The following is a 144,179-nucleotide window of genomic DNA, read 5'->3' as shown; positions in this document are numbered from 1 at the left end:
AAAAAGTTCCAGGACAGCAGAAATAATGTACAAGAAAATGGATTTTATTTATTAAAGGAAACCAGTTTACAATGTGAATCTCAAGTGAGAGCCATTTAAAAAAAAAGAGAGTACAGCTGATACCTACAGATATTGAAATGGAGAGCAGCAAATTCCACTAATTTAGAATCATAATTAAAATAATCCATGGAGTACTATGAATTATATGCATATTCTATGTTCCATGTTCTATCTCACACACACACACATCCCGCCCTCCCAACTTCCAAGTAGAAAAAGAAATCTTACAGAATTATTCAAAAAATAATTTTAAAGAGAAAACACGTCTTCACCTCATCCGGAGATTCCTTCTCCTCCCCCCCCCCCCGCTTCTCACCGCCTCGAGAAACAGAGCAAACATTCCAACCTCTCCCGAAGCAACAAGCGTGTTGGGCAGGAAGGGAAGGCTTCTGGCGGCGACCCCACTGCCATCCGATCGCAGCAATCGAAACTTGGCAATCGAAACCATGAGGTCTCCATTCAAAACACACACACACACACACCACACACACACACACACAGCCAGCTCCTTGTTAAAGGAAATTCTTTGCATTCTTTGAAAGTATTCAGATGCAGTCAAACTGGATCCAATTTAAAAGTAAGAAGAAACTTCCCACAGCGACAACGATTAACCAGAGCAACAGCTTTTCTCCGGAAGTTGTGAGTGCTCCGATACTGGAAGTTTTAAAGAATAAACTGAACAGCCATTGATCAAAAATGGTATAGCATTTCCTGCCTGAGCAGGGAGCAGAGGATTGGAGTAGAAGACTTCCAAGGACAAGACCCCTTCCAGCTCTGGTTATTCTATGTATGTTCCATGTTCTATTTCTCTCTCTCACACACACACACACATCCCGCCCTCCCAACTTCCAAGTAGAAAAAGAAATCTTACAGAATTATTCAAAAAATAATTTTAAAGAGAAAACACGTCTTCACCTCATCCGGAGATTCCTCCCCCCCCCCCCCCGCTTCTCACCGCCTCAAGAAAGAGAGCAAACCAAGCAGCCGGGAAATAGATCACTCAGCTGATTTGTCAGTCGCCCCACGCTCATCAAAACAATGGGCAGGAAGGGAAGGCTTCTGGCGGCTCCCGGGCGGCGACCCCACTGCCATCCGCTCGCGCCTCTTCTTTGGATGCCCAAAGCCTTCCAGCCCACTCAGGGCGAGTCAGCTGCGGTGCAGCCGGTGGTGGGCAGGAAGGTTTTCGGGCAGCTCCTGGGCGGCAGGTGTCTGGGTGAGAAGAGCCAGAGGGGGTGGCGGTGGCATTTTCGCTGCAGAGCAGAGGCGCACGATCACGAACGGACTCCGCGGCAGGAGGAGAGGGTGGGGGGCAGCGGCAGCCGCCCGCAGAGAACTTCCACGCGTTTCAGGGGCTTCTGCTGGGCGGCGGGAGCCCCTGAACCGCGTGGAAGTTCTCTGACTCTGCGGGCGGCTGCCCCCTCCTCCTCCCTCTCCTCCTGCCGCGGCGATCCCAATTCACTCAGCCGGGGCGGGCAATTTCTGCACGAATGGATTCCTCGCGGCCGCCGGCGATCCCAATTCACTCAGCGATCCCAATTCACTCAGCGATCCCAATTCACTCAGCGATCCCAATTCACTCAGCGATCCCAATTCACTCAGCGATCCCAATTCACTCAGCGATCCCAATTCATTCAGCGATCCCAATTCACTCAGCCGGGGCGGGCAATTTCTGCACGAACGGACTCCTCGCAGCCGCAGGAGGAGAGGGAGGAGGAGGGGGCAGCCGCCCGCAGAGAACTTCCATGCGTTTCAGGGGCTTCTGCCGGGCGGCGGGAGCCCCTGAACTGCGTGGAAGTTCTCTGACTCTGAGGGTGGCTGCCCCCTCCTCCTCCCTCTCCTCCTGCCGCGGCGATCCAAATTAATTCACTCTGATTAGATTAGATTACTCACCAGTGAGTAAACGCAGCTGCAACCCCAAAAGACGAAAGGAAATGGAGACTCGCGCAGGCGTGCTCAGCTAAGCGGAGTCCAGCCAATCAGTGAGCTGGTTGGGATGGAAAATTTTCAGCACGTGGCGTGCTGAAAATTTCCCATCCCAGCCAGCTCACTGATTGGCTGGAGTCCAGGCCAATCCAATCAGTGAGCGGCAGGCTGGGCTGGCTTAAATTTGTAGGTAGGTAGGATAGAGAACAGAACGATGAGCCAGCCCAGCAAGCTAGCAGCTGGTGGGCGGGAGCTGCGAGCGCCAAAAAAGCGTGCTTTTTAAAAAAGCGTGCGGGACGCGGGAAAATGCATTAAAAAGCGGGGGTGTCCCACCAAAAGCGGGACGTCTGGTCACATTAATGATGCGAGGAGTGATCATGTTTGTAATGCCTTAGCTTCCTTAGGGAAATATGTCTGTGTAGAACAGCAATATTGGTTGGCACTCTCAGCTGTATACTGCTGTGTAGAAAAATGCTTATAGGCTAGAAAGAGAAATAGTCATTTGTAGAATACAAGAACAAATTGGTTCTTCAGAAATTAATCTCATCAGATTCCATGGGAAGGACTCATTAATAAGTGACTTACATTTAAAGTTCTGAATATATTGCAAATGGCTGAATGAGCTACACAAAATACTAGCACTGTTTGTAGTTTCAAAAAAGAAATTTAAAAAAACCTGCAGTCAACTTCTTTGTGTGCTTCATTTGTATCTCATATTTTCACATTCTGTACAGGGCTCTTTCAGTATGTGAATATAATATTGCAAATGGCAATATTTGCAATATTGCACAATAGAAAAATAGATGTTCCCCACCTTCTTTTCCCAGCAAAACTAAGTGCCCATGGAAATAACTTTTGTATCCCAGCAACTAGCATCAAGAGGTACACTATTTTTGTTGCTGGTAATAATATATGGCTATTCCTATCAATCATGATTGAGACTTACATATGGGCCTGAAACTGCATTGGTCACCATGTAGGTTGGATGGCTTTGGCAAGACTGGGTTAGGGAAATTTTTACCCTGCTGAGTTTCTTGGCAGCTTTAACAACTCTGTGTACTCTGAGTAGCCTTCCTCATCTGTGTGCCGTCGAATAACTACAGTTCCCAGAATTCCGGTTCAGTATGCTCACCAGGAGGAATATAGTTCCAACATTTCTGAAAATATCACATTGAGGAAAGTTAATAACATTAAGGTTCTGCAGTCCCACCTCACCACCACTGAGTGGCATCCGATGCACATCAAGTGTGTTTCAAACTAAGATTATTGCAAGAAAAGACATTATATGTAATTCTTTTTTTTTCTAGGCACAAGCAACTAATGATTGGATTTATTCAACCATTTTTCTTACCTCAAGTTTATTTATATAATTCTATTATTACCCTAGCTATGTTATTATTCATCTTTTTAACTCCCCCTCCCTCAGTTATCAGTATTTGAATCCACATGAAGCAAATCAATCAATCAGAATAGAGCTGGAAGGGACATTGGAGGTCTTCTAGTCCAACCCTTTGTTCAAGCAGGAGACCTTATACAATTTCAGACAGGTGGCTGCCCAGTCTTTTCTTAAAAATCTCCAGTTATGAAGCACCAGCAGTGGATTGCACATTTCATACCACTGGCTTGCCATGTATGTGCGCACTCACTTCCTGTGCACATGCGTGTGAAGTGGGCATGTGCGCACCTTCCATGCATGGACCTGGCCTTTTGTGCATGTGCTTTGCTCATAAGACAGCATAGAGCTGGGGGGGGGGGCACCCACGATTTCTGCTACCAGTTCGGGCAAATTGGTCCAAACCTGCTGAATACTATCTCTGTGAAGCACCTATAACTTCTAAAGACAAGCTGTTCAACTGGTTAGTTATCCTCACTGTTAGGAAGTTTGTCCTTAATTTCTGGTTACTTCTCTCCTTTATTAGCAATAGCAATAGCAGTAGACTTATATACCGCTTCATAGGCCTTTCAGGCCTCTCTAAGCGGTTTACAGAGAGTCAGCATATTGCCCCCAACAATCTGGGTCCTCATTTTACCCACCTTGGAAGGATGGAAGGCTGAGTCAACCCTGAGCCGGTGAGATTTGAACCGCTGAACTGCTGATCTAGCAGTAGCCTGCAGTGCTGCATTTAACCACTGCGCCACCTTGGCTCTAGTTTCCATCCATTGTTTTTTGTCTTGCTTTCTGGTGCTTTGGAAAATAAGTTGATTCCTTCTTCTTTATGGAAGCCCTTCAAATACTGGAACACTGCTATTATGTCACCCCAATCCTTCTTTTCTCTAGATTAGCCATATCCAGTTCCTGCAACTGTTCTTCATATGTTTTTGTCTCCAGGCCTTTAATCGTCTTAGTTGCTCTTCTTTGCACTTTTTCCAAAATCTCAACATTTTTTGTTAATGAAGCCAAAACTGGTTGCAATATTTCAGGTGTGGTCTTACTAAGGATTTATAAAGCAGTATTAATATTTCACGTGATTTTGATTCTATGCCTCTGTTATACAACCAAAGATTGTATCTGGTTTTTTGACTGCTGCCACACGCTGCTGGCTCATGTTTAAGTGATCGTCCACTTAAGGTCCTTCTCAAGTTACTGTTTTTGAGCCAGTTTTCATCTAATCTGTACTTGTACCTTTGGTTATGGTTTCATGCCTATGTTAAAGCCTTGCTTTTCTCCACCTTAAAGTTCATGTTATTGAAATTCTGTTATTACATTCCAGAGCCCATTGTTCAAGTCTGACTTCATCTTTTAAGATCCTGATCTTGTCTTCGGGGATGTTGGTTATTCCTGCCAGCTTAGTGTCATCTGCAAATGTCATGAATTTCCCTTCTATTCCCTCATCCAAGTCATTTATGAAGATATTGAAGAGTACTGGGCTTAAGATGGAACCTTCTGGTATGCCACTACTTCCTTCCTTTCATGTAGATGTAATATTTTTAAGGACTACTCATTAAGTACAGTTTGTCAGCAGTTACAGATTCATCTGGTGATGATGCTGTCTATCCCACATTTTTCTTGTTTACCAAGGAGTAGATTGTGGTCTACTTTGTCGAATGCCTTGAATGTTGAAGTCTAGGTATTCTAAGTCCACAGCAATTTACCAGACTACTAATTAAGTCTCTCTGTCAAAGAATGAAATACAGTTGGTTTGGCATGATCTGTTTTTAACAAACAGATCATGCTGACTACTAGTTATAACTTTATTTGTTTCTAGAAATTCACAGATCTGTTTGGCATTATTTTTCTAGTATGTTCTCAGGTATTGAGGTTAAGTTGACTGGTCTGTAGTTTCCTGGGTCTGTGCCCCACCCCCACCCCACTTTTTGAAGATGGGAACCACAACAGCTTTTTTACAATCCTCTGGTAGTTCCCTGGTGAGCCAACAATGGTTCTGAGATAGTATCTGCCTTCAGAACTCTGGGTTGTAATCAGTGATTTATATTCATCAAGATCAGACAGTTGCTCTACCATTTCCTTCCTTATTTTAATTTTTATTTCTAGTCTGTCTTTTACAGTTATGTTTTGGTAGGTTGTGCTATAGTTTAATTTTGCATGAAGACTAATGCAAGGAATGTTTTAAGCAGCTCTGTTTTCTCTGCACTACCTGTTATTTCCTTGCCATCATCTCTCTTTAGTGGACTGACTGCTCCCTTGACCTTTTTCTTGTTATTTATGTGTTGAAAGAAACTTTTTTTTATTACTTTTGACCTTTTTTTGCAAGTCTTTGTTCATTCTGAGCCTTTGCTTTCCTGACTTTTTCTTTGAAGATTCGGATTATTTGCTGATATTCTGCCTTAGTTATATTTTCCATTTTTTGCATTTATCATTTTTGTTTTTCAGTTTATCAGTGAGACTTAGTGAATTGAATTGAATTCAATTGAATTGAATTGATTAGGTTTCTATGCTGCCCAATCCCGAAGGACTCCGGGTGGCTTACAGAATAAAAATAAATTAAAAGAACTTAAAACTATAGGACACACAAAGTTAAAAAAAGAACACAACAAACACCAATCAGAAGGCCTGCCGGAAAAGCCAGGTTTTAATGGCTTTGTGAAAGGCCATGAGAGTGGAGATGTCCCGGATCTCTGGGGGCAGCTCATTCCATAGGGGCGGAGCGGCAACAGAGAAGGCCCTACTTCTAGGCGCCGCCATCTGGCATTGTCCTGCTGAAGGCACCCGGAGAAGGCCCATCCTGTGTGATCTTATTGGTCTAAGGGAGGTATGTGGCAGGAGACGGTCTCGTAGGTACCCAGGTCCTAGGCCATGTAGGGCTTTAAAGGTAATAACCAGCACCTTGAATTGTGTTCGGAGACCAATGGGCAGCCAGTGCAGCTTGCGGAGATTAGGTGTGACATGGGTGTACCTTGGCACACCCAGTATCGCTCACGCGGCTGCATTCTGGACTAGTTGCAGTCTCCAAACACTTTTCAGGGGCAGCCCCAAGTAGAGCGCGTTACAGTAATCCAGTCTTGAGATGACAAGGGCATGAGTGGCTGTCTGAAGTGCCTCCCAGTCCAAATAGGGCTGCAACTGGTGCACCAGGCAAACCTGGGCAAAGGCCCCCCTGGTCACAGCCAACAGATGGTGTTCCAAGGTCAGCTGTGGGTCCAGGAGGACCCCCAAATTGTGAACCCTCTCTGAGGGGGGTAAGTTTTCTCCCCCCAGGATTAAGGATGGACTAGATGGACTGTCCTTAGGGGGCAACATCCACAGCCATTCGGTCTTGTCAGGATTGAGTGCGAGTTTGTTCACTCCCATCCAGACCCTAACAGCTTCCAGGCACTGGCACTTCACTTCCACCGCTTCACTGAGTTGGCATGGGGCAGACAGATACAGCTGAGTATCATCCGCATACTGGTGGTATTTAATCCCGTGCCGGCAGATGATCCCGCCCAGTGGCTTCATGTAGAAGTTAAATAGGAGGGGGGACAGGACCAACCCCTGCAGCACCCCATAATTGAGGGGCCTAGGAGTCGACCTCTGTCCTCCGATCAACACTGACTGTGACCTGTCGGAGAGGTAAGAGGAGAACCACCGCAAAATGGTGCCTCCCACTCCCACCTCTTCCAGCCGTCGCAGAAGAATACCATGGTCGATGGTATCGAAGGCCACTGAGAGGTCAAGGAGCACAAGGACAGAGGAATGCCCTCTGTCCCTGGCCCACCAGAGATCATTGGTCAGTGCGACCAAAGCGGTTTCGGTGGAGTAACCAGGCCTGAAACCAGACTGAAAAGGGTCTAGATAATCTGCTTCATCCAAGGTCCGTCGGAGTTGGAGGGCCACCACCTTCTCAACAACCTTCCCTAAAAAAGGGAGGTTGGAGACTGGACGATAGTTTTTAAAAATAGCTGGGTCCAGAGAAGGCTTCTTGAGGAGGGATCTCACCTCCGCCTCCTTAAGAGGACATGGAAAGGATCCCTCCATCAAGGAGGCGTTCGTAATTCTCTGGAGCCAGCCTCGTGTCACCTCTCTGCTCGACCCTGCAAGGCATCACCCGTTTCCCCCCCATTCAGGAGGGAATGGGTTATCCTAAACAGGGCTGTCGGGCGTGATTCTGCGGACGCAATAAGAGCAGAAAAATGCGCACATTTTGCCACCCGTATCGCCACGAGATAAGTCCTAATAAAGGCTCGTAGCAGTGTTTGGTTGGATTCAGAGTTACTAGCCCTCCAGCGTCGCTCTAGGCATCTCTTTTGGCACTTCATCTCCCAGAGATCCTCAGTAAACCAAGGAACCCTCCTGGATCCACTGCCGCGGAGAGGCTGCATAGGCGCAATCCGATCCAGGGCCCCAGTTGCCTCTGTGTTCCAGGCAGCGACCAGGGACTCTGCCGGATTGTGGGCAAGAGAGTCAGGTATCTCCCCAAGCTCCTTCTGAAATCCCAATGGGTCCATCAGGTGTCTGGGGTGGAACCACCTAATCGGTTCCACCTCCTTGGTTGGGGGAGTAGCTTCCAAAAATCAAGCCTCAACAGGTAGTGATCCGACCATGACAAGGGCGAGATGCCTATTGCCCTTAACTCGAGATCACATCTCCACTGCTCCGAGAGAAACACTAGGTCAAGCATGTGTCCCGCTCTATGAGTCAGACCCTGGATTACTTGGGTCAAGTCCCTGGCTGTCATGGAAGCCATGAATTCCTGGGCCCCATCAGAGCGTTCACCTAAGGATGGTAGATTAAAGTCCCCCAGTACTAACAGTCTGGGGAACTCAATCGCCAGCCCGGCTACTGACTCCAGGAGCGCAGACAGGGCTGTTGTGACGCAGCTAGGAGGTAGGTACGTCAACAACATTCCCACTTGAACCCCTAGGTCCAACTTCAAGAAAAGGGACTCACACCCAACAATCTCCGGAGCAGGGCTCCTGCGAGGTACTAAAGATTTCCGGATAATAATTGCCACTCCCCCACCCCTTTCTTGGTATTGTGGTTGATAGAGCACCTGAAACCCTTCTGGGCACATTTCAGAGAGGGGAACTCCTCCCTAATGGCCCAACCAGGTCTCAGTAATACATGCCAGGTCTGCCCCCTCGTCAAGTATTAAGTCCCGGATGAGGGGAGCTTTCTGGATCACAGACCTGGCATTTAGCAACAGCAACCTGAGACCAGGGCCCCTGCTTCTCCTGCCATCTGGCCCTAGAGTTGAGCTTACAGGGCCGGAATGAGGGATCGCTGTGACGTAGTGAGCCCTCCTTCCCCGGTAATGGCTAGCCCTGTAGCCCCCGTCGTACCTGCCCCTCCCTAACATGACTGGAATGCTCTGGCCCGCCCCCATCCCAGAGGGTCCCTCCCCCCTCCCACGGCCTACGCTCTAGCCGTCAGGTCACATCTATCACTCATTCTAGGATGAGGGGTAGGCCTGCCCCCCCCTACCACTTCTGCTTGAGCACTCAGTGGGGAAGGTACCAGGTCATGCCTTCAATCCTCTTAGATGCACTCTCAGTCACTCTCACATACATATCCCACAATCCATTTAAAACATATAAAAATACAATAGTATAGTAATAAAATAATTAAAATTAGGTGGGTTCATTCGTCCAATAATCACACCATACACTCCCCATACACAAAAATTGTGCAGATCTTGATAGAGGTAACACTCAAGTGGGATAGTGCAAAAAAACCGCGGTCGGAAAAACCAATGATAGTAGAAAGAAAAGGAAAAGGAGGGAGAGTTCCACAGCCCCTCTCCCTCTTGTAAGTCCGGAGATGGAGGGAAAGGGGGTAGGCAAAAGATCCAAAGGTCCAGAGTCCGAAAATGGCTGGAGTGGTTGTAGGGGGTGGTGGTGTACGCCTGTTGGAATCGATGGTAAGATCGCAGTTTCGTCCCCCCCCCACTTCACGATGATGGCCAACCTGGCCTGGGGTGCGGTTTTAAAAAGTCTTCTTGAGGAGCAGCAGATGGCGGATAATGAGTAGAAAGAGAGGGAGGAGGGGGGAGGCCCGGAGAGGCTGTTGCAACAGCACAGGCCAGCCGCCCAATCCTGGCAGAATGATTAACAGTTAATCCACTCACCGCTCCTCCTCGGGGCCCCAATACAGTTCAATAGGCTCAGATCAAAAGCTCACATCTTTCTAAACATGCCACTCATGCACTATCGCCTCGGCCGCATCCTTGCTGATTTCTTCTTGGATTTCTTGCTTTTCTTTTTCAGTGGTATTGTGTTGGGCTGGGCTTTTACATGTAAGGAAATATGTAGGGAAGAGCTGCTCAATTTTCTACTTGAAGGTTAATGCTAAATAAACGTAAAGAAGATGTAAGGCAGGGAGAAAGCATGAGATAAAAGATGAAATAGTATCTTACTGTTACTTTAGTGCTAGTCATGGGATAATAAGCTCCAGGGAAGATGCTGGGTTAACTCTTCAACACTTAGCCATTGGTGTTCTCCCCTGTACTTTCAGATTCTACAATCACTCCTTTTTTATGGTCAAACTGATCCTGGAAATAGAAGGAATAAAAAGAACTAAAGTTGCAATGTCAAAATAAGTTGTAATATGAATAGGTTATTCATGTATATCCCTGTGTCTATGAGTATGTTGTGTCTATGTAAGAAAGAAACTCTTCACCAAGGGGCCCATTTTTCAGCACCCTGACCCTGAATGATCATTGACATCCAAGCCAATGCGAGCAATGTAGCTATAGCAGCAGTACTCTTACAAAAGAATCCCAGGGTCAACTCCTCCCTGTGCTCAAAAAAACCTCACTGACACTGAAAGATGGTTGGCAATATGAGAGAGGGAAGCTTACGTAGTCCACTAGGCTCTCCTTTCCTGGAGACACTTCTTAGAGGGGAGTAAAGTACCTTTCAAAGTCTGGACAAATCATAAGAACCTCAAGGCCCTAAAGACCCCCCCCCTCAAAAAAAAGCTCTCCTCAAAACAAGTTTGCTGGCACAGTATTTTAAATGGTTCAACTTTGAGCTAAAATACATCTGAGGGGGGAAAGAACTTGCTAGCAGATACATTGTTAAGAAAGCCACAGTTCAATAGGCATAGGGAAGAAGTCATCCACGCAATCCCCCCTCCCAACAGGTGGCTCAAGTCACCACAAGGGGTCAAACCAGATGCCAGAACAACCCTAGGGTGGATCAAATGACAGCGGTACTAAAGGTTGCACTCCCAGCTGACCAGTGGTTTGAAAACAACCAGAACATCTTGATGCTAAGAGAACAGTTAGCTTGGAGAAGTCATATGTTCCTGCCAGACTGAGGCTCCAGGTCCTATAGTGCAGCCATGATTCTTGATTGGCTAGCCATTTTGGATTTCTAAAAACCCTCCACAGCCAGGAGGCAATTCTGGTGGCCCAAGATGAAAGCCGACATGGAAGATTATGTAAAAAGTTGTACTACATATGCAACTATGAAAATAAGGCCAGGAAAAACTCATTGACTTCTCCAGCAAGGGGCCAATCCCTGCCGACTCTGGGAGGAAATTGCTATGGACTTTATAGTTGAACTCCCAGAGAGCTGAGGGAATACTGTCATTTGGACTGTGATTGACTTATTCTGAAGCCCATTTCACTACCTGCTCAGGATTGCCCTTGGCCAGGAAGCTAGCTAAAATGTTTATTAAACAAATCTACCTGGCTATACAGAGTGCCCCGCAGGATTACAATTCACTGCTAAATTCTGAAGGGAGTTCCTGAAGTCCATTGGATTGACCCAGGGACTTAGTTTGGCTTTTCATCTGAGTACGAACAGAGCCATGAAACGTACAAACGCCATGGTAGAGTAATACCTGAGATGCTATGTGGACTATCAACAGGAAAATTGGGCAGACTTTCTACCTTTTGTGGAAATGGCTTACAACAGCATAGCACCACCGGGCTGACCCCCTTTCAAATCACTAATGGCATGGAATTCATCTCTATGCCCGAGTTGCCATGGAAGCCACCATCATTCATGACTTTAGTTGAATGGATGGAGTCACTGAAGCTTGGTTGGGAGAAAACCAAGAAAACACTAGCGGAAGCAGTGGAAGCTGTGGAAGCTTACAAGAAACAAGCATATAAACCCCGATCTCTTCAACCCGCCTTTCGGATGGGAGATTGTGTCTGCCTGTCCTGAAGTTGCCTAACAGTTAAGACCTAGGTTTTTAAGGCCATTTCCCATAGTGAAAATAATTAACCCAGTAACAGTACAACTTAACTTTCTACGCCTATTATGGAAAGTGCATCCAGTTTTCCATAGTAGTTTACTGAAACCTGCTATTAGTTCACAACTGAGACTGCAGAGCTGGCCAGCGCCTAAACCAATGGTAGTGCAAGGCCAAACCCATTATGATGTTAACAAAATTTTGGAAAAATTCTAATTTGCATAGGAGTGGCTGGCAATATATAGTTCATTGGAAGGGGTACCCTTTGTCTGAAGCTATCTGGATTAAAAGCTGGGATGTGAGAACAGATAAGTTAGTGAAACAATTCCATGACAAATTCCCTAATAAGCCAAAGGGGCCTCCTGGAAGTGGGGGAGAAAGAGGTGGTTAGGAACAACTGGACTAACCTCTATTGCTTATCTTGTTTCACGAACTAATCATGAACTGAGGGGTTAGCCTGTCAGCCCTGGAGGCCCTCTTTAACTTTGGATCTTCAGGGCTGCCACACTTGGTGGATGGGTAAGCTGTGAGAAATGGGAGGGGTGGATGGAGACAGTGTGGGGTGTATACCAAAACAACATTTTTCCCTGGGAGTCAAGGACGTTCAGTCTGCACCTGGAAAGGCATGACTGAGAATCAACTACAGTTGGGACAGTCACTTGATTGGACCATGTGATACCCATGTGGATGCAGGGGAAGGGACTTTGACTTTGACTGGGGAAAACCCGGGAGCTTTCAGATTCGGTTTTTCCCAGATGTGCCAATATGACATCTCTAATAAAATTAAGCTTCAAGGAACATGCCTGCCTCAGAGTTTTACTTCTGTTGGGGGTGTTACTTGGAACCATGACACCTATAATGTAATCATAAGTATTAGGTCAAGAAAGCCAAAAATATTATTTTCAATTTGCAAGGACAATAGCACATAGGAAAAAGTATTAGGAAAGGGTACAATTCTAAATGTATTTCTAAGGAATTTTCCATTCACGGAAAGAACCAGGGTTGCATAATAGTTAGAATTCAGCATTGCTGGCAAACTGCCCATAGCAAGGAGTTCAATTCTGACTGAATCCAGGCTGTATCAGCCTTCCATTCTTCCAAGTTTAATAAAATGAGGACCCAGATTGTTGGGAGCAATATGCTGACATGGTAAACTGCTTAGAGAAGATTGTAAAGCACTATGGAGAAATATATAAGTCTAAGTGCTATTGCTATTCAGTACCATTTGAATCAGCATGCAGGATATGGTGTACCAAAAACAGAATACAAGAGTAAGAATTTTTGCAGAAGTGGGTGGATTCTATAGGGACTGCCACACACAGTAGCACATGCCTCTTTGTTCCCTCTCTAGCATTGCCCTTGAGCAGTTAAATCAGTAGTCCTTCTATTTATTTTATTTTATTTTATTTATTGTCAAGTATGTATAAGAAAACAAGTATGACTATGAATATAACATATAAATATATAAGTATGAGCAGGTATAAGTATATACATAGAAATGAGTACAAATAAATGGGAACTGTAGGAAAGGGATGGTACTCACGCTGATGAGTTTATGCATGCCCCCTTACAGCCCTGGGGTGAGATCCACGGTAGACAGTTTAAGGTTAAAGTTTTGGGGGTTACTCCTTCTGCTTGCACAAATAGAGTTTCATGTGCTTGCTCATCTTTCCTGTGGCTTGGTTTCAAACATGCCTCAGCCCGGTAGTTGACCACAGCCCAGGAGTTGGGGACTTTTGAGTTAAATCATTTTTCTTTTAGCCCATTTGTCCCAAACCTCAAATCACAAAACTTTCATATTGAAATTCAGCATTGTTTGCTGGTGAGCTTTCTCCATCTTAGAAATGTATTTCTTCTAAATGGAAATGGAAATGACTAGTTTTGGGAGGAGACTACTTCATCATGCCATCCATGAAAATACCTTATCCTCAGATTCGTACTGAAAATAACTAGAAATAAACTTCATATTTATACAATGTTGATTTATATTACTTCTTTTTTCCTTTAAAAGAAGGAAGGCCGCTATAATAATAAACATAGTATTCACAAAATCTATACTTATTTTCCATAATAAGCTAGCAGGATAATTCCATATTGTTTCAAAATGGTATCAATTTATTGTTTTCTCACTTCATTTCTTTCAACTCGTGAATTTAATATTGACAATTCTTCATATGCCTTTGCTTTTTTTTATTGCTCTCCAGCTCAGGTACCACATTAATTTTTCTTGTACTGCCCATAAATGAAAGAAGGGCCGAGAGAGAGAATTCATACACAATTATGCTTCAGTATCCTTTGTTCTTATCCACAGTATATTTAAGGAAGTGTATCCAGAGAGCTCTTTCTTTGGGAACATCTGGGACTGCCTTCACATTTTCTACTATTTTTTTCTGAATCTTGTTCATCAACCAGAAAGAAACAAATGCACTTTTCCACAAAAATATTTAAGTGTATGTTGATTTTCATGTTGGAACTAGAGTACATTGTTTGCAAGTATCTAATACATTTATTTTAAATACATAAAAGACCACATTTGTCTCATGGATAGAGGTCTTAGTCTAGAATACCAAAAAGAGCTTATTTCAAAAGGATTAAGAGGAAGGATAAATTTAGGTTTCCATCTCCCCATCCCCCCACCCCATGCATGATTTCAATTCTTATCATCCCAACTGCAGGAAAAAACATATTTGAAAGGTGCCAGGTTAGAGGGATCCTGCTTCCTCCTTTCCCAAACAAATGTGTGCACATTGTATCCCTCCAGCATTATCAGAGATAATCTGAACAGGAAGCAAACAGACTTCAGCTATGTAACTTCAAGCATCTGAGTTTCAGAAACTGACGGAACTGGTCTCTGGCCTATATCCGCCTTCAACAAGGAGGGTGGAGGCTTCCTTAAGCAGATGGCAAATGTACAAATGTGTAGAGTTGAATATTTCCCACTGAACAAATATTTGTTTTGTGAGCTGTAACTAAAAGGGAAAAAAAGATTTACCACAAAGACAAAGAATTAGGAACACCTCAGCAGTTAAGCCACAGAAAGAACATGAAATTGGATAAATGTGTTCTTGATTTATGTTTCATTGTTCTAAGGGTTATAACTCTACGTAAGCCTATAAAAGGGCTGTGAAAGGAAAATTCCAATGCTGATGTGTCCTAACTAAGGGATCAGGTTAATGGGTTATATTGCCTTCTTAAAATGGGCATACCATTTTGTAGATAATTTTCAAAGAAAAACCCTGAAAGCTGGCCCCAATTTAAATCTGTTTTACTTAATTCCAACTATTTAGTTAATTTGTATTGAAATAATATTGGGATATTTCTAAATCTTGTGGATATTACTCTGACTAACATACAATTTTACTGGGAATAATAGTCAGAGAGGCCCACACATATTGATAGCTGAGGTACTGGACATTTTCAAAGATAGTCCAGTAGATTTTGTGAATTATTCTTGAATGTGAGGCAAATCTGGCAGTGCAGATAGGAGCAATGATGGTTAGGGAGAGGAAAATGACCATGTTATCAAACAAATCTAGACTTCTTTCAGATACCATAATATGGGCATCATTATTCTGGGGCCATTATGGTTTGCTGCAGAAATACTAGGCCTATCCACTCTCCAACAGTACATCACAATGAACAGTCCTCAATTTTAAAAACTAGACTGGATAATTAATTGTCAAGAAACACCAAGTTTCCCCAAGACAAGTAATATAATCTTCTGGATGATTGCCATAATGTTGTAACAGCATTTACTAAAGTGACTGTTTCCATTCATCACTATAGTGACATGGTTCACATGTCACGATTACCCATTTAGCTGAGTTATGAAAACCACCAAATCAAAATATCTATAATCAACAGATACATTGAATATATTGTGATTTAGTATGATATATGAATCCATTATTTATATTTATTGAAACTAGCTTGCCTGAATGTATTAGGACTGTTCCTCATATGGCAACTCCTATAGTACTTTTTTAAAAGTTGAAATGCAATAGCTAATCTCCATATTATTTCAAAATGGTATGCATTTTAGAGGAATATTATTCTTAATTGCATATCCCTTTCTAGCAAACGTTTATGTGCTGCATAGGGTGCTAACTAAAAAAATGTCTGTATTTTACTGCTGTTCTTTATTATCCTGTTAAGCAATATTTGTCTTTTTGTTTTGTAGTACAAAGAAAAGATACACACATGTAGTAAAGCCAATTTAAAAGTAGGAACTCTCCAAGCTGCTAGTTCTACTAGGGAGAGAAATAGCTCACTGAGGAAATAATATGTACGGTATATATATGTAATCTCATAGTGTGCTCTACCGAAGCATAAAAATATAAAGGCATTAACAAGGTTCTTAAGAAATAAGGAATTATATGTAATAAACTGAGGATAATTCAGGGTTCGCAACTTGGGAGTCCTCCTGGACCCACAGCTGACCTTTGAACACCATTTGTCAGCTGTGACCAGGGGGGCATTTGTCCAGGTTCGCCTGGTGCACCAGTTGCGTCCCTACCTGAACCAGGAGGCCCTCACAACAGTCACTCGTGCCCTTGTGACCTCTAGGCTGGAATACTGCAATGTGCTCTACATGGGGCTGCCCTTGAAGAGCATTCGGCGACTTCAGCTAGTCCAGAATGCGGCCGCGCGAGCGATCGTGGGTGCACCTCGCTTCACCCACGTAACACCTATCCTCCGCGAGCTGCACTGGCTGCCTGTTGATCTCCGGGTGCGCTTCAAGGTGCTACTTATCACCTATAAAGCCCTTCATGGTAGTGGACCTGGGTACTTGAGAGACCGCCTACTGCCAATTACCTCCACTAGACCGATACGATCGCATCGATTAGGCCTCCTCCGAATACCATCTTCCAGCCAGTGCAGACTGGCAACTACCCGGAGGAGAGCCTTCTCGGTGGCTGCTCCGACCCTCTGGAACGAACTCCCCGTGGAGATTCGGACCCTCACCACCCTCCAGTCCTTCCGCACTGCTTTAAAGATCTGGCTATCCCGGCTGGCCTGGGGTTAAGATTCTAACCCCACCCGAATTGTGTGACTGTTGTGTTTTCTTTTAATATGTTGTACTGTCTTCATGTCGGAAAATTGTTTGTCCTCCCCCCCCCTTTTTGAACTGTGAGCCGCCCTGAGTCCCCCCAGGGAAAAGGGCCGCATACAAATAAAGGGAAATGAAAATGAAATGAAATAATTGCATCTTGCAAATACCCTTGGAATTGAGCTAAAAGATAGACTAACCAAACTTTGAATTAAAGCTGATAGTTTCAGGGTGAGGTGACAGGCAAGAAGAATATATCTAAACTGCAAACATTTCACTCTATGATAGGAATGGAAAACTTTAATTCTTCAGGTGTTTGGCTGTATTTGGCTATCTGGTAGCTGTGAAGAAAGAGAAAAATGGATGTTCTTTGTTTTATTTGTATCTCATCTTTTCTGCAAGGAGTTTTCGGCAGCATCCCCTACTTCATTTTATCTTCACACATGTTGGAACCATAGCTACAGGTTTAATGTTAATTTACTGACCACTAGGAGCATTAGGAGTAGTAGATAGAGCATTGTCTCGATCCACCTGCCTCTTTTTGCCTTTGTCAGATATCTAAGAACATTTGCCTAAGCCTTTCTCCAACTATAAAGATTGAAAATGCAAGGTGCAAGCTTTCCATTGACATGCATTAAAAATTTAATACAGATAACATCTGGGACTAGCAATTGTTAAGCAAAGCAATTGCTAAATGACACTCATGTGACTGTGACTACTTATGATTTTATTTCAGCTTTCCTTTATTGTATAGTGTTACAAGGATACAACCCCAAGGGTGTCATAGAGACCCCAGTGACAGAACTGGAGAATCCCCCTCAATTTTACCTAAAATATGCCTACAACAGCAATGTTGAGATAAATTATTTTTAAAAATAATGATTCAATCATTATTCAATCCCAATACTCACTCAGTGAGTATTGTGGGTAAGCTTAAATCTGACCATAATGTAACATTCTGAAATCAATTCAGTAGATTCTCTGCTTAGCAAAGAAAATAACCTGTGATCGTGGTAAACTTTTCTGAACTTGCAGAAACCTTTTTTTAATTTTTAAATTTAAGACACAAATTGGTATTTGGAAGGAATGTGCAAAGCCCTACCCTCTGATCAATCTCATGTGTAAAACCAGTTCTGCAAGACAGGTAACCTATACTTTCAGACCATTCATCCAGAATTTTTTTTGAAAGTCTTTTCCTCCTTATATACACATAAGGAAGAAGCAGGCAAAAAAAATCTATGCAAAAAACTCAGATCATATTCAGTGACAAGCTAATGGTAAGAAAGAAAAGGAAGATTCTGAGGAGGAAGGAGGATTCATTTATATGAAGCTTCCATCTTTTTGAACTGTGCCATCGCCCTACAATTACAGAACATCATCCTAATGTAAAAAGCTGCTGTCATTTTCATTTTTGCCCTGCTGAGGCATTTCATATAAGTTTTTTCTCATTACTTCTTTCAACTAGTTTATGAAAGAAGGGTTCTTGATACAAGTTTAAGGGAAAATAGCTAACAATACAAGTAATCTCAACTTATGACAAGTCACTTACTGACTATTCGCTTTATAATTTAATAATGTAATGTGATTGCATTTGGGGCACTTGTTAACTGGCTAACATTTATAGCCATTTTGCAATATCCTGCAGTCACATTACTGCATTTTTCAACATTTTTGCCTGTTTCTGATGTTTATTTCTGGCAAAAAAAATAACACCATTCATTAGGTAAAATGGATTCACTTAACAACTACTATGTTTGTTTAATGACCACCAGAAGATAATAAAGATAATAAAGTCAGATCTAGTTATATGATGACCGATTTAATAACCATAAGAATTTATGACTTTAATTCTAGGCTCAATTTTACAGTTGCAATTTGAGGACTACCTATATGGCAGCTTCTTCATTCATTTTTCCATTCCATTCCTACATCCTGCAGGTATGGGGAAATCCTCTGGCTAGTATCCTGGAAAATCATAGTCAATGATAACAGTCCTATGATAGAAATAACAGTGTTCTAATTCAGAATACAACTTCTTGTTTTTCTTTGAATTTGAATACACCTTTATTATATTTGAAGTTTTTATATTTTGTAGTAAATTCTACTCTCTGAAAATGTACAGCAAAATAAAAGTACTGTAAATAAATACATTTGGTTAGTTATAGCAAAGTGAGCTTTTGGTTATGTTCATATTTAAAATGCTAGTTACAAACCTAGTAGCCACATTTATATAACATCATAAATTTGGTAAGTTTTGATTAAATATGTACAGAATTTACCATTCCAGGAAGTAAAAATTCCAGAAACCTCTATAATGTTCTGTTTCTTATCTGGACCACATTAATCCTAATATTTCAGGTGAATTGTTTGTTCTTTGTCCAAGTTTGAAGTGAACATTAATACCTAATAAGCTGCAAAACCAGCCAGCATAGCTGGATCAACATGATCCTGAAAAGAAATACTGTAGAGTATTCATTTTGCACGTACCTGGTTTTGATCTTGCTTTTTATTCCTTTCAAGGTTATCAGACATTTGTTTAATTGTGGTTCATCTTATTTCATGATCTCAGAAAATGAAACACACTTTTTAAAAAGTGGTTTTCTTTAATGGTTTCTTGCTGTTGTTTTTAAACTCTTCCTCTCCCCTAACATACTTCCCTGTAAAGTAGTTTGGACTTGAGAATGACTGGCTCAAAGTCATTTCATTCAACTTCCATGGCTGAAGATTTGAACTTGGATCTCTTTAAGTCCAGTACAATACTGTTACTCTTGGTGCTGTTGGTAATTTCAGTTATAATGTACAAAATGTGAAAGCAGCAGCAATGCATGTAACTTTTGAGATTGTAACAAGGGAACAGCCTTTTCTTTTAAACAGGTTAGCTCCCTTGCTAACTTCATATTAGAGAATCAAGTTCCTATTATATATAGCAGCAATATGTTGATATTGAAGGCCATATTCACAATGCAGTCACTTCTTTGCAGCTGTTTTGTGGAAGATTATGAAATGGCAAATTGAATTTGCCATTTCATAATGGCAATTATGCCATTATAATTATGAATTGGCTTATCTCTTAATGTAATATATTCACACTGAACTGATAGAGTAAGCAGTTAACTTCGACTTCTAATACTGTACAGAGATTACAATGATACATAAGTAATTTCAGCACAGTTGAAATACCAAAGAAATAGGTTTTTTTCAGTTTTGTAAGTAACCAATGAGCAGGAACTGAATACAATTTTGATCCTGGAAATTTGTGCCAACTTCTTGTTTCTATGCACACTTCGTTGCCTAAGACACTTTCAGAAGGTGAGATATTTTAAGTTAATAATTTATTTTGTCCTAAGGGAAAAGACAAATAGGAAGCTCAAGTTAATTTCAAAAACTGGAATGCATTAACAAGTATTTCCCACTGCTCCATCCCATATTTTTGACTCAGTTTGTTCTAACAAGTCTCCTTTGCCAATAGGACTGTTATCCACAGGGTGATCCTGTGAACTATTTTGTTGCATGTTGCATGTGAAATTAACAAATTGAACAATAGATTGTACTGTCTGCAAAGTGTCCTTTCTTTGCTATTGATACATAGGCAGATCTTTCTTCTAGTCCAGTGGTAATCAACCTGGTCCCTATCGCCCACTAGTGGGCATTCCAGCTTTCATGGTGGGCAGTAGGGGTTTTCTCCGATAGAAGCATTTTCCTTTTTTTAATTTAATTGATTTTTTTAAAAAAATTCAGAGCATTATTTAAAAACATTTTCATTAGGTTTTCATAAAATTCCCTGTGACAATTTAAATTTCTGAAAACATACTATTTGTATCGCCCGTGCATAAGTTTAGTTCACATTACATAAGTGAAACTAAATGGCGCTATAGTGCGACCGCAAACAAAAGAGCCTTGTCCCAGAATAGCTAGTGCATCTCCCCCACTACCACCCAGCTGTAACAGACAAGCAGAGCTGGTAGCCGGAGGCCCCCCCACCCCAAAGTTACTTCCCTACTTTATAAATCACTATTACTGTGGAACCTGTGAGCGGTTAGAAAATTTTACTAATAACAGAGATACAAAAGTGGGCGGTAGGTATAAAAAGGTTGACTACTCCTGTTCTAGTCTGTTGGCCAATATATTGTTCTTCAGATTTGTTGACATAATTAGATTAGAACCTTAACTGACTCTTCTGTTTATTGTTATATTTCAATTAGTGTTCCATCAGTTCCATAGTCTCACATTTTGATTGGAATGCTCATATAGCTTCATATTCTAGTATTAAAGATTCTTTAAGTAAGGAATATCTTTTAGGGCAGGGGTATCAAACTCGTGGTGTCATATCATCACATGACATATCGTGACTTTCCCTCCTTTCGCTAAAATGGGGGTGGGGTGGCCATCACATGACACATTCAGCCTGTGGGCTGCAAGTTTGACACCCCTGCCCTAGGGTATCTTTTAAAATCTTTTCCATTTTTGAAATAATAAATGTTGTTATAATATTGTTTCTTCTTTCATTTAATATTCTATGAAATTCTTTGTTGAGATTTTATCTGAGAGATATTTGTTCTCATTGGATTTGTTTTCTCTTCCCTTCTTAGAAATTTCAATTATTTGCTAATATTCTGTCTCCCTCTTATAGCCAATTGAGGAAAACAGCAACCAATCACATTTTACAGTATGATTTAAAGAAACAAATATAGCATTTTTACATGGTTTATATATTGCCAACCCAACCGTTAGATAATATTCCTATCAGTTCTCTTGGCAAAATATGAGAGGGGTTTACCATTGTCTTCTCCCGTGTGGACGCCATCAAATTCCATTAAAATAATTAGAGGTTACATTTATTATAAACAAGATAATGCCCTCTTTATTTCAACAGGTTTATTCAAAGTATATTGAAGTCTGGATTCAAATCAGTGTGTACATATTCTAGCTAGGCCCTAGATAAGAAGAGGAAAATATTCCAAACTAAAATATAAAGATGAAAAAAGCAAGAAAGAATAGCAGAATGACTGAGTTGGAAGGAACCCTTCCAAGTCCAGCCCTGTAATCAAGCAATAAATCATATCCCATTTCAGACAAATAGTTCTCCAATCTCTTATTAAAAATCTCCGGTGTTGGAGCACCCAGAACCTCTGGAGGAAGTCATCCATTTTAGGATTAACTCTTCTTTAATTCAAAAGTTAGGTTCCTTCTTAACTGTAGTTAACCGAAGAGATTTGTTCTATGGTGTGCTTTCTTCCATTTATTAATTTCTGTCCCATGTAGATACAGGCCTATCTGACTGACTTCCTCTCCCTTTGGAAACCTGATGAGATGTTCAGATCTATAGGAGAGACCCTTTTGAAGATGTCCCACCTGGCAGAACCTTTTTTTTCTGACACACAAGAAAGGGTTTTCTCCTGTATCACATCTAGTATGCAATGCACTGTTTCTGGAATTGTATTTAGTCCTATTTTCACAGTTTTTAGATAAGCAGATGATCTTATGTTATTGAAATAATGTTTGCACCATTTTACCTTACATTTGTAATTATTATAGTTATTGCTATCTGTCTTGAGAAATTACTTGAATAGGACTCCGTAGAGTATGTTTAGTAGGATATGAGCAGAAAATCAGGGTATGAATCAAATCAATCAAAAACACATAACACATAACAAAAACACATAAACAAATAACTATTTTCCATTTTTGATAGATACTAATATAGCTGGTGACAAAACTGTAACTTTGGGGGGATGTAATCTCTTATTCCTTTTTCTGTAGGGAAATGTTATCAAATTATATTTATTTTTAGGATGTATAATTTACACATAGCTCTGCCACTTGAAACTTCATTGTCTATATAAATATGGTATGGGACAAAGGCAGATAATTTCAACAATTAAAATAAGGAGAACATCAAAACTTGCTGCCCATAACAGAATTCACGATATGGAAACTTTGAAGAATAATCAAATTGTGCTGATAACTGAAGAAAAACAGAAAATGTTGTAATTGTAGGGAATATATTAAAATTCTGCAATCCACATTTTCAGAAAAAAAAGGCAAACTCACAACTAGGTCCAAATCTTGAGAAAGTTTAAATTCCCACCTTACAAAAATCATTTATCTTGAAAGAAAATGCATGCCTATATTAAAATACAATATAGGACTATCTTAGATATCACAGGAGATGAGAGCTATCTAGCAAAACTCAGAAAGATGACTAGGCTTAATAAATAATGTATGTGTCATTATTTATTTTTAGGGCTAGGTCATACAGTGATAGTACAGCAAAACTAATGCATCGTCAGAGCTAAACACAACAGGATTTACTATTGAAATTACGTACACATCATCAAGTGAAATTTCTAGAGTGGATAAAATAAATATGACAAATGTTTAATTGTTTGGGAATATTGATCAAATTAACCTTATCCTTTAACTAGAATTATTAAAGTTATATTAAATAGAAGGAATATATGAGCTGTGCCCTTAGATGACCTCAATTCTGAATTTCAAGACTAAAACAGGTTGCTACATGGAATTCATGAACATCTACATTCATTGACTAAAGAAGAAAAGTTTGGATCAGAACCATTGTCCTAGTTCCAGACACCTTGATTCCAGTAGAGAGTAGTTTCATCTTAATAGATCCTATGTGCAAATCTTCTGTGATCATAAACATACCCTATGCAACAAGGAGCTGAAAAACCTTGGCTCTCCAAACTTCTAATTTGGTTTTCTCTTTATGTATGCATGTATCTATATATGTGTGTGTGTGTATGTATGTATGTATATATGTATGTATGTATGTATGTATGTATGTATGTATGTATGTATGTATGTATTATTCTTCAGCATGATTGGACAAAGACTGTCTCACAACTATCCAATGTAATTTCCAACTCCATCTTTCATCACATTCATAGTATATGGCTATGTCAGCAGTGCAGAATATAGTGCCATTAGCATACTGCTAATACCACACTGTGAGGAAAAGAAGATGAAACTGTCAACTAAAATGAAGTATATTGATGTCAAACGTATTTCTAATACAAATTATTTGACTTTGTGTTTTTATCTTTTTGAAATTAATATGCACATAAATAAATAATCTTGATTTTATTAATATTTAACCATCATTCATTCATTATGAATATCTATTACATTGTTTTCCTGCTAATTCCAAACAATTGGCATTCAGAGCAGCATGAGCATCTACAAAAACTATTTATTCTTCCAGAATAAAATGTATTACATGGACTGGTTTCTGTTGAAAAAGGAACAACTAAATATAATCATACCATATGAATTAATGCTGCATTTTGAATACCACATATCTTATAACTCAGTGTTTTTTCCTGAAAAGAAGCATAGCTATCCAATAAACAGGAACTTATTTTAACAGTTTAAAATCTATGTTTATATAGGTCTATAAAGTTATACATAGTTTAAAATCTATATAAATATGCAAAATAAATTCCAAAATGGTCTAGTGATGTACATATATAGAACACTTTACTTATTCTATTCCACTCTATACATTTGAATATGAGAGTCAATGATCTGGTAATTAAGGCACCAGGCTATAAAGCAAGATACCATACTGTAAAATCCTGTCACAGACAGCTGGACGACTTTGGATCAGTCATTTTCTCACATCCCATCCCAGCCCACAGTATTGTTGTTGTGGAGAAAATAAAAAAAGGAAAATTTGTTGGATATGTTTGTTGCCTTGAGTTATTTATAAAAATAATAAAGGTGATATACAAATAAATAAAATCACAAACTTGGTTGGTTGGTTGGTTGGTTAGCTAGCTGATTGGTTGTGCTGTGACATTTCAGAATATTGTGTTCAGTACCCCATGTTTAAGTTCAGCACAATTTAGCATGTTGTATAACAATTTAACACAGTTTAGCTGAGAGGCTGCTTTTTATATCAAACTGGGTGACAATTTACCTTTGGTTTAGTTTTTTTATATTTTATCAACTAGCTCCATTCATAAAACCACCTTATAGTGAGAGATCAAGTTATGGTATTGCCTCTTGTCTCCAGGAAATGTAGGGAGGGGGGAAACTTAATGGTATAATTTGATCATCTCAGGACAAAGATACAGGAGTGGGGGATTTTTTAGCTGATATTGACAGATGATAGCAGCTTCATCATATACAACAGGAGTAAGTAAAGAGTAAAGTAGCACCCCACAAAGCCTTAGGCTTGATTTCTATTAAGAACATCTGGAACTGGACAGGAAAAAGGGAAAGAATCACAAAAGTCTCCCATTTCCAAATCCCTGAGCCAGCTCAGGAGGTCATGAAGGTATTGCTAAAAAATTAAGGAGCGTATGAATGGATGTACTACAGTCATACAGAGCCTAGCGAATGTCAAATGAGATCAATATTGTCTCAGGGCTATGACATGGCCTAGTCCAAATTGAAAAGGGCTGAAATAATCAATTTCTTTTGGAGCTATAAGGTGATCGTTTTCTCAACAAACCTCCCAGCAGTAGTGGAACAAAGCTGGCTGGAGAATTGTGGGAATTGAAGTTCATACATTTTCAAGTTCACCACTGTATGTATCCAACCATATGCTCCCTCACTGGAGGCCTTTGTACAACTAGGAGGGACATGGATCTAAAACACACAATGGCAAATGTACAACTAAAGGGAAAACTGATTAAGCACTAATCAAATTAGTTGCAATGAAAAGTAAATAGACTGGCAAAAGAATAGTGGTGATCCTAACATGATCAAAAAAGCTTGCTAGGAAAAAAGGTTTACCATAATGAAATACCAATGTTTTGTTGTGGTATTGTACAAAAGGAACAAAGGAACAAAGACATATGGAGCAAACCGTATATCAGAGCGAATATGCAACTTTTCCATAGATAGTTTGTATGCTTGTAATAGCGAAAATGCAATGATTCTTCACAATTTTTTCTTAATCTAGAACATTTAGTTTGGTATATGTTAGTTATAATTATTATTAATTTTTTATCTTACTTTTTAAAGTGAACATACTTAATACTCTGGCCTACTCTTTTCCCAGAAGCAATAACCCTGTGAAATGAGGCTGAGAAAGAATAATTTTTAAATGTGCTGGCTCAAGGTCACTCACCAGCTTTCATTCCTAAGGCAGGCTTTTCTTCACAGTTTCCTAGTTACTAGGCCAGCACTTAATCACTACACTAAACTGGCTTTCTAGTTATGGAACAGCCTTATTCCAGGCAATAACATACAGATATTAAGGTCCATTCTGGTTTGTACCTGAAAGGTAATCAAATAATCAGCTTCATATTTTCAAAAAATATATAGGCCTTTGTCTTGGCAAAAAGGCTGCTCCAATCAGATATGGACAAATCAGCCTTTGGTCAAATTGGAAGTCTCCATTTACACTTATTGTACTAGATTTGGCCTGGTGCCAAGTATGTTTGTTGAACAACTCACATAAACTCAACATTCTAGTTTTCTATAATAATTGTTTAATAAACCGAAGGACAAAATGACACAACATTGTTTGAAAAATTCCTTGCTAATACTTTTCTACTTTTTAATTTTTTCTTATAAAAGCAGGATTCAAATACCAGCCTTGTGGGTGGGATCAGGTGCACCCAGGTACATAAATAGGCATTCCACACCTTTTTTGTTCACATTGAAATTGAAAGCTCTTCAGCTGTTGCTCTAAGAAGCAAGAGAGCAGGAAAGGTAAGGTTATTGCTGCTTGCGTAGCAAAGGGCCTATTAAAATTCTTTTATTCTTGTGAATCAAGTTACTTATTAATCAGCATGGTAACAAGTACTGCAGAGATGATGATATTTAGATAATCCTGATATTCATTTTGACAGGGGGGGAAATCCATTTTAAACAACTTTGCAAGTACACAACATATTTCTACAGCCAAGATACATTATTTTCTGTTATTTGCTTTCTCCTTGTAATATGCCAAAGTCCTTCCTTTACTGTGTTTTGATTTCCTGTTGGCAAAGACAAATCCATTTACTTTCTTTTAAGGCTCGACTTGTTTTTGAAAGGGAATGACTTCTGTGTTGCACAAAATTGAAGTTTTATATCTTTTTATCTTTCTTAGAAAGCTTGGAGAAAAAGAGGATTTTTCTCTATACAATTTCCCCCCATTTTCTTTCTATTTGTGCTTTTCTCACTATTACCATCAATCATTCACTCTCCAAACTCCCACTATCCATTCAGCCTAACCATAGACCATGCTGGCTATTCATGATGGGACTGCCTTATAAAAATGTCATGGTAGCATACCCTAAAAACACTCAGGTAGACATAGATAGATAGACACGTGTGCACACACACTCACATACACTGTCTATTTTTAATTCTCCCATAGGTTCAAAAATTAGATACAAGAGCTTGGCATCCTACATTTACCTTATTCCTCCTTCCAACCATCCCCATTTTGATTTTTCTGATATATGCGCTATTATACTATAGTTATGTCATTAAGAGTTTAGTCCAAGACTTGCTTATTCAAAGTTAAAAACGACTATTTGTAGCAATGTTGTCTCCTAAAAAAATAACAACGATCCTAACATATCTGGAGTCAGTTCTGTATTGTAATTAAATCTACTTACAAGTTACTGAATTGGACCTAGATGTGATCGTGGCTAGATCTAAGGCAATATTTCAGATACCTAGATTTCAAAAGGATTTTCATTCACTGTACATGACTTGTTCCTGTAAAGCTTGTAATGAATATTATTGTGGATTCTACACTAGAAATACATTGAATTTAAAAAAATCCTGACTTTTACATTCTTGTTTTAAGTGTATATAAGCTTTACTACAGAGATTTCAAGTGGTAATGTCAAAATACAATTCTCTAGACTGCAAATATCTAGTTTTTTCTGTACTTTGTGGCTACTATCCAATGATTATTCGGATTTTTGCAACTCTTAGTATATATCATACAAAGCCACAATGCATTTTGCTGTTAGCTTAGTATAACTAGTGAACTCAACATTTAATAAATGGTTAAGAAAACTTAATCTTAGAGTGAATCTCAGTTTAGGGTGATGCATGAATCAAATCTGTAGTTAAAGTGTACAACTCACTAGTTGTGAGTATTCTTTTGAAGCTTTCAAACTCTATTCCCCAATAGGTACAAGGAAGGAAGGAAGCTCATTTAAGTTCAGCAGTGTTCAGCTCCAGGGAAATACACATAGACTTCTGTTGTAAATTTGCCTGGGTAATCAGTTCCTCTCTAAATAGAGAAATTATATAGCAGTGCATGAGATTTAAATCTTTTCTTTCTTATGTTTTGTTACTATTGTTGTTTTCTTTCTTATGTTTTATTACTATTGTTCTTTTCTTGTAGTATTTTGTCCCATTGCTTTTCAAGTATACCCAGACTAGTATTTTTGCTTTGTTTTGCTCCTTAGCTTTAACAATGCAAAAAAACATAGTCAACATCCTGATTTTGGTTCTTGCTGTCTTGAATACCCTGGCTAAAGAAACTACTACTAAAGATGGAAGAAAAGACCCAAAAGAACCCAAAGAGACCCATCCTAAACTTCCACAGACTCTTTCAAGAGGTAAAGCTGTATATTTTATACCAATCATCTCAGTTGTTAATCATGCCTGCTTATTTTTAGGAAGTGATTTCTAAAATTATTTATCACAATTATTTTACTTCAAATAATTTTCAACAGACAGAATATTATGTAATTTAAAATCATTTTTAAAAAATCCAACATGCCTAACAAATGTTAGACCAGGGGATAGGCAGTTTACAACATTGTTTTTCAACCTTGGCAACTTTAAAATATGTAGACTTCAGTTCCCAGAATTGCCTAGTCTACATATCTTAAAGTTGCTGAAGTTGAGAAACACTGATCTACAACATGGAAAGAATCATATGTCTCAGTGTGGACAATGTAAAATAGAAATAAAGCAATTCCAAGGATCTAATGACTAATGGAATATGATCTGAGGAGTATATAGCTATTTATACATATCTACTTGAAAGTAAGTTCCATTAAGTTTAATAATTAATTGAATTAATTGAATAATTTGCTATTGGCTAGAACTGGTAGGAACTGGAGCATGTGATCCAAGGGTAGTGTTTGCCAATCTTGACAACTTTAAGATGTGTCAATTCCCAGAATGCCAAAGAAAAGTAGATACTGCACAAACAGTATCCTTTAAAAATGAATTCAAGTATTAATCATATGATCTGTATGAAGAGGGGGATTAACAGCCTTTACAGATAATAATTATTAGAAGCTAATAATTCACTCCATGCTTATGAGCTTTTGAATTCACATTAAGAACTGAATTCAAATAAATGCTTGCTATTAATCCATATCATAAAATATAGTTCCCTAAAACATGGGGAAATGCTTGGATTAAGAAGTGTATTGTGCAATAGATCTACTACAATGTTTGTTCTGATTTGAATGAAGTTATATATTTATGACTTCTTCAACAATGACATACTTAAACTAAATTTCATTTGTCATTTATCTTCAGGCTGGGGTGATCAATTAATCTGGACTCAGACTTATGAAGAAGCTCTTTTTAAATCCAGAACAAGGTAAATTAATCTCTTCTGCAAGTCTTACTCGTTGATTTATGAAAAATAATTTGACTTCTGAGACATTGATAAAATATTTCAATTTATTTTAGCATATTTCAACAAATGATACTGCACATTTCCATTATATCACTGTCTCTTTCCTTGTTTACTCTTTTTCAATCTTATGGAAAAGAATTTAATTTCATTTTATTCCACCTGGAAAGATAAGAACAATTTAGGGAAATTCTTATGGGTAGGTTGCCATATGATCTTGCCCTAACCTTTCTTTCTTTCTTCCTTTATTTTACAATATAATCACCATTACAGCAGTTTTCAGCTTTCCTGGATTTCTATATTTCAGTTAAATCCAAGAAAATTACATCATGAGGAAATTCCTCTTGTAGAGCTTCTATGGATCACAAAGCAACAGGAAATAGACTTCACAGTAAGAGACAAAAGTGATTAAACAGCACTATAGAACTTACCGCTTTTCATTTAAACAGTAAAGTCATCTCACAAAACCACAAAAGAAATGCTAAAGAAGTCCTAAAGCACTATAGGAATGAGATAGAAATGCAGAAATATCTTTTGCAGGAGAATAAATTTAGGAAAAAAAAATATTTCAGCACTATGATAAAAAGTAAGCACAGATCCCTTCAAAGACACATTCTAATTCTCATTTCCACCATCAACATAATTCATTGGCTATGCCAACTACACTGATGGAAATTGTAGGCCAATACAATGGGACATGCTTAATTTAGAGAATTTAGCTAACTGAAGTTGTATCATGGACCACTTTTTCTTTTACAGCAACAAGCCAATAATGATCATCCACCACTTAGAAGAGTGCCCTCATAGTCAAGGTACTGTTGTTTCTAACAAATGAAAAGTGCATCCAATCTAGCAAAATTAATTACTTCCTTGCATCAGAAGGTTTTTTGTAAATCACCTGAAAAACCAAACTGTTTTAACTTAGTAATTAAAAGATGAAAAACATAACTAATTTGAATAAAAGGTTTTGTAGCAGCCATGGTAATTAGAAATGAAGTGTTATGATTTATAAAGAACAATGTTAATCCTATTCATATGTATATATAAAAGAAAAGAAATTCAAATTTTAAAATCCAAACACAATTATTGTGATATAGAAAAGTATTTTTCTTTAAATCATTTTTATGCTTCATTTTTATAGTATCATAAGTGTGTGATTTTGAGTCAGTTTTTGACTGAATTTGTCCCTGCAGTTTTCTTTGTAATATTTCAGAAGTGGTTTGCCATTGCCTTCTTCCTAGGGCTGAGAATGAGTGACTGGCCCAGGGCGATCCAGCTAGAGGCTGTGCCTAATGCAAATCTAGAACTCATAGTCTTCCAATTTATAACCTGATGTCTAAACCACTACAAAATTGGTTCTCCTCTGTAGTATATTTTTTCATTTTATATTGAGATACACCAGACGTTAATACAGTTTACAAGTTTGGCCTGATTTGTACTATCAATTGATATAACATTTTTCTATATATATATTTAAAAATAGCGTTTATAATTCTTGCTCTGTTTTAGCACTGAAGAAGGTATTTGCTGAACACAAAGAAATACAGAAATTAGCATCAAGCTTTGTTCTTCTTAATATTATTGTAAGTTTTCAGGTGATGTTTGAATTATATCTGGATATAATTTTGCACAAGGCATTTTACCAAAATGAAAATGAGCTGCAAATAATTTGAGAAAATGGAAGCTATTATTTTATTAAAATTTGCAAGCACATAATTTACCTTGATTTTCTGAGTTAAGAATTCAGTTCAAAAATTATATTAATAAATGACAGTCTTACAGTAATTCACAATATGCATTTTTAGTAATATTGTTGCTTACATGAATACTTATAGGAAAATATGATCAACACATGAGGTGACAGTCTCAACTTTCTTCAATTGCTATTGTTGGTTATATTGGCTGGAGGATTATGGTAGCTGCGTGGCACGACAAAACCGCGCTCCACTAAAGCGCGCCCGATTGAACCGCGTCGCTGACGTCATCAGCAGGGCGACAACAGCGACCGCGGAGAAAAAAGGGAGCTTTAAATAGCGCTTTGAAAGCAAGCCGATTCACGTTAAGGTAAGGGTTAGGTTTAGGGTTAAGGTTAGGGTTAGGTTAAGGGTTAGGGTTAGGTTTAGGGTTAGGTTAAGCGTTAGGGTTATGTTTAGGGTTAGGTTAAGGGTTAGCGTTAGGTTTAGCGTTAGGTTAAGGGTTAGGTTTAGGGTTAGGTTTAGGATTAGGTTTAGGGGGGTTAGGTTTAGGGGTTAATTTTAGCTTTAGCGTTCGCAGCGTGCTTTTTTCGTCGCGCTGTGATGACGTCAGCTACGCGGTTTCGTCAAGCGCGCTTTAGTCGAACGCGGTTTTGTGGTGGAACCTGGTAGCTGAAGTTGGTTGAAGAATATGGAGATTTATCCACAGCATCAAGTTGATCTAAACTGTTCTATCTTGAATATCCTGAAATTATAATTCTGTGAATTTTGTGCAACATTGCAAAAGTTGTACCTTGTCCTTCTCTACCAAATCTTTAACTATATTGAAGAGAGGTATTTTTTGTTGGAATGAGAAACAGACACAGGGATTTCAGCTTAAATGAGAGGAATATCAACATCTTTTTTCCCCCTAATTCTAGTATGAAACTTCAGATAAACATCTTGCACCAGATGGTCAATATGTGCCCAGAATTGTGTTTGTAGGTGAGTCTTTAGAAGTTGAAAATATTTACTTGAAAAACTGGTATCTAGCTAATAAAAATAGTCTTAACAAATATTTATTATGCAAACAAAATTTGTTCACTATTTAGTATGAATGTAGAAAAACTAGAAAGAAGAATCAGAGACAGGGATTATCATTTGCAAAGTATTTCTCCAACCTGATATCATCTGAATGTTTTGACACCATATTCTTCAGCATACACAAGTTCATAATATAGCTCTAATTATGAATTTGTACTTCAGATGTTGATAGGAAAAATATGAACGGCTAGTTTATAGACTGTTTCCATCTTTCCTTGTCTCTAGATCCTTCGCTGACTATTAGAGCAGATATTACTGGAAGATATTCCAACCGTCTATATGCTTATGAGCCTCAAGATGCTCCACTGTGTGAGTAATCTGTCTTTCATTTCACAGCTTTCAGCAGATTTAACAAACGAAAATCCAGTAACTTAAGATATGAGCAAATATTTGAATACACCACTATAATTTATCATCAAAAAACATCCATTTATTTGATATCATTTCCTTTCATGTGTTATAAGTGAAAGCCAGCTGAAATATTTTGTCCTGAGAGTTTAGCCATGTTTCATATTTTTTATGACTCTATGTTATACATTGGCCGGCACTGGTGATTGACTGGCACTGGTGATAGACAACATCTGTGCATCATGGTCCATATTAGACCCTGTGTGGATCTTGAGTGTTACACTGACCATTGTGGAATTGTAGCCATTTCCCATTTTGGGAGTTGGATAAAGTTTCTGAACTGCCATCATATCATATCAGAAACAAGTGACAGTTTGGTTTAGTGGTTAAAGAACTGGATTAGAAAAAGAGACATTCTGTTCTTCCATTAATCACAGAAGGTGGTTGGGTAACTTTGGGCCAGTTCACTCTTTCAGCCCAATCTAATGTATTGTGGACAATATAGGAAGAGGAGTGTATACTCTCTTGAATTATACAAAATAAAAGAGGGATATAAATCTGAAGAATAAATAAAGATGCCCAATTGCCCATGAAGTGTGCTGGACTTTAGGGAATCTCTGAACTACCTTTTTTTTTAATCTTACCAACACAGTGCACAAATTACTAAAAAAGTCACAAATCATTCCTAGATAAAGCATTTGTATTTGAGAAAAACTAAGAGTAGCTCATCAGAATTAATACAATCCAATTTAAGCAAGTTATGAATCTGATTTTGTACCATAAACATGCTGTGAATGGTCATGTGTGGTTTTTATTTTTGCAGCTTGTTTAATTCAAACAATTCAAACTGGTATATATAAAATTGTTTAACAGCACATGATGTATTGTTTTCTTAAAAAAATAATGACTCCAAGTTATTTATTCCTAGTGTATTCAAATATGCAGAAAGCTCTGAATCTGCTAAAGACAGAATTGTGAAGAAAGAAAAATGACCTAATCTCAGATCTTCTGCACCCGACAGTCCAAATATGCTTAGTTTTCTCCCCCAAATGAAAGCAGCCTGGACTTTGGATTTGCATAGGGTATAGTTTTCTAACATGCTACTTTTTAATATCAAAACTATGCTATAAATATTCATTTGTAATGTTATGACATTGTATTGATTGCTTTTATAAAATAATACTAATGTATGCTAAATCATGATTTAAAAATAAATCGACATTACATCTTTACCAAAAAAGAGTCTTCCTGTCATTTTTTAAACATCCATCTGTCAGTTTCTTAGACAAAAGCAATGCACAGGTAAAATATCTGAAAGACATGAGTATGAAAATCAGAAAATGTATAAAATTATAAATGCCAAAGTGTACTTGAATCATTGTAGGTGTCCTCAGTCTGGGTGAGAAAGGTTTTTATCTGAAAATATGAAATTCAATACCTATCAATGCAATGTACCAAAAATTGTGCTTTGACTGGCTTTTGCAAACCATTTCTATTATGAGGAATAGACACATGAATTTAAATAACTAAGTGAAGTGAAACAGGTATTTTCCATCCATCTGTGAAGCCATTGCCTGAATGCTTCAGTCTCAATTTACCTAAAATCTTTTGAATAGTTAATGGTTGACTTGCTATTTATATTACACATTGAAATGTATAAGCAAAAAACCCTGTAACTGAAGCATGGTCATCTATTAAATATTAGCCTAATGTGTTTAAGTATTAATGCTGTTAATTCCCTTTCCACAATCATTGGATCCAGGCAGAATAGCAATCTTCCAATTAATGCACAAATGAAATTGGTCAGTCTACTGGCAAAGTCAGTTTGCCAGAAATACAGAAAAAAAACTATTTTTATGTACATAAAAAGTTCATATATATTTTAGCACAGCATGCTGAATAACACATAAATATCACATAAAACATACTAGTTTATTTAACAATCTAAACTATAACATATTGTGAAATACAATATATAACAGTAGCTCACAGTTGTGTGGCACATTATGCTAAACGGAAGAACACTTTAGGCTCCCAGGCCTCTTTCTAGGACACCCAATTATAACTATTCATCATGATTAGTAAATATTGGCTCTGGAATATTGAAAATGAATAAAAAACATTAGTTCTCTAGAAAAATAATACAAAATGGAACCTCTCCTGCAGTTCCATTTCTATTACTCCTTTGTTGTTTCATTCCCTGAAAGAAAATTGGGAACACAAATAGGTGAGAAGGAAACTCACACTTTGACAGCTTTCATGTCACTTCTGAATCAAAATCAGGGTTTTATGCTTCCAAACAAATGGAAAATGCTAGTAGGCCAATTGTTACTAAGGCTTCTGCCATTCCAAAGAAGATAACCAACCCATGAATATTTGTGGTTTATTATTTACCCTGCCTCACATGGCAATAAAACACAATTGCTTCACAAGCTACATTGACTCCAAATAGATGTCTGGGTGTGATTCAAATAGTGGTTATCATTTTCAAGTCCTAAATGACATAGGTCCAGGTATTTTGTGCGATTAGCTTTTCCTAGCTATTCTGTTTGTCTCACCAGGACAGGACGGGACAGGACAGAACAGAACAACAGAGTTGGCAGGAATCTTGGAGATCTTCTAATCCAACACCCTCTCAACATGAAAACCTATACCATTTCAAATTGTTGTCCAATCTCTTTTAAATTTCCAGTGATGGAACACCCACAACCTTTGAAGGCAATATTTCATCAGGTCCAACAATATAGGAATAGAAATAGTACTGATACTTTTGAATCTTGGTATTGCAGAAGATTTTAAAGTAGCATGATAGCTAAATAAGCAAATTGATCACTGAAGAAATAAATCCAGAATTTTCACTTGAGACAGCTTCTAATTGTCCTACTTTAGACATATGATAAGGTCTAGCTTTCTGGAGAAATCTATTACGCTGTGGAAAGTGATAGGAAACAGCAACAAGGTAGATGGTCAATTATATGGCAATGGTGTACCAGTGAAAGCCCTGAAAAAGCAGCCATCTAGCGGGATCCAGGTCACCTATCTTTTCTTGCATGTTAGTATCTCTGAAACAACATCGCTCGCTGCTCCCTGATTCAGATAGCCCACCTGTTTAGTTTTCTGTAGGATCTTTGAAATGTTTCTTTCCTCAAGCATTTGTTAGTTGAGCCTGTTGTGTTTAATTAGTATGGGTTTTTTTGTTTTTTTCTTTCTTTTTCTTTCCCTTGTCTCTATACTAATGACTGCATTTCTAGGAATGCATCTGTTAAAGTACTGAAGTTTACAGATACAACAGCCATTGGTCTCATTTGAGATAGTGATGCATCTGCATATAATGTTGCAACCAGAACAATCTGGAGCTCAACATGTTTAGAGATGGGAATGGATTTTAGGAGGAGCCTTTCTATCCTACCACCTCTTATTCAACTACAATTACAACTAGTCTGCTTTCCATAGACAATCTGTATATTGCAAGGATCAGGAAGATTGAGAAAATCTCTTCAGAGGCTGTAGTGGTATTATTATTATCCCTATTATCTTATTTAACACTCCTTTATTAGGGTGATATGATGATGATTCTGTTATTTGCATGTACACTGAGAGTTTCTCATCAGAGACAGATTCTTTGTGTGTCTAATCACTCTTGGCCAAATAAAGTATTTTATTCTATTTTTCCAGATGGTCTTTTAGAAGCCTCAGTTGGATTGTACCGTTTATGTACATTTAATTATTATATTTAAATGTATTTGTTTTTTTCTTATCTACAGATATTTAAATTACAAGTTTTGCTTTTTTGTTACATTCTTGGCACATTTTATATACTGCCAGCTGCCCACACTCACTATGTTGAAAAGGGTATCCATATAAATCGTATCAATGTAGTGAATAATCACAAACATCCTTACTCATAGTCCTCTTTGATAGAGAACTGCAATCAAGAAGAATGTGAATGTCATCACTTGTAAAGAGAAAAGGCAAGGAACATGAAGAATAAAAGAGCAACTTGTATCAAAATCAGGACCACAGGAGATATGTTTTAAATATAACTAATTTTTGTGTGATTCCTTATTCAAGGGCAAACCGTATTTAGGACTTCAGGAAATTCCAGAAGAACAACAACATGAAACATAACAAAGTCTTCTTACTGAATTTTAAAGTATATGTAGATAGTAGTTAAATTGTGGATTGATATTCTTAGGCTCCTCAACTATCAGCTCCACGGGAATAAAGCTTACTCCCAGCTCATGAATGGGTATTGAACTGTAGCTTAAGATCTGCATCCATAGAGCTGAGTTCCAATGATTTGTCCATACTACTTCATGGAAAGTTTAATCTTTCAATGAAGTCTTGTGATACTCTATTCCAATATGTAGGTTTTCAGATATTTTCAATTCATTTCATTCATTTCCAACTCCCCAGAGATAATAAAAACTTCATATTATGGCTACAAGAATCAGATAATTCCAAGATTGTTCTAAAGGGACAAGACGAAACTTAATACTTGACTGCTCTCTAATGGCCATCTGGATTTCTGAAATTCAAGTCTAATAGTCCTCTTGAAGAGCAGTAACTGTTTTCCAACAGTATCCTCAATTTCCAGAACTGCATCTTCTTGGCAATCTGTTTTCCCATCATCATGTCATTCATGTCATTACTGCTTACATTTCTTTTAAGCTTTCTGCTCTCTATAGGCTTTCTCCAATTATCCTTTTAAAATTAATATATTTAATATGCTTGAACAATTTGCATCTATATAATGTTAATTTAAAAAACTACAAATGCTTTGGCAGTTCAACAAGGGCTAAGTTATATGATAAAAACTAAATTTTAAATGTAATTATTTAAAAGTTTTATTTAAAAAAAGAGAAGAACTACAAAGATATCATTTATAATAATCTAGTACACATTTATGGTCAGACATTTTAGATATCAATGAACAAACAGTTAAATGTAAGACCCATATCAGTACCACACTTAATGTATTACACTGGTAAGAAGGAATTGCCCCTTCCCAAAAACCTCCTGGCATCAAATGTCTTACCATGACAAGCCAACTACACACTATGCTTCCCCATTTATCATTTTAAGTTACACAACTTGCATAATTTTAGTATACTGTGAAAATTTATCTTTCTTTCTTACTATGATCATATACTGGGCACAAAAAAACCCTGATATTTAACCTTCTGAAAATCATAATGTTGGACAATATCCAACCATGCCTGTCAAATGATTTTATGTCTTTTAGAGCTGAGGTAAATCAAGACATTTAGACATAATCTGTTCTTGGGATGAAACCAGAATCACTATTTATATAGCCAATACTGAATTAATTTGCATGTATATCTTAAAACAAATCCAAAAATGGAGAGGAGTTGATAAGGTGTAACCCCAATCATTAAAAAATTATGAGTTTTCAATTGTCCAGTGATTATTTGAGGGGATTTCTTCTGAACTAATACAGTATCAGAAACAAAAGGACAATTTCTTTAACATATTTCAAATGAAATGCACTGAAGCCAATAAATTAGTTTTTCAAAAAAGAGGAAAAAATAGATCAATGAAAAAAAATTCTGACAAATGGAATACATTATAAGACCAAATAAATCCTTCTTTAAATTAAAAGTAACACCAACCCATTGAGAGAAGAATAACATGAATAATTCTACTGGGTCACTACATTCCTACAGAATTCATATTCTATTTAGTTATACAATTGACAGCAAGCACTTCAGACTAGTTCCTTCAAAGAACACTAGAAAACAGGATGAAAAGCAGTTCTAGATCTGTATTCTTATCTCAAAAGCAGATGTCCCCAATTAACATGGAGAGTAGACAGATCAGTGGAGAATTCAGCTTTTTAAAACCACAGTCGAAAAAATGTTTAGCCCCAGAAAACATTTCCAGGTCAAAGAAATGCACTAGGATTTGCACGTGGATCTTTCTGATTCCGGTATCTGTAAGTGAGCCACACTCCTAAGATCTGAAGGAAGAAAAGAAAGAAAGCATATGCTAAAATTTCATAATATATTGCAATATCTTTCAGCACTCCATCACTTTGTTTATAAATGTTCTCTATACCAAATGCTTCTGACTGATTATATATTCCTATACGAAGGAATGATATCTATGAATAAATAATATACCAATTTTTAACTTTAGAATAACCTATGAAATTGAACTTTTACTTTTCCTGATATTCCTGAACTTGGAATATCATTTTATACATAGAATAAAACTATATATTTATTATACTATATCTTTCTATGTGTACATATATCTATGTATTTTATTTCACCAATACATGGACTATTCATGTAATTACCCGGAATAAACTATAACTGACAATGCTACAATATATGTGACATGTATAAAAATAATAAACAGTTAATTCAAGATAGTCACTCCTTTAAGTAACTGCATAGGATTTTTACTTTACCTGAGCTAATTTGTATATTATCTTGCTAAGAAATAAAAATATTTTACTTTTATAGAAGAGAACAGTGCTTCTCCATATTAACTATAATACCTTTATAGAAAAAAATATTGGAAAGTTCTCTAAATTACATAAACATTCAAAAATGTTTAGGCTAATTTTGCACTTACCTCTGTGAACTAAAGAAGAGACCAATGCCTCCTACAAATCTTAAGACCATTTCAGAATATTCCTTAATTATAGGTGCACAGGGTTTACAGGTCTGTGTTTCAAAACATTCCTGCAAACAATTGTTATTTCAATCATTATTAGGATGTTATCTATAGCTACATACAGATATAGATATATTGTGAATTGTCCTAAAATGCGAGTTCCAGGTATAATTATAAAAGAAGCAGACATTATGATATCTGGAACTAGCTAATGAAAGCTCAGTGAGCAATATATTTTAAAAGTTCTGGCGATCATAATGTCGTATGTATGTATGTATGTATGTATGTATGTATGTATGTTTGTATGTTTGTACGTACGTACGTACGTATAGTATTTCAAATAAATGTAGCCCTCCCCCTACATAATATAACACTGGGCAATTAACAATAATGAAACCAACATATTACTAAAACTCCCCCCTACAAAATTAAAGACCATCACAACTTAACCAGGTGACATAAAAAAAACCTTGTACTAATAGTTTGGTATCATGTTACATCCTGGCTCATAGTCTAGAAGAAGAGTCAAGAGAAAAGGAGCCATCTAGATCAGTGGTCCCCAACCCCCGGTCCGCGGACCGGTGCCGGGCCGTGGAGTACCTGGCACCGGGCCGCGCAGCGGCCGGGGGCCATGATCGCTGCAGCGGCCGGGGGCCATATTTGCAACTTTGTAGTCCTCATGAACGCGCCCTTTCTCTGCCCCCCCGCCGCCCCAGATGTGCAGGGCTGGGGGGGCGAGGGGAGGCCCGATCTCCCCCCCCCGCCCTCTTGCTCTGCTCGCCCGTGAGGGAGGGGGCGGCGGCGGCGGCCTCGGCCCGAACTTGGGATGCTGCTGGCGGAGGCTGCCTGGGAGACGAAACTTTGTCCGCGGACTCACCCGGCCCGCCTGCCCCGTGGAATGACGAGGGGGGGGGCAGGAGGGGGCGGCGGCGCTGCATTTTCCTCCCAAGGAGAAACTAAGGTTGCGGGGGGGAGGGCGCAGCGCGGCCGTTTCGGGGGAACTTGGGGAGCTTCGCCGTTCCGAGAGGCGCTTCGCGCGCAGCCCCACCCAGGTGGGAGATGTTTTCCTCCGCCGAGGCGGGGAGGGGGGGCTTTACGTAAGACTCGCGGCGCAGCTCTGCCCCCCTCCTGGAGTGTCACCTGCCTCCCGCCCCTCCCCCCCGCCGCTCCGCCACAGCGCTTTTTGTGTCAGGCCGGCGGGGCTCTCGGGGGCCCTTCGGCCGCAGCCCGCCTTCTCCCCCTCTTCCCTTCATGGAGCGCGGCACGGAGGCCCACCCCCTCGGAAGCAGCCGGCCTCCGCCGCGCCAGCCGCCCGCCCGCCCGAAGTAGGAACAGGGCCATCTTTTTCCCCCGCGAACTGCAGCGAGGGAAAAAGGGCTGCCCCGAGCGAGCGGATCGCGGGGTCGGTTCTCCCTCCCTTCCCCCGAAGGCCAAGGAGGAGGAGGCGGGGCGGCCTCGTGGGCTGTCGGCCTTGGCGTGAAGGAAGCCCCCCCCCCGCCCTGCGGAACGCGCGCCAGGATGGCCGCCTTCCCACCCGCCGGTCCGGAAGGCCGAGGGAGGCTCGTCTGACTGGTCCGCGGCGATAAAAAGGTTGGGGACCACTGATCTAGATCACAAGGGAGAGCCTGTTCTGTAAAGCAGGTATCTCAACAGATAAAGAATTTCCCCAAGGTCATGCAAAAAGACATTGTTGATAGAGGGGTGGGGGGCTTCTGTTCATCCATCAGATTGGGTGGATTGGTAGTTACCCTTGTCAAAAGTCTTGAAAATAAGCTGACCTGTGCCATGAAATGCTTTAAGCCTTTGAATTACACCTGAGAGGGAACTGTCAGTGCAGCATCACAATGCCTATAACATAGGCAAATGTCAGAGCATTCAGAATTATGAACAGACTGCATTCTGAACCAGTTGAAATGTCTAAGTAGTCGTCAAGGGTAGGGCCATGTAGCAGTAGTTGAATTAGGGGTGTCTAAGACATGAATACGTTCAGCAGGGCCTCCCAGTTAAGAAACAGGTGCAAAATTCCAAATTGTATGCCAACATTGTCCAGGTACCTCACTTCAACATCTTATTGTAACAAATAAGTCTAATACATAATTTCATTTGTGATCTGTCAGATTTGCTTTTTGTTTTATTAACATTTTGTCTTAGCAACATTCTAGGTATCTCTTTATGTTGTTTCATCTTCCAGAGCTCATGTATGAACCAGGAGGCTCCACAAGATTCACAACCACAAAGTTCACATTGGTGGAATCCACTAAGATCTTAATTGAACTGGCCACAGAGATTTAAGAATAACTTCACTCCCTCTGAAAACCCATTGCTTTTATAAATTGCCTGAGATAAGCCAGATCCCTGCAAAGTTCAAAACTACAACTCCAGAACCATGGCAAGGAATGATTAACATTATCTAACCACATGTCACTGTACCAACATGAAAACATATCTAGGGATGTGACCTCTGCTGTACAAATGAGCGATACCAATAAGCTATATCAAGTCCAGGACTGCCACAGTGCTCATGAATTCTGTTTCTTGGACAGATCTTGAAATAAGAAGATTTGGATGCAACTTTTCAAATTAATGTTCTTTCTCCAAAACTTCTACCATAATGTATATAGTAATCAAATGCAAGAAATGGATTATGAATTTCAAAGATAAAACATTACATAGACAAGCAAAGTAAATATATGGTTTCAAAGGTTTTCTAAAATAGAACATAAGAAAGGTCAACTTACAGCAGAACAAGATGTATCATCACTGACATTATGGAAGCCACAACATTTTAGATTCCGCTGAATATCCTGCCTTGCATTGTTTGTGTTGTTCCACCCAACCTCTAGAAGTTTGCTCTATAACAGAAGGAAAATATGTAATAGTCAAAAACTGAACTTTGCTATAGTTTAATATAAACGTCTGCATAAAGACTCTGGTTTGCTAATTATATCTGAATCACCAATGCAAACAGAATTATTTCCCAGTATTTTAAATATTCATTTCATTTCCTTGTTTTGCCATAGTTTTACAGCTTTCACTGTCTTAGATTTGTTTGCCATTAGTGGATAGTATCAGTATTTTTTAATATAAAAATTCAGTTTTTGCTCATATTTTTTGTATCTTAAATGCATTCTACAATCTCTCTCTCTCCCATTTTTACTTGCTCAAAAAAAATAATAATGCTTACATTGCTGCTGCTTCATTTCTTTCCATATAAGGGGAAATGAGGGGAAATGTCTGTATTTTGGTTTCTGTTTTCTCATAGCCTTATTTTAAAACAGGGTTTTTAAAATTTGGCAACTTTAGGGGTAATAGGACCTCTTAATTCCTTAGCCAGCATGCTAGTTTACACCCAGCCATAAACTATGGATGTGAAGAGACTGGGATTACCTTAAATGTGTTAAAGATGATATTCAAAGTCTGTGTAACTTGCAGCTAAATTAAAGTTATTTGTAGTATCTATGTAACTGATATTTCTATCACATCAAGGAGAAAGACTTCAGGCAACAGATAATTGGGTTTCTCTATTTTGTTAATTTGTTCGTTTCCTTTTGTTTTATTTTTGGCTTACTGGAACAACCAAGGTTTCACAAAATGGATTAACAGTAGTAGTAGTTAATGTTATAGTATTTATAAAAGACGGGATCACTTCCAGAGCCAACCTTCTCATTTCTTCATTTTTTTTAATCAGGAAAAAAATTAAGAAGAAAAAAATGTGTTAACACCAACTTGATCAGCAGTACACTGCTAGATTCTAGATTCCAACCATGACTGTGGATAACCAGCTTCAATGGATCCAACCATAAAATGTATCATGAATTTTACAGCAGTATTGCTATAGATTTTTTTTCAGCCAGCCATTCTATTCTAGAATGTCTTGAGTTGTTACAAGTTCTGTCACGTATGTATGTATGTATGTATGTATGTATGTATGTATGTATGTATGTATGTGTACACACACACCACACACACACCACACACACACACAGAGAGAGAGTTTTTAAAGTCTTTGGCCTTTTTTTAGAGTAAATTCTTCCTACCCTTGTTTAATTTGAAATGCTTTGGGACCTGAGTATCTTGAACAAGGAACTGGAGTTAAGATTGCTGGATAAGTGTTCACGAACAATTATCTTAACCTAATGAAATATAGATCTATCCTCTACCTTCTCTTCAACTGAGGCTTAGCTGTTCTCTTTTCTCCATCTACTGGGAGAATACTACATTTTGTAATTGTTACCTTTTCTAATTACAAACAAATGCTCTTCAGTGGGCCCACCACAACTTTGACTACAAATATCTTCTTTATGATCCTTCTGATAAACCTAATGGCTGTTTGATAATAATAATAATGCTGCAACTCTTTGTCATTTTATACCCTAATTTTACAAATAAATAAATAAAATCCATTTTCGGATTGCTTGTATACATACTTTAATAATTTTAGGTCCTAGGTTATTAAATTTTCACCAATCTTTATTGTGGATCTAATTTGTAGGATTATCTGCATAATAATAATATATTTAAATAAGATATCATAAGAAATATCTTACCTGCTGTTCTTTATTCAATGTCAGACAAGCACATGAGACGGAAGAACTGTATAACAAACACTAGCAAGAGTATAATCATATACTGAAATAGTTTAGTTAAAGTCATCAAACCACATTTGCAGAAATGATACACATATATTTGTTTGTGTGTTTGTTTGTTCATTCATTTTTATTGTTTGTTTGACTTTGTATGCCCTCAACTCAACCAAGTGACTCTGGGTGGCATGACACAAATACACATGGATAAAATGTAGATACATATTTAAAAGACTAAGATATTTTGATCTGATTCAAAGGAAGCCCAGTTGAATGGAGAAATGACACAATGGAGCACATTTTGGATTATGATTATGCCAAAATTTCCACCTGTCCCATCAACCAATTTAGGAATATTGGTTGTCATGTCAGCTACATGCAGCCCTGCAGCATTCTATATGTGGCCTCCAAAATATTCCAGCTTTGTTGTAGTTGCCATTTTTCAACCTGACTCTGGGCCTCCTTCTTGAATCATCATTTCCTTCTTTGCCTTACACCTCCTCGAATAATCCTAATTAGATTATTTCCTAATGTAACAATTGAAATACTTGAATTTTGCATGTAAAATAAAGTGAGGCATGCTATACTCACACATAGTAAGAGGAGATGTTTCTAGAATGTGAAGCAATTTACCTTCCATGTACCTTTTGGTACCTTTTGTACAAGCTTTCCTCTGAACTTCTGGTAAAGGTTTCCCTGTCGTGTCCAACTCTAGGGCACGCTGCTCATCTCATTTCTTGCCTGAGGGAGCCAGCATTGTCCAAAGACAATTCCATGGTCATGTGACTAGCACAGCTATATGCAAAAGTCCATGATATGCTGTTAACTTCCCACCTTCCCAATAAGTGGTAATTTAATTATTTGCATTTGCATGCTTTTGAACTGCTAGAGGGCAGGAACTGGGACAAGTAATAGAAGTTCACCCCATTGCACAAATCTTGGGTCTCATACCTGGCTGTCTGCTCTCCAACTGACAAGTACAGTGTCTTTAACCACTGAATCATTGCACCTCTTTCTGAATTTAATATGTAATTTAATTTTCATAAAATATTCTGCAGTCAAATAATAACATAAGCTATGTGAATATTTACACACTGAGCTATACTCCTTTTCCTTTCCTTTTCCCCACTATACAAGAATTTGTTAATGATGGTACCAATTTACAATAACCTTGAAAAAAGTCATTTACAACCAGCCCCTGTACTTATGGACTGTTGTACACAAACACACCTACAGTCTCATGGTTGCAATTTGGGAATTTGGCAGCTGGCTCACATTTATGACTGGCTGCTGCTTCTTGAGGTCACATGATTGCAATCTGCAACCTTTCCAATCAGTTTCCAACAATAAATGTCAATTGGAGAAAATCATGTTTATACCCCAACTCACTATGGATTATTATGATTCCAATTGTGGTCAAATATTATCTGTTATTTAAGGAGTCATGGATAAGTTATTAAATTAAAAAGATCATAGTTTAGTTTAGTTTAGTTTAACTTTATTTGTATGCCACCCTTTTCCCTGGGGGACTCAGGGCGGCTCACAGTTCAAAAGGGGGGGGGGGGAAGGACAAACAATTTACAACATAAAGGCACTACATCATTTAAGAACTCAACAGTCATACAATTTGAGTAGGGGTTAGAGTCTTTAACCCCAGGCCAGCCGGGATAGCCAGATTTTAAGGGCGGCGCGGAAGGTCTGGAGTGTGGTGAGGGTCCGGATCTCCCCGGGGAGTTCGTTCCAGAGGGTCGGAGCAGTCACCGAGAAGGCTCTCCTCCGGGTAGTTGCCAGTCTACACTGGCTGGCTGATGGAATTTGGAGGAGGCCTAATCTATGCGATCTTATCGGTCTAGTGGAGGTAATTGGCAGTAGGCGGTCTCTCAAGTACCCAGATCCAATACCATGAAGGGCTTTGTAGGTGACAAGTAGCACCTTGAAGCGCATGGTCCACATGATCTTCTTACGCTGGAGTTTTATTTATTTTTATATATATTTATTTTTATTTACAAAATACAAAATGCACACACACAGAACTTAGATGTACACTACATTTACACAATGCAGTACAAACAGGAACTTCCTGTTCTTTCTAATAGCAATTTCAAATTGATACAATTCTCCTTATGTTATTTCCTCTTCTAATACAATTCATTTGTGTTTCACCATATTTAATCCTCTTATTTTACTCATCTATCTGCTAATTAGGTGATTATCTCTAATAAATGTAAACTCCTATATATATAATGTTAATTATCCTTAACTTCTATTTTTGGAGTTTATTGACTTCTTTCATTGATCCTTGTTTCTTTCCTCCATCCACCTATACTATTTTTCCCATATCTGATAATATTCTGTTTCTTCTTTTCCCTGGATTTCTTTTGTTAATTTGTCCAATTCGGCACAGTCCATAATTTCTTATTATTTCATCTTTGCTTGGTATCAATTTATTTTCCATTTCTGAGCGAAGACAATTCTCGCCGCCGTAATTATGTATAAATTAAATATGGATTTCTTTTTATATTTCGCTGTCATTATTCCTAGTCAAAAAACTTCTGGTTTCCAATCAATTTTGACTCCTATTATTGATTCTAGCCAATTTTTAATCCTTTTCCAATACTTTTTAGCCTCCTCACACGTCCACCATACATGATAATTTTTTGTGTGTTAATTCACATTTCCAACATTTTGGTGAATATTTACTGAGATTTTTGCTAACCTTGCTGGTGCTAGGTGTCATCTGTAAAACATTTTGTACTGGTTTTCCTTGTATGCAACCAATAGTGTCATTTTTAAATTTGTTCCCCCCCAAAATTTTTCCCATTTATCTAATTCAATATTGTAGCCAAAGTTCTGCGCCCATTTTACCATTTGTTCTTTCACAATTTCTTCTTCCATTTTATACTTCAGAAGAAATTTATATATTCTCCCTATCATCCTTCTTTCTGAACACTGGATTATTTTATCTAATTCGTGTGGTTCCATTTGGATGCCATATAGTTTAGTATCGTTATTGTGTTTAGTTTTGATTTGCAAGTAGGTTAGCCAGTCAATTTTCATGTTTTGTTCTGCCAATTCTCGATTGTTTTTAAATTTCCCTGTCCTTTAATTAAGTCTCTGTATCTTAATACTTTATTCATATCTGCAAAATTTGGGTGTGTCGTCCTTTCTGTCGGGGATAGCCAATTCGGGATTTTCACATAGTGGTTTTTTAAAATTTGAGCCAGTTTTGCAATAATGCATTTCAAATTAGATGTTTTTGAAAGCATTTGTGCATTTTATTTTTATCACCCCATAGGAATGTATGCCAACCTGCTTACAGATCATGGCCTTCTTAGTCAAGATTCTTTTATTCTTTAACTCTATCCAGTCCTTCACCATGTTATTTATTACTGCTAGTGCATAAACTCCAGTTTTTACACTTTTCCGACACCCAGATCCCCAAGTATTTCACTTTCTTAGTTATTTGTATTTTAGTCACTAATTCCAATTCCCCTTTATGCTTTTTGTCATATTCTTATCATTTTTGTTTTGTTTTTATTAATTTTTAACCCTGCCACTTCCCCATATTCTTCTAATTTCTGAATTAATTTCGGACTGGATTCTAGTGAATCTTATAAAACAATACAAAGTCATCAGCGTAGGCTTGAGTCTTATATTCTTCATTTTTAAGTCTTAAACCCTTTATTTCCTGGTCCTTCCTAATTTCATTTAACAATATTTCCAGAGTTAGTATAAACAGCAAAGGAGAGAGCGGGCATCCCTGTCTAACTCCCTTTTTTATTTGATCTTCTCTGTTAGTTCTCTGTTCATCAGAACTTTGTCTGGGTGTTATATAGTTTTTCTACCATTTTTGTAAATTTTTCTCCGAATTTCATCCTATCTATTTGTGTTGTTATAAATTTCCAAATTACGTTGTCAAATGCTTTTTATGCGTCAAGGAAAACAGGTACCAATTGCTTTTCTGGATGCGCCTCATAATATTCTATTATATTTAGGATGACTCTCGTATTATTTTAATGTGTTTGTGAGATAAAAATCTGTTTTGGTCTGGATGTAGAGCCAAGGTGGCGCAGTGGTTAAATGCAGCACTGCAGGCTACTGCTAGATCAGCAGTTCAGCGGTTCAAATCTCACCGGCTCAGGGTTGACTCAGCCTTCCATCCTTCCGAGGTGGGTAAAATGAGGACCCAGATTGTTGGGGGCAATATGCTGACTCTCTGTAAACCGCTTAGAGAGGGCTGAAAGCCCTATGAAGCGGTATATAAGTCTACTGCTATTGCTATGAAGTACTTCATTTAGTACTTGTTTAATTCTTCCTGCCATAATCACTGCCAATATTTTTATAATTGGAATTCAATAGTGAAATTGGTCTGTAGTTTTTAATTTCTTGTAAATTGGCTTCTTCTTTCAGGATTAGCGATATTATTGCTTCTGTCCATGATTCAGGCATCTTGGCTTTTCCTAAAACTTCATTAAGCATTTCCACTCCTAATTCTTCCAATATTATTTGATTATATTTGTATTATATTTGTATAATTTGTATATATTATATAGGTGCTAGTCGTCACTTATAAAGCCCTTCATGGTATTGGACCTGGGTACTTGAGAGACCGCCTGCTGCCAATTACCTCCAACAGACCTATTAGATCCCACAGACTAGGCCTCCTCCGAATTCCATCTACCAGCCAATGCGATTGGCTACCACCCGGAGGAGGGCCTTCTCTGTGGCTGCTCCGGCCTCTGGATTTGGACCCTCACCACCCTTCAGGCTTTCCGCAAAGCCCTTAAAACCTGGCTGTTCCGCCAGGCCTGGGGCTGACGAGTTCCCGTCCCTGCTCGAATTGTGTGGTTGTTGATTGTTTTTTAAATTGTTTGTAGTTGTTTGTCCGTTGTTTTCCTCCTGTTTGTATCCCCCCCCCCTTACTTTGGTTTGTGAGTCGCCCTGAGTCCCTCTGGGAATAGGGCGGCATAGAATGCAATAAATCAAATCAAATCAAATCAAGCTCCATGGGATTCTGTCTAGTCTGGGGTTTTATTATTTTTCTGATTTTCAGGACTAATTCTACTTCGGCTATCATTATTGGCCTGTTATCGCCTCCTTTGTTCTTTTGAGATTGGAATATTTTTTCTGGGTTTTACTATTGTTTTATCTTAGTTTCCTCCGTACTATCTTGCGCGTATAATTTGTGAAGTATTTTTGAATAATTTGCTTCTTTTCTTCTCCACTATGGATTACTATGGTTCCAATTATGGTTCAAATACTTCTGTTATTTAAGGAGTCATGGACAAGTTCGATATTAAATTAAAAAGATCTAAGATCCACATGATCTCTTCTTGTGCTGGAGTTTTAAAACATCCATATATGCTTTAAAAGCTAGTTTGACTCCACTAGATGTATTTAAAACAACTCACAATTGTGCGACCTAATAATACAATAATGTTACAGTAAGCAGTGAGCACTTTTTCCATTTTTATCTTTAAAAAAGATTCAAAAAAGTCAAAGCTTTTTTTCTCATTAAATTGACCAGTATCTTATTTAGTATGTATTAGCCATTCAATTCCAAAGAACTCTCATTATTTGGCTATGAAATTAGTTTTCTCTCAATAAACAAACTCAAGATTTAATCTGCAACCATTTGAAAGAATCCAGTATACCACTGGAGAAAGATGTTACTATCTAACCTTTAGGTCATAACAAGATAGAAGTGAGCTGTTTTTTTTAAAACGCTTATTTTCCTGCACGTTAGAGGATTTCAACAAAATACTGCCTTTCATAGGCGAATGTGTAAGATTACTTTCAAGTCAAAGGATACAAAGAAAAGCAGGACCGGTGGTGTTTGATGGCTCCAATCAGTCCCACCAGAGCAATCAGGAACAGAAAGCTTCCAACTGCCACTGCGACTCCAACAACCCTGAAACTGGAGATGAGGCCAAAGCCAATGCCCCAAGCTGCAATTCCAATCAGCAACAGGCTGACCAACTGTTAAGAAAGAGAAAAGTGAAGAAAGTTTTGCTCATGTGTTACAGCACTATAGTGTTCCTTCCCTAGCCAAGTGAAAGGTGAACATATCCAAATCAGTACAATAATCTTGGTCCAAACATTCCAGTGGTGAAATTCAATTTTTTTTACTACTGGTTCTGTGGGTGTGGCATAGGGGAGAGGGCATAGGAGGGAAAGGATGCAAATTCTCCGTTCCCACCCCACTCTGCGGCCAGCCAGAGGTGGTTTTGGCGGTTCCCCGAACTACTCAAAATCTCCACTACTGGTTCTCTAGAACTTGTCAGAACCCTGCTGAATTTCATCCCTGCCACAAATATTTCTCCTGGGTATAAATATATTCACAATAACTTAAAGAGTTAATCTAGCTTAATTTTTCATGATCTTAAAAATCTCCTGTTTGATGTGCTTATGGCAGTTTTAAATTATGCAAAGTTCCTTTTGGGAACCAAAGACAATCATAAAGGAAATCAGCAGCTACAGATAGGAAATTGTCATTCATTAATTTAAAATGCTACTTTTAATTGTACGTTATCCATTTAAAAAAACATTGCAATATACTGTAGTTCATGTTCACAAGTTTGATGAGTTTATAGCTTTTTAAAAAAATCAAAGGAAAAAATCTCTTAAGTTGTTTTCCACATTTTATGGATAACAGTATGGAGGTGATTTGTCATTATTTTCTTTTCTAAATATTTCCAGAATATTTGTAACGCCCTGTCTAGCTTAGAGTTTTTGCAGTTTTCTGGCAATCTCCCATGTGCTCATCTGGTTTGACCTGATTAGTTGCTTTTTTTTTTCTTAAGATCATCCAAGTCAGCTGAATTCTGCCATCTAGTTCATAATTTTGAATTAATCTTGTAACAGCAATTCATAATCAATCTTTGTAAATCATGCAAAATGTATCCTTAATAAAAGATATTCTGATATCTATGAACAACAGAAAGTTAATGCTTAATCCACAATGCTAAAGCTCCACTGGAAATTAAATGGCATTTGGCTTCACAAAGAACATCAGAAATCTCACACTCTTTTGGCGATGGCAGGCAATAAATGTCTGTATGTATGTATGTATGTATGTATGTATGTATGTATGTATCACCTGCAATAGAGATTGATCTGTGTCATTTGTATGATGTCACGTTAACATTTTTGAATGGAATACAGGTAATCCTGGTTTAGTGACTGCAATTACAACAATCACAACAAATAACTTAAATTTAACTTGAACATAAATCCTCACATTTATGACCTTCGCAAGTCATAATTCATAAGCAAAGGAGAATCAAAGTATGATCACAAGCACAGTTTGTGATTTCATTTAGTTTTGCTTAACACCAAAGTTGCTGGTCCAATTTTAGTCACTAAACCAGGACTACTTAAAAGGTTTTTACTTTTGCCAGCCTTTAATTAAAATTATGTTAAAGTCTGCATAGCACGCTTCTTCCCTAGCACCACATTTCAAACTTGAACAGCTTTGGCACAAAGAATATTTGACAAGCAATGTTTTAAATGGAGGAAATCATTTTTTAAATGCAGGAAGCCCCCACCTTTCCTGTTTCTGTAAAAAAGAAAAGTACTGAAAAATAGAGTTATTGTAATACAGAATAGCGCCTACAATCTAGTGCCATTCAGAAAATAGCAAAAATGAAAATTAACATAGTTGTTAGCCATACTTTCAGGGAATTCGGAAAGTTGCAATACTAATACATGTGGAGACTACCAGATTGGCCAATTTTTTGACCTCTAGGGCATCACATGACACAAAGGTTTCCAAAACAATGCTTCCATCCTATTTGGTATAAATGCTAAATGGATCGTCCACTTGTGTGCATAAATGGTTTAAACAATTATACAGATATCAACTACTGCATAAATAAGAAGCTGCCAAGTTTATGGAATTTCAGTAATGCTTCACTGACTGATCCGGAATAAAAGGGCACACTTTGTTGTAAATATCTGGCTTTTTGACTCTACACATTCAAAATTCCAGGATTATATGATGTTTACAAACAGCCAAATGGGATGTATTTGATATATCAACTGAACCACTATGTCTTTTCTAGCAGTCCCAGTTCCAAAATTGTTGCAATCTCCATGTTTAAATTTTTTCCAAATTACACCTTAATCCCTTAGTAGATTTATAGTGGTACGAGTATGGTATTATTTCCATTTTTTATTTTTCTATTGTAATTTTATTAGTCTAATTTAGGGTACCGTTCAACCTGTTGAATGTATTCAATGAATTCAAATCCAGACCATGGAAAAATCTTTGATAAGATGTAAAAGCCGGAAAGCAATTCAGTAACAGTTTTAACTTCATTTACAACAAGCTACATGCAGTAAAAACTCAAGCACAAGAGGTCAATAACAAATATTATTTTAAAGTGACTTGCTGGATCATTACAGAGAAATGCCGCTAATACTGCTGCACAATACTGCAATTATAATAAAGGTACGGTATACATTATGCAAATTAAACACTCATTCTCAAACTTTGGAATTTTATTCCAAGTAATGTTTAATTTCAACAGGATGCAGTAATTGTTTGTAAGCCCAGTAATTGTTAGTAAGCCCCAGTAACTTTCCATCACTGTAATTCCTTGTTGTTCTTGCCAGCTTCATTGTTTCCCAGGTTCTATGGTTTTTAAATGTAAGAATCTGAAGGCTATATTGAAACTACTCTGGAACACGGCTTTGAGTAATTAAACCCTCAACTAAACATACATTATCAGCATCCAGGATGCTTCACACATGATGTGGTAGGAAACATACTTCTCCATTACTTCCTTATCTGGGACCTGAATCATATGATTTAACTAGACGTGATGGTTTTTCATCTATGTGCTGGGTTTTGCAATGCTTTCCGATTTACTGCAGAAATGACTTGACTTAACTTTCTATTTTAAAAGCTTAATAATTAATACAAAGTTACATGACTTAACTTTCTATTTTTAAAAGCTTAATAATTTAATGCAAAGTAAAGTATAGTAACCACATTTCTAATGTTTTGAAAATGAGAAATCTAATTTTTTAAAGTTAATTTAAGACCAAAACAAAATAAACAAATAAGATTGCTATAGCTGTTTTTGTGAGATAGTCTGTAGTTCAAAAGTCATAAATGATATCATGTAGAGCATGATCCTGAAAAATCCTGTTCCATTTATACTCCCAATGTCAAACAACTTAACTGTAGCCTTACCAAAGGAGGTTGTCCATGGAAAGGGCTGAGGTTGGAAATGAATTTCCTGACATCAGAATTTACTGCTCTTAAAAAGTTTCACACACATCCAGAATAGATTCTGAATGTTGCTAGAACAAATCTATCTAGAAGTTTATTTTACAATCTGGGTTTTTGTGATAGTCATCCAGCTGCTTCCAAGAAAAACTACAGATATAACAAGATAAAGTAATAGTAATAGCCAAATAATCATATAATTAGTAGTAAGCAATGTTTAGATATGTATTAAATGGGTTCATTCAATGCACTAAGTCGAAATGTGGAGTGTAAATTCATCCATTTGCTTGTAAATCATGATTCAGACAACTAATTGTGATGGTGTGCATGCTAAGAGTAACATGTGGTCTGACCATAGTATACAGAAATTCTGCTTCCCGGTATAAATTTCCCCCCAGTAATATTAATTACAATTAACTATAGTTAATATGATTCCTTATGTATTTATAATTTGAAAACAACTTTTGAAGAAATTTGAAACATACCAAGGGTTTTTGAATGCAGTTGCTCAGGGACTTCAGTTTTGTACATTTGGCTTAACATGACGTGATTTATTTAGGGAAGTGCTTAAGCAAATCTTTGCTGAGCAGATTGTGTGAATATTCTAATAGCTTCCCATGTAAACTATAAAAAGTGGAGGAAGCAGTTCCTCCGCCCCTACTTAAAAATGTGTAAGACGTTTTTGAGCAGTTTAAATCCACAAAAACAAAGAATATTATCCTATAACATAACATAGTTAGAAACCCCAAATCCCTCTGAGTATTGTGGATTCCAGTCTCAGCCTGTAACCAGGAAAATAGGAATTGCAATCTCATATCACCAGATGCTTCATATAGTGAAGTGGATGGAGAATACATTTAATAATAAACAAGCAAACAAAGCAAATGATGTCCTCTCTAGTGGAAGAAGAGGAGTCAAAAAAGTCAAGATAGCTTAACTATGCAACTAGGCCATTTGGTAATTTGACCTGTTTCAGTCTGATGTAGGGCCTTGTGGCTGCCTAATCAACAATAAATTTATTTCCAAGTGCAAATGCACAAATGGAAGTCTGAGTTTTGTAGTTATAGAAGCTAAAATAAAAACAGGATAAAATTTTATGGATTATGCTCCACAATTTAAACAAGTATCAATTAGAGTTAGCATAGTTAGGCAGGGGCTTGGATATAAAATAAAACCCAAAAGGCTCAAACTTTTTTTAAAATGAAACTAATAATTATTTCAGTTAATTAGTCTATTAGCCAATTATCTAACTTTGCTTTTCTACAGGCAAATAATCAGCTTGAAGATTTCCCCACCGTTGGATTTTTCTGTCAGGAGAGGAAGAAAAGCTAAATGGCCTCCTGGGCAGTTGCTCGAGACGGACAATCCTGCTGGACGGAGTGATATGTCACCCCAAAGTACACACCGCTGGAACTCCCAGCGCGTAATCTGGGGTTTAACAGAGCAAGCCGGTTGCCTAGGCGCAGAAGACAGCCTGCAAGAAAGGGGCTTCTAGCAGATTCGAGTTCCCCGCAGTCCCTCACGGAGACTCTTTCTCACCGCGGCAGGTGCACCGCCTTTTCCAATGGGTTACAGCAGCGTGCGAGAAGCGTTTTTAACGAAGGCGACTGCTCCGGAATATCTGGTGGTCACTACTGCTTCTCACTCTCGGCGGACTATGGGGTTCCCCAGGCCTGCTGTGATGCTTTTTCGCTCGCAAGAAAAAACCAGTCACTTCGGGGCGGCGGCAAGATCTCCCACGCCCACCCACCCCCCAACCGCAGGAAGCTTCCATTCAATCGCCACCTGGTTCGAGAATGCGGGCGGCGGCTGGACTTACCGTGTAAAGCAGGTTGAGCGCACAGAGGCAATTTTTGGAACAAGAGAAGCCGCCGCAAACCATCGCGTCCCTGCGATTGTGATCGCTGCCGCAGGGTCCCCTGATCTGGACAATTCCCCTCTTCCTTCAAGGGAGGGAAAACAACCTTTGCCTCCTTTGCCAGAAGTGTAAAAGGACAGGTAGAACCAGAGCGGCCACGGCGGCACTGCAGGAACACCAGTCACAAACCTCGCTTTCCCAGTTAGCTGCCAGCGCAGCTCAGAACCTCCGGGGGGGGGGGGGAGGAGGACCGCAGGCAGCCAAGGCCCTCATTGGCTGGTCTTCGGAGACAAAGGTAAAATATGCAATACGCCCGGCCCGGCGACCTGGTTTTGAACGAAGTCGTGGAAGAGTGCGACGCGGTTAGCCCTTTCCCGTTGTCATTTACAGTATTGCTGCTTCCTGGGGAGACGTTGGTTACCTGAAAGCAAAAATTTCACTGAAGTAGTTCCATGCACACCTAAAATTTGGTTTGATTTGAGTTAAAGTAAATTTAGAACAGCTCTTTATCTTTGGCATGAGTTGAAAACTATTGTTCATTATTTCTTTCCTATGTCTGAGTCTAAGATTCATAGATATTGTATACCAATATGTCTTTGAAGTATTTGTCTGGAAAAGTCTGGCTTCTATGCATGCATATAGTTGGAGACTGTAATGAATTGCCTACAGATATGTTCCTATATTCGTAGATATATATATATATATATATATATATATATATATATATATATATGTAGAACAACATAAGTAATCAAAGAAAGCCATAAGATATAAACAAAAGCAAAAAAAAAAAAACCCTATAAAAGGGATCTTAAATAACAACCAAATACATTGTAAATTACTGAGAGACAATAAAATACATTATTACTGTGATATATATCAATATATCAATATATATAGCTGGCTCCTGATGGAGGGCAGCTCTGCTCTGCGGCAAAGGCAGCGAGGCCAGCCGCCTCCCATGCTGTGCTCAGCTGCCCGACTCGACCCCTCGCCCCTACACTGCCTGGCCGCTGGTGGGCTCCGCGTCGACGGGGCGGCTACTGGGAGCTGCCGCGCCTCTCGCCTGACCGCCGGTGCCAGGAACGTGGGCGGGCTCCCCAACTGCCGCGGCGCTGGAATGATCTTAACCAATACATTTTATGTTTGTTTATTAGTCATATGCGTAGAATTTCTCCTTATTTTCGGTTTCAGTGTTTTAGTGTTCACTGTTTTTAGAATAGTGTAATTTAATTTGCTAACAATGTAAATGTAGGCCCCTCTTGATCTTGAGGCCCTAGGCTGAAGGCCTAGTAGCCTATAGGAAATCCGGCCCTGGAGATTCCCATGATCATGTCAATAGAAAGTCTGCTCATACACTATAAGCATATCTTTCATCTAAGGTTTCAGGAGAAGTATACTAGCTGTTATCTACACATGATAAGTCCAATGTTTCCTCATGCTTTGATAGATTTCTAATTGGGGATATAATTTTATACTCACTTTCCCCAATATCCTATTTATAATCGTATGGATTAACAGTGTCATTGTGGGAAGAACAGACCAAAAGCATGTAGGTTAAAAGACTGTTCTAGTACATTGTACTTTTACTGGTTGGAAATCCAACCCTCACTAGATATCATCTATGGAGTCCATTAGACAGAAAATAATATTTTATTGAAAGTTTTGTGTAATATGAAAAGACAGAGACATTAGGATGAACAATAAGGCAACCCAGTAGGTATCTAATTTGTGTGGTGTCCCATGTAGTTACACCATAAAATGGCTGCCAAAGTATGATTCAATAAATCCAGTTCTTTTAAAATATCCATCTTTAGATTATGAATGGTGTACTTTGGAATAAGCAGAGACTTGCCAGGAATGGGTGAGAGGACTAAAATAGCAATTATCTAATTGCTCTTCATTCATTTTATTTAGATTTTGCCCTCCCTTCCCTGGATGGTTGGTCCAGATATCAAGATATTTATGCTGTGGGTCTGTGACTGAAAACAGTATCAATTCATACTATTGGCTGGAATCCATTTCACAAAAGGCTTCCCAGTTCTGCTTTACACGTGTACTTTCTGTCATCTTTCCCTTCACATGGATCAACAGTGATAAGGTCTGTACTTCACCTTGCAATATATATAATACTTGCTATTGTTTCCACACTGAGGTTCTTATTGATAGTGCTGGCATTGAACCTGACCAAAAAGGTCACATCTTCATCTATGAGGAGAATGAGAGGAAGAGGGTGCCATATAAACGTCTGCACTTTTTCCGAGTATAACATTTAACACTTTTTCATATTTAGTGCCTGACACTTTCTTTCTTGTGTAAGGCTAAATGTTGCAGTATTAAGAATTCAAAAATTAAAAAAAACTGAAACTGAAACCACGGAGGCTTCATTCTATTATCAGTATTGATCAGATCTCATAAGCAGAAAACAAATGCACAGCCATTTCATTCTTCAACACCATCTGATCTTTGAAACATAATGCTTTCTGTCATCCAAGAAACAATATAAAACCATTGTGACACAGTCATGGAATCCCTTCACGTCTGAATTTGAACTAAGTCACCAAGTTGATATTGATCATCCATTTTGAATCAGTGCATAAATTACTTCATTTGGGTGTGTGTGTGTGTGTGTTGTGTGTGTGTGTATCAATTGTTTTCATTCTTTCTATACAGATAGTCCTCAACTTACAAACATAAATGGGTTTCAAACCTCTATTATTAAGTGGTATGTTCATTAAGTGAGTTGCTTTTATTACCTGTTTGCTACAGTTGTTAAGCAAATCCCTCCCTCATTGGCGGTACTTTTCAGAATCCCCTGGGAAGATCATAAATGGTGATCATTTGACCCTGGGGTAGTAGAAGCCCATGGCTATTCCAGTTGTCAGGCACCCAAATTTTGAACACATAGATGCAGGGTCAGTTGTAACTGGAAGTTGTAACTGCAAGAACTGGTCCAAGTTGCTTTTTTTTGCCATTGTAACAGGTGTCGAACAAGTAGCACTAAAACGAGGACTACTTGAATAACCCAACACTTTAATGTACTTGTTTCATACAGAAAATATTCAGTCAGTAGTTGTCTGAATTAGCTCTTCCTCTAACTCTTTCTGAATATCTCATCATTCACATTAAATTGACAAAGCCTGATTCTAGGATGACAGAAAAAAATATAACCTTTCTTCCTATAAATGTCTGATTTTATATGCATGTCTTTTTCCCTTATCTACTTTCACATCACAGTCTTTTTGCTAAGAGACACAGATGTTGAGATATATTCTGTTATGTAATCCTTGATCACTCCAGATTTTTTTGATGCCCAGAATTTGTTGTTTAAACAGATAGATAGAATCACAGATGTTATTCCAATTGAAATCTTTATTATCTTTAAAAGAATTCCACTAACTTAGGAAATGTTATTTCTGAAAAAGCTCTCTATTTTTCTGTATACATTACCATGATGCTTTAAAAAAAATAAGCATGTGGCTTTTCAGTTCAAGGCAAATATACAATAATCCAATAAAATAAAATTCACTACATGGGTAAGGTGACCAGACATCCCGATTTTGGCGGGACAGTCACGATTTATAACAATTTGTCCCATGTTCCGGGGCGTTTTTAAAAAGTCCCGATTTTCTGGTTTCATGTTGAAAGCCCAGTGGATTTGCTTAAGAAATCCTAACTGGGGCAAGACAAAAGACACTCTGTCTAAACCCTCTCTCTGTCTCAGTACTTTCATTGAAGATAAAATGTTAAAGCAAGAAAACGGACCCCCCCGGCACCCCTTTTACCTCATTTTATAAGAAAGATGACCCAGTACCATAGAGCTCCAGGAAATACTTGGCTAGAGAAGTCACGAGTGTTCATTTCTGGATTTTCTGGAGGGGAGGGGCACGGAGGTTGCAGGTCGGCTCGTGTGGAAAAAATGGTAGCAAAATTTCTTTGAAAAATATTTCTCTGACTAATCTCACCATTTTAATTTGCTTAGTTCTTTGTATTAACATCTACATCATTCTGGATTGATTTGGAGTGCTCACTTGTGCCTGCTGGTAAGTGAGCTGGGTTTTTTTTTTTAATGTATTTTAAAATAATTTTATTTATTGTGCATAGGATTTTTTAAAATAGGTTTATTCTGTGTGGATTCTTTTTTCAAATTGTCTTAGACTATTTTAAAAAGATTCTATCCGAAATAAATTGAAGTGAAACCATTTTTAAAAATTCTATGCACAATACTTTGAAATATATTGTGCATAGAATTTTTAAAAATAGTTTTACTTCAATTTATTCTGTGTGGAATAGTTTGAAATGTTTTACTTCAATTTATTCTGTGTGGATTCTTTTTTAAAATTGTCTTAGACTATTTAAAAAAGATTCTATCCAAAATACAAAATACCAGCTGCAGTTATTCACTTAAGAACTGTGGCAAGAAAGGTGGTATAGTGACCAAAGTTACAATGGCATTGAAAAAAGTGAATGATGACCATTTTTACACTTAGCAACCATTTTCACACTTAGCGACCGTTGCAGCATCCTCATGATCACACCATCAAAATTTTGATGTTTGGCAACAGATTTGTATGTATGATAGTTTCAGTGTCCTGGGGTCATTTTAATTACCTTTTGGGACCTTTTGACAAAGTCAAATGGGGAAACCAGATTCATTATGTTACTAACTTATCAGCTTCAGTTATTCACTTAAGAACTGTGCAAGAAAGGTGGTATAGTGACCAAAGTTACAATGGCATTGAAAAAAGTGACTGATGACCATTTTCACACTTAGTGACCATTTTCACACTTAGCGACCATTGCAGCATCCTCATGGTCACATGATCAAAATTTTGATATTTGCCAACAGTTACAATTTATATTTTTAAATTGTAGTTATGTTGAAATAAAAAATATTACAATACTATTTTTGCGTTGTATGAAAATTTTGTTGCTCCGTATAAACTTTTTAATCAAGCCTCCCCACCATCCAGTCAAAGGTGGTCCCCTCTTTACCAATCTGAAAATCTGGTCACCTTACATACATATCTTGATATCTGGACCAACCATCCAGGGAAGGAGGGCAAATCTAAATAAATGAATGAAGAGCAAATTAGATAAATTGCTATTTTAGTCCTCTCCCCATTCCTGGCAAGTCTCTGCTTATTCCCAAGTACACCATTCATAATCTAAAGATGGATATTTTAAAAGAACTGGATTTATTGAATCATACTTTGGCAGCCTTTGTATGGTGTAACTACCTACTACCATATATTTCAAGATTCCAAATGTGCCCTCTGGGACTACATTGTTATCCATGGCTTTACCTAACACTGAATTAAAGTTTAGTTCACAAAAGTTTATTTGATGATACATTTGTTACTCCTGATTATCTTTAATTTGTTTTGTTTCTGCTCTGCAAGTGTTTAAGCTCCCCCCAGAAACTGGGAAATATGTAGATAAGGAGAGAGAGGTTTAGTAACCTGGCCTAAATTATTTAATGTGGATAAAGTCAAAGACAACATTAGCAGGCAGCATTACTAGATTTTTTGAGTATTAGCTGGTATAGAGTTGCAACTGACTACATTTAATAATCTTATGAACTCTGTACACCCTTCTATAAATGATTGTGATAAGATGGCCAATGTTCATTGTCTGCATACTCAAGGTGCTTTCTTGCACTAAAACGTCCAGTTTGCTAGATAAAGACAATATAATATTTGCTGCAGCAAGTTCACAGTTTAAAGAGCAAGCTGCTGCAAATGATATGTATGTCAGGCGCAAGTCTGTGTTATGTATAAATGTAGAAACAAAAATGCAGTAGGTATGAAAAATAGGTCGATCAAATGCAAAGGAAGGAATGCTTTTAAACTACCCTGAAATTTTTGCAGTGGTAATATAATGTGTGAATCCAGTGGGGGGTAGGGTGAGCATTCTCGTGTTCTACTATAGCATATCATGTAGGTGCAGTTTCTTATCCTTGCATTTTGAGATGCCCTGTGCATTTGAAGTCTGGAAAAACAGTTCAGAAAAAAGGTAACCTTAAACACAAATACACATGGCAGAGGTCCTTGTACAATTTGCAGATTTTTCCGATGCCACTGTTTTTAAAAGAAGTTTAAAATGTGGGTATACTTGAATGTTTCATCCACTTGGCTGCTGAAGGACTGGAGTTTTAATTCTGAAAATCTAAGCATTAAGAATATATAAGCATGAAAACCACAGCCTTATGGATATGTCTGACTTTGATGATGATTTCTGCTTAATGTGGAAATAAATGCCATTGGCAATTGCTCAGAGTTTGAATTTGGCATAGTTGGGACTGAACTGCAAGGAAAGAATATGTATTTGTATTGGAAATTTGATGCTATATCCCTATACTTCTTATAAATGTGTACAATTGATTTGGTTTGCTGGGAAAGCCATAGTGATTTTGTTTGACATATATAACCTTAAGAGATAAAACACTAACTCCAGTGGTTAAACTCCTAGATTGAATTACACCAAACAATGCCAATCAGATTATATTGTAATGAATGTCCATGAGCCTCCTATAAACTCGCCGAATTATTATTTTTTCTTGGTTAGAGCTCCAACGGGTTTTGTTCATTCTGGAGTTGGTGTCTGTTCATTGATATTTTACCAGCATTCTGTGCTCCTAATATTTGTGAGCTCAATTGTGATTGTAACTTGAGGGCTACCTTTATAGTTAGTTACAATTTCCAAATCTGTAATGCTCATTCATGTAAAAATAGTTTTCTTAATATTTACCATTAACATAGATATTTGACTTCTCATTTTTACTTTCCAGATGAGTTCAGTCTTCTTTACTTCAGTCAATGTAGTGTTGTGTACATATATCTAATTTTTTAATAGGTCTACTCCAGTTTGATTTCACTTGATTTTGATTAAACATTATTGCAATATATTTATTAGCTATATTAATTATAAGTGTAGGGAAAATGTACACTTATTGTGATCTATGGCTGTAATGGTGAACCTATGGCATGCACGCAGTCGTCACAGTCCAGTTCCAATAGCACTTCTCCACTGTGTTTCACTCTCAGCAGATAGATTCAAATATACTCTTGTCAGTATACAGTCCTTCTCACCTAAGTGAGGTCAGCTATTGATATAAAAACTCAAATAGAGATAATCTTTCTTATTTTATGAGGAAGGTAGTCTATCTGAAAAAATGGGGGCATGAATGTCAAAACTAACATATGGGGAGAATATGGGCAATAATGACTGAGCCAGGCAGTCTAGTTGAATTAGTGACTTCCCTCCTCATCTGATCAACAGAATTTCCAAAAGGCTAGTAGACCTGAAAAAATTTCCAGAGCCGTTCTTTTATTTTTTTTTAAAAACCAACGAGTTAGTAAAATATTTATTTAACAAATTTATGATAATCACCTTAATACAATTGTTACCATTCCTTCCCCAAAGCATATTTGATATCAGGTCCCCAAAGGTCTTTGAAAAAGCTTTGCCTTCAAAGTTTCCCAGAATAGATGCCTATTATTCTGACTAATGGACGGAATGACTCAGGAAGAGTTTATGCTTCTGGAAATATTACCTTGTGCAGCTTTCCTTTGCTATTTCCGCCACAGTTCTAACTAGGACTCAGTGATCACATTAAAAAAATTGAATATTTGCCCAGTCTTAGTTTAGAAAGATCATATTGGGTCCCTTTTTTATTTTTATTTCCTCTTGCTTGTCATCAAAGGAGTTACTTCAGGCATTCTAGTTTTCTACAGACTGGAGTCTTTTGCCAACTAAACATGCCTGTCAGATTCCTGGTATGTAAGGATTTTAGTTTTTGTATGACCCAAAAGCAGTTGCTTAATTTAGGTCTCTGATTGACATGAATTTTCCACTACATATAGATATGACATTTTGGATATTGTACAACATTGAGTATTGGATGAGTTCTTTGTTTAGAGCGAAGTATAATCTAATATAAGAGTCCACTGACAGAACATCTATTTTGTATGTGCAAAACACACTTTTGCATGCAATTTATCAAGTGGGACTACTCTTTGTCTGCAGTGTTGCCCAAATCTGACTGTAGGTTCTGTCTTGGTTTACCTTTTCCAATAAGAAACTGAGTTGGAAGACCATTTCAGAGTAATTTAGTAAAGTGCTCTGATAAAGTGGTGTCTTCCTATGAAAAGAGGAAACCATGAAAAATGAATTACATTTACTTTTATAGTTGTACAACGAAGAAATTCGAAGCAAAAGTTGATTGGTTTAGAAATACTCATCTGCTCACTTACATCACCAGAATTAAATTACATCACCAATTTCATGTGAGCATAGCCATAGGAAAAAAATATTGTATTTTATGTAAAAGTAAAAGAAACATTTGCAAAAGAAAACATAAAATAAGTATGGGTAAGCTACAATATGAGCCCTTCCCAAGGTTGAGCTTGACTATTTTCTTTGTTCTTAGAGGCTTGAGAAGAGCTAAAAAGGAAACTATTGTATACAATGTCTTGAACGTTCTCCTGCCAATCCTGGTTTTAGAAAGAGAAGCTTTTCTTTAAAGTTAAGGCTACAGGAAATTATTAACAATACAATTGAAAAAGCAAATTTAAAACACACAAAACCCCACGTTAGTTAGCCAATTCAACAGAAACTACAAAAACTAGGTTTCAAGTATTACAAATTCCATGCTCAGTGGCCCTCAGCAAGGCTGTTCAAATATGGAGAAACAGCTTCATCGCTTAATAGAAAGGATTTTGCCTAAACATAGTAGCACAATTTGTAATTCCTTTCTCAAACTTTATGTGTCGGTGGAGCCAACGCCAAAGCAAAGGTCAAATAACTGGGAGATGTTATCTTTGTCACTGCCCTGAATTTTTCAGCATTTGCGGTTAGTTGTCTGATCCTTTTTCATCATGCATTATTTGAGGACTTTTTTTTTCCACCAATGAATAGCAACATTTTTCTCTGTCCCCTATGGAGGACAAAACAACTAACACATATTTTTAAACACTGTAAATCCCATAAAGATCAAATGAAGGATAGAAGCTACTGAGAGAAAACAAATGCAAAAAATCCATTTATCCATTTATTAATTTAAATCCATTATTAACCTGGATATCTCTCCAGCTTTAATTGGAGATGTTATCCTTCCACTACATGCATTGTAGGAACAAGAATAGAGACAATTGCTAGCAAAAATGAAAATTTTTATCATAAAATGGGCAAGAGAAACAGGCTTGAGTAGTTTTGCCTGGGACACATTCCCTCCAAATTAATGATCTTCAGATTTGTATGCCCACAATTATGATTATGATAAAGTGTAAGTAACAAATGTTATAATAATTTTGATGGGCACTTCTAGAATTGTCAATTATTTATCTATCGGGAAAGTCTGAAGGGAAGGCTGTGAAAAATAGTATATTGGAAGAAAAGTAGCTTCAAAGTGTAGGAATTCTTTCTGATCCCCTTAAGACACTGAAACTACAATTCCTAGTCAGCATCACTACTGATAAGATGCTGAAAAACTCTAAAAAATTGTCACCCCCAACATTCAGTATCTGGTGGCAATCTGCTGGAGAAGGCCAAGTCAAACTTAGACTGTTAGAATTTTGCTTCTAATTACAATGACAGCAACTATACAAAATTCATTGTTTTTTTTTTTTTTTCATTAAGTTGCAGTTACAAAAAAATACAGAATGGCTCTGAAGTCTCTGGTCATTCCAAGTCATTTTGCAGTTATATACAGAATTTTAGAGATGCAGACTGCAATAGTTTCAACATTTTTTAGACAAAAGTGCTGTTTTCAATCAGAGGATGTTGTGCACCAGAGACGATCCATTGCTTACCATCTGTTATCTGAGTTTAACAGTGTTAAAACTGGCATACATCTATTATACCAGTGTAATATTGTTGTTACAACTAGGGCCTTGCAGCATCTGTGGTACTTCTGCTGCTTGTTTTGTTATAGGCTTCACTCCATCCTCTGTGTATCCATTGTTTCTTTCAGACTATTTTATTCTCTTTCAATAGCATTACTAGTAAGTGGCTAGTGTCTAAAGACCATGGATTGTTCTTCCTGGGAAAGGGCAGGAACTTTTCTTTTTCCACTCTGGGGTTTCTCTACATATCGTTGAATAAATTGCATAATAAATGAAATGGTGAAAAGGGATTTGTCCATTCTGTAACCATTCCAGGCATTGCTATTTCAGTAGGCATCATTTATGCACAGCATAGTCCCAATTAATTGGACAGCATCTTGAACTAGCGTATTTCAGATTTTTGATAATTTTGATTAGCAAAATACAAAATCAGTTGGGGGAACCTTGTAAGGGAGCCAAACACTCTTCAGCTGGTTTCTGCTATTGCTGGTGTCCTTAAGATATGTTTGATCTGCAGAATTTTCTTTGGTCATGCCCATCTGCAGGATACTTGGCTGGGAAATTTGTAGATAATAGCAGCCAGTACTTTTTCCTTTTCCCCCAGATTTAAACATTGAAGCTTTTTATTAGCTTTCCTGACCCACTTCTTATTACATTAAACTAAAATGGACTATAAAAGAGTTTGGAAAGACATAACATTAGAACATCAAATCAAATGGCAACATATTCTATAACTAAGTGACAAGAAATACAGCCACATATGTTAAATTAGAAGATGAAGGCTTTTATAGAATCAATACCTCCCCCCCTTATTTTTAACACAGAGTTTATTGTGGCAATGCTTCGAATATTGTTTTTCCTTTTCTTCATTATTTCACCATTGGCTCCACTGTTATTTTGGCAGTCATAAATGGCCCATTAAATTCATCATTACTACTTATTTTGTAGGTACCAATCTCACTATCATAGCCAATTGCACTGACTAATTGATTATGATAGCTGCAATCATAATTCACAAGTTGGGCCTCTTTGAGTGGTAACAGGCTGACATTATCTATAAATGTAGCAACAGATGAGAGAAAATGAAACACGCCCAGTGTTAAATGAAACATCACAAATTGAAAACAAAGGTCTGTTAAATAAACTGACAAGCTGCTTAACAGCCCAACCAGCCACCTGCTCTTCCATCATGTTTTACAAAAACTCAGTGTCTCTGCCAACTCAAGAAAAAATGCTATTACGTGTAAGTGCTAGGGGAGTGTAGAATTATTGTTGTATACAAAGATTTAGAATGTCTGGTCAAATTATTTTTTCCTGAATTTCTAATTAAGGTAATCCTTGTTTTTCCAACATAATTGGGCCTAGCAATGTGGCCATTAAATGAAGAGGTTGCTAAGGTGAAATCATGATTGTGCTTATTATTTTATTTCAGCTTTCCTTTGCATTGTAAATCTGTGAAAGTTAAAAACACAAGAAGTTACTTTTTCATTGCTGGCATAATTGTGAATGGTGACTAAAGAAGCTTGTTCATGTTTTGCAAGGAACTGTGCATATTTGTGATTGTGAGTAGTAGTGCTGGCAAGGCAGTATTTCAGGACATTCAGTAAGTCTCATTGCATAGTTAAAGAAAGTTTCCTTCAAATTAAGTTCAATTAATGCTGACTTTCTCGGAGATACCATTGTAATTTTCTAGTCAGCAATATAGAAATGGTTTGCCACCACTTCAGGATTTTGGATTGCCACCACTTCAGGATTTTGCGTACTTGAGAGACCGCCTTCTGCCAATTACCTCCCTGCGACCAATTAGATCTCATAGATTGGGCCTCCTCCGAATTCCATCGGCCAGCCAGTGCCGGCTGGCAACTACAAGGAGGAGGGCCTTTTCAGTGTAGCTCCGACCCTTTGGAACGAGCTCCCCGTGGAGATTCGTACCCTCACCACCGTCCAGGCCTTCCGCACAGCCCTTAAGAACTGGCTAGCCCGTCAGGCCTGGGGACAAAGATAGCCGCCCCTCCCGAATGATGAATGAATGTTGCTTATTATTTTTACTCATATGTGTCTACGTCATTGTTTGTATTTCCCTTCCTGATTTATGTGAGCCGCCCTGAGTCCCCTCAGGGAAAAGGGCGGCCTATAAATGTTAATAAACATTCAAACATTCAAACATTCAAACATTTTGTTTTTTTAGTTCTCACTGTGGTCTATAAACTTGTAATCCTTATAATCCCCTGGAGATCTGAGCACACCCTGGACCGGTGGTGGGTTCCTACCGGTTTCAAACCGGTTTGGCCAAACCGGTTGTGGTTTGGCAGCCTGGGTCGCTGGAATCGGCAGCGACCCAGGCCTGCCACGCCCCCGAATTGGTTCTCTGGGCGGCACCATAGGAACAATTTTTATTGCACTGGGCATGTGCACGCAGCACACATAAAGCATGTTCATGTGAAACGCCCATGAGAGAACCGGCAGTAGTGACCTACGGAACCCACCCCTACCCTGGATCTAATCCTGATTATCTTCAGAGGTCAGGCAAAAACAGTCAGATGATGCCTCCTGTCAGAAAAGGCTTCTTAATGTAGCCTAACTGCTTACAGGGTGAACTAAAAACCATGTCTGGTGATAGGAAAAAAGGTTGAGATGATCAAATGAACAAAAATTTTAAATGAGTACATATAGCACTGCCGAAAAGTATAGACAGCAAAATAGTCCTCACTTAATGTCCATTTGCTCAGCTTCCACTTGAAATTACAATGTTTGCTTACAAATGGTACTTACACAAAATTAGTCATTACAGCATCGCTGTGGTCACATGATCCAAATCTGAGAGCTCTGCAGCTTCTGTGGTAACTGTATCGTTACCAAGTGCATTTCAGGTCCCGTCCCCCCCCATTTCTGCCCAATCCTTGCTTTTTTGACTGCCATGCATTTTGGCTTGGCAGTCAAACTTCACAATCCCTGCCTAACAATCTGCTCTGAAATTATAATGACGGGTCTCTGCCAATTATGGTGAAGAAGTGGGATTACATAGAAAGAATTCCATCTATTCTAGACTACTAGAATGACGTCAAGTTTTGTAATGGTTTAGGATGCACTTCTTTGCCATACTAAAATCTAGGGAATTCCACGTGTGTGTGTGTGTGCGCGCGCACACACACACACATACACACTCATTTACTCACTCACACATAAATGTCTTATGTATTTTAGAAGAAACAAAAAGAACATTCTTAGATGGAAATAGGAAGGAAAAGGAAGGGGACATATTTCAGAGATAATGGAAATGGGCTAGTGAAGTGGGGGAAGATAAAATGAAAGAAGCTTTTTTCTGGGAGACAGTGGTATACATTTAGGTATTGCAAGGATAGTAAAGGATTTCATGTAAATGTGACAGCAAAATAAAACCTGCCTGATAATCATGATATGTTTTAAAGAGTCCGGGAACTGAAATAAATTAAAATAGAAACATACTAATTTCTATTAATCCACACTAGAGGGCACTAAACTCAAAATTTAGATTAAAGGCTTTCACAAGTTTATTTGTTGAAAACTTTGGCAAACTGGAGAGTTTCTTAACTACCATATTTTCTTCATATAAAACAGTTTTGCAGGTTTGTAAATGTTCAAGTGCATAATTGGAAATAGAAATTAATTCAACCTAATATAGAAGTGATCGCAAAACTGACATTGCTTCTTTTGTTGATTGGTACTAATTTGGAATCAGAGGTGACTGGATGCGATGGGCCCTGAAAGGTCTCATCTTGATGGAGATACTGAGGTAAGACTAAGAGTTTCAGGAAATGAAGGCCCTAAAAGATCTCATCTTGATGGAAATACTGGGGTAAGATTAAGGGTTTCAAGAAATGAAGAGGCAAAAGGGACACTAATGTGATAGCAAGAGACATAAGGCAAGAGCATATTAGACATAGTACAAACCAACATTAAGGCCTACCAGGAAATATGGCAAAGCATTCAAATTTATCCAGTACAGTTTAAGGCAAAACACAACCTGCTTGGAATGTGATGAGCAAGATGAATTTCCTGAATTTCGCGCAGTTTTGTCGGCGCGGTTTTGTCGGGCGTGCATTTGACGGGTCACAGAATTTCCTATAGATTGCTGCTACTTCTTTGCTAGGCATTTTACAAATTAACTCACTTATTCTCTCAGCATTAGCACTATGTTGGTAGTCGATTCAGATCATTAGTGGACCAAGGAACTCAAGACAAAATCATACAAACCAATCCTTTGATCTGATTTATATCTATGCATCTCAATATATTAAATCTAGAAACTGCATTCGTTTCCCATCTTATTTGAACCTGTTTATCTGGGTTAGTTCTCGATATTCCTAAATGCCTATTCTTCATCTTAGCTACAGAAGCCTGCAATCTCTATTTAATATAAATATGAAGGACTAGATCTCCATTTACCTCACACCAATTTGTTATTGATACATATTTGTTGTGTCCAGAATAGATTTTTTCATCAGTAAGGCTTTCAAGTAATTTTATAAATATCCTTGAGGATATATATATATATATATATATATATAGATATATATATATATATATATATATATATAATATATATATATATATCTATATATATATAAATATATATAAAAAGGGGATACTTTTTTAAAATCATTTATCATACATATTTGCAATTACCTTGTTAATTTAGACTTCATAGTTCAGGAGTAAATATAAAACTGATCTCTATCCTCCTTACTTTGAGGTATAAAATTTAGTTCGCTATCTAGTTACACAAATCTGCTTTTATATGGGTAAGTAACAGCATAATGCTAAAATGGGTAGGATAACAAACGTGTGTCCTCCATCTTTGTTCAATTTATGTCAAACTAGGTAGCATGATTAACAAACAGGGATGATAGGATTAGAATCCAACAATATCTGGAGAATCAACTTTTTGCATTTCTATTTAGAAAGAAATAATTCTTCCTACAAAAAAGAAAAAAGGAACTTTTTTTTAAAAAAACAGCATTCTAATACAGATAATTTCCTCTGCTTGAGTGCAAAATGTCCATTGCTAGCCAAGACAGTTAAATTTTCTTGCCACAGATATTAAACCAATCACTGCAGTTGTCAAACTGTTAATATGGTTGCTAAGTGAATCTGGCTTCCCCATTGACTTTGCTTGCAGAAGCTCACAAAAGATGGTCACATAATCCAGGAGCACTGCAATTGTCATAAATACATGCCAGTTGCCCAGTGTCCGAATTTTGATCACGTGACCATGGAGCTTATATGAAAATTGGTCATAAGTAACTTTTTTCACTGCTACTGTAATTTCGAACAGTCACTAAACAAATGATTGTAAGTCGATAATTTGCATTCAAGATATTTTTAAAATCTACCCGGTTATTAAACACAGGACCTCTTCAATTGATTGAAAATTATTTTAATTGGTTAATATAACCACTGAGTCAATTAAACAGGTCTTAAACCCCCTTTTTGTGATTTATCACTGTTTTGTGTAAGAACAGTCACATAACTGTTTAAAAAAAAAAGAAAACAGGATCCAGGTTAATGTAGATATCTTAGGGCTGGATAGGTGTTACCTATACACACACGGCACGCTGGCTTTCCTTTGGTTTATTACAGCTTTTTTATGTGGAATATCTCATTAACCCAGGAGGTTTCTGCCCCAGCATCAAATATTCCTGGAGGCATCAACCTCAAATCTGGAAACATTCCACATTGGTAGTGTACAGAGTGGGTTATACTAAGAAGAAGCTTGCCATATGGATAAGGTAATGTTCTTTGAATAATTCTGCTGTAAAAGTTCAGCAGTAGTTTATTTCCACACTAACCACTTCTAAACAAAATGTCTGGAAACATGAATATACAAAATCCATTTAATTAAAAAAAAATCTTAGTGATGTTGACTCACATACACAAGCAAATACTGAACTAAGTATAGATATTTAAAAAAAAAACCTTTATCGGCAGAAAATGAAGTACCTGAAAAAGTTCTTAAGCTTTTAATCACAATTTCCCTAATTGTCTCTTTTGCTGAATGCCATTGTCTACATGGCATACGGCTTGCCAAAAGAGGCTCATGTATAGCAACGATAATGCTTTTTATTTATTTATTTTATTTTTCTAAACAAACGAATGAAGGAAAAAAAATCTAGCCTAAAGTTTCAATATGACACTGAAGGAACAACCTTGCTTGAATAGTACAAAATTATGAAAGAGCAGCCAGCTGTAATCTTGTCTGGTTTGTGCTTTGTTTAGCCATCTTGATTTTCATCCCCTTCAGATTCAGATTCTATAAACAGAGAGAAAAATAATAAGTTTCTTATAGCTTTAAAAACACTACACACACACACACACACAACTCACACACTCACACACACTTTTCCATAAATAAATTACCCACAAGCCAAAAGAAGGACGTTGAAAGTGAGAAGCATTTATTTTAATCAGTGGCATAAATGGTCTCTATTGTCAAGAATAAGCTTCTTCACGCTGGATATTTCGTATGTTTCTCATTAAGTTGTGCTAATGGCCATGTTGAATTTAACATCCAATACATGTGGTGAGCATCCGGCAGGGCAAAATAGACCTACGAATACACTGATGGAGTCTGGACTATAAATTAATCATGAACAAAGATTAAAAGTAAACCTCATTATAGGGACCTTCTTAAGGGGAAATAGGAAAAAATTGGGAAGGAGAGACTATAACTGCTACATCTCATGATACACAAAGTGTAGCAGTTGTACTCTCTCCTTCCCAATTTTTCCTATTGAAATGTTTTATAATTTTATCAGAAATGTAAAAGTTACAATTATCAGTGCTGACAATCATCTCCCAAAATAAAAATAGTAATAAACCTGGACATGGCATTACTTTGCCACTATTCCTACTAATATCTTTCAGGTTTTGAAGGCCACAAAAATCTCCCTGGTCCATGAAAAACAAAACTAACAAGACTATATCTCATACCATCAACCCTACAGTGCCAATGTCTGGCTGTTTTATCAACATTTCTTGAAAGAAATGGCTGTGAGCCCTATTTGTCTTTCCATAAAATTGCAACAGACTAAGGCAAGGTTTCCCCAATGTGAATGACATGCGCAGATTCCAACTATCTTTAGGACTCAGCATTGAAACCTATTCCCCCATCACTAAGCCAATCCTATCTCCCTGCCTGCCTCTGCTTCTTTCTTGGAAAGGAAGGACAAAGACTGCTGCTTCCCTGTGTTGTTGTAAAGAAACAAAACTGTCATGAAACAGTGCCTTCCTCCTTTTCATTGTATTTATTCTTACTTTGCAAGACCATTTTCCTTGATTTTCAAATAAAATACTACCTAAGATGGTGCAATTAAAGACATACAAACAAGGCAACAACAAAAAGCAGGAATGCTGCTGTTCATTTATTTGTGAAAAGCCCAACATGTGAAGTTTAGATGGGTTTTACTTTAATATTTCTTGCCGTGGCTCGCTTACTGCTTATCCAATTATTATATTATATGTGAGTATATCTGTTTTTTTAAAAAATTACATGATTCAGTCTCTTTTTCGAGATGTTACTTCAGTCAACTATTTAAAAAAAAACAAGATGGAAAAATTACTAAAAATTTATAGGAATTGATTAAGCAAATATTTTAATTCTGAAGGCAAAATACGAATTCATGATTACAACCTGCCACCCATGTGTTGGTTATATTGAATTAGACTTCAAGGGGATTTGTTTTATGATTTTTCAACAGGATACAAAAAAACCTTCTCCATGAGAAGCTACTATATGAAGTTGAAGAATGAAATCAACCACAATAAAAAAATGTCTTATTAACTATTGGTAAATATACGGGACAGCTGAGGCATCAAACATCTGTTCTTTCATTTATGACTGTATGCACAATGGAACTAGCCATAGTTTTTGATTTAAAAGCAGAAGTAGGCAACCTTGCAATTTTTACTACAAAATATTCAGCATTTCAACTCAAATGATATCCAATGAATAAGGTGATAAACACTCAGTTTCAGTGAAGCAATAGTGAAAGAAGGATGATGCTGAATTTAAGCTGCCACTTCCTCAAAGAATAAACACAGATAAATGCTATGTTATGCTTTTCCACTTTGTTAATTTGAAGTGCCATCCTCCAGTGTATGTGTACACACACACACACACACAAAATATACTGTATGTGTTTAAGTGGATATGCACATACGAAACACCTCTTTTTAAAAGAATGTTAAGCAGCCAATCCCCCCCCCCCTCCCCGGCTTATGGGGCTGCTTCAGAAACTAATCCAAACTATCTCCATTTCACCCTGTAAAATGACATGGCTGGGCATGGCTGTACATCATATAAAGATAAACAGGAACACCTTTGGAAAATCAAGTATGAACCTATAAAAAGACATTGTTGCGTGCTATGCATTTCAAAGCACTTTTTGTGAAAAATTTGCAGAATTCTAATATATACTTTAGAAATTCCAATAAAGAGCATGGATAGTGTGTATGTATAGGTGAGTATATGAAAAAGAGAGTAAGATATTGAGAGACAAAGAAAGATAAATAATATTAAACATCTATAAAATAAGGTAGACATTGGTTCTGTGAACCTCAGAGAGCAGCTGTCATTTTCACATTCACAATGGTCACATACAGGTTTACACACTTTCCTCTCCCTGCCTCCAGAAACCAGAAAAGAAAAAATAAGGTATGGAAATGAGGAAAGTGGAAAGAAGCTATTCAGACAAGACAAGACAAGGCAAGGCAAGGCAAGATGAGAATGGGAAGAAAGAAAAGAGAGTAAAAAACCTCCTTTAGAATTCATAGAAAGAACTAAATTCATCAACAGAGGAGATAAGTAATCTATCTATGTGCTGATCATTTGAAGGGATAACAATAGCATGCAGCTCATCTATAATAACAATGTCAAACATCTCACTTAAATTAAACACCAACTAAATATTTGCAAATGTATTATATATATAAAGTGACAGCAGTTATTTAAACATTTTGGTACAGAGACTAGACCAAAAATATCATAGGAAGCTCAACTCTTTTGAATTAAATTATTAACCTCACTTGCTGATATTACTAGACAAAACTTTATAACCGTACCCAGCAGTGATAGACACTGAACCCAAAACTTCCTATGTGCGAGCAAGATTCTCCTCTTGATTCAAGTGTCACCCAGGGATTAGCCAATGTGTAACCTGACTAGCCAATGAATAACCTATTTAAGCTTATTCAGTTTGGCCAATGGATAATCCAAAAGATTTTGTTCTGTGGACCAAAGAATCTCAGAGCTCCAGATAAGCAAAGAACATCTCATGTAATTCAAAATTTAATTTAATTTTTTAATTTAAAAATTACCTTCTTCAGCATTTTGCAGCCATTCCACAAACTTCTTCATCTGATCAAGAAACACACTTTTGCCTTTAGAAAGATGTGCCTCTTTGTACCATTTTAAAATGGCTTCTTCACTTAGTACATCAGCTGAAATTCAAATTCAGAAAAATAACCATTAGTAATATTTCTGGGTAAAGGGTTGAACTATACAAGTAATCTTCTGCTAACTATGAAAATTGAACTCAAACTTTCCATTGCTAAGCAGACAGTGGTTAAGTGAAATGTGCCCCATTTTATAACCTATTTTTGCCACAGTTCTTAAACACTGTGGCTAAATGAATTTGTTAAGTGAATCTGGCTGGGAAACTTACAAATGAGACACTGCAACTCCTAAATATGCACCCAAATTTTGATCATGTGACTGGAGATGATGCAACAATCATGTGTAAAACAGTTGTAAGTAACTTTTTTGTGCTTTGTAATATCAAATGTTTACTAAACAAATGAAATAATTTTACTACTGTGGACAGAGACAAATAACAAGGCTTCAGCTGGACATTAAGATATGAAGGAAACAAAGATTCAGATGTACAGTACTCCAGAGGAGGAAAATGAACTAGAGGGAAACAAGTCTAATTAAAAGAGCTGTAGAAAGATCTGTTTACAGTATATTGTGCATCATTTGCTTAGAAATGAAGAGATCTTAGATTATAAAGGAGCACAAAAGTGAAACATGCCACCTAGAGGAATTCAGAGGCCAATTGATTTCCCTCTTTATTTGAAAAAGTCTGATTGTAACTTTTGTATGCTTTTTACATATAACCTTTTGCAAAATAAGATTTTGCCTCAATTAAGCAATCATCTTTGAACATCTTTCAAGCTTACATTTTGGAATAGTAAGTTAAAGATGACTGCACGGCTATTTTAAATGCTTCTAAATTTTGATGAACTTTTACAGGATATGGTAATCCCCCAGTAACTCTTAGAGAATCAGCACTTGGAACAAAGCATGCAAACAGAGACACTGAGAGAATAACATTTTAGAGATTGCCATCTATTACATTTCCAAGGAAGAGCAATAGACATGCAAGAAAAGACATCTAGCAAAATAAGCTGTGAAAAATTGGCATGCTTTCTGATTTGCAAAACTAAAGTGTAAGTCAACATAAATTATGTTTGCTTCTATATGGCTGGAGGATAAGAGCCAAGAATACCAAATTAGTTGGCAGGGTTTATCCTTTAAAGCTGAATATGCAATAGTTGTAAATGAAGAGTAGTACAGAATATATTCTAGCCAAACTATAATTTACAGAAATTAGAAATTTGATGAAATTATTGAAGTCAGACGATTTGATTTATGAATAATGGGAATCAATAAAAATGTTTAATTTAATAATTTTAAAAATAATACATTCCACAAAATAAATGTTTCCAATTAAGCTAATTGGAAAGAAATTTAGAAATCACATCTTCACATAACACCATAATTTATCTGTAGAATTCATTAGTACAAGACATGTTAAGAGCCATTAACTTAATATGTTTGAAAGAACATTGAATCTATTATATGAAGGTCTGTGAAAGTTTACCAGCTCACATTTCAAATATGAATTACAAGGGAAAAAGGGAAAAGAAAGAAATTTCTTCATTTCCTGCTAATAAGCACCTCAGAAGTATCCAGTTGGCCACTATGAACACAAAATGGCAGAATAACATGGATCTTGATATGGCCATAAGAGCTATTGTTATATTCTGAACTTCTTTCATTCTTAAGAGATTCAGGTGAAAAAGGGGGAAGGAATATGGGTTTCACATTGAGTTAAAGAATAAGATAGTGGCTTAATAAAATATTTTTTCCAGTAAAGGAAGAATAGACTTATTGACAACAAACAAACAAAAAAATCATTCAATTTAAAGTGGTCATTATTCAAAATAATACAAACAAAACTATTCTGAAATTGTTCGACAGAAACTATTTCCCCCTTCAAGTATTTATAGCAGCAATCCTAGTGAAATCCAACCAAAGAATTTTGGTTTCCAAGACAACTAATCCAAGATCAATGCGAACACAATTCTTAAATAAAACTGAAAATGGGAAAAGGAAGAAATCCAATAATTTAGCCAAAGAATTGACTGCTTTCATGTAAGCTTTTTGAACGAAAAATAAACTGCTTGTTCCTTTTGGAAAACTCTTCCCATGAATTATAGGCTGTTTAATATTTCTAATACCCATGTTCAATTTTCAGATCCTTGTAGCTGTGCCTGAATGCAAGTTCAGATCAGCAGCAGAGAAGCAACAACAAAAAAAAACCTGCCTTGATTTCAGTTCTGCATTTTTTATTGCCAGAAACAAATGATAGAAAGCATGCCTACGTCTACTTTTAATCAAATTAATAGGGATACCATCTTGTGGAAGATTACCATGTTCTGGGTACTTCAATTCATTAAATTTTATTACACTACTTGAGGCCTAAAAATATGTCAACTGCAGTCCCTTTTATTTTTTAATTTGATGAATGATCCACAACCATTTAAAAGCCTGATATGACCTATGCCCAAGAAAATTGCAAACACTAGCAATATGCTTAGACAATAGGCTTATGTTATAACCATGATTCTTTGTTAGCTTGGTCTGGGAAATTTTAACTTCTTAAAGAGGACTTACAGTTGTTGACCTTATCTACAGAGTAGTCAGAACAAATCCAAAGGACTATAATATAGGAACAGGAATAGGAATATCCTTTGTTGGCCAAGTGTGATTGAACACACAAAGAATTTGTTTCCAGTGCATAAGTTATCAGTGTACCTACAAGCAACAAATGCATGAGTCTATGATGGCAGCTAAAATTCTGCCCCATATCTTTCTGGAGAGGGTAGCAGAACACTATCTGCTGTGACACCACAAGAAGAGTTGTAGTTATGGTTTCCATTGCATTTTGATGTTTTTTAACATCAAATGGGTTGGAACTGAAACGTTTCTTTGATGTCACTTTTCCCCCTTTCAAATTATCCAAAATTGCACTATGCCTTTGTGCTGCCAAAATTCAGCAGTGCAATCTTGAAGTATTGATGGTTTGTGCAGAGCCCAAAGGACTTCATTCCTTGTGTATCAGATTAGTGTATGCTACATGAATTTACAGATAAATAAGTTTACAGCTATATGAAAAATAAAACAGGAACTAACTATATGAAAAATAAAATAAGAACTAACTTTATCCTCTCATGATGAATATTATTGGCTCACCTGTGGAAATCCTTTTAATAAACAAGCTAGAAACAAAGAGTTTGTCAACTTCTAGCAGATTCTTTGGCATACTAATCAAGACAATGAAATCTTTTCAAATTCATCTTTTCATTCTCATTTCATTTATCATTCTTTTTGTCATTCAGTTTTATTCTAGAATATATTTTACACCTACATAGTGAGAGTTACTTGAATTAGCTGATAGGTAATTCAGTTGATTACGTGATCAAGTCACTAGTCAATTGTAATTAAATCAAAATAGAAACATCAGGTAATGTTTTGATTTTTATTTGAAACCTAATTTTTCTGTAATGCATTTAGATCCAGAGGGGTAATAATAGCCATACTAGTGATTACAGGAAGCGGGAGAACTTTAGTCTCTTGGGTGTTATTATATGATGTATATGTACCAACAAGTAAAATTGCTAGGGAATTCATACACCTTTTGCTAAACATAGTCTGTAGCTGAAAGTAAAGTTTCATTCTAGCTTAGAAAAAAGTTTTTCCATATTGATATTCTGGCAAGACATGTCCTGAGCAACATGCTGGACTTTTGGAAGCTGCTCTGATAAATGCTTAAAGCTTTTACTCTTATGTTAACACTGGTAAAACTGCAAACATTGCATAATATCAAAATCCATAGAAATAGACACTAAGGATGATGAATATGAATTTTCCTGTGGAAAATATTTATACTCCCCCCAGGCCATCACTCTTCTGAGAAAGAATTAAAACATAGCTCTCTACCCTCCCATGGAGTATTGGGGCCCTGAGAGCCCTTCCTTTACCTTTTTAGCTGATTTTTAACTGGGGTCATGTTTTCTCATCTCCTTTTAAATTCATTTTTTTTAAAAAAATAATTCTTAAATGATACTATATTTTTACACTTTATTGGACATATTTTTCAAAAATGTGAAAAATAAAAAATATGATTGGAGTGTAAAAATATATACATAGCTGTCACATTTTATTACTTTTTATATACTGAAATGAAGATTGTATCAAGACCTACTCATTCACAGTTGATCATACAAGAAGGAAACACAATTTAAAAAAAAACCTGATTGCATTTTATGAGTTACTTTAATATCAATGGCTCATAATTTGATCTATTCCTTATACATAATAAGTCTTCATAACTAATTTCTTATTTACATGCTAAAAGATATATATGTAGATGTGTGTGTATGTACAGTATGTATCTATGTGTACATGTGTGTGTATATGTGTGTATTTATGTACTGTATGTGTATGTGTATGTATGTATGTGTATATATATATATACACATTGGTGATGGGGTCCTGTGTTGTTCTGGGTCCTGTGTTGGTTTTTGTGGCTGGGACTCGTTTATTGACTAGGTTTATTAACTTACTCTCTTTTTCAGCACCTTAAAGCAACAGGACATGAAATTGATTTTGAAGGAACCAAATTACTCTCCAAAACTGAACACTTCAACAAGAGAATAATTATGGAAGCTACTGAAATAGAGAAACACTCCCACAACATGAATACACATGATGATACTTCCCGCCTACCAGACATCTGGAAACTAGCCCTAGTCAATAAATGAGTCTCAGCCACAAAAACCAACACAGGACCCCATCACCAATTACCCTCACCCAACATGAATTCTATCAACCAATCAAGATGTGACAACACAGCCAACCAATCTGTTTAAAGCAACAAAGCCAACATTCCACACACACACTTATAGAAAATCGGCAGCTCCGATCATGCTTTGCTTGCACAAGCACAAAACCGAAGGCATGAAAGCCAATTGGGTGACTTTAGGCCAGTCACTCTCTCTCAGTCCAGCCCACCTGTCAGATTTGTTATGAAGAAAATAGGAGAAGAAAGGAGTATTAGATACGTTGACTGGTTTGAATTATTTATAAATATAATAAAGATGGGATAAAAAAATCTAAGCAATAAAAATAACTCTGAAATAAAAAATATAGATAAAAGAAAGTACCTTTATAAAAGAGCACCACGATCTTCTGAAAGGCTTTCATAAAGTGGATGTTATCATAACAATATTCCTGAACTTTCTGAAGAAGGATCAACTCTGACTGGCCTTGGGTACTGAACACTGCCAGTAAAGGTGCATATTGCTAAAACAATAAAGGAGAAATTGGGTTAGTTATTACAGATAAATACCAAGGAGAATATTATCCAAATGTTTCAAAGGCTACAGAAGTTTATTTTGCAATATTTTCAATACAGGTAGTCCTCGACTTGCAACTCAATTGTTGAAAGTTACAATGAAAAAAGTGACATGACCATTTTTCACATTTACAACCCTTGTAGCAGTCCCATGATCATGTGATCAAAATTCAGATGCCTGGCAACTAGCTCATACTTATGATGGTTGCTGTGTCACAAGGTCATGTGATCACCGTTTGCGATCTTCTGACAAGCAAAATCAATAGGGAAGCTAGATTCACTTAACAACTGTGTTATTAACTTATCAACTGCAGCGATTCACTTAACAACTGTGGCAATAGTTTCTAAATAGGGGAAAAATTCACTTAATGAATATCTCATTTAACAACAGAAATGTTGGACTCAATAGTGGTCATAAGTTAAGGAATACCTATATTGAAGGGTTTAATTTTTTTAGTGCATTTTATGTTGGCTTAAGTGGCTTTTAGATACTCTTACAAAATATAAACTCAGAAGGTGGGTAATAAGTGGCTGTATGCACACATAGATATTCACAAACGTATTTTCTTTATTCCCATTTCTTTATTTTCAGTACAGCATAAGAATTCCACTGAAATTGAAATAGTATAGTATAGTAAAATTAAGCTTCTATCAACTAGTTAGCTTGAATGGTGTACAAATCATCCCATTTATTGGGATATAGAGTATATCCCATACCTCTCACAATTAGCAATAATAAATAAACAGGTAAAGGTTTCCCTTGTCCAGTCATGCCTGACTCTAAGAGTGGTGAGTTCGCTGTTTCCCAGCTGAAAAAGCTAGTGTTGTCTCATGACGCTTCCGTGATCATGTGATTGGCATGACTATACAGCAAAGGCACACAAAATGCTGTTACATGAAGTAACACCTATTTATCTGCTTGCATTTGCATCCTTTCAAACTGGTAGGTGGGTAGGAGAACAGGAGCTCACTTCACCATGCACTACCTAGATGCCAATCTTCCAGTTGACAAGCCCAAAATTTTAACTGCTAGGCCACTGTGCCTCTTTCTTAGCAATCATACTTCTATTCAAACAGCTGCTTACACAGCTAGCTTTAGGATTCAAACAAGTGTTCTCAATGTACTAACATTTTCCGCATGCTCACCTTCAGATGCTTAAGTGCTTGTTCTGCAACCAGTTCTTCTTTCTTGTTCCATTCAACAGCATTCATTACACAACTCCACAGGAGTCCAATCACTGCTGGTTCTGGCAGATCATTTCTTTTCATTTCTTCTTTTACATAAAGCACCATCTAGAATGGGAAGTTTAAAAACATAAAAAAACATCATTTTTCAAGCCATTACCTTAAATAACACTGCCCTATCTGCCACCAATGCCTTTCAATAAGGGTATTTTTGCATTTTTCTTTTGATCCCATTCTCAGTGGTATATGGAGAAAATAGAGAAACCAAGAAAAATACATAAAGAAGGAGGAAGCATATCATATTCCTGTATGTCTTTGATTTGGTTTTGTATGATTGTGTTCATACACCAGATTCACTCCACAGGAAATGTTCAACTGCATAAACTAAAAGAAAATTCACTGCATTTTTATTCTCACATAGTGAGTGAGAATACCTACAGCTGTTAAACCTCATAGGGGGAGCCAGCTTTATTTCCTTGATAAAGGAATTCCTTACTAAAGGAATTTTCTTCATATGATATGCTAAACTATTCCATCTCTTTGATAAAGATTATCCAGTCAGTCCAAGTCCAGGAATGTCACTTTTTCACCCATTCTCATTTAACTACAACTGTTCTCTTGCATTGTAAGCAGTGACTCAGTCTTTTTTTTTTTTTTTTTTTTAAATCTATTTTATTCATTTTCACATTCCATTTTACAATCACTTATATACAGGGTATTTGCTATAAAAGAAAAAAAATATAAAAAATATAAAAAAAAATAAAAAAGAAAACACAACTCATCATTCACAACCCCACCTGACACTTCCATCCTTCATACACCCCATCTACCCCCTCCAAGACTCAGTTTTGTTACAAGTCAATAACTGCAACAATAGATAGCATCAGCAATATCTTACAAGAGCTCTACTCCAAGTCCAAAACTGGGAGGGAGAGCTAAGTACGGAGCAACACAGACTATTCTGAGATATGCTCAGTTGCCTCTCCACAGAGATGCATTTGAGTATTTTTTTCCACTGGAGACTAAAATTTAAAATTTAAAATGTTAAAATTTATTTTTGTTAGATAGCACCCAATGTTCAAGTTTATCAGTTCATTGTGTATCTTAAGTCTGTCGTCCGGAGTGTTGGTTATTCCTGCTAGCTTGGTATTTAGTTAAAATTTAACTAAAATTGAGCCTACAATTACTTATGCCTAGGCTTACATGATTAACTTTTATGCATGCAAACCCTTATGAAAATCAGAGCAATAATATCAACTGTCCATGGAACAAGCATTACATGAAGCTATTCTGTTCTTAAGCGAAACATTTTATTTTTCTATCGTGGCGTTGTCTTTATGTGGCTTAAATAAGAGAAAAACTATTTTTCCACCTCTTTAATTGGACATTCTTGAGAAAGACGTTCCTGGAGTTCTCTTTGTAGTTCTTTTCGGGTCCCCAATGATTGCTGGACTCTAAGGAAATCTGAAAGCTCTTTTAGGCCAGCATCTGTGAAATATTTGGCAAAATGGTCCACATTCTGCCGGTTGGCTGGAAACAGTTCCTAGAATAGAGTAATAATAAAAAAAAAGAATATTATTTATTTTTGTAATGTCATTTTAAATCCTGTTCAGAATCATAAATAATCTGAGAGATGGGGGAAGATTGCATGCCGTATACATCCTTACACACTTGCATAAAAAATCATTAAGTTGCAGAAAGAGACAAATTGCCACAATTCAAAAACAGCACATGGGGAATTACTGAGCGTAACTGCTAGTTATTTGGGTAACTCTCAACAGTTTATCTGGAGGATTAAAGCACTTTAAACAGCAGAAGGGATTAAAGAAAGGAAATTGACATATGGGCCAGCAACCATTCTGGCCAGAAACCATTTGAATAATCCAAACTATTTTCCAGATTACTACGATGGAATGTAGTAGGTGTGAATGTAGAAAGCTCAGTCAAACAGTGAGAGAAAGAGGTGAAGACAGCCTTCCCTAATGGTTCTCAAAGTGTATGCGTATTAGCCATATGATGAGTTACGCATGTAGCCAATCTTTTGTGGTTGGTCAATAAGCAAATGGCACAGTTGTAAAGCAATCACCATTAAGTGAATGCCTCAGTCATTAAGCAAACCAATGGTTCCCTAGGAGCTGATTTTGCCAAAAATTGGAACTAAATGTCAGTTTTCTGCAAAAAACAAAACATGGTCATGTGACCATGGAATGCTGCAAATGGCCATAAATATAGTCCCATTTGCTGATCACCCATCATGTGGTCATATGACTGTGGGAAGAGCATGACAACATCACAACCAGACTGCAAGTACACTTGGGAGGTCCATTATAACCTTGAGAGCTCACTAAGTAACTGGTCAGAAATCAAGAACTACCTGCATGCTTATTTTAGAATAAATCCAAGAAACTATTTATTTTGAAGTATTAATCAGATTAGTTTGCATTACTGTCTATGTGAATCTTTTCTTATATTTCTTTTCTTATATTTCAGAATGATCTATTTAACTTGTCATTCTTCTCCTGAAAGCTGAAAATTCCCTGACCAGAATCCAATCCAGATTTTTTTCATAAAGAAATTCTTGTATTTCTTTGTATGATTAATCTTAAGTGGCAATTAATTAATTAACTTCTTAAATAGGAAATATAGTGACTGATTAACAGAATAAAGAACCTTTTCATACTAGCAATAGAACAAATTCAAACTAGAGTCTTGGACTTTAAGACAGCTAATTTCAATAAACTTAAAGAGAGGTTGGGAAGGATTCCATGGATGACAATCCTCAAGAGGAAAACAACTCAAGAAGCTTGGGAAATTTTGAAAACTGAGATTATAAAACCCCAGTCAAGCACAATACCAATGAAGAAGAAAAATAACAGCTCTCAAAAGAAACCAGCATGGCTGCATAAAGAACTCGCTAACAAATTGAAAGACAAAAAGGATAAGTATAAAAAGTGGAAAGAGGGCCACATAACTAAGGCAGAATATCAGCAAATAGTCTGAGCCTGTGAAGATGGAGGAAAACTAAGACTCACAATGAAGAAAGGCTTGTGACAAGTAGAATGGTGGTCTTATTTACAGATACAATCAAGGTTTGCACAGGATAGGGAAGAAGGAAGGTATTGCCAATGATTACACAATATTAGATAAACTTTTGATACAGACGGAAAACAGGTTGATCGAAGTGTTGTATAGATTTTTGTTGGAACATAAGCTAGAGGAGGAACATGTCAAAGAAACTATGGTCGCCTAGGCGAAAAATTTCAATTATAATGTGGAATTGGCTAAGTAGGAAAAACTTTGGATACTTAATCAGAAACTAACAATGGCTATGGAGTATAAAGAAAATCTTTATAAGATGTTCTACAGATGGCGTCTCCCCCCCAGCACGGCTCTCCAAAATGTTTAAAAATCTGGCCCCAAATTGTTGGAAGTGTAAAAAAACACCAGGCACTTTTTATCATATGTGGTAGACATGCAATGAGGCAAAAAAATATTGGAAGATGATTCAATAATGGTTAGAACAAATGGTGGGAGACCAAATTCTGTTTAAACCAGAAATTTTTCTCCTAGGTATAATACCGGAAGGATTTAAGAAAGATACACTCTATCTAATTATACATGTACTAACTAACTGCAGCGTGCATAACTTATGCACAATATTGGAAAAAAGAAAATACGCCATCAGAGCTAGATATAATTAGAAAAGTGTTGGCCTGTGCAGAAGCAGATAGGCTCACTCTTGAACTTAAAAATAAAGGGGAATCAGAATATTTTGAAGTCTGGAACAGATTTTATGATTGGTATAGGACAAGGTGACAAGTCTGGAACAAACTGTATATATTGTGATTGGACAGAAGGATAGACAATGTATTAAGTTGGCTAATAGTTAATGGTTGAGACTAGTTGTGACAAAACTAGTGGTTGAGGGGACCAGAGACACGGGAGAGGGTCGGAGTATTACGGTCGTAACAGGGAGGGGCAGATATGGCGGGGACTTTAGGGCAAGCCATTACCGGGGAAGGAGGGTTCGCTACATTACAGAGATCCCTCCTTCCGGCCCTATGAGTCCCACTCCGAGACCAGATGGCGCAAGTAGTCAGGACCCTGGACTCAGGCTGCTGTCGCTAAATGCCAGGTCTGTGGTACATAAAACTCCTCTCGTCCGGGACTTAATTTTAGACGAGAGGGCAGACCTGGCATGTATTACTGAAACCTGGCTGGGCCCAGAGGGAGGAGTCCCCCTTGTAGAGCTGTGCCCAGAAGGATTTCAGGTGCTGCACCAGCCGAGAGCCCAGGGAAGGGGTGGGGGTGTGGCCATTGTTATCCGGGAGTCGTTAGCTCCTCGTAGGGTCCCTGCTCCGGAGCTTGTCGGGTGTGAGTCTCTGCTGATAAAGTTGGACCTCAAGGGTCAAGTGGGTCTGCTGTTAACGTACCTGCCTCCCAAAAGCGTTGCAGCAGCCCTCCCCTCGCTCCTCGAGTCGGTAGCCGAGCTGGCAATTGAGTTCTCCAGGCTTATGGTCCTGGGGGACTTTAATTTGCCATCGCTCGGTGAACACTCTGATGGGGCGCAGGAGTTCATGGCTTCCATGACAGCCATGGGCTTGACCCAAGTAATCCGGGGCCCAACCCATTCAGCGGGTCACATGCTCGACCTCGTATTCCTCTCGGAGCAGTGGATTTGTGATCTTGGTCTGAGGGGTAACGACATCATACCCCTGTCGTGGTCAGACCACTGCCTACTGAGGCTTGACTTCCGGAGACCAAACCCCCACTGTAGGGAGGAGGAACCGACCAGGTGGTTCCGCCCCAGGCGACTTATGGAGCCGTTAAGGTTCCAGACGGAGCTTGGGGTCATTCCTGATACTCTCGCCCACAGTCCGGTAGAGACTCTGGTTGCTGCTTGGCACTCGGCAGCATCGGAGGCCCTCGACCGGATTGCGCCACTACGGCCCCTCCGAGGCGGCGGATCCCGGAGACCTCCTTGGTTCACCGAGGAACTCCGGGAGATGAAGCGCCGGAGGAGATGCCTAGAGCACCGATGGAGGTCCGATAAGTCCGAATCGAACCGAGCAATGGTAACCACCAGCACCAAGGAATACACCAGGGCACTTAGGGCAGTGAAAAGATCTTATATAGCCACCTTGGTTGCGTCCGCTGAGTCCCGCCCAGCCGCCCTGTTTAGGATAACCCGCTCCCTACTAAATAAGAGGGAAGCGGGGGAACCCTTGCAGGGCAGAGCTGAGGATTATGCCCAATTCTTAGCAGACAAAATTGCTCGGTTTCGGTCGGACTTGGACTCTATCTCTGCAGTTCCAGCCGAGGCACAAGAGGATGAAGTAGACCACCTCTGGGTTGAGTTTCAGGATGTTGCCCCCGGGGATGTGGACAAGGCCATGAGGGCTGTAAGTGCCTCCACCTGTGTACTGGACCCGTGTCCCTCATGGCTGGTTACTAACAGCAGTGAGGTGACACGAGGCTGGATCCAGGCGGTTGTTACCGCCTCTCTTCGGGAGGGGAACTTCCCCGCCGCGTTAAAAGCGGCGGTGGTGAGACCCCTCCTGAAGAAGCCATCTCTGGATCCAGCTGTTCTTAATAACTATCGCCCAGTTTCCAACCTTCCCTTTCTTGGGAAGGTTGTTGAGAAGGTGGTGGCCTTCCAGCTCCAGCGGTCCTTGGAGGAAGCAAGCTATCTTGACCCCTTCCAGTCAGGCTTCAGACCCGGTTACAGCACAGAAACCGCTTTGGTCGCATTGACCGATGATCTTTGGAGAGCCAGAGATGGAGGACATCCCTCCATCCTGGTTCTCCTTGACCTCTCAGCGGCTTTCGATACCATCGACCATGGTATCCTTCTGCGACGACTGCGGGAGGTGGGAGTGGGAGGCACCGTGTTGCGGTGGTTCTCCTCCTACCTCTCGGACAGGTCGCAGTCGGTGTTAGTGGGGGGGGCAGAGATCGACCCCTAGGCCCCTAACATATGGGGTGCCTCAGGGTTCGGTCTTATCCCCCCTACTATTCAACATCTACATGAAACCGCTGGGAGAGATCATCCGCAGGCACGGGATAAGATACCATCAATATGCGGATGATACTCAGTTGTATCTGTCCGCCCCGTGCCAACTCAATGAAGCGGCAGACGTGATGAACCGAGGCCTTGAGGCCGTTATGGACTGGATGAGGGCTAACAAGCTTGTACTCAACCCAGAAAAGACCGAGTGGCTGTTGTGCTTCCCTCCCAAAGATTCGACCAATATTCCATCACTCAGGCTGGGGGGTCAAATTTTACACCCCTCAGAGAGGGTTCGCAACTTGGGAGTCCTCATGGATCCACAGCTATCCTTTGACCATCACCTGACGGCTGTGACCAGGGGGGCATTTGCCCAGGTTTGCCTGGTGCGCCAGTTGCGACCCTACCTGAATCGGGAGGCTCTCACAACAGTCACTCGGGCCCTTGTGACCTCTAGGCTGGAATACTGCAATGTGCTCTACATGGGGCTGCCCTTGAAGAGCATCCGGCGACTTCAGCTAGTCCAGAACGCGGCCGCGCGAGTGATTGTGGGTGCACCTCGGTTCCCCCACATAACATCTATCCTCTGCGAGCTGCTCTGGCTACCTGTCGATCTCCGGGTGCGCTTCAAGGTGCTATTAGTCACCCATAAAGCTCTTCATGGTAGTGGATCTGCGTACTTGAGAGACCGCCTTCTGCCAATTACCTCCCTGCGACCAATTAGATCTCATAGATTGGGCCTCCTCCGAATTCCATCTGCCAGCCAGTGCCGGCTGGCAACTACAAGGAGGAGAGCCTTCTCTGTAGTAGCTCCAACCCTTTGGAACGAGCTCCCCGTGGAGATTCGTACTCTCACCACCGTCCAGGCCTTCCGCATAGCCCTTAAGACCTGGCTAGCCCGTCAGGCCTGGGGACAAAGATAGCCACCCCTCCCGAATGATGAATGAATGTTGCCTATTATTTTTACTTATGTGTGTCTACGTTATTGTTTGTATTCCCCTTCCTGATTTTATGTGAGCCGCCCTGAGTCCCCTCAGGGAAAAGGGCGGCCTATAAATGTTAATAAACTCTAAACTCAAACTCAAAAGTAAAAAAAAACAAAAGGCTTGTAACGAAAGTAAAAAATTAAAAAAAAAGGTTCTTCCAATATGTTAAAAACAAGAAAAAAGTCAAGGAAACAATTGGTCCATTGCAGGGAGAAAGTGGCAAGAAGGTGACAAGCAACAGGGAGAAAGCAGAACTACTTAACTCATTTTTTTCTATCTGTCTTTACACAAAAGTAAAAAGCAATCCAACCTATCAAAAACAGCATCACAAAAACAGATTAGGAACACAAATTAAAATAGAAAATGGTACATGAGCACCTGTCTACTCTAGACGAGTTCAAATCACCAGAACCAGATGGATTACACTCCAACGTTCTGAAGGAACTGACAGATGTGATCTCAGAACCACTGAACTATATCTTTCAAAGATCCTGGAGCACTGGGGAACTGCAAGAGGACAGGAAACTACAGACCCATTAGCCTGATATCAATATCAGGGAAGATTCTGGAAACACCTAGAAGCAAATAAAGTAATAACCAAAAGCCAATATGGGTTTGTCAAAAACAGATCTTACCAGACTAATTTTATTGCATTCTTTGACAAAGTGACAAAACTAGTGGACCGAGCAGAGGTGGGTTGCTACCGATTTGCACTGTTTGGCTGAACCGGTAGTGGAAATTACAACTGAATTACCAAACTGGTAGGGATGGCAGGCTCGAACCGGTTCCCCAGTCGCTGCATGGTTTTTTGGTTTGTTTTTTTTAATGTTCTGTGTATGCACAGATCTATTTATAGGCAACTGCTCATGCACATGTGCGAGCGCCCAAATCACATACACATTGAAGCAGCAGTAATGCCACAGCAACCCATCCCTGGACCAGAAGAATGCTACTGATATAATTTACTTGGATTTCAGTAAGGCATTTGACAAAGTAGACCATAACCTACTACTTGATAAAATAGAAAAATGTGGGTTAGGCAGCATCACCACCAGATGGATTCCACCAGATGGATTGTGGCTGGCTGACCAACCATACTCAATGTGTAATCCTCAATGGAACTGCATCTACATGGAGGAAGGTAAGCAGTGCATTATGCCAGAGTTCTGTTTTAGGCCCAGTACTCTTCAACATGGACGAGAGCGTGGCACGACAAAACCGCGCTCGTCAAAATAGCGGTGATAAAATCGTGTCGCTAAAGCCACAATGTCATCACCGCGCGTCATCACCGCCGCGACAACAGCACTGCGACAGAAGGGCACTTTAAAACAGCGCGGCGGCAGAAAGCGGATTTAAATTAAGGTAAGGGTTAGGATTAGGTTTAGGGGTTTGTTTTAGGGTTAGGTTTAGGGTTAGGATTAGGTTAGGTTAGGTTTAGGGTTAGGTTTAGGGTTAGGTTTAGGATGCTGAGTGCTTGGGAATGCGCGGATTTGCCCTCTGCGATTATGTCATCGCGGTAGGGTCGCGTTTTTCCTTAGCGCTTTGAACGGCGCGAATTAGTCTTCGCGCTTATGTCTCCGCGGATAAGGGCTTCGCGGATTTGTGGTGGAACCGGGCGAGAGGATAGATGGGGAACTCATCAAATTTGCAGACAATACCAAGCTAGCAGGAATAGCTAACACTCTGGACGACAGACTTAAGATACACAAGGAACTTGACAGACTTGAACATTGGGTGCTATCTAACAAAATGAAATTCAATGGTGAAAAAAGTAAGGTTCTACATTTAGGGATGAAAAACAAAATGCACGAGTACTGTGTTATTTTCTTCAGGATTTAAATGCCCTACTTTCTATTCTTCCTTTCTGGTACTTTTTAATTTTTTTTAACAGTATTGATGTTAGTTCCTCATTGATAATTTTCTTCAGATGTTATGCTTTTGGAATTTTAAAATTCATATTTATATTTTATTTATCTACAGTTTTAAATTTTTACTTCAGGATTCCTGGAGAAACTTGCTTATTGGTCACATAGATTATAAGAATAGGAATACTTACAAGCAGTCTCTTGTCTAAGTTAGCCTTTCTTAAAGAAGAAGTAACAGAGTTGGCATCTTTCTCAAGCATCCATGCTTTAAAAAGCTTGACAGCAAAAGAGGCTGCTATACCTACAGCAAATAAAAACATCATAAGCAAAGAAGCTGTGGTGTTTATTTAATTAATTCAGTTTTTTATCTAATCTAATACCTAGACATGTTTAGATCAATGTTTCTTAACCTCATCAATGTTAAGATATATAGACTGGCTGGGGAACTCTAGGAATTGAAGTCCATACATTTTAAAGTTGCAGAGGTTAAAAACCTCTGTATTAAACTGCTGTTCTCATTAGATTTTGCTGGCACAACTATCTCTGGCTCTGAGAGGAACTGTAATCCAAAATCTCTTTAGGATAACAAATTGGTGAGGTCTGGTTTGATCTCTAGGATTCAACATTGGTCAGTCAGAAAAAAGTGTATGGCTGGCAGGAAACAAAAATGAATAGCATGTGTTATCTGGGCAAACCCAGAATCTAAGAAGCTGAGTTATTAGTTATCATCTGTTGAAAACTACTAGAAATGTACCTAGCCATACTATGTTTCTAATATTTTTGAACAGAAGAAAAACTCATCTGAATTCAAAGTAGGTCATTCAACTGTGCCTGTTCATGGAGCAGTGTTTCTGACATTTAGCAGCTTTACGATATATGGACTTCAACTTCCAGTATTTCCCCAGCCAACATGAGAGCTGAGAGAATTCTGGGAGTTGAATTCCATACATCCTGAATTTGCTTACATTGTGAAACACTGCCATAGGGGAATTTCATCAATCAACATGCATAGTAAAGTCCTCCCTTTTGTCCCTGATACAAGTTGTGGTATCTTGAAACACTTAAGATGAAATTATTGCAGGCATCCCAAAAATGTAACCAGGTGGAAGAGAACAGTAATCTCTCCCTTGTTATCTCTCCCTCAATCCAGGCTTTCACTTGTGTTATAAAAATAAATAAATTTTCAGAAATTTATTGAGGAATCATTTAGGTTTTCTGAATCCCACAATGAAGAGAATCCACTCTTGAGGGAGCAAACCTCTGGCATTGCATCATGTACTGTTAAAACCTGTACTTAGCCTTCTCTCGAAGATTAATTATACTTGAAAGCTAGAGTACATATAAGTAACTTGAAAGTTGGAGTACATATAAATAACATCCTGTTAATAAAAAGAAGCCTCAAAATCTTTAATCAATGCATAAGATAGTGGATTTTAATATCACAATTTCCTTGTTTAAAATATTATCCCCACCCTAAATATATTTCGAAATAGAGCAATCCTTAAAGGAAAACAGCAGGAGAGAACATGATTATCTCTTTTCCTTCTAATAAGTTCCAGCTGCTGGTTTATTTGTTTTTGATAAGAGAGAAGTACCAGTGGCTCTTAAGCACACTCAGTTTTACAAATACAATTGCCCTAACATGTTACTTCGCCATTAGCTTCAAGGTCACTTCTTGGAAATCCTGATTTCCTCTAACTTCCTCAGCCTTTTTCTGGGAAGGCAATTATTTCCTTTTAATGTACTAAGCCCTGCAAAGATATTGCCCATTAAACAAAACAAAACCCATTACATTCACAAGATGACATTCAGGATTCTCAAATCAAATCTTAGTCATATTAATATGTTAAAATAACAAAATTGTCAATAAACAATTTATACATGCACAGCACATAAGCTTTACAATTTATTAATGTCTAAGAGGAGGGAATGGAAAATACATAAGATCTCAAGAGAGTGATCCCTAATTCTAAAGCCACAACATCAAAGATCCTGCCTTTTCAAAATAAAGATAACAAAGTTATCCTGTGGGAGAAGATAATGTACATTCTTTGGGGAAGGGAGAATCTCTAATTACCTTCTTTGACAATGCTGTCAGTGAAAAGGCTTGTTAAAATGGTAGCGGGTAGTGTTCCATTAGCTAGTAAGATTCCAGTGAGGATTGCCAATTTTGCTTGTTCAGTTTCAGAAAATGCTTTAAGAAATAATAGGAGCTGTAAGTCAAAAAAAAAAAAAAAAGAGGCACATGTTTTTGGAAGCATATAAACACAGAAAACAACCTGAAGTGCTCAGGACTGCCCAAAATAATAATAGCAATGCAATAAATCCAAATTTGGAATGACCAAAAACTACCTTAAAAGTTAAAGTGTTTATCAGTTTATGAGAAAGAACTGCATTTACATTAAATTAACAATGTAATTTAAAGTCAATCCAATTAATCTCTGTTGTAAAAGTAAGTCAGTATACAGTAATGAATAAGCAGGGTAGATATATTTGTTTTGTTTCAGAACAGGGAGAACACAGGGTACAAAGTAGAGTATTAGTTACACTTTGATCCACAGCTTTGAATCAAAGTTCAAAATTGCATAATCATACATTGCTGACAAGAAAATGCAACACATGGACATAATGGGGAATAGAGAAGATGAATGATAATTTGTCTTAATTCCTGGAAAACTTATTTAACAGCTCTCTAATGCAATACTGATCTTTTGACAAATCAATATGTAGATTCTATGATTCAAAATATTTGCTTTTTATCAAAGAGCTATGGCACACATATACCTTTTAATAATCATTGGCTGTGCTTGTAAAACATTAAAGGTAAAGTTGTGTAAGCTTTTTGCACATATCTGAAAAGATCTTTATGTTTTCCTTTAAATATAAAGCTTATTTCAGAATTTAAAATTTATCTATATTCTTTTTTATCCTTTACTGTAATATTTTATAAATATACATATAAAGATTATGTTTTATTATCCATATTTATTGTATTTATTAACTATTGGTTACCTATTTTCATATGAGCTGAAACCAATTAAACTATTTTCCATAACAGCATCACTTCAAATGGTGCAAATAAGAGCTAATTTGTTCTACTGGTTAAGACACAAAGGTAGAATCTAGGAGACTGAGAGTTCTAGTCCTGCCTTAGGCATGAAAGATGTCTGGGTGACTTTGGGATAGTCACTCTCTCTCAGCCCAGGGTTACTGTTTTGGGGAAAATAGGAAGAGGAAAAAAGTATTAAGTATGTTTGCATCTTGAATTATTTATAAAAATACTAAACATGGTTATAAAGAAATTTGAAAAATGAGACTATTTTGTGGGATTTATTAACCACATTCATCAAGAATGTGTATTCTTGTATCTGTATTACTGCCTAATATAAGCTTAAATGCACCCTCAAATCCTAGTGCTTGCCAACTATGTTTTTTTAGCGTAACCTCTGAATAGAAATTATTGGACTTGATGCCCAACTCACTGAGGGAATAAATTTAGGGAAGTTCAGTTTATAGATGTAAGTGAGGGCGATCTGGCTGCGACATCTGTCACCCCATTGATCGCCAGGGTTGATTCGGCTGATCTGGCTGGCTAGGCGGGTGTCCCCTTCCTCCCACACTGCTCCATGTGCGTCCTTTCCGAAGCTGCACGCTTGGTGGAAGAGGACGACCATCCCAGATAGAAGGAGTGTACCGATCTTCGGCCAAGGGTATACGATAGCTGCGCTCCCCTGCTAGAACCTCCAGACAAGCTCAAGATGTAAGCAAAAGATCTTTTAGTTATCTTTACTACAAAACCCTGAAAAATCTATGCAAATAAGAAGCTATTGTAATAACTGATATTTCAGTAGCCAAAATAGTTTCTTATTCTATTTGAAGCACATTAAAAGTTCCTACATGTTAGAATAAAACTACCTTTTTTATTTCATCTTCAAATGCTTTTTCCAAATATTTATATCTTCTGATCAGCTTATTGAAGACCTAAACATAAAAAAATAAACAGTTAACAAGTACAAACCAATTATACAAATGTCATTTGTAAAAATCCTTACAAATAATAAATGATAAAACTAAAGTGTAGATTAAATATAATTCATTAATTTACTTATTTAATAAATCATCTAAACACCTAGGCAGATGTATAATGCTATCCTTACTGTTCTCCAATTCATCACTAACATAATTGTGGGTATATTTAATGCAGTGGTTAAAGTAGTAAGCAGGAACATAAATCAATATTTTCCATTGTTAAATATTAAGCAATTTATTTCTCTACTGATAAGATTTATCCTAAAAAAATATACTCTATCAGATATTATCAAAAATAAACCATTACAGTAGTTAAAGTCATTTATTAATTCAAACTGAATCTTGAGCAAGGATTCAAATAGAATCCTGTTAGTCAATTTACTGTTAAAACAAGGTTAGAGTTTCAAAGAAAGGGCTAACTCAGATTACCAGCATTAGCTGCCTTATCATGTAAGGTAATCTAGCCATATAGACTAAACGATTTGGTCTTAGCATCTTGAATTAAATAATTTCACACTGAATGTAGGACTACTTTTGAAAATGATCCAACTTCTTTTATTAATAAAAATATAATATGTTGAGATCTATCTTAATGGTATTACAGGGTATCCTAATCATTCACTTAGACACTATTCAAAGTTATGAACCCCCCCCCCCGGCCCCCACAAGGTTCTTATTACAAAAGTTAAGGTCACTGCAGTGCCCTTGCGATAGTTTATCCTAAAACAGATCTCATGGAAATTGCCACACCCTCCACCTCTTCCATCCATTCCACAGAGTTCCTCCAGACATTGGCATATTCCCATGTTGGACTCTGGCTATGAAATTTATATAGCTGTTCATTGCCCTTGCTATATCTGTCTGTTCTGTCAATCTAATCTAATTTAATCCTAATCTAATCTAATTTAATCTAGCAAATTCACTTGGTTTCAGTTTGAAACTTATGGCCAGGAGGCTTTTGGAGAATTATATCTGATTTACCAGTTGCTTAAGATAGGCAGCCTCTTTTAATTAATGATATCTTAGTCACCTTTTGCTTGATTACTGCAACCCTTTCTATTTGTATCTTTCTCTGAATACCATCCAGAAGCATCAATTACATTGCCAGCTTGCTTTTGGATTTAATTCAAGATACTTTGCTATCGTTATAGCCTTTGGTAATTTAGGATATTGTTATCTATGGAACCCTCTATTCCCAATGGCTTCTATTCAACAAACAAGATTGGAAAGGATAGATTCAACTCAAGCTTGACTTTGGTCTCTTCTCTTAGGAATTTTCATTTATAGGGATCACAGAATCCAGGCTTCTTGCAAGCTGCATAATCAGACTAGCTTCTAGCTTGCTCATATTCATGAAAGCTAAAACTCCCTTTATGGATTGTGCTTTGATATCTGAGTGCTTCACAGATGCTGAAATCATATTTAATTTCAGTTGTAATACTAATAGACTTTTAGCTGTGGTGATGGTGATGACATATGGACTGAAATGACATAAATCCTAATAAATAAATAATTAAATAAATAGTTTGATTGCATCAATAGTATTTTTGCTGAGTATGCATGCATACATTTATTAAAACATAAAGCTTCAGAATAATTTAAAAATAAAAACAACTATGATCTATTTGTCATCTGTCTCAATGTTTGACTGAACCTGAGCATGGTGTCGGAGAGTATCATGATCTTCAACTGCACAAAATACACACTGGTTTGTTGTCTTGGTCTTATCATTATCATCTATTCTCGTCCCACCTGGAGCTGAGAAGGCACATTCAAAATAATTACATAACTAAATCTTATATTATCCACATGGGAAAAAGAGATAGTGTTATATATATATATATATATATATATATGTATATATATCTGCCAAATGAAGTAAGGCTTATTACAAAACATTTTCAATCATGGAAATAAAATGTGATATGAGTATCAAAGCTTATAATGACACTGCCTGTAATGCAGACTCTAGTTTAGCTTCTATACTCCATACTACTACATATATTTACAGTAATCACAGATATCCCAAGCTTCTGAAACAAATGTAAGATAAACACCACATATAAAAAGGAGAATCAAGATAGGAACAGTTCTTTAACCGTATGGCTAACAGAATCAAGGAGACATGTTGCTAGAGCTAGATTTGATGGAAGTGTTGAAGTTTTCTATGTGACATACATACCTAACATGCTGCCAGCTATCAAAATGTCAAATAGAGTGTCAGCATAGCGCCGGTAATCTAGCCTTGACCCTGTAGTATCCAGAAACTTGGCTACCGCTTCCAAGTCATCACCAGCTTCATTAAGTCCTTGGACAATTGCATCCCGGAAGATAGTGGGTTCAAATTTCTCCTTTTCATCTGTAATAGAAAAGTAGTACTAATAAGTTTACCTAATTTATTACTTACCTATATTTTTCAGCTATTTACCATTCTAAACATATGCATATTAATGCCCTATACTACTGAAAATGCTGCACGCATTGTGTTCCATTTTTCTGCTATTTGTCTCTGTTATAATCAGTTTTAACTGATATGTTTTTAAATTTATTGTTATAGAATTCCAAAGCAATATTTTTAATATTGATTTCCCATATTTTCAAAATAATAACAGAAACTGTGTGATTTTAAAAAAATTGAATCAATTTCTTAAGATTGACTGGAAGGGCAATTGACATTTCAGATGACAGCATTCTTCTTTCTGTGCAAGTGTACTTTATATGCTAATAGCAGCAATAAATAAATTCAGCAATTATCATAAAACCTCTCAGATGGTCAAGTCATGCCAATTTTATATCTGCACTTTTCTTTCTTCATATCAAGCACATAAAGACATTAGGAACATACCCTTCTGTTTCTATGTAAGAGACATATAGTCTCTTCTGTTTAAAAGGAATTATTACTTAACATTAACAGTTTATTGAAACAGGACAATATTACTAAAATTTGAAATTAGCTTATTTTAATGTGTGATAATTGTTATAGTCTGGCATATGATGGGCAGTTACATGTTTTAAATAAATCAATAAATGTGCTACAGTAAATCATAATGCACTTTGCTTTAACCAAATAAGCAAACTTATATGGTTTACAACTCAGTCAGTGCTGTGTGATCACAGCAGTAGTTTCCAATATATACCATGAAAGCAAATTATTACTTCATTATTTTGTGTTTTGTTTGAGAGAAGAAATAAAGCATACAATACTATATAAAGTACTAAAGTACTACAACAAATTGTTATGCCTACCCCTCTTCCTTGTTTTGAACCGCTGGCCTGTTAGAATCGGCTTCTGGTGCTTATTCATAAAATTTCTGGAATACAAATTTTAAATATTATTTTAAAAGAAATATTTTAAATCAAAAGACTATTAAATAATGCTAAACTGCAAGAACAAAAGATTACATCACTACATTTCTCAGTTCAATCCACCTCACAGGGTTGTAAATAGGAAGATGATGTATTGAACGTGTTCCCCTTTGGGGTTGTTTGTAAAAATAATAAAAGTGGGATACAAACAAACAACTAAAATAAATAAACCTTGATTTAGAAAAAAAGACAAACAAAAGATCTTTATTTGTTGCAGTAGAGAGGTTAAATTACTTCCATGTAATGCTTTCACATTGTTTGTAGATAGCCACATTGATTCTACATGCAGTTCAATGGGGATCATCCTAAATCCAGCTTAGGTTTTTGCATTTCATAAACATATGCTGTCTTTTTCATTAAGACATCATTCTCATGTCTTAATACATGTCACACTTCCTGAGTAACTAGTCAGGGTAAAAGGAAGCACCAAAAATAATCCATAGAAATACATTTTAAAAGTGAAATGGAAACGAAAACCTTGAAAATAACAGAGAGAGGAACCCAAATTTATCACCTGTAATGGACTTAACAAACTGTTTCATTACATAGCAGAAGTGTAATTCCAGAGATTATTTTTATTTAACATCTATATTTAGCTGTAAAATGCATCACACTATAATCTTCTTTAAACCAGGCTTTATAAGGTAGTCACTAAATGCTAGTCACCAATCCCGCTGAGAGAGCAGCCAGAACAGCCAAATGCATTTGATTATAGCTAGAGATCAAAGGAATTGTACAACACTAGTGGGGAAGGCATTGCTGAACTGACAGAGTCTCACTTAGCTGTGAAGATCACATTATAAAAAAGACACATTCACTTCATTGCAGGGATAAAATGAAGAGTATTAATAAGTCACATTTGTCAATCTGAAGGGTTTGGAAAGTCAAAACAGGATGAAGGTATGTGCATTTTGTAACCACTATTGGTGTACTAAAGCAGTTCCCAGACAAATAGGAAAAAGAAAAGGGACTCAAAACTGAACTGAATTGAATACTTTATTTGTCCAAGTGTGATTAGACACAAACGGAATTTTGTCTCTGTACAAGCTCTTGGTGTACATGCAAAGCAACAGAATGAGGATAATCATAATCATGAGACCAATAAGAGGGCGGAATAGGAAATATAATAAATACATAATACTATAGCCATACTACATGTGTAAATACACATTTACATATACACACAAATACACATTAGACAACACATGAGAATTAGGTCTTCAGTGGAGTGGTGGTCGAGGGAAAAAATCTGTCCCTGTATCTAGTTGTTTTGACCTGCATGGCATATAGTACCAACCCTAGGCAAGCAGTTGAAGCAGTTTATGTTCAGGATGTGTGTGGTCTGCAGATATCTTCTCAAGCTCCCCCCTCCCTTTCTGTCACATGCAATGTTCAGGTCTCCTGTAGAAGGCAGAATTGCCTTTAGACTTTAGAAAATTTAGCTTGATTTTCTTTTTTCTGGGATTACTCTCTACAATTAATTGATTAGTCATAACATTTTAAATATCTGCTGAAAGTTGTCAACACATTGCATACCATCACACTCATCATTTGAAGGTACAACAGTACTTCAGATGAGGAACTGAATACCTGGTTCTTACTTCAGGTGAATGGATGGTGTCTTTAATTTACACAGAAGAGGTAAATTTTTCAAAAAGGTTATCTTCATTTGTAAAGCTTTTAATTGGTGAAATATACTAAATCTTCTGGAACTCACATTTAAAAGCCACTGATATAAAACTTGGAAAGAATGAAGTATGGAATTATACACTTTCATTGTTACCTTAAATACATAGTCTCATAGATTGGATTTGTACTTTGCCTATGATATGATTTAACCATACAATACTTTATTGAATAAAACACGTTATATGTCTGGCTTCATATAATATGCTAAGCCAAACCAAATCAAACAAAAGCACATTAGGGCTGAGAGTTTTTAGAAAACACGTTTAGGATTACCCTGTGAATTCAGAATGAACAGATGCTGGCATTTAATAATTTAATTTTTATTACAATGCATAATACAAACTTTGTTAGCACACTGCTGAAAATGTGAAATAACAAATAACAACAGCAGTCCGGTTGATATGAAAAATGTAAAAAGTTCAAAGTAAAGCACCCAATATATTGCAGAAATGGCAATAAATGTTCAAAGTTGAACAGAAAAACTGTGCATGTGGAAGAAAAGAAACAGAAAAATGTTTCTATTCATATGTTGGAATGTGATTTAATCAGAGACACCTGAATGAGAAGTGATTAAAGCAAAGGCAATAGGAAGAACTAAGCTGAATGATTCTGAATTGCATTTTTAAATGTCTCAAAATGGTAAACAATGTCATGAAGAATTATGGGAGCAATATTTTAATATAAACATGTCCAATACTATATGATCACTTAACACTGCTCTATCAGGGCAACCTGGTCTACCCAAATATGGGATGGAGCATACTTCTTCTGCTTTATCAGTAAATTTAAATTTAACACAATATGATCACTTATATCAGTATTTCTCAACCTTGGAAACTTTAAGTCCTGTGGACTTCAACTCCCAGAATCCCCCCGCCAGCTGACTGGGGAATTCTGGGAGTTGAAGTCCACAGTATTTAAAGTCGCCAAGGTTAAGAAACACTGACTTATATCGTAATTTAAAGTTTGTTCTTATGATAAATAAATGAAATATCATATTTTGGCAACATTCTCTGTCTAACCAGACTTTCAAAGCCTTCTTGCATTCTATTTGGCCCTGCAAGTTGGCTTGAGTCCCTGATAGAGGTGTGATACATTGTGAGTGGCAGATGGGGTAGAGAACATCCACACCCATCCTCTTGGTTTTTAGCTATTTAAGTTTCCTATTTAAATTATTTTGTAGTACCTTTTTAACTTTTTTGTTACATTATATGCTGCCTAGGGTTGCTATTATCAGTGAGATGGGCAGCAAACCAAACAAACAAACTATAGCTCAGCTTGTAAGAATTAAAGGGAGCATCACTGGTGAAGGGATTAAATGTATTTACATTTAGAGTACCTTCATTTTTAAAAATGACAATGCATAATTTATTTTCCCCATTTTACAGTCAAGGCTCCCTTGTTCCTTCATACTCATTTTCAAAATAATTTGATCCAGCTAGTAAGTAGTTATAATGATGGTACAGGAGTGGGAAACCTGAGTTTTAATCTTGATAGGTAGTCCTCAACTTATGACAATTGAGCCCAAAATTTATGTTGCTAAGTGAGAAATCCGTTAAGTGACTTTTGCCCATTTTATAAGTTTTCTTGTCACATTTCTTAAGTTAATAACTTCAGCTGTTAAGTTAATAGCACAGTTGTTTAAGTGAACCTGGCTTCCCATTGACTTTATTTGTCACAAGGTTGCAAAAGAGGACGGCATCACCACGGGACATTGCAACCATCATAAATATGAACCAGTTGTCAAACATCCAAATGTAAATCACACGACCAAAGAGATGTGGCAATAGTCATGTGTGAAAAATGGTCATAACTCACTTTTTTTAGTGCCTTTGTAACGTCAGTCATTAAACAAACTGGAAGTTTGTTTGTTTGTTTGTGAAGTTTCCAAGAGTTGGCCTAATTAATTTACGAGCCTTGAGACAAAGTTAAAAAAAAACCCATTCATTTATTAGGACTAACATCTTGGCACAGACTTCTATGGAGCTAAATCCCACTTAATGACATCTGAACTTCACCTCTGTGCCCCCTCCCCTCTGATTGAGGTCATTAATCACATTCTCCAACAGGATGTTATGGCAGAGTTCTGGACATGCGCATTCACATCCCAGTACAGAAATATGAGACTTTTACTCTGGCCAAAAGTATGCATGGCATTTCCCCCCCACCTCAAGTTGATAATAGTCATGGAAACGCTTTAGATGTTGACACTATTGTAAGTTGAAGACTATTTATATTTATTACATTTATATATTTATTATCACCCAACCTGTCTTGTAACTTATAAAACATTGTTTTTATTTTGTATATGACAGAGTACAGTACCCAGCTAGAGAAAGTTATTAGTTTCATATCAAGGTCATTTATTTATTTTAGGGGAAGACAAAGAAACATGTTTTGGATGTAGGATATATAAAAAGAGAAATGAAATATAGAGGTTGTATATATTTCAGATACTGCATACGCTGCTGGACAGGATATCACATGGTTAACATAAAATGGAATAGAAAAATGAGCCAGATTGCCTTGTCCAGAGTTTCCAGCAGTGGCACAAAAAACCTGGATTGGCTTGTCTGAGAGTAGAAAGACCAGGAGGTAAAGTATGGGCATAGAGATTCAGATACTGAACAGTGGAATATTGTGAATTAAAGATTGTATTAGAAAATGAGGAGGAAAAGAATATTTGATGAATTGAAAGCAGAAAATAAGGAGAAGAGAGGTAAGAAAATTAAGCAGGTTCAAACCTATTCTGTATATTCATAAAAATACTGGTTTTGTAAATAATATTTTCACTTATTTTCACAGCACACAGTACTTCATTGGTCTGTAGTTCATTGTATCCAGAATATAACATAGCTTATTTGTTTGTTTGCTTGTATATCTGTTTATATCATCCACGCTCTATTATTATATAACTCAAAATGTTATCCTGTCTTGTAGTTTCCCCATAATAACCCTTTGGGTTGTGCTGAGAAAAAAATGACTAGCCCAGAATCACCAAGCTAGCTTTTATGCCTAAGAAAGGATTAGAACTCATGTTCTCCCAGTTTGTAGTCTAGCAGCTGAACTATTACACAAAACCAGCTTTCTGAGTACAGGTAGTCCTTGACTTACAAAGTTCATTTAGCAACTCTTTGAAGTTAGAATAACACTGAAAAAAGTGACTTATGTTTTTCACACCTATGACCAGTGTAGCATTCCCATTGTTATGTGATCAAAATCTGAATGTCTAGTAACAGATTCAAATTTATGATGGTTGGAGTTTCCCCAGAGTCATGGGAATGTATTTTGAAACCTTTTGACAAGCAATGTCAATGGGCAAGCCACAGATTCAGTTAACATTATTTAATGTTACTAACTTAACAACTGTGGCCAGAAAGTTCGTAAAATAGGGCAAAAACTCACTTAGCAACAGAAATTTTGGGCTCAATTATAGTCCTAAATCAAGGCCTACTTGTAGTCTTGTTCTAGGTATGAAAGCCAGCTAGGTGACTTTGGCTATCACTTTCTGTCAGTCCTACGAAAAAGCCAGTGGCAAATCAGTTCTGAAATTCTTGCCAAGAAAACTGCAGGGACTCAGTCAGGCAATTGTCAGAAGTTAAGACTAACTTGAAGAGAAAGTAAAAAAATAGAACAGAACAAAAAATCCATGTCAATGCATTCAGATAAAATATTGCACCTAGCTTACAACTAATATTGGGCACAACTGCAGTATTTTCTATTTATAAAGACAAATTAGCTAGTCCCTAGTTCTGCTATTCTTTGCTTCCAAACATGCTAATCATCTGGTCTTTTTATAGAAACTTTAAAATCAGCAGCATGTGTAATTCTTAAAGGGACAATTTAAGATTTTCAGGACAAAGGAAGCTGTTAATACACTGCACTAAAGACCAGTTACAATCACACAATAGAGTTGCATAGAGGTCATGAAAGAACAGGATATTTGATTGTGCCAAAGTAGCAAAGCTCACACATACTATTCCATGACAACCACCAGACTGTAGAAAAAGCAGTAAGAAATTGGAAAGTTGACAAACATGACAAAAATTACATATGAATGAGAGATGACTAAGCCTGGACAACATGAGGACAGAAAAGCTGACTTCTACTTTGCAACCCAAGAGGCTAAGGAGATGACCCCAAAGCAACAATGCTTACCAGCTTAGATCACAAATTAACATAACAGCGATCAAATGCAATAACTATAGCTGACCTGGTATGTCAGACATTTGGCAAAGCATTAATTTTATTGAAAAGGGATGGAAAAAGTACTTTTTTCATAAAAAGGAAGGAGAAAAAAGATGGAAACAAGAAAAGGAAAAGCCTCATTTAGTTTCTTCTCTATTTTTGACATGCAGCACTTACTTTCTTAAAAGTTTAGCTTTTATAAGGCACAACCTAAGGGAGGAAGGAACCCAAAGCAGGAACTTTATTTGCAAGGTATTGAGGGAAAAGGATGGAATATAAAAGATTTTTGTCTGCCTGCACATAAAAATAAATTTCCAATAACTAAAGAATGTGAAAAAACTAAGAGGCACATCACATGGTTTAAGAAAAAGTACTGAAATCTGATAGGTTGAATCAGGTTGACATTTCCTTAGTCTTTTGAAGTTGAATGCTTTTTACATTCCAATCTGAAATTCATAATAATTGTACAAATTGTAACAGTAAATGCATTTGTCTGAACAGACAAGGTTGGGTCACTTTGGTAGAGGAAATGCACCATTTACTATTAAAACACTATTTCCAAAGGTAAATCTTGTTTCAACATTTTAAATGATATATGTTTTCTGAGGTTTTTGCGGGTGTTAGTATGTAGGTCTCTAGTTGTTCGGGTTTTCTCCCGCGTAGAATTGGAGATGTCTTGGCGACGTTTCGACGAAGTCACATTCGTCATCTTCAGGCTGCTGCTGACTACTTCAGGTTTGGTGTTTCTACTCCTGGAAACATATATATAGAGATATATATATGTATGTATGTATGTATGTATGTATGTACGTATGTATGTATGTATATATATATATGTGTATGTATGTATGTATGTATGTATGTGTGTATATATATATATATATATATATATATATATATATATATATATATATTATGCCCTACACTAAGTAGTTTGTTTGAGCACCAATTTAATAGCAATAGAATTTAGCATTTAAAACTTGCTGTATTTTCAGAGTATAAGACACACCAAGATTTTGAAGAGGCAAATTAAAAAAAAAAGTTTTGCAGTCTGCAGACTTCCTAAAAACAGCCCGTTTTTTCCAAAAAAAGGGCATGAATAGAGTGCTTCTGGAGGGTGGGGCCAAAAAGGAGTAAAAAAAGGGCTCATTTTTCACTCATTTCTGCCCTCCCCAGCCCCCAGGAGCACTCTGAAAGCCTCCTAAAGGCTATGCATGACCATTTTGGTGAAGGGGGTGGGGTTTCATGAGGCAAAACTGCTGTATTCAGTGTATAAGTTTTACCCAGATTTTCAGCCTCTTTTTGAGGGAAAGTCTTATACTCTGAAAAATATGGTATATACCGTTTTCCAGTGCTTTCCAGCCTTCTTTAAGCAGTTTACAGAGTCAGCATATTGGCCCCGACAATCTGGGTCCTCATTTTACCCACCTTGGAAGGATGGAAGGCTGAGTCATCCTTGAGCCTGGTGGGATTTGAACTGCCAAATTGCAGGCAGCTGGCAATCAGCAGAAGTAGCCTGTAGTACAGTACTCTAACCACTGAACCACCAAGGCTCAAATACACAAATTTCACCTCAGAAATTCTATGAGATATATGTCCTAATATACTGGATTCCTGATGTCTATGCATTCAGCAAACTTCATATGCATGTCTCTTTTCAGTTTTAGCCAAAGTCCACTCTCCAAATTACAGTAATAAATTGGGTTAGAAGATGTTGAATGCTTTATGTCTTCTTTATTAGGAAAAAGAGATCTCCTTCAGCAGTGGTGGGTTTCAAAAATGTTTAGAACCTCTTCTGTAGGTGTGGCCTGCTTTGTGGGAGTGGCTTGCTGGCCATGTGACCGGATGGAAGTGGCTTGCCAGCCATGTGACTGGGTGGGCATGGCCAATTTATAAAATGTGGTGAAACTCACTTAACAACGCTCTTGCTTAGCAACTAAAGAAACTCAGAAACTCTGGCATTTGAACCACACAAGTCTTAAAGCTGTGAAGTTACAAGACCCTTGCACCCCTAACACTTTAGGAAAAAAAAACCCCAGGGGTGTTCAACTTGACAGCTTTAAGACTTGTGGACTTCAAATCCCAGAATTCCTCCTCCAGTCATGTTGGCTCAGGAACTCTGGCACTGAAGTGTGCAAGTCTTAAAGCTGTCAAGTTACAAGACCCTTGCACCCCTAACCCTTTAGAAAAAAAAACCCCGGGGGTGATCAAACTTTACAGCTTTAAGACTTGTGGACTTCAATTCCCAGAATTCCTCCTCTCACTCTTCATCTTGATGATGTGCGGACAGGCGGGGATGGAGCTGGAACCAGTTCTAAATGGCACTGTTGATTTGTGGAACCTCTTCTATAGAAGAGGTTAGAACTGGCAGGAACCCACCCGTCCTTCAGTCTGAAAAAACTTTTTCCTTAAGTACTATTTTTGGGACAATAAGCTCTGATTAGAGAATATCTAAATATTCTCTCAAAATGCTTTTGATATCAAAGTTCTCTTGATATATCCTATTTCACTACTGGAATCTCTCAGAAGATACTTGGCTTCCTTGTTGGATTTGCATGCTTAGTGCAAACATCTGAAGGATGAAAGTCTATGAAAAACCTAGAGGCAAACATTCATGATGAATTTGAAGAAGCCTACTAGGATACATTCCTTATTAAACTGATATTGACAAAACAAGGAATTGAACTGGATTCTTACTTAATAACAATTTTGGATCCATAAGAATTACAATGCATATATATTTTATTGAATTTTTATTAAGAGAACTATATGTAGTTCTACAAGAGATCTATGACTATATATATATATAGAACCATGAAACTTTCTAGGGAACAGCACTTAAGTGGCATGGATTTTTAGCTATTCAAAATCGTCTGGATTCTATTCAAAGACAAATTAACATAACAATAGTCATGAAATTTATATCTGCTTCTTTGTCCAGTTTCCACATGGCTCATAAAGTTTTCAATAATTCTGGGAGGTCCTGAAGAAGACAAAGTATGACTGGAAACCTTCCATCCATGTAAATTATTGGAATTATTTCAATTCATAACATTTGATGGCACAATAGACTTTCTACATTCTAATAGTAGTTGCATGTTTGGATTTTATTTTTCATTATACAATTTTAATAATCCTCAAGTGCTACAGAATTACTATTTAAATATATTTAAGGATACAACCATTATTTATTTCAACATGGGCAGATCTGAGTTAAATTTTAGATTTTAAGCTGGATTTCTTGTGTTCTGAAAAAAATTATAGTAATAACATGCTTAAAATCCTTAAATTAATAAAATTGCATAATGAAAATAACTGCTTAGTCTTCTTGGATCTTGATTTTTGCCTTTTTGAAATGTTTAGAGTAGTATCTCTTACAACAATTTCCCCAGTATAAACAATATACCATAAATTTAAAATCCAGGGCTCCTGATAATTAGAGGGGACCAGTCCCTGCAATTTATTTTTTAAAAGCAATACACAAATTTTAATTTTGCTCTATCTAATTCAGCTGTAAACATAAGCCTAAGCCTAAATTTTAAGCAAAGGAAAGAAGTTTATAGGGACATTTTATTTTACTATGTAGCATTCCAGAACTGAAAACCTTGCTTGGAAGTATATTCCAAAGAAAGGAAGTATCACTATGTAAAACAAATTGTCTACTTCTTCACCCAGGATATTGCTCTTAAAAAAAACAATAACCTCATTCTACATGAATTTGCTTTTCCTGCTCTACACAATGCCAATTCAAAGTTATCAAAAAAGTCTGTGAAAGTATATTCCACAGCCTCATTTGGCATGGCATGAATAATTATTTCAAAACATTTTGATCTGTGCCGAACTCATAATTAAGTTTCACTGATTATTCAGGATGTAAGAGATTATTATTTCCCTTCTTCAATTCAAAAACAAAACAAAACCCAAAATTCTATATTTTATTAGAATAGTTGTAAACTGTTTTCTGCATCTGTTTCATTTCTTCAACATACATATAATATTTATTATATATGGGTATATGTAATATATACATGATATAATAACTAGAGCTGAAAACAAAGATCTTATACAGAAGGGTAAAAAGTCATTATTGTACAAAATACAGCTTTTGATTCCTTTTTTTGCAACAGGACTGACATTTTTATCCAGTATTTAACTTATTTTTTATGCTATGGGCACTCAACTGAAACATCTTTTTACAAGGAAAGATAATCAATAAATTAAATGCATTTTATGGTACATTAACTTCAAATATATTTTATTGGTGTAAAAGACTATTATTTGAGGAGGGGAATTAACTGACAGATTTCTTCATTTACCAGTTATTTCTCTATGGCTTTATTCTGAACAGGAATAGCTATTTTAATGTGTCTATTTCAAGTCCACTAATTTTGTGCTTTTTTAATGTAAAACATGCACACTTTGTAAAGGGAAAAAGAGGCATTAAATCTATACTTTTGACTTAAGAAGCAAACTGTACTTACATTTAATATACTTTAAATAGGTCCTGAGTAGCTTAAGTCCTATTTATTGCAGTAGGCCTATTCCAAATATGATTTAATTCGAATCTAGACATATAATTCATTATAGCTGAATCAATATTTGCTATAATTACTGTATTTACTAAATAATATAGTGCTTGCCAAAAATAGATACCTATACTGCTTTGTACAATTTTATCCCTTAATCTTCAGTGGCATAATATTTTGTACCTTTTGAAAAGAACGACAATGAAAAGGAAGCAGTACTGAAAAAGATACTCTTTACACAATGGAGAAAGATTAAAACAATAGCAGAAGTTGCATTTATCTGCAGACACTATACTGTGTAGTTTAATATAGAATTTAAGGACAGGATGATGGATTGCCTTTTCATAATATTAGGGGTGGGGAACAATAGTTGACAACTTTAAACTTTCCATTTGTTCCAAATCAAACATGTTTATCAATCGGCCTATGAATAATATTTTCACTGCAACCTAGTTTATACGTATTCATGCAACTATGATGTATTTTTTTATTAAATAACGGTCTAAGAATTATAAAGTACCAAGAAATACTGTACAAAATGTAGTAAATTATCACCTGACAAATTCATCTGTAATAATATAAATCTTAGTTGTAGTGGATTACAGATCTTAAATTATAGTTTCCAGATAAACATAGCCACAAAGTGGAAAAGACTATAATCCCTTATTAAAGGGGATTGGTAACTTTCAGATGAGAACAGCAAGATGCTCTAGCTCTTTTCCTTTGGATCTGATAATCACTTTTGATAATAATTGCTAAAAACTGGTTGCTAGTATGAACAAAGAATAAAAAAGAGCAAAGTAGAAGATCCTTGCATCTATGTGTGTCCATTTAAATTAGTGTTAATTTCTGAAAGCAGAATTAAGTTTCCTGGTCTCTAGCCTAGTGACTAAACCACTACACAAACTGGATGTTACCTGATCCAGAAAGCTTTACACAGATTTTCTTGGAGAGAATTACATCCAATCATATCTATTTGCAAGGGTGATGGTTCTTTCCCTCATCTCTACCCACTTTTGCAACTCTCCCTGAGAATTCTTGAAACATGATGCTGGATGTTGGATGCAGAAGAGTATTTACTTGAAAATACTACTAACCTTGTGTAATTAGCCTAACACAATCAATAGTATAAAATGCTGTTCAGATTTGCAAGGTATAGAAAAATCTCTAAAAGCCAAGCAAGAATATTACAATTACTAATGTATTAAAAAGTAGCTATGTTTTACCATATTAATAAAACCAAATGTTAAATTATATAGTTTTAACATTGCATTTGTGACATTTTAAATTTTAAAAAAGAGTTCAAAGTCATATTCAGAAGGTATTCAACTAAATAAATCATAACTGGAGAATGGAATTTCTGCTAACTCTTAGAAAAAATAAAAGAAACTCAAATTTTATAAATCAATCTTAATTTATCTGGATTCACCCTGGGTCTGTTCAATCTCCTCAAATCTGAAATACCTGACTTTACATTACTGGTTGATTGCTACAGTATCATTCAATGGAATAGTAAACCTTGTGAATAATTTTAATGTTACTTTTAAGCCATATGTGTTCTCCTACTCAGTTAAGATATAAGAACACATAATAAACTTGAATGCCCTCAAACAAACCTACAGAAATCTAAACAGAGGATGCAACTTTATTTTTTAAAAAAGCATTCAAAGTTACAGATAAAAAGTTTATTTGGTACAAGGAATTTTCAAGACATGTTATTCCCCCTCAACTTACCCCTTTATCACAAATCAATCATTTTGACGTATAGTTAAAAACACCTGTACATTAATGAATTACATTCCAAATTTCATAGGAGCTCTTTCTGGCAGGAGTATGTAACCCTCATGACAACTTAGAATTGAGCCCAAATGGAATGCATTGTCAGATAAATAATCTAATATTTGAGGTTATCATAAAATGCCACACAAATGAAATTTATACTTGTCTGGTTGAGGTTTCTTGGATGCCAAAGGTGCTTCTGTAATAAAACAGCATACCCCGCTGAGAGGTACGGATTGATTTTAAATACTCCCAACCATCGGATCCGTAGCACTGCAGATCAGAAAGCTGTCACTTCCTCAAGCAACCCGTACCTGCTTTTGGGATATTACAAAATATCAAAACGCCTCCTTCGTTTATAAGCGTTTCACTAAGTGCAGGGTGTCCTCCCAAAAGAGATAAGAAAAAGATGGCACGTCTTTGATTTCCCTCCAGTGCTACTCCGGTGCCCAACACGTTTTTTCGTGTTGTATTTTAGCAAGCAGCTGGAAGCAGTCTTGGGACCGCGAATTGTGCTTCCCCCTTCCCTCCAAATCCCTATTACGAGGCCTTTAAATCCCCACGCAAAGACAGTTACTGGCCCGCCCTCCTGCAAAAAGCAGCTGCACAAATGAACGCTTAAAAACTCCCATTGCTGCTTCCAACCCAGCGTGATGTTCTTGTCCCGTGTCACCTTGCTAAAGTCACGCACGTACACCTCTTCCAACACAAAGTTGCTTTCGCCTCCGAAGATTTCCCGCCGCTGCTGTTGCTCGAAAGCCTTCAGCCCAAAGCCTGGCTGACTGATTAGCTAAGGAGTCAAACCTGTCGGAAAAGACAAGAGTCTTTCTATTTCTATGCCCTTTAAAGCCAGAGTAATTATGCCTCCTGCTCCCTCTCTCTCTTTGTGCTTTGCAGCAGCCACAAACTCTTTTTGTTCAGTTTCCCCTCCTCTTCGCCTTCTGCCCTTTTCTTGCTCAAGGCGTCGGTTCCCCACAACCCAACATTCGCTTACCTCTGCCGGGAAAGAGGCTCTGGTCTAAGGAGAAGCAAGAGACAAGCGCGCCCGCACACAATGGAGAAGTGAAGGGCGAGCACGTTGACACCTAAAAGCAGTCTGAGCACCGCCTACTTCACGGCTAGGCAGCACCATTTTAACCATAGAGGAGGTGATTGATCACAGTCAGGACGGGTTGGCCATTTTAGTATATTCTAAATCGCTACTTTTACTTTGTTCCTCGCATACCTATGCGTTGCCGAGCAAGCCTCTCAGTTGTAATGTAAAGAGATGCATTATTACCCTCTGCATGTCAGCCTGCGTTTAAACCTCCCCCTCTCCCCGGCGACAAGGTGGTACAAGCCATGAGGTTGGAGCGCGCGCGGAAAGGCTCTCGTAAAGTGCTCGGAGGAAGCTTCGGAGTTGCCCCAGCTGATCGGCCGCGGTTTCCAGTGCGAACGTGCTCCATTTTATGACTGTTGGCAGGGAGGAGAAAGAGGGGAGGAAAAGGAAGAATACACATAAAATAGGCGATGGCGCTTCCAAAGAGAGGTGACTTGAATGAGGAGGAGAGAGCATTGCTTGAAGTCATCAGCAGCGGTGAGTGGTTTGCAAGACTGCTATCTCAGTTTGCATTCGCTGGGTTGCTTCCTTGTTCAGGCCCAGACGGCAAATAGCTGGAGGCAGCTATTTTTGGTGGCTGCGAAAAATCGATAGGCAAATCTCGTGATTAGGCCCGGTGTCTGTTGTTGTTTTCCGATCGTGAGCGTAGGATTTCACAAGGTGCAGTTTGTTCAAATACGAGATGATGAGAATAATACAGCAGATGAATGGAGAGGTTCTAGTTCAGATCTGTCTGTGTACTGTGTATTGAGCAGTGCTTGCTCGCTACTCAGGTGCCATTAAATCTAGGCCTGGTCATTGTATGACCTTTAGTGGTCTTCCTGGTGTTAAAGGACATTTACTTATAATAGGAGAGTCCATTCTTATTTTAATTTTCCTAAACTTTTTTAATCAGGCAAGCTAATGCTTGCTTTCAGGGGAATATTTTGCTGTAATTTATGAAAAAGAAAGCTGAACTGCTGTGGTCAAAGCAAAGAAACAGCAATCTGATTAATGTAGAGATCTAAATAAAAATATAACATACACTTTTAAATTATTAAATTGGGTTAGTATTGGGCTAAGAACAAAAAATAAATAAAAAACAAAACATTCAAAGCTAGTCCCTCTTAACCATTACAGAACTGCCCAATATTAAATGGAAAAAATTTCCAGATTTTTCATTTTACAAAAAGCCACCAGAGCCACCTAAATTTGGGGATAATGTTGTTCCATAGTGCAGGACTTGTAAAAGAGAAGGTACACCTTCTGGATCCCATTTGATATCATAGTAGAAGTCTGGAAATGTCTGCTTTGTCAAATCTTATTATGGAGCAGTTGTAGATTCTGAGTCGTCATCAAAGAGAGTCCATGTGCAGTGCATTGCAATAGTCCAAACAGAAAGTGAACCAGGAATGAAGGACTGTGAGCAATCCAGGTATAAACATGGTGAGCACACAAGATAGATTTGTGCAAATATACTGCTAGCCACAGTTGCCACCTGCTTTTTTGAGAAAGTCCAAGAGAGTCCAGGAGTACTTCTAAGATGCAAGCAAGATCTATGTCAGGAAGTGCCAATCCATCCTGAACTATTGATGGAAAATTCCATGATATGGTGGGCTGTCCTAAAACTAAAGCCACTCAGTCATTCTAGGATTAAGTCAAAACCTATTCTCCACCCAGCTTCAGAAACTGAGAAAGGAACTTAACAACATAGAAAAAGATAGACAAACTGCCTACCGACAAATGACCTTGCCTAATAGCTTCATGTAGATATTATATATGAGCAGGGGGAGAATTGAGACATGAGGAATTCTGGGAACTACGGCTAGATGTAAATTTCTCCATCATGTATGTTGTTAGTTTTATCTGCTAAACAGTTTCATCTGATGGATCACAGAAGTTGGGCCTTTTCTTTCATGCCACACACTCTTAGAACATTATTCCACTGAGGTAAGATTAGTCACGATTCTACTGACATTTTGGAAATCTCTGGGAACACATAGGACAATTACACTTTATGTAGGCTGTTAGTGTGTTCTCCCATAAGTTTTTATTTTGTATTTATTTATAACAATATTTATTTGTATCTGTTTTAACTGTTTTAATTTATTTATTTTATTTATATACAAAATTTATAGGCTGCCCATCTTACCTTAAGGTTAATTTTGAGTCTTTATTGAACAGTGAACACTCCTCAGTCATCTTTCTGAGATAGGCAAGTATATTAATCTAATAAATAAAGAGAACTACAATGAGATCTTATTCTCTAGTCTCAATCCTCTTATGTTGATTGAAAAAAAATGATTGATTTCATTGAAGGCCATTGATAGAGTTGATGCAGAATGACTGCATCAACTCCATTCCATTGAATAGAAGAAACCATTGCTTTCCCTCTGACACCACTGGATGACATCACCAGATCTTGTTGCTTTAGCAGAGTAAAGAAGATACTCAGAGATTATTCACACCCTGGTCAGTGTCTCTTTGCACTTCTTCCATCAGGCAGAAGACATCAAAGTATAGCCAGCCGAACAAACAGGTTTAAAGATAGTTTCTATCCTTGGACTGTGAGACTTTTAAATACAACAAAATCACTCCACGCACACGCTAGTTTTTTTTTCTTTCTTTTTTCATTTCTGTTATAATTTTGCCCCAGTGAGGTTAAAACCAATTTCGTTGTATTTAAGCGCAATGACAATAAAGATTATACTTATACTTATTCCAGTTCTGCCAGAGATGATCAAGTATGATCAGTGTTGTTTTGGTATTATATCCTTGTCTGAAACCCAAATGAAAAAGTTCCAGGTAGTCTGTTTCTTCCAGAGCCCTCTGAGTCTACCATTTGATCACCTTCTCAATAGCCTTCCCTAAAAAAGGAAAAGTTTAGAGATATAACAAAAATTGTAACACACCATTGGATCCAACATATTTCTTAAGATGGAGATGAACCACTGCCTTTTTTAAAGGATTATAGGATTACCATTGCCTAGACCCAATCTCGTATTGGTCTCTTAGCTTTGATCTCAAAGCTTTGATCTACTGGAAGAAATATAGGTATAATACACAAGAAGCCACATCCATAGCTTCTAGGACTCTCCAATTCTTGAAGACCAAAAGATTCAAACAATTTTCAGAAAATTAAGCCAGATATGCCTCAGTTAACTCCATAGGTTTTCAAGGGCATCCAAGCAGTTGTATCCAGAAGATACCTTAAATAGTCCTTACATTTGTTTCACTGGCCATTTTTATCTAGGAAGGAGTCAGATACATTGAATAGGGCAACTGGCTTCCTATTTGCAGGAATAATAAGAACAGAAAAATAGTTATTGCCACTCTTATGAGAAAAAATAAATTACCTTTAATCATGCTTAGTTGAATTAGCTCCTTGTGGCTTCCAAGTGTCTCTTTTGCTATTTCATCTCCTGGCATTCCTCTATTCAAAGTATGGGTAAAACCTTAGTCAAACTAGACAACAGATTTCAGGAACATCTCAAATTCCCTCTGAAATTCATCAAAATCCAGCATGTGTCTGGAACAGACCAGTCAAATTGATCTTTCCTTTATACAATGGGAATTATTACAAATAACTGTTAAAAAGTGATCTTACATGACAAATGATTGCTAATATTCCCTACCTCCAGATGTCACTGCCACTATCTTGAGACAAAAATCCAGATTCGTTGTAACACGTGACTTTTGCAGTAAATTGTTTCTTCAGGATTCTGATCAGGGCCATGAATTCTTGAACTGTCTTCAATTCTTCACCCAGGGAAAGCAGAGTGTAGAATAAATCTGAGAAGTCCATTAGCAGTTTGGCCAAAACATTAAGCAGCTCAGACGGTGAAACTACTATACAATGGAGTCATGCTGGTACAAAAGTAGCAACCACATTTTAAACCTAAGGGCCATGTTCACTACTCAGGTCCCAACACCTATCCAGGTTTCAGTGATACATCCCAAGCTATCATTCTTACTTGTTATTCAGTCCTGGATGAAACAAGCTTTATTCCAAGCTGATCTATCTAGTGGCAACAGGAATTTGCCATCATTGAAGGTCTTCCCCAGGGCCAAATTGGTATAAAACATGAAGACTGCTTTCCCTAAGAGTGGCTTTCTATGTCCCACCTTATTGCTTGCCTTCCCCAACAATCAGTCTTCACATCTCACATCCTATAACTCCAGCTGGTTGTCTTGTTAATGTCACCACAAAAATCTCACTACAAAAAAGATATTGGCAGATAAAGGACTGAAAAACATAATTTCCCTCTTTATTATTCTCACTTGCAATTAACAGATGGACTGGTGGTGACAGATTGTGTTTCGTCTATATTTTTTATAATAATATATTGTTTTTATAATTACTATGTGACAGCCAGTTCATGCTACCTTTAGTTCATTCACATGATGAGTTTCAAACAATGTGCTTGCTAACTGCATGCTCAAAATTGCATTAAGCTGAACAGGTGGCTGCTTTGTAGAACATGGTATGTCTACTTCAGTCTTTCTAATCAGGTTTACTGCAAGTACATTGGACTGTATTTTCCTTAATGCTCCTAAGGTTTAGATTCATATTTTATCTAAATTCATTGTTAATCTTAGAATTTAAAATGGTGTATCATCCATCAGGTTAGATTGATGCTTCCAACAATGACTCTACTGGGGCAGTAGTCTTATAATAATTATGCTCTCAAATAGAAACATCCCATTTGAAATATTGAAATCTGCAGGGGCCTGCCTTCAAAAATGGTTCAGAATCTTCAACCATAACATTCCCTTATATTAGGAAGCATGATTATATTGTGCCATCTTCTCACTGAAAAAATATAATCTGAGGATCTTCTTTTATTGGCCTTTCCAAATATGGCAATAGAGTTGATATAATAGAGGATTTTTTAAGCAATGATGAAAAATAGAATATCTTTCCAAGAAAAAAATGCTTGCTGCCAGAATTATGGTATTTTTAGCTCCAAATGTGAACTTTGGGAATTCATGTTAGATGTTTGACTTCATATCTTTGCTTTCAACTATTTCAGTTATCAACTACAGGAAGTCTTTGACTTACAAACCACAATTGAGCCCAAAGTTTCTGTTGCTATGTGTTGTTAAGTGCATTTTGCTGCATTTTACGAACTTTCTTGTCACATTTGTTAAGTGAATCACTCCAGTTGTTAAGTGAGTAACATGGCTGCGAAGTGAATCTAGCTTACCCATTACCTTTGCTTGTCGGAAAGCCGCAAAAGGTGATCACATAACCCTAGAACACTGCAACTGTCATAAATATGAGTCAGTTGCCAAGCATTTGAATTTTGATCACATGACCATGGGAATGCTGCAAAGATGTAAGTGTGAAAATGGTCATAAATCACTTTTTCCAGTGTCGTAACTTCAGATGGTCACTAAATAAACTATTGTAAGTCAAGGACTACCTGTATTTAACTATTCTGTTTTTCTTGGTATAGCTCGGCTAAATAAATTTAACGGTAATACATAAAATTGAGAAGTGGTACTAATTCGCCAATTATTTTTATTTGTATAATATATAGAATTAAGAAATATTGGTGAAATTAAAAAATCCCCTTCGTCCCTTTTCATGGTACTGTGAAATTGCCTGATACAAATTTTTAAATACTATCAATATTTAGATTATATGCTTTAATTTTTCTGTCTATAGGAACAGAATGGAAATTAAATTCTTATTCAGAATTAGAATTCCCTTCACTAGGGGATTCTTCTTAGTAAGCATTATTAGATTCTTTTGCATCATTATTTTCAGACTAACTGGTTCTTATAAGCAAATGCCACTTTATACTTTTGTGCACAGAAACCTAGCACTTAATAAGTTGTTTGCATACCAAATGGATCAAAGAATTATATATGAATTGTGAATGTAAATACTTTATAACATTTATGGGGACTTGGAAAAATATATATAAATACATTAAACTATTTGGAAAGAATGCAGGATACAAATATAATACCCATTTTTTTATAATTCCTTCTCATAAACTTTTTCCCTCTAGGAAACAACGAAGAAGCTTCAAGACTCCTTGGCAGCAAAACTGTCCGTGTGAATTGTTTAGATGAGGTAATTGGCAGAATTACATTTTTGATCTGAAACTGATAGGTTTCCTTAAGCCAAATAAAACCTAACAAGAATTTTCGCCACAAATTTAAGATCCAGGAATTAGCAAACTCTGAATTGCATTTAAACTTGAGTAAGAATGATTACTTTAAGATGAGTAGCAGCATTAAGCAATTCCAATGATAGTAAAGTAGTTAGATGAGGTGGAAATGTGTGGTTTTAATATTTTAATATTTTATTGAAAACAAATCATATCATCTTTCAAATGTGATCCTATACATGTTTATTCAAAATAAGCTCTCAATTTGTAGCCATAAAAAGATTACAATGTAATTTCCAAATGCATTCATTCTTTTAAAGATATTTTTTCTTTTATTAATGTTAATCATCTTCTGAAACCATTTTTAAAGCTTCTATCTTTCCAAGCTATAAAGTCCAAATGGCTCTTCAACCTGGTTTTAATTCCAAATATGTATACTTAAATAAAGCTAAGTATATTTATTTTCAATTCATATTTTCAGATGACTTGAAAATGAAATTATCATATTCTTCCATATTTAATGCTTCTGTGCTCATCAGAGCCCAGAGAATTTGATTTAATTCATCCAGCAGCCATATTCTACTAAAAGCAAGTCATTCTAGTAGACCACACCTGCCTTCTGATTCAAATTTGGATCTGATTTTAGGTACACATTTATTATCAGTATTTATTGAAGTTTGAGGAAAGTATTACCACCCCGTAGTTACACATACTTTCCTGGGATGATGGGTCAACTTTGTTGGCACTCTTAAGCTTATGTTCTATTTATTTATTCATACTAGTGCTTCCCATTAAAAATCTCAGACATTTGCAATAAAATTTAAAATAATGAGACAATATGCTAAATCAAGTGGACATAAACAGACACTAAGTGTTACATAAATTTCTAAAAGGGAATAAAAATAGCAATCATGACTTTAAAAATAGAAGAAAAAAATCTTTTCTTTAACAACTTGGTTATATTAAGGCAATGGAGCTAAAATATTTTTGTTAAGCTATAGCAAGATAAATATTATATTGTTATACCGTTCACCTGCATTTTTACTGGGTCAGAGATTCACCACATTTTTACCTTTAGGATTCTAACAATTAATATTTTTTGCTAGTTCACCTAACATAAATCTTGCTATGGTACTACCGTATTAACTAGAAAACAAATGGAACTTATATTTATACCTTCTCTCATTAGCATGGAATGACTCCTCTAATGCACGCAGCATATAAAGGTAAAACTGATATATGCAGACTATTGATGCAACATGGAGCTGATGTAAACTGCAACAATCATGAATATGGATATACTGCCTTAATGTTTGCTGGGCTCTCAGGTAAATAGTGTTTTCTTTTTTAATTTCTTATTTATGTAAAGAAGAAAAAACTTGTTCTTTACTGAGATACTACAAAGGAGTCCCTTAGAAAAGATTTTGTTAGGAAGATTTTATTCTCCATAAATGTGTAAAAATGGTCATCTTCAATTCTATCTGATGACATAATCTCTTAATGAGGCATATATTTTTAAAGATATTTTCTTTTTATTTGTGTTGTCGTGATAGAAAAAACTAGGTGGTAACAGAATTTGAAGAAATCAACGGGATGGGGCATTTTAATTTGGTATAAGACTTTGTAGCTTGATTTAATATAAATAACTGAGTGATGGGTCTTAATCATGTCCACAGAACTGACTGCTTTCTCACCCATATATTAGGATGCTATTTGGTGCAGCGTCCTTTTCTTTTTCTCCTAATTGGAGAACATGCAAAATCAAGTCTTTGGCGTCATAATAAAAATAATGGTGGATGGGAGAGTGAATAGCAGCCAATTAAAGTTCTAGAAAGCAAGAGTTGAAGATACTTGTTTGTTGATACTTTTTTCATCTTTGAAAAGAAAATGGCTATGTTCTATCCCTGCAGATACTTCCAACTGAAGGTACAGTTGGAAAATAAAAGAATTTGAACCTGTGTAATTGATTATGTTAGAAAACCAAGTGTTTGATTTCTTCCTTGTTAGTAGAATGGTTAGTTTTAATATCTATCAGAGGAAACCTATTTCATCGACAGTTTGTGAAAACATTAAAAAGTCTAAATAAAGTTTCTTCATTTAGGCAACAAAGAAATAACCCGGATGGTGTTAGAGGCTGGAGCAGAGATTGATGTCGTCAATTCTGTGGGGAGAACTGCAGCTCAGATGGCTGCTTTTGTGGGTAAGGACAAAGAATGTCTTATCTATTTTTCATTTATTTATTAGATTTATAATCTACTCTTCTGCTTGTCTAAATATTTAAGATATCTTCTGCATTTTCGGTTAAAGAATGGAGCTTGGTTTGTATCATGTGTTAAATTAAATCATTGAAAAAGTATCAAATATTTTGGTAGGAAAAGCATTCTTCGTTTTAGCCTAACATGTCCATACATCATTTTATTTCTCAATCTGTGGTACTTTGATATATAGTTATGAGATATTTCTAGAAATATTAAATCTTTGTATGATTATACTTTTTAGATTGGATTGATACAGCACATTTTACTAAAAAAAACACTGGCCTGAAAAATGGGAATGATTTAAAATTATATCTCAAAAATGAATCTATTTTAGATCCTAGATTTTCTGTACAGAAGAGTTGATTAGAATCTATCAGTTATTAGTAAAATTATTTTCAATGTATTTCTTGGTATTTTTTTCAGCAATCTATGCTTCATCACCAAATCATCAGTTTTAATTGTGAATTAATCATTTACTTTCACTTCATAAAGGGAAATCATTTTCTCTCTCTAGGTCAGCATGATTGTGTAACAGTTATCAACAATTTCTTTCCACGTGAAAAGCTAAACTACTACACAAAACCACAAGGACTGGATAAAGAACCCAAGCTTCCAATTAAGCTAGCTGGACCTCTACATAAGATCATTACAACTACTAATTTGCATCCTGTTAAGGTACAATATGCTCTTATTTGTTAGTTGCCTGCTAATTGGACCTGCAAAAATGAAATGTGACTTACCTAATTTGTATCTTAAGACTGATTTCATATAAGCATTTTTATTATTGTATACTCCAGTCCAAGGGTGGGTTGCTGCCGGTCCCCAGTGGTTCTTGCGAACTGGTTGGTGACCGGACCCGGAAGTAAGCTGCCCTGCCCCTGGTCCTGTACACCCGTCCCGGCCGGACAGTATTTTGTCCCTTCTGTCTCCCTGTTGCTCAGAAAAGCAACTTCGGAAAGGTCCTTTGCTAGCAGGCAGGTTCTAGGATGCCTGCCACCACCAAAGGACCTTCCTGGAGTTTCTGAGCAACGGGGAGACAGAATGGACAAAATACCGTCTGTTTTCCCCGTGCCACGAGGGCAGGAGGAAGACTAGGACAGGGATCTCCTCTCGGATCTAGCCTGGGAGAGAAGCAGCAGAGAAAGGTAAACCAGCATTTATATTTTATTTGCTTTGCTTTCGGCCTGAGCGGGGAAGACACCTTGCCAGAGGCTGCTGGAGAACTCTTTCCGAAGAGGTTTGGGAAAAACACACTCACACACACACACACACACACACACACACACACAGAGAGAGAAGGGAGGGGAAAGATAGATAGGGAGGGAGGGAGAGACACACACAGAGTGAGGGAGAGACAGACACACACACACACACACACACACACACACACAGAGAGAGAAGGGAGGGGAAAGATAGATAGGGAGGGAGGGAGAGACACACACAGAGTGAGGGAGAGACAGACACACACACACACACACACACACACACACACACACACACACACAAAAAGTGACAGATGGGAGAGGGAGGAGAGAGAGACAGCGAGATAGAGACAGACAGACACAGAGAGAAAATGACAGAGACAGAGAGAGAAGGAGGGGGAGAGAGACAGATCCACACAGAGGGAGGGAGACAGACAGAGAGAGAGAGAGAGAGAGACAAAGAAAGACAGAAAGAGAGAAAAAGAAAGGAAGAAAAAAAGAAAGTGGGAGAGAAGAAAGAAAGAAAGAAAGAAAGAAAGAAAGAGAACTTATGACCACAATTGAGCCCAAAATTTTGGTTGCTAAGCAAGAGTGTTGTTAAGTGAGTTTCATCACATTTTCCAAGTTGGCTACTCCCACCCGGTCACATGGCCGACAAGCCACTCCCACCCAGACACATGGCTAGCAAGCCACTTCCACAAAGGAGGCCATACCCACAGAGTAGGTTCCAAACATTTTTGAAACCCACCACTGGTCCAGTCCTTTTTGTAGTGTCTTTGGTGTCTTAATTTTCACATGATACTATATGTATATAAAGTATGTTCCATTTGAAACTCACATTTTCTCTGCTATAGTGTCCTGAAATTTTATAGGCCAGTGTTTTTCAATTTCGCAGCTTTATGATATATTGAGTTTTGTGTTGGAGTTCAGGGGTGCAATTCTCAAAACCACGTGGTTTTGGAATTTTTACAGTTGTGGTCAGAACACATATGGAAGTTTCTAGATTAGGTAGACTCGCGTTCATCTGCTAAAAAAAATCACATTAAAAGAAAATACGTGTCAAGGTAAAGTTTATTTTAGTCATGAAACAGTTCTTTTGAAATTCTTTATTTTCAGCAAGAGGCATCTGCTTACTTTTTATAACAATGCTTACAGGTACCAGATGATTCTTTTAATAGGATTGTTTATTATATTTCTACTTTGCTTCAATCAGGATGAATTACATGATACACTTTAAGTTAAGACCCAGGGTAAGTTTCCAACTAGTTACAACAATGATTAGGACATCAGCCCTGGCACACGACACTAAGGATATAAAAAATAACGATAACCAGAAAATAAACAAGACCTGGAAAGCAGTTTGTCCATTGACACAGTGACAATAACACAATTTTTAAAAGATTCCAGAAAATCAACATGGACAAGGCCAGTGTGATCTCCAAAATACAAAGGAGCCCTGGTGGCACAGTAGTTAAACTGCAGTATTCCCAGAGCCTGGAATTTGATCTTGACAGAACTGAAGGTTGACTCAGTTCTCCACCCTTCTGAAGTTGGTAAAATTAGGACCCAGATTGTTGGGGGCAATATGCTGACATTATAAACCACTCAGAAAGTGCTATAAAGCACTGAAGCAGTATATAAATGCTATTGTTACTGGAATTTCCAGAGAAACAATGCCAAGTAGCCTTAGCAAGAGCCAAGGTGGCGCAGTGGTTAAATGCAGCACTGCAGGCTACTGCTAGATCAGCAGTTCAGCGGTTCAAATCTCACCGGCTCAGGGTTGACTCAGCCTTCCATCCTTCCAAGGTGGGTAAAATGAGGACCCAGATTGTTGGGGGCAATATGCTGACTCTCTGTAAACCGCTTAGAGAGGCCTGAAAGGCCTATGAAGCGGTATATAAGTCTACTGCTATATTGCTATTAGCATGTCAAATTTTTGAGAAGTGAGACATGACACTTCTCTATAACAGTTCTGATTGGATTGATACTGGTTAGAGCAGGCATTCTGAAAAATGTCCAACCTTATATAGGTCAACATTAGCATCTTAAATTCTACTTGGAGACTTACTAGTAGCCATTGCAGCCTGAAAGGTTGATGTTGTATCTTCCAGAATAAGTGCTAGTTTCCAGGTAGACTGTAAGAACAGCCCCAAATGTATTGAAATTGAAATGTATTGAAATACTTAATATGTGTGATAATGCGGGCATTGCTGAAACTAAGTCATTTTGCCCCAGGTATGGCCACAATTTTGCACCGCCATACATGAGCATAGACCCCTCTGGCCATGGCCTCCATGTACCCCTCAGTTGAACTGGAAAAAATATAGCTTTGTGCTTATTGGCTAAACATAAGTAAAGAAAACATTTCACTGGCAAAAACAGACTAAAGTCAGGGCGAAACAGTGAGTAAGAGATTAATAAAGGCAACATTTTATATTATTTTTATCTATGACTTAAAAGGTACAACATGAATAGAAACTAGTATGAATAGTCTTAAAGAGTAGTCTTTGGTAATTCAGATTTAACCCTTTTATGTACATATCAATGCATATACACACAGAGTGTGTATGTGCAGTTCTATTAAACTGCATTTGTGAATGCTTGCTATAAACACTTAATTCAGAAAAGAACTTTATTTCATTTTTCCTTTTTATTCAATGTATTCAGCAGCCTGTAATATTCATGAATGTAAGATAAAGCAATATCACACACAAATAAAAACAATTACAAATTGTAGATAACGGTCACTTGGAAAATACAGTAATTTATGAACAGCACAGCCATTTTATGGGCTCCACATCACCCTGATCCCCAGGCCATCAAGATTGGGATCAGACTGATATTGGAGAAAGGCTCTTTCACAAACAGCAGCAGCAAAAAAAAAAAAAAAATCTCCTGGGTATTAGCAGGTGACACTTTGAAGTGGACAGACTGCAACAAGTCTCTTCTGCCAGATCTGATGATGTGAGTACATGGCACTGGAGGGGAGGGTGTCTCTCAAATAAGCTAACCCTATGCCAAATAGGGCTTTAAAGAGTATCACCAGCAATTTCAATTGGTCCTAGAAGCAAATTGGTAATCAGTACAACTCACGGAGCAGAAAGATAACATACATGTGTAGATTCACGGACAACTGCATCATGCTATTGCATTTTGCACCAACATTAGTTCCAAATAATCTTCAAGATAGTCCCATATCAATGCATAATTTATATATGAAGGATGACTAGGACATGAGTGACCTGCATGTAGAGCCTCCTGTTCCAGGAACAGCACACAAAGAACAGTCATTAGTGCAGAAGAACGCCAATTGTGCATTGGATCTGTCTTGGGAATTAGTACTTAAGGGGTATATAAATATTTTCTATAGGTTGTGTTGCTGGTGAAAGAAAATCCTCTTTTGACAGAAGTTGAAGCAATGCAGAAATGTTACAAAATATTGGATCTGATCTGTGAGAAGTGCATGAAGCAGAGAGAAATGAATGAAGTCCTTGCAATTAAAATGCACTACATTAGCTGCATTTTCAAAAAATGTATTCTTTTCCTCGAGCGGGAAGACAAATTGGATGGATTAATCAAAAGGTATGCTATTTTTTCAGTAGATGGTTCTTTTCAATACAATGTATTATCTGTGCACAAGTACAGATTCTTGTAGTTTTAATGTTAAACTATGAAACTGGAGCTTCTTATTAAGTCATTGGGATGGATGCATATTTGAGACATAACGTAAATGTGCCTTATGTTTCAGTTTTGTATGTTAGCTACAGCTGAAGGAAAAATTACATGGGTATACATAGTATATTCTTTAGAAATTAAAATCCAATCCTATCATCTTTGAAGTAAAAGAATATACTGCTCTCACAAAACTTGTACATTAAATATTTGCATTGCAGGTTTTCTTTATGTTGTGATCTTATGCTACACACATAACATTTGCATGAGTAGGAAGAAAAAAACATGGGCAACGTATGTAACTTCAGCTGTATTCACCTTTAATTTCAGCCTATTAAAAGGCAGAGAGAGAGATGGATTTCCAGTTTATCAAGAGAAGATCATCAGGGAATCTATTCGAAAATTTCCTTACTGTGAAACTACCTTGCTGCAGCAGCTTGTGAGAAACATTTCTCCTGTTGAAATTGTGAGTGTATCTTGATGAACAGTATGTCTGTTCTGTATAGACTGAACATTTAGAATCTATAAGATACTATTTTAGTGTGCGTTATTTACACATGTTCACTGTAACCAAATTTTAATTAATGTGAGGAACTGGGGGGACACAACTTTCTTTCTGCAAATTTGGTTCTTTGGGTGGTTATCTCAAAGTGTTCTGTACATGCTTCCTCATGTTTTTTTCAGAAATTATCTTTTGCCTTAGCTCAGCTCTTGCTGATTTTTTAAGTTTCTAAGACTCGCATAGCAGTCATGAAAACCTAAGGTACCAGGTATTATGGATTCTTTTAGTGTCATTAGCTAAACATTTGGAGGCAAAACAACTAGCACTTAGCACAAACATGAATCAATCTGACACTGACTGCAGAGGGGTGGGGAAGCTATCTAAGCAGATGCTTCAGTGCATCAGTTAAAAGTTATCTAATCCAGGATAACTGATTTGAACACAATCAGGCAACAAGACAGAAGCAGCAACTGTGCTTCCAAGCTTATTCTGCTTTGTCCTTCTCTTTCCTTTCCAATTAACATAGGGAGGAAATATGGAATCATGTTTTACAAATTCTTACAGGTCTGATACAAGGCAGTGACTAGCAGCAGTCTAGAAAAGAATGGCAGCAGCACTCTACAGAAAGAACAACAGGCTTAGCACAATATATTTTCTTAATAAAACATAATAGAAAAAAGATGAGCACTGACTTGCTGGTTGGTAGGAAGAAGCCAATTTCAAGTAATTAATCAAAGATATAGTTGCTCTAAATGTTTACAAGGCAAAAACCTTTTGGAAATTTCTGGCAGTTTAGCTGATTGGTTCAGCAGTGACATAATCTAGGAATTAGCATGGATACCAAACCCTCAATCCTTCCAACAGATTGTTTCCTGATTTAGACATCTGCAGGATAACACATAATGTTGCAAATCATGTCAATATTCACTGCCAGAAACATATATCTGGATGCTTTTAGGACTGATTGGCTGATGAATCTTCTGTGTACCTTTTCCTTAAAATAATTTCCAAGATAGACATTCTGACTATCAGAATTCATAGTTATTCTGGTGATACATGATTGCCCTTGGTTTCCAGTTTGTCCAGATTAAGCAGTATGGATTTGGCAAACACTACGCAGGAAAGAGTACTGATTCATAGACAGGTTATATGGTCTCAGCCAAACCTTCACAGTAGAATGCAAGTTATTCATCAGTGGGTCTGCTTTCTTGAACAACCTTGTCTTAGAAATCTTCCATTAATCGCTTCCGTTAATTTACGTATAACATTAGTTGAAAGAGGTTTTGGCTTGACGTGCCAACGAAAATCAAAATTCATCAGACAAATTCTTCACTTTCCTGCCTTTTGTTTTGGCAAGTTGGATTAGAGGCCTGAGAATCAGTGCATACCATTAAGCAACAGACATCCATTTTAAATAACATTTGAAGATCTGTAGGGAAAATATAATTTTTCTTTTCCATTCTCTTTTTAAATAGTTTCTCAAGAGTAAAATTACCCAATCTAGTTAGATTGTATAGATTTCTTAAATGAAAACTGTGTTAGTCCTTTCAGTGAGATCAGATTTTATAAATTTTGCCCTAAATAATATCAATATCTTCAGGATACCTGGTGTTAACGTAGTTAACAGGTCAGGTACTTAAAAAAAAACAAGAGGAAAAAAATAGTACAGAAATTTTTCGAGAATTTGTACAGCAAAGAAAATATATTACAAGACAGTATCAAACAATACTTAAATACAAGGAATCTACATGAAATTGAAATAGAGAGAAGAGAAATGCTAAACAAAAAAATCACAGTGATAGAATTAAAGGAAGCATTGAAGAGACAAAAAAATAATAAAACACCGGGCGGTATAGCTGTAGAATTTTATAAAGCTATGCAAGAGCAGACAGAAACAGTGATTTTAGACTTATTTAATGAAGCACTTATAGAAGCAAAGTTACCAAAATCATGGAGGGAAGCATATATAGCATTGATACCCAAAGACGATTCGGACCATGAACAAATAAAAAATACAGACCAATTTCTTTACTAGATGTAAATTATAAAATCTTTACATCAATAATGGCAGAGCGAATTTTAAAAAAATTAAATGAAATTATCCACACAGATCAAAACGACTTCTTACCAAAACATCAATTAAAAAACTATGAGGATAATTATAAATACACTAGAATATTATGAAGAGAATCCGGGAAAACAAGTTGCACTGGTCTTCTTAGATGCCCAAGAGGCCTTTGATAACTTATAATCACACAGTTAAAAATGATGAGATTTGGAGAAAAATTTATAAAAATGATAGAATCAATTTATTCAGCCCAGACAGCAAAAATAATAATAAATAGTGACACTACAGAAGAAGTTAAGATATGGAAAGGAGTGAGGCAGGGTTGTCCATTATCACCTTTATTTATACTATCACTGGAAGTTCTACTAACAGAAATTAGAAACAATCAAGAAATAAATAAAAAATTTAAAAAGAGGAATATAAAACACAGGCATTTGCAGACAATATGGTATTCATATTAGAGGATCCATTAAAATCAAGAATTAAATTAATCTAAAAAAAAGAGGAATTTGGTAAGATAGCGGGACTTAAAATTAATAAGAACAAAACAAAGATCATTATGAAGAATTTTACTAAAAAACAAGTCAAGAATTAAACATGGGAATGCAAATAGCAAAAAAAGTAAAGTATCTAGGAATTTGGCTGACAGGGAAATGCTCAACAATTAAAGAATATAATTATGTTAACAAGATTCAGAAAATTAAGAAAGATCTGGAAAATTGGAGGAAACTACAAATATCCTTAATGGGAAGAATTGCCATCATTAAAATGAATATACTACCAACAATTTTATTTTTATTTCAAGTGATGCTGATTAGCCTAGGAAAATTTTTTTCATAGATTTAAATAAATTAATTGCAGTTTATTTGGTCAGGGAAAAAAACCACGAATTAAATTAACATTGTTACAAGACAGTAGAGAAAGAGGAGGATTTGGACTTCCTGATTGAGAGAGCTTTATTACCAAGCAGCAGCTGTCACCTGGATAAAGGACTGGATCAATTTAAAAAACAGAAGATTATTAACAATAGAAGGTTATAATTTGGAATTGGGTTGGCACGCCTTTATCTGGGATGGGAAAGACAAGATTCATAGCTATTTCCAAAAATATTTAATTAGAAAAGCTCTACTACAAACATGGTTAAAAATCAAAACAAAACATTATAATAAAATCCCAACCTGGCTATCCACCGTGGAAGCTCTGATATACCCGAATGTATTGGACATAAACAAGGTAATAAGATATAAAGACATATTAGACAACCAAGAAAGGCTAAAAATAAGGCAAGAACTGAAATACGAGGGAATAGATAATATAGGTTGGTGGCCCTATTTACAAATACAGGCAATAAAAAAATTTTATAGGAAAAGAGACGGATTCGATAAGGAGCCGCAAGAGCTGGATAAAATTTTACAGGGAACCGAAGTAAAATTGATTTAAAAAAATATCACTAATTAAAATTAAAATGGAAGAAGAAACTGAAAGAAATGATGATAACATGGGCGATAAATTTTGGGTATAGTATAGAATTGGCGGAATGGGGAAAAAATTGGGAAATAAACTACAAATTAACGATGGCAATGGCTTATAGAGAGAACATGTACAAGATGTTTTACAGATGGCACCTTCCACCAGTGAGAATTGCAAAAATGTTCCCGGAGTGTTCACCTATCTGCGGGAAATGCAACAAACAACATGGAACATACTACCATATGTGGTGGACATGCACAGCTGTAAAAAAGTATTGGAAAAAAATAAAAGATTGGCTAGAGGAGATTACTACACATCAAATTGCACTAAAACCCGAATTATTTTTGTTAGGGATTATAAAAGGAAATTATGAAAAAAATATTAAATACTTAATTTTACATATCATTACAGCAGCGAGAATTATATTCAGACAAACTGGAAAAATAATTATATACCAACAGAAAAAAATGTAATTAAAAAAATATTGGAATGTGCAAAGATGAATAGGCTCACAAAAGAACTAAAAGAGAAAGACGAATCTGAATACTGCTCCGTATGGGATTTATTGTACAATTGGCTAGAGGAAAGGTGGGGAAAAGCAGGAAAGCAAAAAAGAAAGGAAGAAAGATCAACAAAACAATAGACAACTACAAAACTGGAAAAGGATTAAAAGATTGAAATAAGAGATAGACTATAGCAAATAAATATTACACAAAATGATGTAAATGTAATAAAAACTGCTACACATAAAATATATAGAATATTACATATAGAATGAAAAAAAATGTATGAAATAATGTAAATGCACAAATATATAGTCATAGTTATAAAAGATTTAATATATACTTTACAAAATGATATAAATGTAATAAAAACTGCTATACATAGAACATATAGAATATTATAGAGAATGAAAAAAATGTATGAAAAAATGTAAATGTACAAATATATGAAGTCATAGTTAAAAAAGATTTATAGATAAAACAGACACAACAGATAGGTAAAAAATGTAATGTGTTGCAAAAATGTGAAGTTTGTAGAAACAAAATAAAATTTATATTAAAAAAAATTAGAGCATAGAGCCCTTTGGACTTGGACTTGAGATTGTTGTTAAGAAAAACTGCTATTTCACTCCCTTTGCCTTTCCAGGGTTCTGATCCCACAGCATTTTCTGTACTTACACAAGCTATTACTGGCCAAATAGGCTTTATAGATGCTGAATTTTGTACAACGTGTGGGGAAAAAGGAGCAAACAAAAGATGTTCCACGTGCAAAATGGTAAGAGGATTCAGATAAACTAATAAACTTATCCTCCATTTCTTACGGTATATAAATAACTGGCACACCATTCCCCCTTAGGTTAAGCATCATGCCTATCACAAATGTACAGTATACATCACATGATAAAAAGAGCTCACCACTCCGTACTTTGTGATCCTTAGAAGCAATTCATGTTTCTGCCATATCTATACACTAATTCATACTACTTTTCCTTCACACTTTCTATTTCTCTTCAAGATTTTCACAACTGTATTACTTAGTTTTCTTCTTGACCTGTTCACTTCTCCTTAATGTATGTTTTATAATTCAGGCATCATTCAATCTGTGTGCAATGTTAACACATTTCATACTGGTAGCTCATCAGGTCATTCTTGCCCTCTTTCATTTATCACACACACTTTATAATCTTCCACATTGCATTCAGCTTTTGTTTTTCTTGACATATCCAGTTCCCACTTCCATATATCAATGGACAAAAACCTATTCTCACAAATTATTATTTTTGCTTCTTTCAGCTAAGGTTTTTCCCATTATCTTCCTACCATCACGTGTATGTTCATTCTTTTTTATTTTCCCATCCTTTGTAATTATTTACCAAATAAAATTAATTACAACTGAGTGACAACTCATTTGTATACATTTATGGTACTGTATCTCAATCTTCAAAACTAATTTTTAACTTTTAAAATGAAAACAACAAAACATCTTCTCAATATTAGAATTTTCAAGTGTGTGTGCAAACAAAAGGCAAATCTCAGTTCCATTTTTGTGTTATTGTAAAAGCATACTTCTGGAACTTAGGTACTGTACTTTTTTGAGTATAAGATGCACTCCCCCCCCCCAAAAGAAGTGGAAACATTGGTGCATCTTATACATCAAATACAGCCATTTTTGGCCTTGAGAAACCCCACTCTATGCATCCCATCTTTGCCAAAAACAGGTTTGTTTTTTGCAAAAATGGGGTGTGTAGAGGGTTTGGAAGGCCTGCAGTGTGCTCCTAGGGGTTCGGGAGGGCAAAAATGTGATGCGTGGGGGTGGGTGGGGTGGGAAGCAAAAAATGGGCCCATTTTTCGCAAAAATGGCGTTTTTGCCCTTCCCAGCCCTCAGGAACGCAGGCCTCCCAAACCCTCTGTGTATCCCATTTTTGGTCTACCAAACCCCACAGGAGTGCCATTTTTGCTGTCCCCAGCCACCTGGAGCACTCTGTAGGCCTCCCAAACCATTTGCACATCCTGTTTTTTTGAAAAACGGGTCCCTTTTGGCTTCCCAAACTTCCCAAGAGCACTCTGCAGGGTCTCTAAAACCTTCTGCATGCCCCATTTTTGTGAAAAACGGGCCCATTTTCACATCCCACACACACACACATCAAATCAAAATGGTAATATATTTTTATTGATTTTCAGGTTATTTACTGTGATCAGACTTGCCAGAAAATGCACTGGTTTACACACAAGAAATCATGCAGCATGCTAAAGAAGATTTATGAGAAGCAGACGGTAGAAGCAGCTAAAGAAAAAAATAAAGGTTGAGATGCCTTGTTATTTCAAGAGGATTTAGGAATATGTCCTTTATAATGGGAAATATCTTCAAAACAAATTAGTAACTAAAACAGATGCTGGTTATGTTTCAAAATAACAGGACATGACAATCTTTGCACTAGTGAACTACTATTATATTTTATCTTTGTCAAAATTCATCCATTTCCCTGCTATATTCAAACAGATTATTCTGAGACAGCATTTTATACTGTGGTTATGCGATAGCAGTTTTTTGATGAAATGTTTTCAGATAGACCTAATCTTTCTCAATTTTAAAATCTTTTTCTTGGCATTTAATTTTCACCTGAAAATTTGATTTTTGGCAAGTGTAAATATTTGTTGGTACAAATAGTCTTCAGGTTACAACAAATTTGTTTAGTGTCCATGCAGTTTCAATAGCACTGGAAAAATAAACTTATAACCAAGATACAATTTAAAATTATGGATCAAAATTATAGCAGACCAAAAGATTCTTATGACCTGATATCTCTCTCCCCCCCCCATGTTCATATGATTAGATTTTGGGTGCTTGACAACCAGCCTGCATTTTTGGCCATTTGCTGTATCCCACGATCATATGACTAGGATTCATGTTTTTGCTAAAGGGATTACAAGAAGAGACTAAGCAGACACACAGTGGAGGATAAACATCTGAAGCAACACCCTAGCATTGGCATTGCAATGGTGCATGATGAACAGACTGTGTGACTTTTTACTCCCTTGTAATCAAGTTATATCCAAGTTCTCCAGTTTTTCCTCTCTTGTGATTGGGGTATATCAGGTACAGGAAACATTGCCAAAATCTGTTTTCTTCTTTTCTCTCCATTTCACAGAGCAGAAAACTCTCTAGAGAGATGATACAAAAGTAAGGCAATGCCTTCCAGCCAGGGATCCCCTTCCTGTGCCAGCTGTCCAAGCTTCCTTGCAACTCAGTGCTCTGTTGGGGGATTGTTGGCCGTTTCCCGTGTTCTGCCAAATCAGGCAGAGAAGCAGCTCCATGTCTGCTCACCAAGTTCTGACCTCTTCTTTTGATCAAACTTTTCTTCACAACAAAGCAGCTGCCATCACAAGGCACCATTTTTTTTGCCACGACCAATTAATTTCCCCCCACATATCCTTCCCCAATAAAACAGAAAAAGCCAGCTGAAGTCCCAAGTTGATGTGATCTAAGCCAGCAAGTCAAACTGCCTATGGACACCTTTTCTTTGCAAGCACTCCAGGGCAGAGACTTCATAGTGCACAGCTCAGAATGTCAAATGGAGCCAAGAAGGCTCTCCTTTGGGTTGCTTCAAGTCAAAGAACAATGGGTGGTAGATACACAAGAGATATCATGGATCTTTCCACGATAGACACCCAGTCACATATATGGTAAAACAGGAACAGAGAACAAGGGAACTGTCTCAGCTCTCCACACAGGCAACTCAGGCAAAAGGAACCTTGTTGACACCCTATCTCTTAGCACTTCCCCCTTTCGGTACCCATATTGGATTAGTGATGCTCACCCAGATAGCAGGAAAACCTTTTTCTCTTGTGGATCCTCTTCCATCAAAATGTTGAGAAATTGAGTCATGACAACAGGACTTTTTTGTTTGTTTGAAATGTTTTGCTACTAATCAGGTAGCTTCTTCAGTCTGACCAAGCTAGTTAGTCTATTCACATTAGAAAAAAAATGAAACAACCTTGGAGGGCATATATGGGGTTCCCTTAAACAAGCTCCTTAGACTGAAAAAGCTAGATATTTTGTGCAGAAATGATACTTTTACTATTAAAAATATTTACACATATGGTGTCACATTTTGGTTAAGTTTCTACTTTTAATTTATTTTCAAATTAACAGAAAAAGTAGTTTCCTGTATTAGTTGGAATTCAAGCAAGAGGGTGTCAGTTTTCTATATTACTTATCAAAATGTACATGATTCTATGTTTTTACTTGACACATGGTTGTTTTCACTTTAGAAGCAGCACAAACTGCAGAATCTATTTTAACAAGTGAAGAACAGTTATCTGAACCTGAAACTCATAAAGACATGGAAACAAAAAGTACTGGAGACCAACGTGAAATGATTCCCAGCATAAAAATGACTGTGTCATCTCCAGCAGTTTGTAACTTTCTTGAAGAGGAAACTACTTCAGAAAACATTGTTAGTGAAAAGGTTCAAGAATCTGAAGAATAAACAGAACTTTTTAAAGAATGTCATCTGGATCACAGTCTGTAGATTGGTTTTCACAATATGCTAAGTGCTCAATGATATACTGCATTTTAATTTTTATATCGAGCATAACTCACAGAATTGTAAATTGTAATAAAGAACTTAAATAGCTGGTTAAAATCAGAAACCCATCTGTTTTTGTTCCTGTATACCTTAGGTATGTTTTTTACAAAAGTTTAAAATAAATTCATGTTGCAGTACAAAAAAGCTTTCTACTTAATTCAAGCCTCTTTAATTAAGTTACTACCATAGTGATATCTGAAATATAAACAGAGGTAGTCATCGACTTATGACTTGTTGCTTAGTGATTATTTGAAATTATGGTGGACCCTTCCCCAAAGTTATTAAAACTTCTGTTTCAAAGTTGCACCTGCTGCAAGACCTACACAGTCATTTGTTCTTATGACCAATCATAGGGACACTGCACCAACACTTCTGCCTATCTCCCCTGCACCTAGGCTCCACATGCCTTGGGCCCGCTTTCTACCCACAGGGCCCAACAGCCTCACCTTTAAAAGATGTTTGATTAGGGAAGGAGGATAGGTCACTCTGTTCCTGGACCTCATGGTCAGTTATAGCTGCAATCCCATAACTGGCCACCATTTTGAGGATGTAACCTATTGAATTGTGGCCACTCAGAAAACGGCATCCACTTTCATAGTCCAGGAACGAGGACCCCTGTCATTTCCTAATCCTAACTCCAGAGTTTGAAAAATAAATGCACAATGGATGAGGAGGGTATAGATTCTGTTGGGATGGAAACAAGCCCAAGGGCTTCAAGCACTTTATCTTTTTTTTGACACCCCCCCCCCCCCTTATTTTAACTATCTTAAACAAAATATAATATATACAAAAAACATCTCTAACCATAATGGATAATTTCTATTATGGTCATGTCGAGGATTACCTGTACATTAAAATTCCTAGTTGCCTGTTTCTGTTAAACAATATTGCTAATCAATATTGGTTTAATTAACTTTAATTATACATTTTCAGTTATAGAGCTTTTTTCAAAACAATGTTCGCTGAAAAATTACAAATTACAACTTGACTATATTTTAAGTATTAGTGATGCTTCAATAATATAATCAAATTAATATTATGTTATACGTAATCTGGAATAGAGAGGCATGTAACACCTTGAAGCTAGATTTTCTGGGGGAGAAGAATGGGAGAGAGATAAAAGTAAATGAGCTGAATTCCACAAATTTTCTTGAATTATACTTGACTTTCATTATATTCCAAATACTCAGATTGTACTTTTAGGAAAAGTAGAAGCACAGACAGTAGTGCTAAAAGTATTCAGAATGTCAATGTGTTGTCAATTTCTCTCTTTGCGATTGGAATGGAAGTACAAATTATGCAGGACAGCTTTTTATTTAGAAAGAAGCAAATTTAAATATACTACTAGCTATCTAAAGTTTACCTGTTTGTGCAGTGCTTATGCTTCCAATAAGATTCAGGCTTTATGGTGGGTAAGAATCATTCATTTATTATAGGGTGTTTTTTTTACCTGTGCAATAAACTACAGGTAATCCTCACTTAATGACCACTCATTCAGGGACCGTTCAAAGTTTCAATGATGCTGAACAAATGATATTTGTAGCCATTGCAATGCCCTCATAGACACTTTAGCAAAATTCGAGTAATTGCCCTTTAACTCCACCTGCCTATCTCCTACCATCTTTGCCCTTTTAGTCACCCTGTACCCCCATGGCCCCTGCCACCTGCATTTTGCTGTCCTCAACTGACCTTCACTGGTCTTTTCCTACTGATGCTGTTAGCAAGGCATGCCCACCCCAACCTTTCATAAGATGGCTACAGGCCAGTGAAGCCTTCTTCCCAAAGCCTCGGGAAGGCTTTTTGAGGCTTCAGAAAGACTGCATACAGTTTTAGGAAGAAGGTGTCAGGAAGGGCTGGACCATGCAAACTTGGCAGCAGTAGGACAAAGACAGTAAAAGTCAGCAGGGACATCGGGGGTCAAGGCAAAATGCAGGGAAATCAAAGGGCAGAAATGGGAGTAGATAGATGGGTTTGGATTGCTGAACAGGAGGCAAGCATAGCAAGATAAGATAAATATGAATCTGCCGATCAGCCACCACTGGAGCTACTGAAACTGCTGTTGATAAAACAGTACAGTCATGTGAAATTTTACTTAATGACTGCATTGTTTAGCAATATGAATTCCACTCCAAGTTAAGTGGATTAAACAAAGACTACCTGTATACAGTTTCTGAAAATCCATATCTGCATATTAATCAAGGATAGTTGAGCTCCGCTACGAAACTATGTGATCAGGCTTGATAAATCGACACATACAGCTTTAAAATTATTGAGTAGTTACGATCGGCCTCTCCTCTCCCTCAGGCTTGCCCCACAGAAGCCTCTCCTAGCCCCTCCTCTCCTTCAGGCTTACCCCACAGATCTCTCCTATCTTATCCTCTTCTCTCCCTCAAGCTGGCCCCATTGATCTTCTCCATAGCATGAGTGTTTTTCAGATGGGGAGTAGAATGTCTAAACTCCCAGCCCACAGGCCAGATGAGTCATGCGCTGGCCATGCCCACACCCAAGTGGCACTTGGAATAGAGTTCTTTTCAGGTGGGGAGAGGGAGTAGAACATCTAACTCCTTAACATCAGAGCATGTTAATAATAATATAAGAAATACTAATGATCTGATGGTCATTTAGAAAAATCCTTTGTTAACGAGCACCTAGAAATCAAGAAGAACATACATGCCAAATTTCAAGTTTGTAGGCTTTACAGTTCTGGAGATTTCGTGATGCTGCGTGAGTGATATTTCACTTATATATAGATAGATTATTTTTCTCCATTTGAACAATAAGCTTGTGCTGGGCTAACTGCACTGTTCTTTTTTTAAAAAGCAACATAGATTATAAAACATTATAACTAATATTTTTTTTAATTCACATGATATTTTAATATCAAGGTGAGATTGGTTTAATCTATGAATTTATCACTAAATTGAGGCATAGAGAAACATTGTTCCAGCTTTTCAATTATGGAATATAAAAACACCTCTAAATAACAAACATATCTTGAATCTGCCCCTTATTATTTTTTAGACATCTTTATATTTCTGTAATTTTATTCTTTAATAAAACCAAAGCTTTTCATAAAATGTCAATGACCTTGCATTAGGAATATAATATTTATGTCCATATCTTTAAATTTATATTTTCTTCCAAAATTATTAATGTAAACTGTAAGTCAAAACCTCAGAAGAGCTGTGGTAAGACATGAACAAACCATATGAATTAAACAACTCAAATTTTTCATAGTGACATTACACACACAAAATAATTTGATATCCAGTCTTTTAAAAAGATTGAGGGTTCCATAAACATGAAACATATTTTCTGATATACTAGCTTTTTTCTTAAATCAATATCTGTGTTTACATTTCTTGGATCTGGCTAATGATTTTCAAGATTATATATTTAAATTCTTTATTCCACATTTCAAGTATATAATACTTGTTATCATTTAATTTCTACTTCATTTTATTTTTGAAAATTTCATATAAAATTATTAATTTCTTTAAACACAGTTTCTTTTAAAGATCATATCTGAAGCTGCTAAGGCATCTGGTCCATATAGACATATCGCCTATTGTCTTCAAATTTGGATTGTTCAAGTCAGTTTCTTTATAGCTCTGGGTCAAATTTTCACCCTTTACCTATTAGTAACAAAATATGTTTAACAATCTTTAAGGCTAAAAATGAAAATCCTTGTTATATCTTCATTCTAAAATTTGCTGAGATTTAAAAGGGGCAAACTATGTAATTGAATTGAAAGAGGGCAATACTCAGAAAAAAATATCATTTCACAAGAATATATGTTCAAATGAAAACCAGGTAATAAAGCTGAAAATCTGATAGATTAAATCTCAGTTTTGCTAAAAAATATTTTAGGGGGCTTTGGGTGTTATAAATTTGTCTGTATAAAATAATTATTTCCTCCCCACCTAAACATTTTAAAGAATAAATAGTAAGACAACTTTAAAGTTTCTTATGGGGAATTTTTTTTAGAAAACTCAGAGCATTGTTGCATCTACTTCTATTATATTAATTTACAGTTAATTTCCAAACTAGCATATAATACTTTCCCCTCATTTCTTATATGAAATGCAAAATATTGAACTTAGGAAGTCTCTACTAGGAATGTACACAAAACAGGAATATTTTATAACAAATCCAAAAACAAGACAAGCTGAATTGTTCTGGACTAGCTATTTTTAGGGAATAAGTAGAGCAATCCCTTAGACAGTTCAATATTATGACTGGTTTCCATTTTTTTATTCCATGCACAACATTGTCAGATTGAGTATTTGCCTCCAAAAATTAATATCATAACAGGAGTCAGTTCAGTCAGTTAGAATTTGTCAGACTGCTTACATGCTACCCAATTAGAATGCCCAATAGATGTCATTCTAAATTAGCAAATTAAAAGTATCTGGTAAAGATTGCATCTAAAATCAATCATAGTTCAGCCTTCAACTAATATGTAACATAAAATTTACTTAGTGTTCGTTACAAAGAAAACAATATGATATTGGTTAGGCTGGATGTGATTAATTTATGGCAGATATTTAGAGCCATCCAGAAGTTGCTAAGTTGTCTCACTGGTGGATATATTAGCTGGAACAGCTGGTCCTAAAGTTCAGTAATGATGAGAGCCATACATACAAGACTTTTCAAAAATTAATTCCAGATAATTTTTTAGCTGACTGTATTATTATTTACAACTTCCGAATGCAAATGAAATTTGAATATATATTTAGACTCACTTCAATGGTCCTTTAAATAAAGATATTAACACTTATTTTAAATACTATGATGAAGCTTATGGGATGAAATAACTAATCTCATACCTCCCATTTCTCCTACCAGTTCACAGTATTTTTTAACATCGAAGGCAATTAAGGACTGAGACTTCAATAGGGATCTCATATTTTTGAAGATATTTCAAGCAATTGTAATATAGCCCTTATGTCCTATTGTTGGGAGGCAAAAATCTATATTTAAACCTCTCTTACTTCAAAATATTTTAATTCTTTTCAAAAATACTTTGAAACCTCAAGACTGATCTATATCAGGTATGTAACATTATTGAATCAATTATTTCTGAATTCTTGAATCACTTATTTTAAAAAGTGTTCTACATTCAATGCTAAAACAACTAAATAATATTTTCCCTTTAAAATATCTTCAATTGACACTTAGAACATTTAATAGGAATGCAATACAAAAAAGCTCTTAAGAGAGAAGATTTTCTGTAAGAAACAGGCTCTTATCTGAATCTAATGGTCAGTTTTTCTGGCCTTTTCTCTGGACTGCTGCCAAGGCGTTTTTCTTCACAGGTAGGCATTTTCCCCCAATCCACAGTTGAAAATTCAATCATGCCACGCTTCATTGCCCGCAAAAAGACAGCATCTTCTGGATTTGCAAATGGGATTCTTTAAGAGTAACCCCCATCCCAAGACAGTTAGTAAATGACAATATTCTTATACAACCAATGATTAAATAGGCATTTGCACTATAATTTAAACATATTCTTAAAATAACCACAAAAATACTACCATTTCTAAAATAAGGCTCCCCTTAAGTTTTTCTGCTGTAATCTCAAAAACTGCTGTTCCAAACTCACAACCAAATTCTGTTCAACTCCAAACCCAAAATTGAATTCTGTTCTTCCCCCCAAAAAATTTCCAACAATGTATTTTGTTTCTTTTTGACTTTGACCCAACCCTAACCACTGTCCAGGAAGTTTTCTTGGCAACATTTTTAGAAGTGGTTTTCCATTGCTTTTGTCCTTCATCTAGGGAGAATGAGAACTCAGGTTTCCCCATTTCCAGTTATTGCGTTAACCACTAGACCAAACTGGTTCTCAGTAATTGTGCAATAAATACAATAGTAGAGTTGGAAGGGACCTTGGAGGTCTTCTAGTCTAATCCTCTGCCTAGGTAGGAGACCCTATACCATTTCAGACAAATAGCTATCCAACATCTTTAAGACTTCCAGTGTTGGGGCATTCACAACTTCTGGAGGCAAGCTGTTCCACTGATTGATTGTTCTGTCAGGAAATTTTTCCTCAGTTCTAAGTTGCTTCTCTCCTTGATTAGTTTCCACCCTTCGCTTCTTGTTCTGCCCTCAGGTGCCCTGGAGAATAGTTTGACTCCCTCTTCTTTGTGGCAACCCCTGAGATATTGGAACACTTCTTCATGTTTTAGTCTCCAGTCCCCTAATCATCTTTGTTGCTCTTCTCTGCACCCTTTCTAGAGTGTCCACATCTTTTCTACATCATGGCAACCAAAACTAAATGCAGTATTCCAAGTGTGGCCTTACCAAGGCATTATAAAGTAGTATTAAAATGATCTTGATTCTATCCCTCTGTTTATGTAGCCTAGAAATGTGTTGGCTTTTTTGGCAGCTGCTGCACACTGCTGGCTCATATTTAAATGGTTGTCCACTAGGATTCCAAGATCCCTCTCACAATTACTACTATTGAACAAGGTACCACCTATACTGTACCTGTACATTTTGTTTTTCTTGCCATTCGTTCAAATGGTATGTACATTAAAGAGGGAAGTGTCGATGATATACAAGTCAAATAGTATAGTCAATATATTCCTACCAATTACTGTATATCTTCCATTGAAATGTTCTTTTGCAAATCATTTAAAATTCAAGATGGTGAATCTAGTGATATTTATATCTAGTGATATTGATATTTAAATCTCTAGTGCAGCATAACTTCATGAAGTTTATAAAATGCATATTAATATTTATACAAGCACAATTATCTATTCAATTTAAAGAATTTACTTGTCCTTTTACTTGTATAGAACTTTTTTATTTACAGTATAATCTTAAAATATGGAGAAATTGTTTGAGCTACTTACTTAACTAAGTGATTTCCAAACTCGAAACCTAAAATAATTATTAAAAACATTGAATGTTGTATATTCCTTTTGTCAATTAATATATATTATTAAACAATCAATTAAAATTACATTCATTTAAAAAAGTAAATGCATAAAATTATCAATTAGTTCTAAAATATTTATTTAATAAAATGCATTGAATTTTAATTTTGAATGATTAAGGATAGGCCCTTATAATTTATAAATCTTTAGAAATTTACAATGTGTACATCTTGAATTAGAAAGATTGATTTTTCTTCTTCAGATTAACTTCTGAAGAAGAAAATATATGCTATGCCTTTCAAAATATATTAATTATACATATTTAAAGGTCTAGTTTTTATATCATTTGGAGAACTACTTATATAGTCCAAAGTTTTCATCACTTAATCATTATTCTATTCAACAATCTTTTTCCTTAACTTCCAGAAGCAAAACAATTAATTGTAATAACTGCTTCATATTCATGCAATATGCATGCAATATGCATACAATGAACAAATTAAAAGTTGTAAAATAAATTTTTTAATTTATCAAAGTTCAAAACCTCCAATAGTTGAACCAGAAAAGCTAAAAATAGATCAAATGATTCAATACAACTGTTTTTACAAAGATTTTTATTGATATGCACCATATGTACAATATAATTACAGGTAAAGATCTTTTGAGGTTGAGAGGTAATTATAAAAGTTTAGATAATGTTAAAAATTATTAAGGATGTTAGGGAAGGAAGGTTGATTGGTAATCTATATTATTAAGAAGCATGGTTATGACATTGGCTTGATAAGCAGGAAAGTCATTTTTGAGGCACAAGTGCTGCCATGGGGCTGGGTCAGCTCCTTTTTTTTTGCTCCTGCTGAAGATATTAAAGGACCCCGAACTCGGTGTACCCCAGGCAACAGTGATGTCACCAGCAAATCCTTTCAACCTATCCAACAAGAGTCAAAATATATGTTACTTTAGTAAATTATTATTGAAATACCTGGAGGCAAGTGCAACACTTTTGTGGGTGACAGTCTTAATGCTGCCTTTGGCAACAAAGGTATATCGACTCTTTTCCCAAATCCTATGGACTGAAGGACAAGAGTCTTCTCATGATTGTAGATATGCAACGCTGATTCTCTTTCTTTTCTAGTTATTTCTGGGAAATATAAAGTTTTGTTAGAGCATTAAAATATGTTAGTACTTTTCCTTAAATGCTCAAGTTTCTTTGGCTTTTTATTTATTTTTAAGAAACTTATCACATTCCATAAAATATTCCAGAGATTCCTTTATGTCTTTCTATTCTTCTTTAGAATATTCCCTGAAAATTTCAGTGCCTATTGCCCTTTCAGAGACATTATGAAGTCTTGTTTCCGGAGTGAATTTTTGTTAAATGGAGTGGTTGATCCATAAAATTGAGAAGTTTTAAAATTGATGGTATGATTAAGTGAATAAGAGTAGTAACTATTTTCCTTTTCAAAATATTATAGTCAGATGTAAATCAATGAAATTGAAACTTGGAAAAATCAGGACAAACAAAAAGAATAATTTTTAGACAACACATAATTAAACTTCAGAATTTGCTGTGATGTGATGTGATGATGGCTGTCAGCTTGACTGGCTGCAAAAAAGGGTTGGACTAATTCATAGAAATCATGGGGACGAATAGCTATTAGCCTTGATGACAGTGTGACTACATGTAGTTTGCAACCTAGAACCATTTGTTCAGTGACTGTTCAAAGTTACAAAAATCTTAAACATTAAGATGCTTAGTATTTGTTTGCAATCTGGTTGCTTGGCAATTGATTTTCAGTTATGACCAGTTGCAGAATCCTGCAATAATGTGACTGCTATTGGTAATCTTCTCTACTGGTCTCCTCAGAAATTAAAATGGGAATCCATCAGGAATGGTCACTAGTTTCCCTAGTGCACTCTTCCTGACACTCATGTGATCGTTGAACAGTCCTACAACCTCCATGATCCATGTCTCTTGAGAACCTGTGCTATAATTCTCATGCACCTCCTAGCACCTTCGATGAAATGAAACCCTTGCATGCTCTCCCTCCCCAAGCCTGGATGCACTTCTCACATACATTTGCATATACCCTCCCCATTTGCACAGTATACCCAATCCGTATTTTCAGATCTCTCTTCCACAGCACTTTCCACTCTCCTCTTGCATGCCACACCTCTCATGCATATCCTTGCACCTTTCCAGGCTTGCTCCTCTCATGAACCTCCTCACTCCTGCTCCTTGATCTGCAGTGTACCACTAGCACAGATCCTGCCTCAACCTCTTCATGCTTTCTCAGGTACTTCTTGCTACAACCTCAACCAAAAGCAGCAACTTACCTGCTTGTGATTTTGGTTCTGGAAACCTGGCAAGAATACACTTCAACTAGAAACCAAGGGATTTGGTTAACAACAGCAACCAGGACTGTGGGGATTGCTGTTGCTATGCAATATGGTAGTTACAACTGAATCATTTAGCAATGAAAATTCTGATCCCAACTATTGTAAATCAAGGACTACATGTAATCCGAAGGCCATCTTCTGGGAGAGTAGTGGACATCCTGCTGTGGTTGGCTGTGCACTGTGAGAAAAGACTGCTAAACCAGATCGCTCAAAAGGTTGATGCAACAGGGTACAGATTATATTGTTATTTCTTTATCAAATCTATATAAACAACCCTCTATTAGAAAAGAACTGCAGGAAGCAAAAGATTAAAACACAATACACCAAAAAGATATAAACAAACAGTACTGATGCCCCAATAAAACTCATACTAATCCGTCAACCATCCAATACTAGATCCATCAACAAAACATACAACTTCAAGATCCCTGCATATTGAACCTTATACAATTACTTTAACCATAAAAAATAATTCTTATCTTTGCAAAACATTTCTCTTGAAAAAAGAGAATTCTACCTTTTCTGTCGAGCAAAGTTACTGAAGGAATGTGATATATTACATATAGGCGGTATCTGCACTCTTGCGACAGAGGATTGTTAAATAGGTCTGCAGAAGTTGAAACAGAGAAGAAAATTATTGAGCACAAATGTGACAATCTAACGTTAATTTCCACTGTGCAAACATAATATGCTATTCAAGAATTCAGAAAGTGTATCTTTCCTGGACCTTCTGACCCATTATGAAATGAATTGTGAAAAAAATGACCTTTGCTTTTTGGCATATTTTGTATTATTATCTTTTAAATGCTTTTGTATCTTATGATTAACTAGAAAAATTTACTACTTTAAGCAAGGAAGTAAGCCACAAGTTTCGCATAATGTCATTCTTTTTTTTACCCTTGCAAACAGACTTGCTAATGCATTTCAAAACTACAACTGTAATAGAACTGACTCCTATGTAACTTACTAATATCATCTTGGGATTTCAGTAAAATAATATGTATTCAATATTACATCCAGGCTTGAAAGGTTGATGTACACAAGCTCAAGAAACTGATGTACTGCATATTGAAATAAGCCAGTGTTTTTCAACCACTGTGCCGCGGCACACTAGTGTGCCGTGACATAGTGTAAGGTGTGCCGTGGGAAAAACACTTTATACATAGTCAATATAGGCACAGAGTTAAATTTTTTAAACATTTTCTAATGGTGGTGTGCCTCATGATTTTTTTCATGAAAAAAGTGTGCCTTTGCACAAAAAAGGTTGAAAAACACTGAAATAAGCTATAATAACAGAATTTTAATATCCTAATTATGTATTGCCACCCTCCCTTTTATATTTTAGGGTATTGGGCAAGAGCTAAACGTGTGTCTTGTAAATACAATCTTATTTCACAAGAATTAAGTCATGGTTCAGACCTCTTTGTTTATATTTGTTTTTGCCTATTTCTATCAGTGTTCTCTTTCATAAAAAGGAAACCTAATTAAGTGCACTTAAAGAACCACTAGATGGCAGCAGTGGAAAGAACACCTATTTATACTATTTTTGTAATTTACTTAAAAATGATGTCAATTTTAACCAAATCATTTTTGCTATCATACTATGTATTTTCATTTTAATTATTGTACAGTATGCTACTGTTATATGTAATCGTTTATGCCTTTTAATAGGAAGAAAGTTTAAAAAACATTATACACAAATATATCAAGATTTAATGTAATAAATAAGTAGTTTTGCTGAACTAATTAATACTTTTTGGCAAAAAAATAATAATTCTTTGTCTATAATCATTAGAGAAATTACATTGGTTTACTGGACTGTCAATTTGGAAGATTATAAATAATGTCTTTAACATTGTGGAGTATTCTGGGGTGTGTTTTTTTAGAAAATAGATGGCATAATGACTTTTTATATATTGATTTCTTCAAGTCAATCTTGACTCATGGCTATTGCCTGACTTTATACAGCTTTCTTGATATGATTTTCAGAAGCAAGTTGCCATTGTCACCTTTTTACGGCTAGGAGAGCAAATGGCCCAAAGTTATTCAGTTAGTGTCCTGCAGAAGTAGAAATGTTTAGTTCTCTGGTTTCTAGCCTGATGCCTTTTACAACTATAATTAGCTGGCTCTTACTGATCAACATAAATTATCTTAAATAGGTATTCTTATCTAAGAAAAGTGTTTGTTCTTCTAAACCAATCTAAAGATAATTATTTTGGAAATGCCCATACCCATCCTAAACCTTTTCCCTTGTCAATACCTGGTATTTTCAAAATATGGTGGCTATATCTTCCATAGTAGCTGGGGTAATCTAATAATCATTAATCATCTTTTCAACTTTAGAATGCTTCGTATTTGTTTCTATGAAATGTTCAGTATGCTAGTGATTTGGAAGTAATTAAACACCTTGAATACCGTATATACTCGAGTATAAGCCGAGTTTTTCAGCCCACTTTTTGGACTGAAAAAAGCCGCCTCGGCTTATACTCGAGTCTACAACTGGATCCGGCAGTGCTGTTGCCTGTTGGAGGAGGAGGAGGCGAACCAGCCTGCCACCGCCGGCCACCACCACCCCGCCGCTCTTCCCGCCCCCTT

At 36.8% G+C, this 144,179-nt stretch overlaps 5 protein-coding genes across 8 annotated transcripts in view; 2 read left to right on the top strand and 3 right to left on the bottom strand.

Moving 5' to 3' along the window:
* Window positions 1-26,243: 26,243 nt before the first annotated feature.
* Window positions 26,244-33,552, top strand: AGR2 (anterior gradient 2, protein disulphide isomerase family member). The gene is made up of 8 exons (XM_032237406.1): window positions 26,244-26,300; window positions 28,004-28,156; window positions 29,094-29,157; window positions 29,953-30,005; window positions 30,703-30,776; window positions 31,808-31,871; window positions 32,196-32,279; window positions 33,247-33,552. Exons 2-8 carry the CDS (start codon window positions 28,012-28,014, stop codon window positions 33,294-33,296), a joined length of 534 nt encoding a protein of 177 aa, XP_032093297.1. The 5' UTR covers window positions 26,244-26,300; window positions 28,004-28,011; the 3' UTR covers window positions 33,297-33,552.
* Window positions 33,553-37,357: 3,805 nt separating this feature from the next.
* On the bottom strand, window positions 37,358-54,833 carry TSPAN13 (tetraspanin 13). Its single transcript, XM_032235824.1, is given in 9 exon segments — window positions 37,358-38,298; window positions 38,755-38,779; window positions 38,922-39,031; window positions 41,702-41,815; window positions 43,511-43,552; window positions 43,554-43,592; window positions 49,359-49,375; window positions 49,378-49,525; window positions 54,601-54,833. Coding segments are annotated over 9 exon segments (633 nt in total). The 5' UTR covers window positions 54,664-54,833; the 3' UTR covers window positions 37,358-38,223.
* A 15,055-nt stretch (window positions 54,834-69,888) lies between these two features.
* Window positions 69,889-109,934, bottom strand: BZW2 (basic leucine zipper and W2 domains 2). 3 transcript variants are annotated; one of them, XM_032237565.1, is made up of 13 exons: window positions 109,837-109,934; window positions 109,516-109,646; window positions 96,541-96,605; window positions 95,477-95,653; window positions 94,949-95,052; window positions 93,181-93,246; window positions 91,343-91,478; window positions 89,457-89,566; window positions 81,780-81,950; window positions 80,369-80,515; window positions 79,032-79,170; window positions 73,839-73,961; window positions 69,889-70,773 (listed from the first exon to the last, which is right to left on the bottom strand). In XM_032237565.1, exons 3-13 carry the CDS (start codon window positions 96,596-96,598, stop codon window positions 70,736-70,738), a joined length of 1,269 nt encoding a protein of 422 aa, XP_032093456.1. In that variant the 5' UTR covers window positions 96,599-96,605; window positions 109,516-109,646; window positions 109,837-109,934; the 3' UTR covers window positions 69,889-70,735. The 3 variants fall into 3 exon arrangements, with proteins under 3 accessions (XP_032093456.1, XP_032093457.1, XP_032093459.1); XM_032237566.1 differs by lacking the exon at window positions 109,516-109,646; XM_032237568.1 differs by lacking the exons at window positions 93,181-93,246; window positions 94,949-95,052; window positions 95,477-95,653; ... (1 more) ...; window positions 109,516-109,646; window positions 109,837-109,934 and adding an exon at window positions 92,748-92,818 and having other exon boundaries at window positions 70,121-70,773.
* Window positions 109,935-110,024: 90 nt separating this feature from the next.
* ANKMY2 (ankyrin repeat and MYND domain containing 2) lies at window positions 110,025-132,460 on the top strand. 2 transcript variants are annotated; one of them, XM_032237564.1, is made up of 10 exons: window positions 110,025-110,418; window positions 115,941-116,005; window positions 117,232-117,370; window positions 118,144-118,242; window positions 118,815-118,975; window positions 122,873-123,084; window positions 123,505-123,640; window positions 128,364-128,492; window positions 129,899-130,019; window positions 130,867-132,082. In XM_032237564.1, the coding sequence occupies exons 1-10, from the start codon at window positions 110,352-110,354 to the stop codon at window positions 130,881-130,883; spliced, it is 1,146 nt and encodes a 381-aa protein (XP_032093455.1). In that variant the 5' UTR covers window positions 110,025-110,351; the 3' UTR covers window positions 130,884-132,082. The 2 variants fall into 2 exon arrangements, with proteins under 2 accessions (XP_032093455.1, XP_032093454.1); XM_032237563.1 differs by having other exon boundaries at window positions 110,026-110,418; window positions 131,990-132,460.
* A 5,094-nt stretch (window positions 132,461-137,554) lies between these two features.
* Window positions 137,555-144,179, bottom strand: part of LRRC72 (leucine rich repeat containing 72) — a 17,542-nt gene continuing 10,917 nt past the window's right edge. Inside the window, exons 6-8 of the mRNA XM_032235823.1 lie at window positions 140,170-140,328; window positions 139,167-139,194; window positions 137,555-137,720 (exon numbers count right to left, since the gene is read on the bottom strand). Coding sequence (XP_032091714.1) covers window positions 137,555-137,720; window positions 139,167-139,194; window positions 140,170-140,328 — 353 coding nt within the window. The remainder of the gene's footprint in view (window positions 137,721-139,166; window positions 139,195-140,169; window positions 140,329-144,179) is intronic.

Source organism: Thamnophis elegans, chromosome Z (assembly GCF_009769535.1).
Source record: "Thamnophis elegans isolate rThaEle1 chromosome Z, rThaEle1.pri, whole genome shotgun sequence".
NCBI lineage: Eukaryota > Metazoa > Chordata > Lepidosauria > Squamata > Colubridae > Thamnophis > Thamnophis elegans.
This window is presented reverse-complemented; position numbering and strand designations above follow the sequence as displayed.

Excerpts from the sequence above, each read along its gene's own strand:
- AGR2 (XM_032237406.1), top strand. The coding sequence starts at position 28,012 with ATGCAAAAAAACATAGTCAACATCCTGATTTTGGTTCTTGCTGTCTTG. Across the intron at positions 29,158-29,952 it reads CTTTTTAAATCCAGAACAAG|CAACAAGCCAATAATGATCA; the intron begins GTAAATTAATCT and ends TTTCTTTTACAG. Across the intron at positions 30,777-31,807 it reads TTGTTCTTCTTAATATTATT|TATGAAACTTCAGATAAACA; the intron begins GTAAGTTTTCAG and ends CCCTAATTCTAG.
- ANKMY2 (XM_032237563.1), top strand. The coding sequence starts at position 110,352 with ATGGCGCTTCCAAAGAGAGGTGACTTGAATGAGGAGGAGAGAGCATTG. Across the intron at positions 117,371-118,143 it reads AATGTTTGCTGGGCTCTCAG|GCAACAAAGAAATAACCCGG; the intron begins GTAAATAGTGTT and ends TTCTTCATTTAG. Across the intron at positions 123,085-123,504 it reads TTGGATGGATTAATCAAAAG|CCTATTAAAAGGCAGAGAGA; the intron begins GTATGCTATTTT and ends CTTTAATTTCAG.
- BZW2 (XM_032237565.1), bottom strand. The coding sequence starts at position 96,598 with ATGAATAAGCACCAGAAGCCGATTCTAACAGGCCAGCGGTTCAAAACA. Across the intron at positions 95,654-96,540 it reads GTTCAAAACAAGGAAGAGGG|ATGAAAAGGAGAAATTTGAA; the intron begins GTAGGCATAACA and ends TTTCTATTACAG. Across the intron at positions 93,247-94,948 it reads CTCTCCGACACCATGCTCAG|GTCTTCAATAAGCTGATCAG; the intron begins GTTCAGTCAAAC and ends TTTTATGTTTAG.